Source organism: Pelodiscus sinensis, chromosome 3, assembly GCF_052426305.1.
Source record: "Pelodiscus sinensis isolate ZL-2025 chromosome 3, ASM5242630v1, whole genome shotgun sequence".
In the NCBI taxonomy this organism is placed as follows: domain Eukaryota; kingdom Metazoa; phylum Chordata; order Testudines; family Trionychidae; genus Pelodiscus; species Pelodiscus sinensis.
Window position 1 is genome coordinate 198,958,426 of NC_143054.1, and position 119,771 is coordinate 199,078,196.

The following is a 119,771-nucleotide window of genomic DNA, read 5'->3' on the forward strand; positions in this document are numbered from 1 at the left end:
GCACCTTTTCCCACATCTTGAAGGTTTGCATGGGGAGAGGTGACACCCGCTCTCCCTACACGCCTCTCCCATGGAGATGGGGTGACTGACCCACCTGACCCAACCCGCCCTGCCCAGAGCGCTCTACTCTCCATGGCTGAGCCACCAGGACGGATCTGCTTCTTCTGATACCTGGTGCTGCATCTTCAACACGGGGGGAGGCACTCAGGGTCACATGACCTCTCCCCGGATTTCTGTCAGGGTTCACCCCAGAAAGTGGCCAGCAGCAGCCTTTCGGCACTGGCGGGAGGGGAGGGACGGAAGCTGCTTCCCGCCAAAGGGGGTGAGGAGCGGGGAGGGATGAGTTGGCCTGTGTTTTTCCACAGCTCATTTCGTCCCTCCCACCTCACCCACTGCTCCACTATGGCTGGAAGCAGCGTGTTCCTTCCTGCCTGCCCGATGTCGAAAGGCAGCGCACAGCTCCAGGCTGCGGCTGGCCACCGAGAGAACCCAGCCGCCTCCTGCCCCCTGGCAGGAAGGGGTTAGGCCCCAAAGATGCACGGAGCACCAGGGCCCAGGGACCTGACTGCTGGGGCTTTGGCCAGCCGGGCCAGAGAGCTGGCTCAGCAGGGGAGGGCGCCTAGGGACAGAGCAGCCCCGCACGCATGGGGCAGGACTGAGAGGGTGCGAGTTGCCAGCAGGTTGGAAATTGCTTCCACCCCTCCAGAGCCACGCTGAGGGGCGGAGAAGCTTCCCCAGGCCAGGGCTGTGGGGGCCTTTGGCACAGGCAGGGCTGGGCTCCTCTGGGCGACCCGGGTCAGGGGCTCGGCGCTTTCCCTGGGGCACTGGTGGGAGGAAGGAACCTGCCAGCCACCAACCGCCGCATTCACCCGCCACTGCAGCCGCCCGCCCGCGCTGGCTGGAAATGGGGCAGGACAAGGATGGAGAGGAGCCTCCGAGCAGAGAGGAGCCTCCGAGACTGAGCCTGGAGCCTCCGAGACAGCCTGGAGCAGCGGGAGCAGCCGGCCCCACACACTGCAGCTCTGCCCAGCCACCAGCCTTGCACACTCACCCCCCTCCTCGGCCACTGGCCCTCCCCACGGGAAGCTGGCGAGCAAAGCCCCAGCCAGCAGTGGGACCTACCAGTACCGGTGGACAGGAAGAGACAGGGAACACGGGCCAATTTGCCATTTTTTTTTAAATGTGGGGACACCAGATAAAAGGCTTAAATACGGGCTTGTCACTTTAAAAACAGGACACCTGGTCACCCTAGATACAGGGCTCTGTCGCCCCTCCCATGCATAGGCGGGAACCCCCAGCAGCACAGCGCCCCCTATGGGAGCAACTTCGAATGCTCCGACTCAGTCAACACCGTTTCTCTGAGGCTATGACTATACTGCAAGGTTTTTCTGGGAAACCGGAGGTATCCCAGAAAAACTCTGCCGCGGCCAGGGAACGCGTCTGCTCTTCTAAACCTTTTTCTGGAAGAGCAGACGTGCTTTTTCGGCATCCCTGTAGACCTCGTTTTCCGAGGAAGAAGGGATGTTCTGGAAACGGGTTTTTTCCCGACATTTGGCCCAGCGTAGACGGGCCAAATGTCAGACAAGCCTCTTCTGGAAAAAGAAACGGAAAAAGCGACACACATTGTGGTTTGCAATTTGCATCGCTTTTTCCGGAAGCGCAGGGCAGCGTAGACGTAGCTTGAGTGCGCTGGGAGACCCCAACTCCAGGGCCTCTTTCGTCTGACAGAAGAGGGGGGATCCTAGCCCGGGGTGGGGGGGAAGATGAGCGGAAGGCCCTGAGCCCGGCCCTCCTGGTGGGTGGCCTGGTGCCTCCAGCATGGTGCCGGCTCAGCACTGGCGCGCCAGCTCCTCAGTGTGAAAGTCTCCTTAACTGATCAATCCACTAACCTACCTGGGAGGGGGCGTAGTGGGAGTGTGGGACGTCCCTTAACTAGCTGACGCCGCGCCCCGTCCCACCTGGGCCAGAACCGCGCGTCTGCCAGGCGGCACTTCACCGTCCATGGAGGCCCCTTCCGTGGGGCGCCTCTCGTTTTGGGCCCCCGCTTCTATTCCGGACACGACGCTGCCTCCTGGAGGCTGGAGGGGTTTGGAGTCTGACTGGGGCTTCACTGTCAGGGGGGAGGAGAAGGCCCAGGGGTCCTCCGTGGCCACAGGAGGTCAGGACGGATTTTATAAGCCCTCTGTGAGAGGGGACCTCCTACACCTGGTCTCTGCAAGCCCGAGGGCTGGAAACGCTTTGTGTATGAAAGCGGAGGGTGCGTCTACACTGGGCAGCCAGCACTAGGGAGTGGCCTTCCTGCATCTGCAGTGGGGAGAGTGGGAGGCGAGGGGAATTAGTGGCGTCATGGTGCTCTGAAAGCGCTGGGAGGGAGGAAGTGCGGGACCCCAGGGCAGGAGAGGCGCGTGGGCATGGAGGGCAGACGGGGGTCCGCAGGCCCCAGGTGGTACCCCAGTGGGGTCCACTGGAGGGCCACTTGCCCACAACTGCTCCAGGGCCTATGTTGACTTAGCTTAGGCGAGCCCTCTAGCTTAGATGAAGCCAGCACGCACACGAGGAGTTTTTCTGTTCTCATGACACCCCCACCTCCCCAAACAAAGCCCTTTTAGAGTCATAGCGGGGGCAGTCATGCCTAGCAGTCAGAGCAGTGGCAGTCAGAGACCAGGGATTCGGAGCCATGGGTCAGAGCGGGCATCCAAGAGCAAGCCAAAAGGCAAGTCTCATTGACTTAGACTGTAAGGGCAGAAGGGGCCATCATGATCCTCTGGACCGACCTGCACGTAGCAGGCCGCAGAACTTCATCCATCCCTCCCGACTTAGCCCCACCGTCTCTGCCGAAGTTACTGAAGTCCTCAGAGGTCAAGTGATGGAGCATCCTCCGCTTACACTCGCTGAACCCAGCTAGTGACCCAGCGAGGAACCTTGCCCACCCAACCCCCCAGCGCTCTGCACATCTGACCCATTGACAATTCCTTCCCAACTCCAAACATGGGTCAGTCAGACCATGAATATTTTGGCAAATACTTGGGAAAGAATTCTCTGTAGCAACCCGTAACCTCTGAGGATAGGACAAGGAGCAATGGGCTTACACTGCAGCAAGGGAGGTTGAGGTTGGACATTAGGAAAAACTTTCTGCCAGTCAGGGTGGTTAAACACTGGAATACATTGCCTGCGGGGGTTGTAAATCTGCACCCCTGGAGATATTTAAGAGCAGGTTGGACAGACACCTGTCAGGGATGCTCTAGACGATGCTGGGTCCTGTCGTGAGGGCAGGGGACTGGACTCGATGACCTCTCAAGGTCCCTTCCTGTTCTAGTGTTCTAGGATTCTATGCTCTACGTGACTTTAGAGTCTGGGTCCCCTTTTTGCAGGCTTAGGCAGTAGGACTGTGACATGCTGTTCAGGCCAGCTTGGACTGAGAGCCCTGCGCTACCTCTCTGCATCAGCTATTCCGAAATAATGCTGCTGTGTAGACACAGCCTTAGGGGAAACCTGAGTTCCCCAGAGACATTGTTAAGTTCATTGCTCCTTGGAATAGCCAACCCCCTGCACCTCATTACTTCACCTGAGCTTTGCCAAACACTCTCATATCAGTCTCAGCACTGTGTTGGGGCATAGTCAACGGGAAAAGTTTATTAACCAGATTCATAGATTTAACTGACCCCCAAGAGCAAGGAATAAAGACAAGTTACAAGCAAAAAAATTCAAAATATACTTCTAAGACTCCATCCTGATTAAAGTCTTTTATTCAAAGAAGCGTTTCTCACCATGCTTCTTTGCCAGCTTGATAGACCGGATTTTCTGGCCAGGAACTTTCAGAGCTCAGATGTTTCAACTCTTTTGTCTACTCAGCTAAAGAATAATGCATATGTCTTTTGTGCCCCCTTGTACCACTCCCAAGTTTGTCTGTTACAAGAGGCAGAAAGATTTCCTGATGTTCTTCCTTTCTGGTGGATGGATCCACGAGGCGTAATATACTTTGGAGACAGGTAGATGGCCACTAGGGATGTTAAATGGATAACCGGTAAACATGAGGTTTACCGGTATTGCCGGTGAATTCTGCCGGTGGCCAGCCACACCAAGCCAAAATAGTCCCAGCTGCTGAATAGTTGGCAGGCTGGACAGTGGGACCCTACAGCTGTGGTGAGCTGGGAAGTAGAACTCCACGCCCACGGCAGGAACGGCAGCAGGGCTGTATGACTGCCGGTCTCCAGCAGCAGCCCCTGGTCGGGCATCTGAGAAGACAATGGCAAATCCAATAGCCAGGCCTGTGACAACCAATGACCCAGAAGGATGCAAAGTTGCCCACTTCTCGGAGATGCTGAGATCTGACCAAAGAGTCAAACAGAGCTTGAACTACGGGCTTAGCCAGGCTAACCAAACTGAACTCAGAGGAGCCATAATTTCACTGGAATGATAGAAAAACTCAACTAACTACAATATATAACAAAGGAGCTGGCATAAGAAATCCAAGAAACATTTATATTTTCCAGTAAGGTATTTCACCCCTACCACGAGCACATCCGGAGCGCCTTTGGAAATAGCCAGCAGCCGAGACACCGTGATACGCAGGGAAGAGAAGATGCCAAGATTCTGCGTTGGGTCTCTTGAACAAACGTTTCCCCAAACTACGCTGTTTTCAGACAGAAAATAGACGAGACAGCATAAAAATTACGATTTCAACATAGATTTACAAAACAAAATACCCTTTAAAATTAAAAAGAAGCAGAGGTAGGCTCTGAATGACCTAAATTTACACTGCATTCCGTTCTTAATCCATGAAGCCATTGGTTTTGGGTACACAAAGTCCAGGTGTCACTGTTTCGTGTGTCTGTCACACCTTTGCTCTCTTTGACAGCTGTCTTCAGTGATAGTAGATGCTGAAGGCATGTAAAATATACAGCAGAGCCGTGATAAAAGCAAAGAACTGAAAGGAAAAATGGAAAGAACATTACTGAGCAATGAAATTACTGATTTCAGCCTTTTGCTCCTCTGTGTCCTTAGTGACCCCTCCAATGCCCTTTCGTCAATAGATTTTAAGTCCTTAAAATGCTCTCGCCAACCTATTCATAGAATCATAGAACCATAGAGCTGGGAGAGACCTCAGAAGCTCATCAAGTCCAGCCCCCTGCTCTAGGCAGGACCAATCCCAACTAAATCCCAACTATTAATGAAGAAAATCTCAAACCCCAACTGTGGGGACGCTCCAGGGACGCACTGACCGGAAATTGGAATTTTCTGTCTTTCCGGTTGTGAGGAAAAGGCAAAAATATCAAAACTGTTCACTAGCCAAAACTTTACAAAACAATTCAGTTCCCAAATGTTGACACGTTTTCTTTTGGATGGGCCTGACCCGTTGCAATGCCTCATGGGAGTTGTAGTTTGGATGGTTCATTCCTCCCTCTCCCCCACTTTCCTAGCTGGATGACATTTCCCCTGGTAACCTGCAGTTATGGGATCCTACAGTACACCGCTGCCTTTCAGCCATGGTGCATCATGGGAAACTCAGTCTAGCCAGGGAGCCCAGTGGGAAGAACAAGGGCTTGAGGCCCTGGACTACAACTCCCATCAAGCACCATGGCAGCTCAGGCAGACTCAGATTAAGTGTCCCACTGACAGGAAAAAAAAACCCCAAATAAACAAATACAAAAATGCAGAAAAAATTCAAGCTATGTCGACATTTTCCCATGGAAATTAGACAGGAAGGGGAGGTAGCTACGAAATACTGTGGCTAATCCACGCTCTCCACATTCCACCTACCGAGGCAGCGGTGTTGATCTGGTAGTAGCGAGGAATAAGTTCTGCAGACACCTCTGTCTCAGAGCGGATTGTTGCATTAGCTTGTAAGACCGCAGCGCTCATGTAGAAAATGGCCGTGGCTCCATGGTACAGACTATCCTGCAAACCAAGACAGAAGCGGAAGGTTTGTGATGGTGAAATGCACAGTCACGGGCATTCCTCATTCCCATCACATCAGCGATGATCTAGACAGTGCTTGGTCCTGCCATGAGGGCAGGGGACTGGGCTCGATGACCTCTCAAGGTCCCTTCCAGTTCTAGTGTTCTGTGATCGCAGCTGAACTTTCCAGATCAACATCGCAGCTACGGCCTGTCAGCTGTCCAAGGCCCGTTTTTCAGTTCAAAAGAAACATAAGAAACATAAGAATGGCCAAAATGGGTCAGACCAAAGGTCCATCTAGCCCAGTATCCTGTCTGCCGACAGTGACCAATACCAGATGCTCCAGATCCCCATGTGATCCTCCCCTGTCACTCACTTCCAGAGAAACAGAGGCTAGGGACACCATTCCTACCCATCCTGGTTAATAGCCATTGATGGACCTACCCTCTGTGAATCTATCTAGCTCTTTTTGGAACCCTGTTAAAGTTCTAGCTTTCACCGCATCCTCTGGCAAGGAGTTCCACAGGTTGACTGTGCACTGAATGAAGAAAAACTTCCTTTCGTTTGTTTTAAACCTGCTGCCTATTAATGAAGTGGGAAGGGTGATGTTGCTATGACTCAAAACCAGCTGGAACAAATTTTCTCATGTTTCCAACAACTCACCGGGGCCAGGTGGGTCACAGTTGGAGACATGTTGCGAGTCACAAGCAACCTAAGAGTTGGGTTAGAATGAAAGGGTGTGTCTAGCCTACATGGCTCCGTCGATGGAGCCATGTAGATGAGTTTACTAGACATAGAAAAATGAAGCGGCGATTTAAATAAAAGCCGCTTCATTTACAGCAAAATGACCGCCGTGCTGTGCCGACGATCAGCTGATCCGGCACAGCGGGGCAGTCTAGACATGCCACGGTCGACAAGGAAAGCCTTTGTCGACCACCCCGGTCTGCCTCGTGAGGTTTACCGGAGCGGTCAACAAAGGCTTCCCTTGTCGACCGCAGCGCGTCTAGACTGCCCCACTGTGCCGGATCAGCTGATCGGCACAGCTCAGCGGCCATTTTGATGTAAATGAAGCGGTAATTATTTAAATCACTGCTTCATGTTGCTATATCTAGTAAACTCCGTCGACGGAGCCATGTAGTCTAGACGCACCCAAAGTGTCTTCCCAGTGGTTACAGTCAATGATGCTACGCTGTCAATAGACACAAAAATACATCAGTGGCGCATTAAGTTTGCACAAAGTCACAAAAAGGGAGGAAAAGCCCCAGTTAAGTTTCGACAGCATCATTAACTCACCTGTATATTTTACTCTACCACTGCATATATTCTATTCCCCCTACATGTGCCCAGACAAGGAAAGGTGGAGAAGTACTAAATCAGTACTAAATCAAGGTGGAGAAGTACTAATTCCAGCTGCCGGCCCCTTTGTGGCACAGGTCAGAAAGTGACGACTAGGTGAAAAGTCAGCTCTGAAACCAGCTGGCTGCTTGACAGGTGAGGCCTGACGGGTGAGCACCCCGGTAAGAGCCGGCTCGGGTGCCCCCCTCAGGAGGCAGGCCGGCTTAACGTTGCTGGCGGGGGGTGCTGTACAGGAGGTGTGAGCTCTCCCAGATGGGCTACTGGGAGGGACTGGCAGCAGTGGCTCCCATCTGGCCACTGTGGTCCGTCCCCAGCCGTCCCCAGCAACTGCCACAGCTGCCTGGCTCTCGTCGCGGCTGCCCAGTTGCAGCAGCCCAGCCCTGGCCACTGTCCAGACAATATGGCCCCCATGGAGGCCTCCCCCCCATCTGGCCGCAGTGGCCTATCCCCGGCCCTGATCCTGGGACAGACCCCATGGTCCGGCTCCCATCTGGCCACAGGAGGGGCTGGCAGCAGCCCCACTCCTGCTGCAACAGGAGGGGAGGCAGAATTGGGCACAGAAATCCTGGCCTGGCCCGTCTGGCTGTGATGGCAGAGACCTGGCCTCAATCATGTATGGTAACCTGGCCCTAGGACTCCCCCAGATATTCTACCCCCTATGCCCAGCCCCCATCCTGCCCCCTACACTCCCTACACATCCCGACCCCCTGCCCTGAGCCCCTCATACCCCCCAAATCTTGACTCCTGCACCCCCCATCCCCCAGCCTCATGCCCTAACTCCTGCACAAGCCCCCACACCCCGACCCACTGCCTTGAGCCCCCCGCACTCTGCCCCACGTTGAAATTTCTTACAGGTTCTGCTGCGTCGCAACCCCCCTGCCCCCCAACTCTGATAGGGCAGAACCTGTAAGAAATTGAAGTTACTGCCTGGCGGTAGCTCTGGCAATAACGGCGCGTGCTCTTACCACGACTTTCCACGAATTGCTGTTCCCGTGGAACCCGAAGAGGTAACACAAGAGGAAGAGCAAGGAGAAGACGAAGGAGCTGAGGGAGACGTACATCACCCATCCCTGCAGCAGCGGGAAGTGCACCGTGGTGGCCGCCACCAGGATCCAGACCCAGCAGCCAAGGATCTGCCAAAAACAAAGGAGACACCCGGTGAACTCCACTGAGGGCGGCAGCTTGGCTCGTGTCCATGCAGGGCATTTCCCATCACCCCTCGCCTGGGTGGCTCAGGAGTAGGAAACAGCACACCAGGCCCCGGGATGGCAGCCGTAACGGGCGCCTCGCCAGGGTCTAGGCCCCAGGGCGCTGGGCGTCATGGAGACCGCAGGTAAATTCTCGGTTCTGCTCCGAAGCTCCGGGATGCTTCCTGGGATGGCCCCACGCAGAGGAGCCACGACAGAGCCGAGCGTGGCCCCCATTGGAATGGTGGCCCCTTTGCAACATTTGGGGCCCTGGAGATGTTCCAATTGGTGAGAGGCCGGGCCGTCCCTAGGGGGGCACAAGGCCTGGGGCAACCCTCCCAGTGCCTCAAGTGTGGGGCGTGGCGCAACCTCCTGCCCCGCCCCTTCCCCAAGCCCCGCCCATGACTGTCCCCTTGGCCCCTCCCCCAATAACGTGAGCCAGGGGGTGATGGGGCCTGGCGTGGGGCAGTAGCACAGGTCACCCCCCCGGCCACCAGCACTCCCCGCGGTGGGAGTCCGAGTGGCCTGGCAGCCTGCTCCTCCGCCCCACCGCTCTCTCCCGGCCCTGCTGCACGCGGGTCTCCGTGGCAGCGGGAAGAGGAGCGCCCTGGGCCGGGGCGCTTTGCTTCCCACTGCCACAGAGACGTGGCCACAGCCGGCTGGGCGTGGGTGGTGCGGCGGAACCGAGCAGGCGGCCGGGCCGCTCCGACTCCCACTGTAATGGGTGGTGGGCGACCCCTGCGGCTGCCTACACTAGACCCCCTGTAATCCATAGGACGGTTCAGACGGGGGGCCCCCCACAAGTGCAGGGCCTGGGGCAGCTGCCCCGAATCGCCCTATGAACGGGACGGCTCTGGTGAGAGAGTCGGGTGTTTCTTTGATGTCGTTTCGTTTATTCACGCAGGACGTGCGGCCGGCCCATGCCCCTGAAGGCACCAAGGGCAGGAAACGGCTTCTTTTGCTCTGAGCACTTTTCAGCCTCCATGCCAGACCCCCGAACACCTCTCCTAGGCTCAGACTTCCAGCCGCTCCTTCTGTCTGCTGCTGTCCGATCCCTCCCGGGGTCTTTCTCGGTCTTCCTCCTCCCCGCCCCTAGCAAGTGGCCACAATGCCCAGTGGAACCCCCGGCCACATGGTGCTCCATGGACTTCAGCAGGCACTGGCTCAAACTCCAAACCCTACACAACTTTCAAGCTTGAATATCCTGATGGGTGACTACATAAGTGCCAAGAACACAGAGTCGGGCTGGGAACGGCCATCGGCTGGTTCCAATGGCCATGGCACGGCTGTCAGACTCAATACTCCCATCACTGCAGGGTGGAGTCAGATTCCAAAGCCAGAATGGACCGTTGTAATCGCCTAACATCCTGAACAGACAGCCCAGAGACGTTCTCCAAAATAAGTCCTGGAGCAGATTGTTCGTGTCTCTTTCTGCTTTGAGCCAGGATCAAACATGCAAGGGCTGACATGCCGAGGAAAAGGTGCAAACGCATTCTGACCGGGCCCATCAGCAATCCCACAGGGAACCATTTCTCTACACGATTTCCAGCATAACTTGGCAGTCAGGAGGTTTGGATCAGTGTTTTGGCTCTGTATCCCAGCTGGGTCCTGTGCAATTTATCACTGGCATATGCTACCTTTGGATCTAATCCAGCCTGCCAGATTTCTGAAATATCCCTGCCCACTCACAGCATGAACGCGAGGAATTTCTCAAGTGAAAAGCAGGAGATCGTAGAATCATAGGATCATAGAATACTAAAACTGGAAGGAACCTCCATAGATTATCAAGTCCAGTCCCCTGCCCTCAGGGCAGGACTAAGCACCATCTAGATCATCCCTGACAGGTGTCTATCCAACCTGCTCTTAAATATCTCCAGGGATGGAGATTCCACAACCTCCCTAGGCAATTTATTCCAGTGTTTAATCACCCTGGCAGTTATGAAGTTTTCCCTAATGTCCAACCTAAACCTCCCTTGCAATTTCAGCCCATTGCTTCTTGGCCTATCCTCAGAGGTTGAGAAGAACCATTTTTCTCCCTCCTCATGACACCCTTTTAGGTACTTGAAAACCACTATCCTGTCCCCTCAGTCTTCCCTTTCCCAAACTAAACCCCAATTCTTTCAGCCTTCCCTCACAGCTCATGTTCTCTAGACCTTCCATCATTTTGGTTGCTCTTCTCTGGACCCTCCAATTTCTCCACATCTTCCTTGAAATGTGGTGCCCAAAACTGGACACAAGACTCCAATTGAGGCTTAATCAGCGCAGAGCAGAGTGGAAGAACAACTCCTTGTGTCTTGCTCACAGCATTCCTGTTCATGCCGCCCAGAATCCTGTTGGCTTGTTTTTCAACAGTGTCCCACCAAAGAGCTCGCCAGCGTCTGTCGAGTAGGAAGAGGAACTGGAGCAGAGGCACAAAATACCAGGCACTGGCATAGGCTGCCGAGCAAAAACTTGCCATGGTCCCTTGCTACACTCCTTTTTCCAGCTGTTACTGCACAGGTAGTCGATCCCAGGAAGAGACTCCGGCGGGGGATTGTATTAAGGGAGAAGGGAGCAAAGGCCGCATGGATGAAATTCACACCAAGATGCCTTTCCACTCTCGCTTCCATGGCTGTCCTTAGACAGGCAGGGTACGTCTACACTAGCTCGGTAGTTCGAGCTAGGTAGGCAAATGAGGGCAACCGGAGTTGCAAATGAAGCCCGGGATTTAAATATCCTGGGCTTCATTTGCATCTTCCCGGGCGCCGCCATTTTTAAATCCCCCTTAGTCCGAACTCTGTGCCCGCGGTTACACGCGGCACGGAGTAGGTAGTTCGAATTAGGATCTCTAATTTGAACTACCGTTACTCCTCGTGGAATGAGGTGTACCTCGGGATATTTAAATCCCGGGCTTCATTTGCAACTTCAAATGCCTACGTTAGCCACCCTAGTTCGGACTAGGGGTCTAGTGTAGACAGACCCGCACTGAATACCAGGGATTTCCCTATACCCCTCCAGGGGGGTGTATACCCCCCCTGAATTTCCCCAACACCCCCCCCCAGTTTTGTGAACTATGGTGCCATACAACCCACCTTCACCCTCATGGTCTCACCCCTCATCAGCCCTGACACCGCCCTCCCCTGTAGATTAGATCACGCCCCCTAATTTCAATTCCTGGGGAGGCTACTGCTGAATACGCAGTTGCATAGGGCACTGGGTACCCACATTTCGTGGCGCTTTCAGCAGCTGCATGCTGCGTACGTGGGCTCTCAAATGCGGGGCCAGTGGCGGAGACCTGGGTGGCAGCCGGGACCCCGAGCACAGGGCTGGTGGCAGCTGGGAACCGTGTCCCCCTGCCACAATTCCCACACCTGAGCCTTCTTGCCCTGCTCCTACCCCTCCAGCAGTGAGCGCAGCCCTCGCCCCATAGAGCAGCTGTTCCTCCATTCCCCTCTTCCTCCACTTAGGGCACCATAAACCATAAGGACAGCCCTGTTCACCACCCCCTACACAATATCAGAGCCTGAGATTTCCAGATGTCTCTCTGATTGGGTGAGGGGACCCCAGGGGAAGGGAGACGCACAAAATGCACTGCCAGGCCTCCGGGCACATGCCAGACTGGGTCTTGCTCCCATTGAAGTCCGCAGCGGTTTTGCCAGGGGGTTGAGAGGCTGATGCTAGGAGCTCTGTACTTTGGAAGAGCAGGCCACTGTTTTCAGTAGAAGCCCGTTGTTAGATCTTCCTATTTTAAACCCCCACCCGGCTTCTTGAAAGCCAGATCTGCTAGACACTGGCCACACACAAAACAAGCCACCGGTGGTGAGGGCGGTGGTCCAGGGACCTGTCTCTGAGAGCAGGCTTTAGAGACGTGGCCGGTGATGGGAGGTGTGATGCGAAACCAGCCAAGGTTCCAGTGAAGCCAAGCTGGCTGCCAAAATAGGCTCTACGCAGCCGAGTCTGGGGAGCTTTCTGGCAAATGCCGAAGGGGAGGAGAGCAGGGAAGGGGGAGGTGGACGAAACGGGACAAACCCCTTCTGCCTTGTCGCACGGGACTGGCCCATCCGCTCGTGAGTTTGGCCCTTCAGAGCCGGTCTCTGCCCGGGTGACAGCGGCAGTCCAGCTGTGCAATGCTACTACTCCCAGTGGTCAGGAGACCGTAGGAACGGCCAGGCTGGGTCAGACCAAAGGTCCAGCTAGCCCAGTGTCCTGTCTGCCGACAGTGGCCAACGGCTGCTGCAGAGGGAGGGAACAGAACAGGAAATCATCCAGTGATCCCTTCGCTGGGGCCCATTCCCAGCCCTGACAGACAGAAACCACAGACCCCATCCAGGAGCTCCAGTGCTGCTGACAGCACGTCACTCTTTCACCAAGAGGGGCGGATTCTAGTCCCGGCTTGGCTGTTGGTGGAGGGTGCAGGGGCCCGACTCCATGCACCCTTCCTCGCTGGGACCCAGCGGGGCCACGAGAACAGTCAACGACAGACAGCGCCACGCCGGAAACGCTCGTCACATCTGCAGGGCTCCTGTTCGCCCCCGCCGGGGGCGTTTCTCCTGCATGCCGAGTATGCCGCAGCCCATTCCAAGCCAGCCGTGTTCCTGGCGTCCCTCCCTATCACGGCAATATCTTTCCTCCTTTGCCACGACAGGCAACGGAGACGGGCTAATTACACTTGTCAAGCAATCGAACCCACTTGACCTTCCGCCTTGTGCTGCACCTTGCACCCTTGGGTGCTGACTCACTGCTCAGAAATGCAGGGCTCACCCTCTCTGACTGCTTCCCTAGCGCACGTTCCACTCTCCTCCTTCCACCCCCCCTCTCCCTGCCCCCTCCACCCCGCCCATTGCTGCACCCTGCTCAAGAGACTCAAGTGGACACGCTTCATTTTTCAGCAGCGCCCAAATCAATCACGTCACGATTTGTTTGTCGTCCGCTTTCAGGAACGGCAGGCATAAGGTGGCCCAATAGAGTGACGTAAGACTGGATCTATAGACCTTGGGCGACTATTCTAATGGGTGAAAGGGCTGATTGATGAACTCGGGATGCCAAAAGATCCCAGACCTGAATTATTCTGGATCTTTCAGGTGGAAAAGGAGGGGACAGCTCTGAGCCTAGGCACACTTGGTTCCCTACTGAAGGTAAAAGTCAGGGATAAAATCTTCAGAGCTACAGTAAACTGGGAGGTGATTCACATGCGTATCTGTTGGCCTTTCCTTCGACCTGCTGCAGAACAGATGTTTTTTACGTTAAGGATAAAGTGAAACATAAGACTAGAAATAATAATCTACCCCTGACCCAGGCGTACCAGCTGTCTCCCATCTTCCATCCCTCGCAGGTCTAAAATACTTCACGTCCTCCTGTAGTGGCCACAGGATCATGCCGGTCAGTTCTCGGATGGGCTCTCCCCATGGCTAGATCAGAGCTATTCTTGTTGTGTCGTTTCACATCCTTTGTTTGCAAAGGCCCTTTGAACCCGGTGGCATGGATCCGCGGGCCCCTTCCCAGGAGGTAAGAGCTTCTGCGGCGCGGCATGTTCCCCTCCATGACGCCTCGAGCGCATTGTTCTCGCGCTGGCCAGGGTCGTCTGCACAACACTGGCACATCCTAACTCTGGAGCGCTTGGCCGTCACGTTCTTTTCGCAGGGCGTGTCTGGTGGCTTTGCCTGTCCCGGTTCGTTCCAGGGCCCAGAGAGTTATTTAGTTGGGTTACTGTGCTGCTGCAAAAGCCACAGAGAAAGCTAACACCATCCAAAGACTCGTTACCCTGCACCGTGTCAACATTAGTGATGCCCACTGTCTTTACTTCCATCGGGCCACGTCCTTCGACTTACCCAAAAGGCCAGGAATCCCGCCTCCCCCAAGCTCACAAATTCATGTAACATTTAGGAACCAATAGGGTTATACCAGTGTCAAAAAGGAACGGGCAATCTAGAGCTGCTTGTCGGATGAATAGCCAATGAGAGACTAAGCCAGGGGCAGGCGAAATACGGCCCACGGGCCGCCTCTGTTTTGCCAAGCCGCCGGATCCGGCCCGCGGCCCAGTGGGAGCCTCATCCAGGCTTCCTACCGGCTCCGCTCCTGCACACGCTCAGAGCAGCCAGCTGCGGGAGCCTTATGTGCTTCTCTGAATGCTGCGAGCCCAGGGGAAGGGAGGAGAGGCTTCTCACACTGACCCCACCCTTGGCACAATCTTGCAGCTCCCATTGGATGATTTACGGCCAATGGGAGCTGCTTGTGTGCAAAGTACTCCTCCCCCTCTCGTTCCCGGGCCTTCAGAGAAGCAAACACAGCTCCCGCAGCCGGCTGCTCTGAGTGTGTGAGGGGGTGGGGCATGCAGGGAGCCTGGCTGAGGTACCTGCTGGGCTGCTGGCTGGGAGCCACCCACATATGCTTCTCCCAGGTAGAGCCTGCCTCTGGCGCACCAGCCCCTCCTGCTGCACCACTACCCCACATAACCCAAACCCTCTGCACCCCCACTCCTGCACCCATACTTCCTCCCAGAGCCTGCAGCCCAATCCCCTGCACTAGTCCTGACCCAAATCCTTCCACCCCTGCCTCAGATCACACCCCCCTGCCAGACCTTGCACCCCACCTCCAGGTCAGAATCCTCTCCTGCATCTATATCCCCTCCCAAACCCTGCACCCATTTCTGCACAACCCTCTCCCAGCCCTTGCACCCCCTCCTGCACCCAGGCCCTGGATCACCACCCCCTCCCAGACCTTGCACCCCTTCCTACACCCCTCCTCCAGATCACAACCCCCTCCTGTACCCTTGCTCCAGGTCAGATTATTCTCCTGTAAACATACCCCCTCAGGGACCCTGCACCCCAGTTCCCTGCACCGGGTCACAACCCTCTCCTTCACCCAAGCTCCCTCCCAGATCCCACACCTGCTCCTGCACCCCAATCCCTTACCCCAAGCTCCCTTCTGCACCCAACCTTCATCCCAATCCCTGCACCTACTCCATTAATATTATGGAAGAGTGCAGCCCTTGATCACTTACAAATCACTTACAACATATTGGAGTGCCCCCCATCAAAAATTATTGCCCATCCCTTAGCCTAATTCAAGGTCCACCATACTCAGGGGAAAGATTCTCGTTGACTTCATTTGGCTTTGGCTTGGAGAGCCTTCCAGCTTTGTGAAACTCACCGTCACACTTCACAGAGGCTCAAAGGAGCATGTCTTTGTTTTCAGCCCACAGGGGTTCGCACGACCTCCTTTTGGGGGGGATCAAAAGCTCAAAGGGAAACCCAAGTCAAAACTCCAGTCACCAGAATGGGATCTCCTTGAAAGGCGCCCCCAGCGCTGGCTTAGGTTGGCTCAAAGTGCTCACAACCCCTAGCAAACCTTCCAATGGACTTGGTGAGAATCCTCCATTTCTGATCAAACCAAAACACGGGTGAGAATCAGCACACAGCTCTAGTAATTATACTGCATGAGCTGAGCCATGGAGCAGCCCCCTGTGTGCTTCCCATGTCATTTTTCTTTTGGGAAAAGAGAGGAAAATTTCCGGGTGTGAAAGAGATCGTGGGGTTTCCCACACTGCACCTATAGGACTTTGTCCTGTTGGTTACCGCAGGACACACCCCATTCCTTCATCATGAGTTCACCATATCTCTCAGGGCCACGACTGTTTCCACGCCCCTTACCGCAGCCCGTGTTGAAAGACGAGGAAGAACAGATCCAGGTTTTGGAAATGTGCACAGAGACCCAAGGGAACGTCTCTTGGTTTTCAGGCCACCGGGGTTCACACCCCAACTTAATGAGGGATCAAAACATCCAAGTGAAAGCCAAGGTAAAACTCCAGTCACTGGGTATGTCTAAACTACATGCCTCCGTCGACGGAGGCATGTAGATTAGCCAGATCGGCAGAGGGAAATGAAGCCGCGATTATTTTAATCGCGGCTTCATTTAAATTTAAATGGCTGCCCCGCTCTGCCGATCAGCTGTTTGTCGGCAGATCGGGGCAGTCTGGACGCGCCGCGTCGACAAAGAAGCCTTTCTTGATCGGCACAGCTATGCCTCGTGAAACCAGGTTTACCTGTGCCGATCAAGAAAGGCTTCTTTGTCGGCGCGGCACGTCCAGACTGCCCCGATCTGCTGACAAACAGCTGATCGGCAGAGTGGGGCAGCCATTTAAATTTAAATGAAGCCGCGATTATCTTAATCGCGGCTTCATTTCCCTCTGCCGATCTGGCTAATCTACATGCCTCCGTCGACGGAGGCATGCAGTCTAGACACCCCCGGGTGGAAAAGGCAAAGAGAAGTAAGAGGCAAGCAGGATCGGCAAAGCATCAGAACCTGCTGAAGCAGGAAAGCGATCGTGAAGCCAGATGTGACTCTCAAGTCAAGCAACACAACGCCACAAGAGAGAGAAGCATGGGCAGTGGGTGAAGGCCCATTGGGTGGCCAGATGGTTTCCACAAAAATACCGGACACACTTGACATTACATCACACTCTACTTTACATCTTATTTGGAAAATACCGGACAGTTCTATTTTCTCAATTTGTTTCCCGAACAGAAAGCTCTAATACTGGACTGTCCGGTTCAAAACTGGACACCTGGCAACCCTAAAGGCCCAGCTGGGGAAGGCAAGCCCCAGCCCCGCCCCTTCCACCTAAGGCCCCGCCCCTTCTGCACACACACACACCCGTGGGGCCAAACCCAATCCCCATTGCAGCGGCCGGCACCCAGCCAAGGCTACAGCCCCGAAGCATCCCCAGCCCCCATGGGAGGCTTCCCCCTCCCAGCAGGCCCGGTGTCCCAGCTGGCTGGAGCGTGAGCAGTTTGGGGAAGGCAATGCCTCCCCTTGCCTATGTCACCAACCCCCCAAAGAGAGAAGAAAACACAGAAGGTCACGGATTAGTTTTGGAACCGGAAAGTTTAGTTCGAAGTTCGATGCGATTCAACAGGCCTTCTGCTGCAGAAGGCAGCAAAGGGAACAGCACGACGTACTGGGGTTCACAGAGAGCTCGCTGGGCAATTCATTTCAAGCAATTACAAGGAGCCCGGCATCGAGTGCCTCTTGATTAAGGGGATCAGGTGTTATCAGGACGTTCAGCAGAGTCACCAGAATTTCTGAGCCCAACACATGGAAGGCGAAGTCTGCGGTAAATAAGCAGAACCTTGGATGCCAAGTGGAAAACAGCAGCCGGGGACAAGCCACAGAACTCGTATTCAAAGTCATTATAATTATGCCAGTCCCAGACTATTAGGCAGACCAGGTGGCTGAGGTGATATCTTTTATTGGACCAACTTTGCTGGGGAGAGAGAAGCTTGTGAGCCTTTCTTCAGGCCTGGGAAAGGCTCAACATCCTGCAGAAATGATATTCCTTGAGTCGCCCTTTTTTTTTTTTGAACGGATCCCTCCAAATCTTCAGGCCCACTGGTTCCCATGGCAATAGATATAGAGCTGTCCCGTGCCCGGCAGATGTCCCCAGCGGTAACGTTTCTAGGGGGATTTTCCCTCTCACAACCACACAGAACTTAGGCAAGGTGGCGGCCAAAGGAATCCAAACCAACCCCAACCACTTGTTGCAACCGATGGCCAGCCAGATAACCAAGCTGTTACACATTCAAGTTGGGTAATTAGCAAATCAGTAGGATTTGGCAACACTTAACAGACTGAAGTCAGGGTGGTTAAACACAGGAATAAATTGCCTACGGAGGTTGTGGAATCTCCATCCCTGGAGATATTTAAGAGCGGGTTAGACAGACATCTATCAGGGATGGTCTAGATGGTGTTTGGTCCTGCCCTGAGGGCAGGGGACTGGACTCGATGACCTCTCAAGGTCCCTTCCTGTTCTCGTGTTCTGCGGTTCTAAGTGCTCTGTGAAGACAGCATGAAGTGTAAATGGTAGAGATGAGGAAATTAAAGGGGGAAGAGGTAATGAAACGCTCAACTGTATGATACCGTTCAGCCCGGAGGTGGCTCTGTGTGTCAAAGCCCTTGTGTAAATGACCCTCAGCCATACCTGGCAGAGCTCTTGTACCGAACGGGTCCCATGGGTATCAGCGAGCTCTAGCCAGTCCCCATGTGGCTCGGAAGCACGTGGCCTGGGTGCGTGGCCTGGAGGAGGGACGTGACTGGAAGGCTACGGCACACGGGCAATCCCGATGGGCAGAGTGCCCCCTGGAGGGCATGTGCAGCCCAGCCCTGAGGAATGTGTCAGCTAAACAGAGCCATTAAGATGGCCGCCGTAAGGTTCCTTTCAGGGGCGGGGTGCTGACTCGTCTGCACACACTGAACTCCCAGCTACCTCTCTCTCAGCAAACAGGCATCTCTGGCTGGCAGGAGAGAGCACACTCCAGACAGGAGGCACAAAATCTCTTCAGATCCTTTCGTGCACCAAACGTGTTGCTTTTCTTCTCTCCTTTTCCTTAGAAAAGCTAATCCCAAGGTGGCCTGGGGACATGCCAGCAAAGGCTGGCTCCTCGGGTGCCTATAGCATGACCTAGCACTCGAGGGAAAGGAACCTAACTCGTCCCTTCCTCTGCTCTCCAGATGGGTTACTGAGGTATCTCAATCCAGTGAAGCTACCCACACCAAGCAAGTCACTTTGGTAGCCAGTATCTGACTCCCACCCACTTCCTCTGTGTACGGAAATAGCTTCCTGCTACCCAGAAAACCAATGCGTCTCATTTTGGTGTCTACACCACTGCAATGCTCATTGACTTCAATAGCTAGTCCTGATTTCCCCTGGATAAACTCATGGGCTGTGTCTAGACTGGCAAGTTTTTCCGCAAAATCATCTGATTTTGCAGAAAAACTTGCCAGCTGTCTACACTGGCCGCTTGAATTTCCGGAAAAGCACTGACGATCTCATGTAAGATTGTCAGTGCTTTCCCGGAAATACTATGCTGCTCCCGTTTGGGCAAAAGTCTTTTTCCGAAAGACTTTTGCGCAAAAGGGCCAGTGTAAATAGCACAGTAGTGTTTTCCGCAAAAAAGCCCCGATCGCGAAAATGGCGAACGGGGCTTTTTTGCGGAAAACCGCGTCTAGATTGGCCACGGACGCTTTTCCGGAAAAGCATCCTGCCAATCTAGACGTGCTTTTCCGAAAATGCTTTTAATGGAAAACTTTTCCGTTAAAAGCATTTTCGGAAAATCATGCCCATGTAGACGTAGCATGGAGGTTAGGTCCCTCGATGGCTATTAGCCAGGGTGGGTAGGAAGGGTGTCCCTAGCCTTTGTTTGTCAGAAGCTGGGAATAGGTGTCAGGAGAGGAATCACTTGATGATTGTCTGTTGTGTTCCCTCCCTTTGGGGCATCTGGTGCTGGCCACTGTCGGCAGACAGGACACTGGGTTGATGGACCCTTTGGTCTGACTCCGTGTGACTGTTCTTATGTCCTTAATGTCTGGACATCAAAATCAGGCCAAATTATTCACCCACGAGATGACACCTGGCCCTGGCCATTGATTTCCAATAGTGCTAGGATTCCCCGCTTTGTCTTGTAAGACAAGCATTTCACAGGTAACGCTTCCTGCAGTGTTGGTGGGCTAATGCGGACAGCCGGAACTCTGCAGTGTCTCTCTCTCTTTGAATGTTTACTTCTAGCAACGCTGCTCAGATAAAGGATGTAAGCGCCACGCATACTTCTCAGAGGTGTGCCCGGACCCACCCTGAGCTACAAAAGCCATGCCAAGAAAAATCTGACACTGAACTTTTCACACACACCCACACCCACACCCCCGGTGACATGTGAATTTCAGTTTGCTCTGGGCTTCGCTTCTTTTTCCAGCAACAAAGCCAGAAGCAAGCTGAAGACAGACACCCACTCAGTCCCCATGAGCAATGGGACAGATTTTTTGGGATGTAAAAGATGTAAAAGAAACCTAGTTCACCATTAAAAATATGAAATTCAGAAATCCAGTAGCTCACGGACACTGTACGAAAGAGTAGTCCTGGGGCACTTTGGAGACTAACAATAAATATACAGGATCATGAGCTTTCGAGGGCAAAACCCACTTCCTCAGATGAGATGATCTTGAGCCAAAGGGCATGTCTACACTGGGGAGTTATTTCGAAACAACTCCCCTTATTTCGAAATCACAAGCGGAGCATCCACACTCCCAAGCCTGTTATTTCAAAATAAAGGGCTGGTTCTTTCAGAATGATAACTCCTTTTTCCTAGGCTACGTCTAGATAGCGGGGCTATTTCGGGATACAGGAAGTATCTCGAAATAGCAATTCCGCTTCTTTAAACGCGCCTGTTATTTCGAAATAACGATCCGTAATTTCAAAATGAACATCCAGGGTGTGGGATAGTTTTCTCTTCCCTGAATAAACTCCCAGAGACTGCTGCCCTGTCGTTACGGGAGGCAGACACCCGAGGCTAGTTAAAGACGTGCCTGAAGGAGCAGCCAATTAAAACTCATGGGGGCTGCTTGAAAAGGTTTCCCTCGGGTAAGGAAGGAGGAAGGAAAAGTGTGAAGGACTGGAAGGAGGAAGTGCCGTACAGAACACAAGAGGCGTGGGGGGTGGGGGTGACAGACAGAGGGGACTGAGGACGGACTAGTTGGTACCAGAGGAAACGTGCTGGGACGGCTCGTTTGGGAACGTGTCCCAGGGAAAAAGCAGCCAGCTTGGAAATGAAAACAACCGTGTCGTCACTGCTATAGGGTCCCTAGGCGGGAACTCGGAGACGTGGGCAGGGTCCCCCCAACCCTCCCCACGCCACTACAGAGCCTGCCCTTGAGAGGGGGGACCAGGACTATGGAGGGGCTTTCACCCCAAGGCCATGAACTCACTTGTGGGGCGCATGGCTCAGCAGGCCGTGGCTCCCACCTCTAGGAAAGGGAAAGAGGCCGTGTGGAGGGCCCCCGCCAGCCTCTGAGGCAAACGCTGTCCGCCTGTAGCACGAGACCCCTGGGGAACAGCCGGAGCCTCGCCACGGTACGCGGGCGTCACCCACAAGATGCCTTAAGGCAGAGCAGGGCCCAGCACGACCCCGTTTGGAGCCACCGCTTTACCATCCCTGGCTGTGTCCAGACTGCATCCCTTTTCCGTAAAAGAGATGCAAATTAGACACATCGCAATTGCAAATGAAGCGGGGATTTAAATCCCCCCCGCTTCATTTGCATAAACATGGCTGCCGCTTTTTTCTGGCTCGGAGCTTTGCCGGAAGAAAGCGCCAGTCTAGATGGGGATCTTTCGGAAAATAAAGCCTTTTCCAAAAGATCCCTTATTCCTCTTAGAATAAAGAATAAGGGATCTTTCGGAAAAGGCTTTATTTTCCAAAAGATCCCCATCTAGACTGGCGCTTTTTTCCGGCAAAGCTCCGAGTCGGAAAAAAGTGGCAGCCATGTTTATGCAAATGAAGCGAGGGGGATTTAAATCCCCGCTTCATTTGCAATTGAGATGTGTCTAATTTGCATCCCTTTTACGGAAAAGGGATGCTGTCTAGACACAGCCACTGGGTTTCGAATGTTGCTTTCTCGGTGGCGTTTGCAGCAGCCGCCCAACACAAGCCACTCACTCTCCCCGCTAGTGAATCCCCCACACAAGCTTGGGGGTCGCCAAGCCCAGCGCTCCAAAGCTAGGCCATGCCCGCGCTCGGGGTGCGACCCCGGAGAGCAAGGCGAACAAGGAGCTTGAGGAATAAGGCAGGGAGGGTGCTTTGCTGAAGGGGTTCTCAACCCTTTAGGCTGGGGGGGTTCGGGTCTTGTCCCTGGGTGTGACGGCCGAGGGGGTTCAGGCCCTCTCCTCAGGGGTGGCTGGCTTGAGAAACCTTTTACCCCCTCTCCTCACCTCTACCCTGAGCCCTCCTAGCACCTAGCTGTTCTGCCCCTGTCCTCAGCCTCCCTCCAAAAGCCTCATTCCCCCCCTTCTGTCCCCCTCTCTGAGCTTCTACCCCTGTTCTAACTCCGCTCCTGTCCCCCCGGCCCGCACTCCAGCCCACCTCTCTCTCTTCCCAGCCCCTCCTCCTCCCTGCCCTCCTATCCTCTCCTGCCCCGGCTCCCGTCCCCACACATCTGCTCCTATCCCGGCTTGCCTAGCACCCATCCCAGCTCTCAGGAAGGCTCAGAGAGGCCCCGCAGTGCCGTCTCCCTGCTCTCAGTCCCGGTGCCTGGGGCCACAGCCGCCCCCCGCAGCCAGGAGGAGTCAGGGCGGGGCGCTTTTCGCTAGCACTGTCCTATAAAAACCAGCCTGGGGCGGACACAGAGCACAGAAAGACTCAGCAGCCCGCGTGGCTTGGCAAAGTTATCGACAAGGAACCAGGGGCTTTGCCACAAGGCAGACTCACCACCAGGGCGCCTCCTGCTGGCCACTCAGGGAATTAGTATTTTGGTGCTGGAGCGCCCCCTTCTGGCTGGTGTCTCACCTGCTGTTACTTATTCTCCGCCATACTCGGTCATGGCCCACGCCCGTCCCAGACCGTGGCACCCTCCTACCAGGGTACTGCCCTACCGCAGGGCCCCCACACTCTGGAGACCCTCAATCCCCCTAGGCCCACCTTGCCTCAGTGACCCACGGCCGGTCTTCATCTAGCCCCCCTGCCACAGGGGCAAACTGCCATCTGACATAGACGCTCATCACTGGCAAGAGGTTGGGGACCTGCTGCCTTGGCCTATCCTGGCTGCCTCCCTGCAGCCCTAGGACCCTCAGGCGTTGCGTTAGGCCCTGCAGCCTGGGGGCTCACCTGGCCACAGCTCCCCAGCTCTGCCTGCCTTTCCCCAGCCCTGCTCTAAGCCAGGAAGCCTCCAGTTTCCCTAGAAGCCAGATCCCTCCTGGAGCCCTTATTTATACAGCCCATAGCTGGGCCCTAATTGGCAGCTATCTGCTGCAGCTGCTGGCTCCAGCCTTCCAGTCCTCCCCCAGGGCTGGTTTTAACCCCTGGACAGACGCCCCGTCACAGGCTTCTAACGTTAGGAAACCGTTAGGAACCTTACCGATAAGCAGTGATACCAGTTCCGCCTACAATCCCATCTTTTAACGCTTTACAAGGGGGAAATAGAGGTGCCGTCTTAGGAAGTCCTGACGTGGCCCAGTGTCTGTGTTCTAGCAGCTCCAAAACAATCATTGTGACGTGTCCATGGAGTCTCCGTGTATTGTACAGCACATGTAATATCTCCAGTAACACGGGTCTGTGGGTATTGTCCACATGCGCATCCACCAGTTCAACCCCACGGGTCCCAGGTCAGATCCTACCACAGTATAGTAACATCAGCTGCAAATAGTTAAGAGACTCAACGATTTCAGCCACGGTCACTCGCTTCCGCTTCATGTCTTTAAAGCTCATGCGTCAAGGTTTCCTCCAGCCACCTGCAAGGGTCAGGAAGGGATTTCACTCCCAGTGTATTCTGGGCAGGTTCTTTAATCTCCTTCCTCTGGAGAATCAGAGTTGGCCACAGCTGGGGAGGGGATCCTACAGGGGAGGGCTGAGGCGGCACTGTCCATATCCCCTCTCAGCTGCGTGGCCGCTTGGCTCTTCCTCGCATGCCCAAGTGATCACCGTATGTGGGATCAGCAAGGAATTACTCCCTCCCGGTCAGATTGGCAATGAGCTTGTCGGTTTCTGCCCTTCCTCTGCAGCGTGTGGGGGAGTCCTTTGCCAGGATCATCTCATTTCTCTGCCCCGCACGGGTGCACCTGCGGCCCCTCTGGTCTCTCCGGTCTGAGGCTACGTCTAGACTGCAGGCTTCCTTCGGAAGAACCTTTTTTCGGAAAAGATCTTCCAGAAAAACTTCTTCCGAAAGAGCGCGACCACCCACAAAAGTGCATCGAAAAAGCGATCAGCTTCTTTGAAAGAGAACGTCCACACTGAATGGACGCTCTCTCGCATTTCAGTGATTACTATGGACGGAGTGGCCACCAGGGCACCTGTGCTTTTTCCTCTTTCCTCTTCTTTCGAAAGAACTCCCTCTTCCCCGTCCACACACACCTTTTTCCGAAAGAGCGCTTTCAGAAAAAGGCTTCTTCCTCGTCAAAAGAAGACTGCCAGTGCCGGAAAAACCCCTCTGTTCTTTCCATTTACTTTCGGAAGAACACAATTGCAGTGTGGACGTAACTCAGGTTTTGTCGGAAAAACAGCTATTTTTCCGACAAAACTCTGTAGTGTAGACATACCCTAACAGGCTAGTCTCCTGTGAGCGGTCATATTTTGGTCTCATTCGAGCTGGATGAGTGGGGGGGGCTGGGTAGCGTTGGTGCCCTGTGAGATACAGGAGATCAAGCTAAGTGAGCTGGAAAGCCCTTCTGTCATTCAGTCCTAGGACTCTGGGCCCTGACCTATACAAGGGCTTTATTTCGAAATAAGCTCCCGTAGGTCGAATGAATAAGCAGAGCGTCCACACGATCAAGCCCGTTATTTAGAAATAACAGGTCGCTTATTTCCAAATCTGTCCTCCTGCTTTCCTCGGGGAATCACGCTAATTCCAAACTAGTGATTTCGAAATAGCGATCGTGTGGACGCTCCAGTGCTGCTATTTCAAAAGAACGGCTCCCCAGAGTCATTCGAACTAATGACTCCCCAACGTTTCCAGGGGCTCCAAGTCGAGGGAGCCCGTCCATATTCACATTCTGCCTCTGTCTCATTTTGAGGGTTCCCTGTAGTGAGGACACGCTAGCTCGATTTTCTTATTTCAGGAGTTACTAAATCAATGTAAATTATTTCAGAATAGTTTCTTAGTGTACACATATCCTAAGTGACACTTGATCTATACGGGTGTGTCTAAACTACATGGCTCCGTCGACGGAGCCATGTAGATTAGGCTGATAAGCAGAGGGAAATGAAGCCGCAATTTAAATAATCACGGCTTCATTTAAATTTAAATGGCTGCTACGCTGAGCCGACAAACAGCTGATCAGTTGTTTGTCTGCTCAACGCGCTAGTCTGGACGCTCCCGCGCAGACCTGAAAGCCCTTTATCGACCTCCCCGTTATGCCTCGTAGGATGAGGTTTACCAGGGAGGTCGAAAAAGGGCTTTCATGTCAACAGGGGAGCATCCAGACTGCCCCGATCTGACGACAAACAGCTGATGGGCAGAGCGGGGCAGCCATTTAAATTTAAATGAAGCCGCGATTATTTAAATTGCGGCTTCATTTCCCTTTGCCGAACAAACAAATCTACATGGCTCCGTTGACAGAGCCATGTAGTTTAGATGTACCCTAGCAGTGAGAGTGGAGTGGACTATCAAGCCTTATACATTGTGCCAATGCACAGTAAGAATGTATGATGGGTTGGGACTTTCGCATCTCTCTTCCTGCGAATACCTCCTAAATCTATCACGAGACATTTAAAAACTACCCAGATGACAGCTATTGCGTCTTGTCTAGAGATACTTTCTTCTTATCTCCCTGCAAGAGGATCCAATCAAGGGGTAAATCTTAGATAGTCACTTCCACTCCCACCAGTATACAAGTGCTGGTAGATTTTTGGGCAACTCAAGTCCATAACAATAATGATAAAAGTGGCCAGAGTCTCTAGCTTGTATGAAAGATGCACAAACCTGCCTGGGTTGAGACTGAGCAGCAGCCAAGTAGCTAACGTGAAAGCGATCGCATGCTGTAAGGAAAGGCCTTGCATGATTTTCATCAAAGATATGCAGGGTTAGGCATCGCCTGCAGCTCTTTGCAGCATGTTATTATAACCCCGATTTAATAATTAACAAAGTCATTAAACCATCAGGATGCTTTAACTAGGCCATAACCAATGGCGGTGGATAAAACAGTAATACATGCTCAGCCACACACACACACACACACACACACACACACACACACACACACACACACACACACACACACACACACACACACACACACTATTTCCCTGTCACACTGTTTAAATAAGAATAGGACTCAGGGCTGGTGACAGACTTTGCAGGGCCTTGGGCAATGTGTGTGAGGGGCCACTGCTCTAGAAGGGGCGGGGCCTCAGGCAGAAGGGGCGGGGCCTCAGGCAGAAGGGGCAGGGCTAGAGGCAGCCAGCTCTCAATGCTGCCCAAACAGTGTCATACCTCCTCCGGCCAGCCCACAACGCCATTCAGACCACACCATGCAGCTCAGGGGGCAATTTAAAGGGGCCAGGTCTCCGTCCTCTGCCGTAGCTGTGGTGGCAGCAGCCCAGAACACCAGGCCCTTTTAAATCAACAGGCCCCCAAGCGACTGTCCCTTTGTCCCCCCATTGGTGGCCCTGATAGTACGATAGTAAATGAAACAATGAATTCACACAGCTGTGGCTCCTCCGGGTAATGCTGATGGCTAATTTGGCTCCTGAACCACTGAGATCTGTGTGTCACTGATTGGTCACATGCTGTATCAATGTGGTGTTCATGACACCACAATTAAACACTCATTGTCAGCATCAAGCCAACAATAAAGTCTTAAAATGCTGACATTTTTAATGGAAACGTCAGCTTATCTTTTCCTATAGCTGTCTGAATAGGCAGCAGCAATTACCAAATACACCCAATCAACATATTTTATGGACGTAATGATTATGAACAGACCTAGATGGCTGTATTGTATATCAAAGTACAACATCGATTGCCATAATCTTATTAGACCTTCTGCGACGCACATCCAGGACTCTGGACAAAGGAACATTAAGAAAACCTGCCATTGCTGGCATATGATAATACAACCTTTGACCCCCCCAGAAAACTGCAAGAGGGCAGAGAAAAAACAGCCCTGAAGAAGCAAGTGACAGACACGCCTCTAACTTCCAAGATCTGACTTAATAAAACATAAAACTGCCACCCCATGCTCGGATGAGAAGCACTATTTTGGGTGACTCCAGCCCTGAGGAAGATGCCAGACCTAACGACTTTAAGATAAGTAGCAGCGGAAGTAAACTTTTCCCCATATCGCTTTCTTCTTACCCCAGTTGCTTTCGGTGCTGGCTCTGGATTCCCGCCTCCTCCCTGCCGTTGACATAGTCGTTAAGTTTTTGCCATCGCAAGCGGGCAAATCAAACCATGCCGTGTACTTACTAGCTCTGGTACGATAAAAGCATATGGCACCGTTCTCAGGACTTTTAGTCCAGATGGTATGTCCGCTTCTATGTTGGTAACAGGTGCGGGGAGATCTTTTGATGCCATCTCCTCTCTGCTCAGCTCCAAGTCCTGCTCCGCTATCCTCGGTTATCAGTGCAATGCACAGCTTAAAAGTACTAGCCAGAGACACACCTGCCTGGAGGTAATCAGTAAAACCAGTTCCAGCCTGGCAGGTCAGACCGCTCCTTGCGGCCAAAAGAATCCTCAGCTGCTCGAGCTAATTAAGCACATTCCTTGGACAGTGAATAAGCCAGTGGATGACAACGTGCGGATGACTGGTGAGATTTTTATCACTCTGATTTGTGGCTCCGTTTCCTATGACACTTTGCGCAGCTACCTGGCTGGGAGGCCTCATGCAGCTGTTGCCAGAATGGACGTGGGTCCCTTCTCTGTCCGGGCCGTGAAAGAACAGGCTGACCCCAACCCAGCTCAACAGAGAAGCCAGGAAGAGATCCCAGTGACTGACGCCGCTACACCGAATGGCAGGGGACCCGGGCAGAGGGGACGCGTGCAGTGAGCTGGAGCAGTGACCGGGAATGTGTTAGGTGCTGGGGTCCCTTTGCTGGGACTCCGGAGTGACAAAAGGGGCAAGAGGAGTCGGAGAGGGAGACCAACGCAGGGCTGGCTCCTCACGGCGCTGGCTGGACCAGCATGGACTCCGGCAGAATTTCTGCCTCTCTTTGCTAAGCCAAGGACTTTCAGATTCCGTAGCCGGGTGATTAACACACGGTGACCTTGTTTTGAAAAGGCTGCCTACCCCACTTGTGTCCTGCTAGTTCCTAGTCCCTGGCTCTTTGCCCAGCTCTTGATCTGATCTGAGTCTCCTCTCCACTAGCTCCTAGGCCATCCCCAATTTCTCAGTCCCCGTCTCCCCCTACGCAAATCCCAGCCCTTGAGTCCTGCCACTCCCCGGCCAGCCTCCAGTCCTGGTGCCACCCCACCACAGTCTCTGCTCCACCCAGGACTGGCTCTTTTCCCCTCGGCGGTCCAAACAAGCACCCTCCTCCTCTGCACAGCCTGGGCCCGGCTCGGGGAGCACCGGGACCAGGAGAGAGAGGCGCCTGGCAATCCGTTCTGATGTGCAGCCTGGCCCACAGCAGCTCAGAGATGCAACTGGGGGCAAAGTTTTGCAGAGCCAGGGGGTGGGGCACGCCCAGTGTGGACAGAACCGCAGGGGAACGGAGCCGTGACTCTGTACCGCGCCTGTACGGAGCTCACGTGCCCTACGATTTTTCAGAGATTTTTAGTTTGTGCGGATTTTCACAGGGCTGGCAAACGGCAGCGATGGCCAGCTGCTTGCTAGAGTCCGTGTCTTGCTGCGTAGCTCCCCAAAGGAAAGAGTGCTGGATTTTCGAACCTGGGCAAACCAGCCTATTTTCCTCCAGCCTCGTTCCCGGAAACAGCTCCCTCCCTGCGGCTGAAATTTTCCCAATTAATTCCCCCGCCCTGAGCTGCAGACCCAGGTGCAGGAGAGAGGTTTGTGCCTCCCCCCCCCCCCCCGCCCATGAACAAGAGGAATTTGGGGAGGGGAGAACAGTGCCACTCAGGGAGGAGGAAGGGGAAGGACACTGCATATTAGGGGGAGGCAGAAGAAACTGGCCCAGCCCAAGGGTTATGGTTTGGGTGACCACCAGTGTTCCCTGTAAGCTGAGCCCTTGGGCAGCAGCCACTCAGGAGAGAGTCAAAGGCTGTACAGCCAATTAGCAGAGTGCCCACTTTGTTTCTAAGGGTGGTGCACACCTGCACATGCTTTGGTGCAGATAAAATTTATTCCGCACCTAGATTCCTGCATTTTGCTCATGAAGTCAACACCCAGATTAAAACTGAAACTGAGATGTGTACAAACCATTCCAAATGTGCAACAGAAAATACTGTTACAGCTAAAGAGTTGGCTCAATGTTACGGCCAATGTTTTATAAGCATTATTTATGAGAGGAAAAGAAGGAAGGTCCTCACATGGATCAATAACTGCTTAAAAGATAGGAAAGAACGGGTAGGAATAATATGGTGAGTTTTCAGATTGGAGAGAGGCAAAGAGTGATGTACTCCAGGAGTCTGTCTGGACTGGGATCTGTGCTGGTCAACATATTCATAAATAATTTGGAAAACAGGGTAAACAGGTAGCAACATTTGCAGGTGACATAAAATTACTCAAGCTAGTTAAGTACAAAGCTGAATGTGAAGAGTTACAAAGGGGTCTCAAAAAACTGGATGACTGTGTAACAAAAAGACAGATTAAATTTAATATTGATCAATGCAAAATAATGCACATTGGAAAACATATTCCAGCCATACATATAAAATGATGGGGTCTATATTAGCTGTTACCACTCAAGAAAGATCTTGGAGTCATTGTGGGTAAAACATCCGCTCAATGTGCAGCAGCAGTCAAAAATGCTAACCGAATGCTGGGAATTATTAGGAAAGAGATAGATGAGACAGAAAATATATTGTCTCTTTAGAAATCCATGGTATGCCTGCATCTTGAACACTAGTCACCATATGTCAAAAAAGATACCTTGGAAGTGGAAAAGGTACAGAAAAGAGCAACAAAAATAATGCATATGGAATGGCTTCCACATGAAGAGAGATTAAGACGACTAGGACTTTTCAGTTTGGGAAAGAGATGTCTGAGGGGATCTGACGGCGGGCTGTACAATCATGACGGAAGTGTATATAAGGAAGTGTTATTTACTCCTCATAACACAATATTAGGGGTCACCAAATGAAATTAATAGGCAACAGGTTTAAAAACATACAAAAGGAATATTTTTTCTTCCAATGCACGATCTGTGGAATCTTTGCCAGAGGATGCTGTTAAGACCAAGACTATAACAGGGTTCAAAAAAGAACTAGATAAATTCATGGAGGACAGGTCCATCAATGGTAATTAACCAAGGGGTGCACAGATGAAAAACTGTATTCTAAAGCAGGGGTAGGGAACCTCAGACCTGGGGGCCAAATGCAGCCCCTGACTTGCCTGGATCTGGCCTCCAAGGCTCAGGGGTCCCCCCCCCCCGGCACTGAGAAGCCTGTACTGGCACTCCAGACCCCTGCCACTTCCCTGTGGGGCTAGAGCACACAAAATCTACTAGTTTGGGCCCCTTTAGGCTCTGGTGTGTGAGGGGAATGTGGGGAGTGTTTTTCTCCTTCTCAGTCAGGTGCCACATGAGTGAGGGATTTTATGTGTGTGCGGCCCCTGACTGATTTTTCTGTGGGTCAGCAGCTCCCAAGCAAAAAAGGGTTCTCAACCCTGTTCTGGAAAACAGAAGCTAGGGACACTTTAGAAGTGGGAATGATCACTTGATGTTTATATACTGTGTTCATTTCCTCTAAAGCACCAGGCACTGGCCACCACTGGTAGACCGGATACCGGGTTAGCTGGACCTTTGGTCTGATCCCACGTTGCTAGGCACTGTGCAAACACGGGACAAAAAGATTGTCAGCTCTTTGGGCAGGGATCATCTAAGTCAACATGGATAGAGAGAGACCCACGGGGAGTGCAAGGAAAAATGAGGCAGAATTGGTCTCAGCATGACAAGCTGTGGTCCCAGCACACCAGCAGCCTCAGTCAAGGCGGGTTTTGGAAGGAGGATAATGAGATACTTTTGCAGATGTTTACGGAGAACTTCGGAACACTCAGCTACACAACATGGGAAGAGCAATGCGTTTCACTGGTAACAGTACTCATTTAAAAATGAAAATAGAAGCTTTTCCCAAGAATCATGTGCACAAGGAGATAAAGGACTTGATATAAACCATGAGGACGTGCTGTATAAAAAAGGAAGTTTATGGCATGTCCAAATATTGTGATGTACAATACAATTTATTTGCAAAATGCGCTTTGGACCAAAAGAAACCCAAGCCACATGGTAATATAACCCTCATTTTGGTCAGATTATTGGTAATATCTTTAATTTATACACAACAATCCAATCAAACTGAAGTACTACTCCTCCTGGCCTGTCCTAAGAAGTCGTATGTGATCTCTGAAATATCAAAAGCTTTGTGAACACTCTCTGAGGAGAGCAGAGAATAGAGCGCCCCATCTTTTGCTTGGTTCTGCTTCAGGAAATCAGCAATCACCTTCCACCGAGAGGCTTCTGACTCCTCTTCTGCCCACTTGTGCTGAGGGAGGGAAGTGGAGTGGAGAAGGGGGAAGACACTGTCGTGGTACACCAGGAAAAACACAGACTTCAGAAATTCTTGGTCCCTCTACAAATAAGAAAATGAAATTGTTCAGAAGGGCACCAGCGTGAGTCTGGGAGGTCTGAAAGCATTTCTAGAGATTCACATGTACAACACTAACCCGAGAGGATACAGTAATACTTCCCAGGGACATCTTTAGACACTCAGCTGACAAACCCGTGATGCTGCAACGCACTATGGTGTCATGTAAATGCCGGCAGCTTTATCATCATGTACACTGATGTTTGCACCAAATAGTGCACAATATTTTAAAATGTTTAATCCTAACTTTTCTAGTGCTGTACCTCAATGCACGGTGGTGCCAACAAGCACCAAGTCTATTTTGTGACACTCCTAATAAAACTGCCTTGATACAAATGGGCACATCTGTGAAAGGCACTTCACTGAAAATAAAATAATTCAAAACTGTTAAGTGTAAAGAGGAAAACTGTGTGTGTCCTTTACTGCTCCTTTAAGATCTACCGTATAGAGAGTCTTAAAACCCCTTTTCTTTCCTCCCAGAAAAATGTTTTTCCAGTTTATGTTTTTACATTGGAAATACCAGGGATTTCCAGTCTTGTCTTCAGTGGTTTTGCTGGAGAACAGCTTATTTATAATGGGAAAAATGGACACAATCTTTATGCACTATGTCAAGGACCTGATCCAGATCCATCGAGGTCACTGGCTTTGGGTTCAGGCCCCAACAAAACTACAAAGGTGCCTTTTTATTCTTACAAGTTCAATTCTAAAAGCACGTGGTCTGCAGCCAATAAAACGTGTATGTTCAGTGTTATTTGTTTATCAAATAAAATAGCTCATCATACTACACTGACCGAAACCCACTAGCAGATATTTACATGTATGGATTATGAGCGATCCTATATTTTTAACAATGAGGTAAGCTTGACTTCAATTACAAGCTAACCTCCCATACTTTCTTTGTTGGTATGATGCTATACTACAAGTACGGATGAAAAAAAGATGGGAAGAACTGAATGTATAGTACTTACTTCTTCTACACTGATCCCTGTCATTAGCAGAAATGAGTTTAAGTACTAGTCATGTTAATGACAGAAACGATTCCAGCTAGGTATAGTGCTGATAGCAATACCTTTGGTGTGGATTAGATTTAATATCTCAGATAAAATCTGTTATACCTTTTCTGATCGCTTCAATGTGCTTTCCTTTTCGGCCCAAGCGCTCTAAAATAAAACATAAGAACATCAGAACGGCCATACTGGGTCAGACCAATGGTCCATCCAGCCTAGTATCCTGTCTGCTGACAGTGACCAATACCAGATGCACCAGATGGAGGGAACACAACAGATAATCTTCACATAATCCCTCCCCTGTCACCCATTTCCAAAGAAAAGGCAAAACTTGGCATCAGACTGAGTTTGGAAGACTGTGAAGATGCATGTAAGGACAGTTTTTGAGTTCCAAAAGGCATTTCTTTGTCTTGATTCAACCCAGGTGATACTTGGCCTATTGCCCTCAGAAAATAAAGAACAGAAAAGGGCACAATGCAGGAGGCAGAGCTTTCTGGCACAAATCCAGGGTCTGTCCTCTCTTCACCCATCTTTCTAGTCACTGCCAGACACTCTCCAGAAAAAGCATGTGTAGCAGGACAAGGCTTGGAATGGATGGATGAAAGAGAAATGGTAGTAGAGAGAGAGAGACCAGGAGGAAGAGAAAAGTTGCTCCTGGAACTTTTAAGTACCTCTGGGAGACCAGAGAGTGTCTCCCTACACAATACTCTGGTATTCTTCTCACCAACTAGGAGATGCTATGGACCCAAAGAGGACCAGAAGGATTCAAGGAATAAACAGAAGCAGTTTCCATATCCCTTGTGTCAAGATGGCACATAATTATAGTCATTTCTAGGAGCACTGGTAATCTGCAGGGAGTTTTGAAGAAGTCAGCTCGGTCTATCCGCAAAAATCAATGTAATTTCATCAGAGGAATTTTTGCCAAAATCTATGGTGTTTCAATAAGGAATTTTTCAGGAGTTTATTTTTTATTTAGTTCACATCTATTCCTGGCCTTTCTTTTGTTTTAAGGAATCAAAATGTGTATTGACATTATTTAGACCAATTACTCTGGAACAAATTGTACAGGAACCCTCAGAAGTTGGCCCTAACTAATTAGAATCTGATTAAAAATGATGTGAGGTAAATTGTTTTTTAGATAACCATTCTAACACAATTTGACTTTCTTCAGGCGAGGTATCCAAATAGTGTTATAACATTTAGCTTTGGTTCCTTAATATGGACTGAGGTGAACACAGACAGGGAGAAAAAGAGAAGATTAAAAATAATTAAAAAAAAAAATTCAAAGAGTGACTGAACATTCAGGCAACGTCTAGACTACAGGCTTTTGTCAACAGATACTGTCGACAAAGCTTCTGTCGACAAAGAGTGTCTAGACTACATCCAGTTCTGTCGACAAAGCAAGCCGCTCTGTCGACATGAGAGTATAGACGCAAAGGACAGTGTGGATGCAATAATGCCTTCTGTCGACAGAACCCTGTCGACAAAAGGCGTTATTCCTCATAGAATGAAGTTTATAGCCGTCGACAAAACTGCTGAGTTCTGTCGACATTATGTCGACAGAACTCGGTGGTAGTGTAGACGCAGGTGTAGTTTTGTCGACAAAAGTCCACTTTTGTCGACAAAACCCTGTAGTCTAGACATACCCTCAATGATTTGCAAATTTTTAATCCGCAGTCTCATTTCTGAGGAACAACAACTATATGGCCGAACTGTAAAAGTTTCTACTAAGAAGATTAGCAGTCAATTTATTTAAAACCACTTTGAGATGATCAGGGAAGTTCCTATCTCAGAGCAGACTCAGGAAGACAGCAGTGCATTGGTTTACATCTGCAAGGTTATATCCACAGAGACTTAATTTTTTTTAACTGAAACTCTACATTTTGCAGGTAACACTCGACTGCCAAATACTTGGTGGTGCCACAAAAAATCTGCCTGTTTGGTGATCTTGTCCATTTCCCTAGCAGAATTACATCTGTTGAGTGGTGGCAAAATTTAACCAGTTAACACAGTAAGTGTGAAAAAAGACGAATGTTAGTAAAATGACTGCTTTGAAACTGTACTATTTAATTTATTTGCTGATACAACACACAGTACAATACAATAATTTTATCGTGTCTGAGTTCTGTCGCTTTACACAGTTTGTATTTTACATTCCATATTGCTATGATATTTTGAGGGCAATGATTTCACCTTCCCAAACATAATAGCTGTTACTGACTGGTACTATGGTCTGACTCCTGTAAGTGTCTGGACAACACTTATAGACACAGATTTTCAAAGTGCTTTTTTACAGTGTTGCTCAGCTACAACTTTATAAATTAAACCTTTTCTCAGTACCAGACCACCATTTACTTCTGTTAGACCAGGGGTGGGCAATAAAACAGTGGCACTTCAGCAGCGTTAGCCCCAGTGGGCTTCTGCCACTATATTTACCTGCACCTCCACAGGTACAGGCGATCAGAGCTCCCATTGGCTGGAAACACCTGCAGAAGCACAGGGTAAATATGGTGGTATGGGGGCCCATCAGAGCTAACCCTGGCAGATTCAGCCCGGGGACCAGTATTGCCCAAACTGAATTAGACGATAGGTAGAACCACCTTCAATCAATGCTCCACACCCCAGAAACCACCTGCTAATGATGCTCAGACACTTTGCAGCATGCAGAATGGTGAATCTAAACTAGAGGGTTGATTAATCAGAACAATGGCTATATAGTCACCGGAAAGATGAGGCAGGGCACTAATCAGGATTACTGGGAGACAGATTTGCAAAGGTATTTACATAATGATACAAGGGGGTGCTTAATTACCTCTAAAATTCTGACTTTGAGTCTCCATGCTAGTTCCCTTCTGTGTAATGAGAGGAGCTGAGCACTACCCCGCCTCACATGGATGTTGGGAGGATAAGTATATTAAAGACAGCGAGGCAGTCCTAGACCATGACAATGGGGACCACATAAGTATCTCAACTAAACAGACAGAATAAAAAGAATCCACACGTCAACAAGGATAATTAGAAAATTAATCAGATCTTGTGTGTTAAATAGTTTACCTCTGCCCCATCCTCTTAAATAATCTGTTTCCAGATGCTATGGGAACATTTTAAAGTAGTATTTATACATCTTTGTGCTTTGCTACTACATTCTCATTAAGAAAGGCAATCAAGTACAAGAGGAATGCAGGCTCATCCAATCAGCCCATGCTTTTTCACTACTTACAAAACCAACAAGACCAAATCATGTGTAATACCTCAAAAGCCTGTAAGTGTCATATCAATATACAAGGTGTTACATACCCTAAGAGCATCCATGAGATCAGGCTGCTCCATGAGTTTGGGGAAAGTTGCTAAAACAGGATTGCTGATTAAATCTGAAATGGAAACCAAATGTATTCATGAATGAGATTTGAAATACGCTTACACTTGTAGCAGCACTCAAAACAATTCAGAAGAATTTCTGTGTCAATATCATTGCACACTCTACTGATTCTGAATACCCCTGAAGATAATGTAGACTATTGTACTTTTCTATAATATCCACATTTTAAAGGTGAAATATTAAAGATTTAGTAAATATTAGTAACTTTCCATTATCAAAATGTAAGAGGAAAGTGAAGCAACACTGAATACTTTTTTGTGTGGAGTTTAAATAGGGATTTTAAACTGCCTAATTCACTGTTATGCTGTACACTATGTATGTGCACACTCTGCGCAGCAGAATTTGGAGAATTTGGAGATAACCAGGAAACGTAGGGAATGCAACACTAGGATTCTGATTGATGAGGAATTCCTAATTCCTCAGTGAATGTTTGATGAATAACGGCCAGTAGTGCTGCAACAAATACTTCTTTTTCAAAATATTTTTTTACAGTAGACTTATGTGCTTTACACTTCACTGAAAACAAAACTCTTCTTGCAATGTTTGCATTCCACTGTGAGAACTTTAGTCAAATATGATAACGCATGTGATGTACATTAAAATATTACCGGCCTGAAATACAAAGAAATACTTAAACTTTTCTAAAAGACTCTTGAGTAGCAACACGGGACTATCCAGAAGTGGCTGAAGAAGAAGAGGTTTCATTTTCCACTGGAAATTGCAAATAAAATCCCTCCAGATTGAACGGTTAGGTACTCTAGATAGTGTGCTATTTTTGTTCATGCTTCTGAAAACTGAAACACGTCGGTAAAACTGTGTAAGTCATCAAGAAACATAAGGCAGTTAACACAATGGGCTCCAGAGCCTTCTTAAACTGGATTTATAGAATCACAGAATACTAAAACTGGGAGGGACCGTGAGAGGTCATAGAGTCCAGTCCCCTGCCCTCACGGCAGGACCAAGCACCATCTAGACCATCCCTGATAGATGTCTGTCCAATCTGCTCTTAAATATCTTAATGATACATGAATACAAAAACAACACACTTCCATCCTAACTGGCTGAAATCATTTATATTGTGCTAATCTTTAAACTACTTTTTGGAAAAATAAATTCTATACTACTTGTATTGTACTATCTTCTGCTAGGCTCAAATTCTGGTACTTCTGTAAACATTTGCTTCCAGATAAAGTGACCAGAAGCATAGAGTACCAATACTACATTTTCTCATCTTACTCTTTTTCAACAGAACAACTCTTACCAGCACTTTGTGTGCTTATTCTGTCCTTCAGGAGCACATCACTGAGAATTTGTCGATAAAATATCAGGAGATGAATGCAGCACATACTGCCAATTAATGTTTCTGGGAGAAGACTGTTAGAAAAAGAAATAAAAAATTATGTGTTTAAAGCAACTCGTGTCATGCAGTTCCATAAGCAAGAAAACATGTTACAGGTTGAACCTCTAGTCCAGAACTCTCTGGTCTGGAAACATGCATGATCCGGAATGATTTTAGTGAGCCAGATGGCCACTTATCATGCGTGTGGCCAAGTTTTCCGCAGTCCCATAAAGTTTGTTTACAGCCCCCCATCCTGGCTCTCGTTGTTCTGTGCTGCTATTTAGCTCTAATTTACCCCAGTATGTCCTCCAATAGCCCAGGAAGCAGTGGAAGTGTGGGTAATGCTGCTAGACAATACTGACCTCCCGTGGTCTGGAAAATTCTCTCGTTCAGAACCGGTGAGGTCCCGACAGTGCTGGACTAGAGAGGTTCAACCTGTAGCTATATCATGGTAGGTGAATAAATATAAGACGCTCCAGACTCAAAGGCATTGCTGTGATCATGTGCTTTATGCACAGACGGTGAGAAGCAGTTCAGAGCCACCAACAGATGGTTCAGAAGCAGGAAAAAACTAAGAGCTAGTCAGCAGTATTGTGAGTTGGAACATATAAATGGAAGGACAGGCATCACAATCACATCGAATTTCAGATTTTTCCCAGGCAGCAACACATTTAAACTGTGCACCGGAGACAATCTGGAGAGACTACATTGCTCTTTAGATGGTCTGAGTCTTCTTCTGATAGTGTCCATGGCAAAGCACCCAGATTACAAAGGGGAAGGATCCAGCCATAACTGTCAAATCAGTTTATATTGAAACTGCTGCAATATTACCTGCCTGAAATCAGACCCCCCTCTTAAAGACTAAATAACGTGTGTCTCTTGAAATCGTAGCCATTCTAAAGGCCAAAAGAGTTCTCCGTGGGCCTATGTTTAATTCACACACGTGCCACGTGCTGATCTTCACCAAAGCACCAAAAATATCCTCCTGACTTCCAAAATCGGGGCTGGATCTTCAGATGGTATAAACTGCCCTGGCTCCTCTAGCTTCGACCCCATATAAACCCTAAGGCTTGGATCAAGTTGGATCCTTGAAGTGCCTCCAGTTTCACACTCCCCCCTGCCCCAAATAGCTCCAGCCCCTCAAACAGGATGCCCCAAGTCTGTCCATCCAGAGACAAAGCAGAATGGGAAGCCAATTGTTCTAGCATTGTTAGTGATGTCACCAAGCCATGTAGCTGCTGTTTTAGGAGAGAGCCTGTTTTGCCACTTTTTCCCTTAATGCCTCTCCCAGTTTTTAGATTCCTCAACCAAAGCTGTCCTAGGGGCTCCTTGTCTTGAGAAAAATGCCGGTAGACCAATAATATGTGGTTAGTCGCTATGGTCATTTGTAGTGTTGCTAAGGACTTAAGGGAGCTACCTTCCTTGCTTCCTCATCCCCCGTGATGGCTTTGTGAGGTCCTCGTCCTGCCAGAGACCCCGCCAATGATCCATATTTCACCCTGTAGCACACATTCAGGTCTTTGAGGGGAACATACGGAGTGTCAATGGTCCCTGTTACAGCTCTGGGGTAAGCACTCTGTCCACTAGGGCATCTATAAAGAGGAAGAATGTCCTTGTACGTCAGGCAATAGCAAAGGATTCAGGAGGCCATCTTCAGTGCCCAGTTCTGGCAGGGAAGTCGCTCCCTCCGCCCGATAACAATACTTCCTCATCTCATCAGTTGTGCAGTTTGGTCAATATTTGTGGCACAGGAACGGTGAGGGAAGCTAAGTACATAGAGAGAAGCCTTCTAAAACACAAACCGCAGATGATACCTGCTGAGCCACTTTTTCAAGTTTTCTTACTACACCTATAAAAATAGTGTTTCCTGCAGGACAGCAGACTGATGTCATCACGTCGATCTGGCATCCTGCAGCCACGCCACACCTCCCCCTTCCCCTGTGCTTGGCAGCTGGGAGGAGACAGCGGGGCGTGCAAGGCCTCGGAGCAGCCCCCCCCCCCGATGGCCGGGAGGAGAGTGTGGGGCGTGCAAAGCCTCAGAGCACTCCCCCTCCAGCAGCCAGGAGGAGAGCATGGGGCACGAGAGGCCTTGGAGCAGCTCCCCACCCCCTGGCAGCCAAGGGCAGAGTGGGGTCTGACGCAGCCTCAGCTGGGGGGAGGGGTTAAGATTAGGCCGCGGAGGAGTGGGGGGCAAAGGGCCCAGGCTGGCGCAGCCGGGGAGGGGGCAGGGAGAGGGGGCCTGAGCTGGTGCAGCTAGGGGAGGGAGAAAGGGCCTCGGCTGGCACAGCAGGAGGCAGGGGTGCCGGGGAGGGAGAAGGGGTCTGGGCTGGTGCAGCCGCAGCCCAGTCCTCCCTGGTGGCAGGGATGGGGGGGAACATGGGGCCTAGCAAGGCCTTGGAGTGGCCCCCTTCTTCCTGCACCAGGAGGCTAGGGGGAGAGAGCCAGGGTGGCATGGCCCCGGCAGCTGGGGGGGCAAGAGGCTGGGGCTGGTGCGACTGCCGGCCCTCCCTGACAGCTGGGGGCAGAGTCAGGCCTGCCTACCCCCCAGACGGGGGCGTTCACTAGTGTGACAAGCGCACTGCCCCCTAGCATATTAAATTTGAATTGACGTAAACGATCACAGCGAGATCTTCACCCTCCACACCTAGAACACTTACTTCAGGGTGCCTCTGGAGTGTGTGCTTAGCGATCTCACTTTCACTAGAAGCTGAGGCTGTTTCTTCAGTGTTAGCATTTGAAGGAAAACACCACTGCTTGCTTAAGACACAAAGAGTTGAAATAAACATCAACAATTACATCAGATGTCTTGAAGCTAGAGTTTTATAAAACACGAAGGCACGTTTAAATAGGCACCGTTTCAAGCCTGAAAAGGGAATTTCATTTATGATTCTGGCAAATTGGCCTTATCATAGCTCAGGAGAAACACTAGAGGTACCCCCGTGGTTAAAACATAGACAGTGCATCGTCCGCGCTTGGGGTGAAATTTCATTTACTGCAGTGAAGGGTGTGGGCACACACACTACATATTCCATCACAAATAACTCTGTTAAGACTGCTAAGTGCAACAACACATCACTGCACGCATCCCTTTGAAAAACAACACACAAATCTCAACCATTACAAATCAGGGACTGCTTAAGACAAGGTCAGAGTCACACTGGCCTAACCAATTATGACACCTGACAAAATTAGCACCTAATTCACTCATGGAAGAATGTTCCTAACCGGCACCCAAACAACCTCTCTCTGCCCCTCCATTTGTGGTACTGTATAATGGATGCTCCACTGTACCCGCTCCTGCTAAGGTCTGTTTAAGATACTCAGGGCATGGCTAGCTTATCTGGAAGAATGTGTTAAGAAAAACCAGTTTGTCATTTGTTTGAGGTAACGTTTCGGTGGGAGCTGAATCCAAATCTGACTAAAGTGCAGTCTCACAAAAGAGTGGCAATGAAAACTATTGTCATGCCACATACTTGTTTTCTTACACGTCTCTTCCTGCTGGTCTCCATTTGAAGGACACCATAGTAGACACTATAGATAATACAGGCAGTCCCCGGGTTACGTGGATCCACTTACATCGGATCCCTACTTATGAACGGGGCTTTTCTTGCTGCGGAGGACGCGGGTGGCGGGACCACCGAGACACGCCGTGGTCCCACCGCCCGCATCCTCCGCGGCAAGAAAAGCCGCTTCACGTCTCCCTGGTCTGCTGGGGAGGTCCCCCCAGCAGACCAGGGAGACGCGGAGCAAAGCCGCGGAGGACGCAGGCGGCGGGACCGCGGCGCGTCTCAGCGATCCTGCCACCTGCATCTCCCTGGTCTGCTGGGGGGGGAGCAGCTAGTGCGTCCTCCCCCCCAAGCAGACAAGGCTTTTCTCGCTGCGGAGGACGCGGGCGGCGGGACCGCCGAGACGTGCCACGGTCCTGCTGCCCCCGTCCTCCGCGGCAAGAAAAGGCTGGTCTGCTGGGGGGGGGGGGGGCGCAGCTAGGGCACCCCCCCCAGCAGGCCAGGCTTTTCTCGCCACTGGTCAGTTTCAGCAGCGGCTGAATCAGGACGCCTGGGGTAGAGCAGCTGGGGGGCTGCCAGATTGGTCCCACAGCGCCGAGGTGCAGTGCTACTGGACCAACCCAGCAGCACCCCAGATGCTCTGCCCCAGGCGTCCCCAAGTCAGCCGCTGCTGAAACTGACCAGCGGCTGTCTATAGGAAGCCCGAGGCAGAGCTGCTCTGCCCCGGGTTTCCTGGAATCAGCCGCTGATCAGTTTCAGCAGCGGCTGATTTGGGGACACCTGGGGTAGAGCAGCTGGGGTGCTGCCAGGTTGGTCCCACAGAGCCGAGGTGCAGCGCTGCGGGACTAACCCAGCAGCACTCCAGCTGCTCTGCCCCAGGTGTGTCCAATTCAGCTGATGCTGGTCAGTTTCAACAGCGGCTGAATCTGGATGCCTGGGACAGAGCAGCTGGGGCGCTGCTGGGTTGGTCCGCGCAGCGCCGCACCTCGCCGCTGAGGGGACCACCCCGGCAGCACCCCAGCTGCTCTACCCCAGGTGTCCCCATGTCAGCTGCTGCTGAAACTGATCAGCGGCTGATTCCAGGAAGCCCGGGGCAAAGCAGCTCTGCCTCGGGCTTCCTGTAGTCAGCCGCTGGTCAGTTTCAGCAGCGGCTGAATCGGGGACACCTGGGGTACAATATGTACCAGTTCCGACTTACATACAAATTCAACTTAAGAACAAACCTACAGTCCCTATCTTGTACGTAACCCGGGGTCTGCCTGTAGTGATAATTCATGGGCATGAATAAAGATCAGTCCCAAGTTCAGAATAAAGTCAATTTCCTTATTGTTTGTGCAGTAAAGCTGTGTATGAGCTCACGACTGCTCTTCTTCCTCCCCCCTGCCGCAGGGGGTCTGAATGGGAAGCATAGCTCCGTGCTCTACTCAGCACCTACAAAAATTTATCAGCTTGCAAGGCTGCAAAATAGAATATCCACCTGTTGTGTCATTTCATGTCTGTGATGTACATGTGAAACTGTACCTCTTCTTGATATTGATGGGTCCACTTCAATACCTCTCTCATAGGGTGTGCCACCATTCAAAACAAGCTCATACGCCCTGTAAAAAACAGCAATAAACATCATCAGGAGGAAAGGGAAACAATAACATCAGTTTCCTCTGAAAACAAAGCAAAGATCTCCCAGTTTTTATTACTACTATTTTAATAGGACCTAATTTTGCTTAATCACTCAGAACAGTTGAAACTGAGGCTTCTCTTTTACAGTACCAAATTAGCCACATTTCAAAAAGCTTACCAGCAATAATTCTCTTATATGTATTATCGATGGCTGTTAGCCAGGGTGGGGAGGAACGGTGTCCCTAGCCTCTGTTTGTCTGGAAGTGGGTGATAGGAGGGATCATGTGAGGATTACCTGCAGGAGCATACTGGCAATCAAAATAGGTCTGGGAAATGGGTTGAGAACGGCCCTCCCCATGACGTCACCCCTGCGTGCCCCTCTAGCTCCGCCCCCTGCGTCATGTCCAGCACGCGGCGCAGGCGGCAGGTTGGGCTCTGCGTGCCGCATACAGCGCAGACGCAGAGCCACTCCGAGTGAGGGGCAACGGCATGCGGACACGACGGCCCACCGGGAAATTCCCGGTATCCCACCGGGCCAGTCTGCCTCCGATTACCTGTTATGTTCCCTCCCTCTGGGGCAGCTGGCATTGGCTGCTGTCGGCAGACAGGATACTGGGCTACATGGACCATTGGTCTGACCCAGTACGGCCGTTCTGACGTTCTTAACTCCAAGAATGTTGTTTAAAATGTTCACACACCCCCCAAACTGTGAGAATACTTTGGCAGGGAGTAATCCCTTCGGCTACGTCTACACTACAAGGTTTTTGCGCAAAAACAGCTGTTTTTCCGCAAAAACTTGGGGAGCGTCCGCACCTCAAATGAGCTCTTATGCAATTAAATGGGCAGTTAAACAGCAGAAGAGAGGGCTTTTTCCGCCATAGGTAAACCTCCTTTTCTGAGGCATAACTGCTTTTAGCGCTACAGTGTGGATGCTCCAGAGGGGTTTCTTGCGCAAGTGAGGGGCAAGGTGCTTTGGTGGCTATTCTGAGAATGGCCATCCGAGCTTTCTTGCGCAAGAGCGTCCAGCAGTATGGATGCTCTCTTGTACAAAAGCACACGGCTTTTGCGATGCGCTTTGGGGTGCGGACGTGCTCTTGCACAAGAAGTTTTTGCGCAAAAACTCTAGCGCAAAAGGCTTCTTGCACAAGAAGCCTGTAATGTAGATGTAGCCTTCGTGTTTTCATCCCCAGAAACCTGTATTTCTGCAGTCTGAACAAAGGTCTCTCCTCACTCACATATTCACAAACCGCAGTCTTCATCTTATGTCAACTGGATTCATGCAGTCAAACACTCCACAGGCACTTTATAAAAATACATTTTAACAATGTGAAACAGACTCTGTTGACAATGCATGGTCATTCAAAGCGGATATTTCTAATGGAGGACTCTAGACTCAGCTTTCTGACATTTTTCGTATTTCAGTAAATGTGATAACCCAACAGGCACAAGAATCCTGCTCACTTACAACTTGATACTACTACTACCTGAGAAATGTTAAAATGTATGTAACTTAAGTGAGGTTCCTAAATCTACACAGACTTCGGTGCTTAAACTCAGTCTCTTGAATCCATAGGTAATTTAGGCATCTAAATATTAATACAGGAGTCAAATTTTAGCCATCCCAGTTTGAAAGTTTTCATCCTGATGATAAACATGTAGTTTCAACATTCTAGACGCTATTAATATCACTGTATTAGCAACACAGCAGGACATGCGTCTGATGGAAGGACCATACACTGAGAGAAAAGAAATGAAAGGAAAACGGTTCTCTTGTGTTGTATACTTGTTTTTGTTAAAAGGACAATTGACAGAGCAGATGCCAGATTTCTTTTTTATTCTTCAAAGCTCACTTCATCTTCTGCACTATTTTACTCCATTTAAATGCAAATATCACATTTATGGGAGACAATGCACAGCAGCAAGATTTTTTTTAATGGTTTGGACCAATTTAGATTTGAGTCATTCTGTCCCCTTGAATAGGTCAACTCAATTGCTTGTTTTGATTTGCATTTAGCTCTGCTAGCAGTGAGGTCTGGTCTCACTCCCTGCTTGAGGTAGTGAGTTCCATAATATTTGTGTTTCTAAACAAATATTACCCTGCTGCATTTTGAAGCACTAAGAATGTATAAATTACAGGCTAGGGGACTCTATCCTAGGAAGCCAGACTGCCTAAGCCCTGGTCCCCTGAACTGACGCCACATATGGTGATAAGTTAGCTCCAAAGCATGAGACCAAGAACCAGCCAGACAAGCATCTGAGAGAGAGAGAGAGAGAGAGAGAGAGAGAGAGAGAGAGAAATCATTGGTGCCGCATCAGAGCCATGGCACATCCTGCCCAGTGTTTCATCTCTGATGCTTCAAAAAAAGAGACAACCCCCTTTCCAAACCATGAGAATACGTGGCAGGGAGTAATCTCTTTGTGACCCCTGCAGGTGGCCAGCTGAAGCCCTGAATCTTAAGCTTTTGGAACATAAGACAGAAACCTGTAAACAAAAGACATAAGGAAAGGAATTCAAGCTATTCAGTTTAACAAAGAGAATGTTAAGGAGTGATATGATGACAATTAATAAGTATCTGCCTGGGCAACAAGCATTCAGTAATGGTCTCTTAAGTCCAGCAAACAAAGGGTTAACAAGATCCAAAGGCTAGACACACGGGAAACCAGGCGCAGAATTTTAACAGTGGGGTTAATTAATTAACCATTGGAACAACTTTCCATCCCTGGAAATACTTTGCCACCACTGACAATTTTTAACATTTCTGCAATTAATACACGTGTCTGTAGTGGGACAGCTGCCCCAAGTCGGCGTGGGAGGGCCTAGTGCAGCACAGGAGTGGCTGTGCAGAGCCCAGCCAATGGGGAAAGAGCTCATTGAGAGCAAATCAGAAAAGGGCATGATGGAGCAGCCCAGATATAAGGGGCAGCAGAGCAGAGCAGAGGGCAGTTTCCACTTGGAGGGCAAAGGGCTGGCTCTCAGAGAGACAACCAAGACAAGAGCAGGATCAGAGAGGCTGGGAGAGCACTAGGCTGATGAATGCCAAGCTGGGGCCATGACACGAAGGGCAGAGAAGAGGCTGGGACTACGGGGAAGTAGCCCAGAAACGCAAGTGGTGGAGGAGAGGTGGAGGAGGGCAGTGGGTAGGGTCCCTGCTTCAGGGCCCAGAGTAGCAGACAGGCCTGGGCCCCCTCCTTTCCAATGATAAGAATGGCTAAGCCAGACGGCAGCATGCGCTTTGAGAAAGAGGCTAGTCTGAGGGCTGCAGTGAGCCACTGAGGCGAGTGATAAACCCAGGAGCTACCAATCCCCTGGAAGAGGAAGGAGCCAACAGAGCTCGGGCACAGCTGGAGGACCAAGCCCAGAAGCAGACTCCCTGGTCCAGGAATGACATGAGTCCGACTGTGAAGACAATGGAGAAAGCGAGAGTAGCAGTGGGCGAGACATCAGCAGGGAAGGCATCCTACTGAATGAGCTCATTCCCAAAGCGACCAACAGGAGGTGCCATGGCAGCGCGCCAGTGACTTGTTACGGTGCCCTTATCCCTACGGTTACTAGGTGACATTCCAGCACTGATAACGGCAACAAGAATTTTGATACCAAAAAACGTAGCGAGCGTATGAGTTGTAAAGAAACCCGGCACTCTGAGAGGAAAAGGCAGGCAACTTACTTGGAAGAAATTGGAATTCCACTGGCGTCAAAGAGCTTTAGAAAAGCCCAGCCACAGCTTAACTCTCCTCTTTCACTGGTTGACTGGAAAGCAAGAGGGGAACAGAACTTAGTCAGCCAGCTAAAAACAGAACCCAACGAGACAAGTGACATTTTGAGGAACCACAGATAAAATCTCTCTCAAAATTAGGAAAGGTTCCAGACAAGGCCACTGACAGGAATTCTCAGCCCGAGGGTACAACAGTCAGCACCTCCCCTGCCTATCCCCCCCGCCACGCACGTACAAGCCAGGCCCGCATGGACACGGTCCCGCTGACATTTGTGCAGTGATGTGCTTGCGCTGGCTGGTGCCCACCTGCCCAGTGGGGTTGCCAATTATCTAACTTTGCAAACCCAAAGACCCACGGGTTCGGGTCCCTTCTCTGTCCTAAGAGCTAATCCCATTGCGGCTCTACCTTTTAAATGTACTAAGAGCCGCCTGGCTCTTAATATATTTAAAAGGAAGAGGCACGGGGGGGAGACTGAGCACGAGTCGGGAGTCAACTGTCCCAGCTCAGACCAAGTCTTCCTCCTCCACCCCCGGCTGCGCCTCTGCTTTTTAAATGCATTAAGAGCCGCTAGGCTCTTTAAAAAGCAGAGGTGCAGTGGGGGAGACGCAGTGTGAGCCAGGAATCAGCTGTCCTGGCTAGCACCCGGGCAGCTCTTAAAACATTTAAAAAGCAGAGGTGCAGCTGGGGGGACCAGGTGTGAGCTGGGACAGCTGATTCCCGGCTCATGCTCAAATCCTCCAGCTGCGCCTCTGCCTCCCCTGCTCTCCGCATATGCTTATCGGGTAGTCAACTAGTCACTTACATCTCTACTGGAAGCAAAAAACCCAAAACAAAACTTCACTGACCTAGCCCCCAAGCGAGGAGAAAAAAAAAGCCCCTCACAGATGTGGCCCCCCAACTGAGAAGCAGAAAAAAAGACATTCCCCTCAAGATCCAGCCAAGAGCCTAGAGGGACGGGGGCTGGTAGATTTTATGAAGCCCCGTCGCCCCAGGCTGGGACCAAAAATGAGTTTTTGTACAATTTGATTGTGAGCTACTAACCGTGCTAAAATTGGAAGGCAATGGGGAAAGTAGAATGAATGAGAAGGAATAGGTCCTTAGTCACAATCCAGCCTTTCGGAAGACCAATACAAATGCTTTCAGCACAAGTATAATTTTCTGAGATCAAGTGATCAGGAAGACAAAGTGTTCTGATTGCCAAACAAAGAGAGTAAAAACTACCTTTCTGTTCCTCCACAGATGGTAGTGGGTGGGGTGCAATGAATGTTTTTCCTTTTCTGTGGGTAATAAGACTTCAGTTTCCACTGCTGTCAACCTAACATTTGACTAACAGTAAAAATCAATTTTCTATTGTACCACAATTGTTTGATGTTGAGATTCTGGAAGTGATAATAAAATATTGAGTTTGGAAAATGTATCTACCTCTCTATGCTTACATTGCGAATATAAGTGATGCCAAGTTCAAATAATATACCGACGTCTGGAGATGAAGAATTGGATCTGACAAAACAATCACCATCAAGCAAGCTGGGTAAGATGCCTGTTACCTAATGCATTAAAACAAAAATAAGCTGTCAGTGTAGATTTTCAAGATTCACAATTTTTAAAAAACTTCTGAACACCTTGAATCTTTTACAGAAGAGCCTAAGGTCAGTTTTATTATTCATCACTTTCTTTTAACTAAAAAGACTCAAGGCAAATCTACTGTTCTTCTTTGTTTTTCCATAAAACGCTGCTAATCTCTAAAAGTAACACCTTTGGTAATGATTGGCTCTCAAAGTATTTAATAAATAAGGGTGCGTCTACATAGCACCCTAAATTCAAAATAAGATACGCAATTTGTGCTACATAAATTGCATATCTTATTTCGATTGTATTTCAAAATTGCTTATTTAGAAATTTGGCGTGTCTACACAGCACCAAATTTCAAAATAACGCACTATTTCGAGAGATCTTTTAACCCTCGTGGAACAAAGGCTACAGGGATGCCGAATGAGCACGCCCGTTATTTTGAAACATATTTTGAAATAATGGTTGAGTTTAAAGATGCAGAGGAGCTATTTTATAGCCCCGCTGTCTAGACATGCCCTAAGAGACTGTTTTGCCCACAAGAGAAACACAGTCAACATAGAGCAACTGACAGAGTACAGCGATCCTACACAACATCAGTTTAAGGCAGATTATCAGGTCATGAGCTATGATCATGAAATGACAAAGGCAGCGTATTCACAGCTGCGCTCTCCTCTTCTCGACTGCTAACAACGCCCTGGAGCTCAAGTTTATACTGATTCCAAGCACAGCGTGCCACCTTCTCAATAACTAACATCAGCTCCTCTCAGCATTTCCTGGGGCATTCCCTTCCTGGCACACACACAACGTTGACAGCATTTGATTTAAATCGGCAGATGTTGTCAAGTATCGATTGCGACCGACAATCTGAAATCAACAAACAAAATCATCCATCCGTAATAGCCTCCCCTGCACACCTTGTGTCTGCAGGTCACCAGCCCTATGGCAGTGCAAAGAGCTTTTGACTGCCTGGCTCTCAGGGGAGTAAGTACAGAGCTGCATGGCTACAGAGTGGGTGACAATGGATCCCTGCAGATGCAAGGTGTGGGGAGGGCCACGGTCTTGACTAGCCACAGGAGAGACCCCTGGCCAGTCCCGGGAGGACAAGCCCTCGTCCGGGGGCGGCCATCTTGCTGCTGAATGACTCCTCCCTAACCACAACCCCATCCTCCCTTAATTTCCCACAACTGTAAAAATAAACACAATTAAAAATTGGGAAAAAAGAAAATTCAGTATTGTCAAAGCTGGGAAAAAATGGAATTCCGCCAGGCTTACAGCTACCCCGTCCTAATTGGTTAATTCAACTTTATCAGTTCTATTCTGAGGTGGTGCAGCTGTGGGCCTTACAACATTCACCATACTTAGCTCTACTGTATTTGTGACCGTAGACATATGTCACTTCACCTGTGTGCGTCAGTCTTCCCATCGGTAAAGCAGGAATTACCATGCATACCCGCTTTTGTAGGATGTTCTGAGATCTAGGGGTGGATGCTACTAGGTATTATCATCCACACGACGCACTTCCTCCAAATGAAAATGTTCTGGGTCAGATCTGTTGGCCCAGAGAAACTGGACCTTTCTTGACTTCAGTGAGCCAACAGAGATGCTGTATTAGGGGTCCGACCCTGCACACACTACTAAGCATAGCGCTTTATCATCCTGAAATCACTGGGATTACTCTGGGTACTAAGTACTATACTCAATAGCAAGTGTTTGCAAGATACAGCCCTTCGTTCAGAGCTAATGCTTTTGAGGGCTAAATCTCCCAAAGCAGTTCCATTTTTCCTTTCTAATACATTTTCTTTGTGTAAAAAGACTAAAGTGAGGTGAGCCTATTAGCTGACAACATCTACACATACACTGTTCTACAATGAGCAGACGCACATGCATATTCAAGTCAATTTGCTATGCTATATACCTACCCGTGGTGAGAAGGTCCATGTTTTGGGATTTTTAGGTTGCCATGTAGCTCTAACTGTATGAATGTTACTCAGCACCTAGAAAAAGAAAGGAAATTGTGGCGGGAAAAACATTAAAAAAAAAAGCTTTCTGGAAAATTATGTAGTGTCATACAAGGCTAGTCCAGCACTCGGCATTACAATACAAGTTCAGCCCACGTCTTAGCACAGCCTCTCTAGCAATGCTTCTTGCAATTTAGCAGCAGCTTCAGAAGGTGCAACGAAACACTCGCTTGGCCATGAGCATATGGGATTTGACACAGAAGTGAAAATAGTGGCGTGAAATGAGTGAGGAGGTGCCTCTGAATTCTAAGTAGCCCACCAAGGTTGGTGGACTATTTTCAGAATTTTGAAACTCTGGATTATATGTTTTCTATTCATCTTGATTTAAGAAACAAATTTTTGCCTATGATTTATACAGTGGTATAAGAATGCTTGGTGATTTTTAGACAAACAGAAACAAATCTGCACCAAGAATGTATTTACTAAAGTAAAATGAATTCACATGAAGCTCTTTTTTAAATAAAAGTTCTCTAAAACTGTCCCATTTATGGTCAGCTTATATATTTCATTTTCATATTACTTTTTAAAAAGTATGTAGACTGCAAATAAACTGAAAGTAAAATTGTACTCCAAAAAGTGACTGTAAAAAGCAGAATTTCCTTAGCAGAGCTGTTTCTTGTGTGTAAAAAGCAGCATATATGAGTTAAATGAAATTGGGGATCTAGGGTAAAATTTTCAAAAGAACCTAAGGGTATGTCTACACTACCCCGCTAGTTCGAACTAGCGGGGTAATGTATGCATACCGCACTTGCTAATGAAGCCCGGGATTTGAATTTCCCGGGCTTCATTAGCATAAGCGGGGAGCCGCCATTTTTAAATCCCCGCTGCTTCGAACCCCGTGTAGCGCGGCTACACGGGGCTCGAACTAGGTAGTTCGGACTAGGGTGCCTATTCCGAACTACCGGTACACCTCGTTTCACGAGGAGTAACGGTAGTTCGGAATAGGACCCTAGTCCGAACTACCTAGTTCGAGCCCCGTGTAGCCGCGCTACACGGGGTTCGAAGCAGCGGGGATTTAAAAATGGCGGCTCCCCGCTTATGCTAATGAAGCCCGGGAAATTCAAATCCCGGGCTTCATTAGCAAGTGCGGTATGCATACATTACCCCGCTAGTTCGAACTAGCGGGGTAGTGTAGACATACCCTAAGTGACTTAGAGGCTAAGTCCCATTTTTACAGTGACTCAGGCATGTAGAAGTCCAAATCCTGTTGACTTTCAATGAGATTTGGGCTCATAAATGTTCCAGTCACTTTTAAAACACTTTTAAGACATAAGATTGACTGTGAGAGCCAAGCACTCCCTCTGCATCCAATCTAAGTGCTGCTACAGTTCAATAAGCACACCCCACAAATTCTAGGTGTGCAAGCACAGTGAGCAAAACTACCCTATCCTGAGAGATTGTCTTTGTTATGACAAACTTATGGCCCACTGAAATGAGAGAGGGCCACTTGTGCAGCTTACTTACTAGCCTAGGTTGCCCATCGCTTAATACATCATGTTTTAACCTCACTGATTCTGGAACATTCCATTGTATTGCCTCAGAGCAACTCACCCTGTTACCATCAAAAAGGCAGAGTCGAACATGTCTACTGAGAACCTGTATGCTCACTCCTGGAAGGGGAATCATTTTACAATTCCATAAAGTTAAAATCAGTGATATTCGAGTTGGCCTTGGCTGAATCTGTGAAGCAGACAAAACAGTAAGACAGAGAGTTAAAGCTACACGGTCCTCCTCCTAACTATGGCATAAATATTCAGGCTTGTGACAAGTGCAACAGCACCATGGAGACTGGATTGTTCTGTCCACAGAGTGGGTATAGATCAAGTGGCAACCACAAAGCTTTTCTGTAATATCTCAACCCTTTTGCAAAGAGGCCCCCTCTGAGGGACACCAGTCAGTCTCCATTCCACTTAGCTCTTGGTGGTTCTGCTCTGTCAACAAGAGTGCTAATTAATGTCAAGTGTGGGGGTGCTTTTATGAACACAGGCCTATCAGGGTCTGGCTTAAGACCAGTTCCATTTCACCTCCATCAATTATGTTTATAAAAAGCCATCTAACAATCACTCGAAAAAACAGTGTCGAGTTACAGTTATGGTTGGATACAGGCCACCTATTTATACAACAGAGATTGTTTTTAGTAACTACAAACATCTAAAGGCTTCTCCACCCCTCCATGGTGGGCGGGGTCCACCAACTCCAGTCCATTTACCCTTCAGTTTTGTCCACAGACCCACACTCTTCCGTGTGCATTTTGAACATGTGCTAGGAGTCTGTGGCCTATACTGTACCCTCAGACAAGGCACGGGGATGAAAACACCTTGTCCATCAAACATAAGCAGGAAGGATTTCTTACGGCAATGACACTGGATTGTAATTCACACACATAATGGGGAATCTGCAAGTTAATTTACTGTAGCAAACAGTTGGTTCTCCCACTGATAACAAGGTAAGCAAAGACCCAGGAGGAAGAGGTTGGTACCATCTCCAAATAGTTCAGGGCTTTCTGGCATTTCAATCTTCTGAGGTACTCTCTTCTACATGCCTGGCGTACGTGCATTTTTGCAACTACAATATTGAAATGATGTTGCAAAGGCTAGTTAGAAAATGACCCCAAATCTCCTCAATGAAGAACAACTACTCATCTAAATGAAAACCAAGTGATTTCACAGTGTCAGAAAAAAGTCTGACGTCTAGCTAAAAGATTAGTTCAGCCTGGTACAGCTGTTTCACCTGGGAGACAGAAAAGCAATAGGTTTGCTCAGCTGGAATTGGTTCTTATCTAGGGAATATCATGACATCATGTTTCTTATGATATTTTGTCTGTCGGCTGATACGATGAGATAGTATCTACCTCCTGGAATGCCCTGGGTGACATAGAAGCATGTTAACATTTACCTCACTTTGATATTTACTAATAATATATTTGTTTTCTGAGCTCTGTTCCTGTTCATCTAACTAAACACTCTTGTCATCTACCCTGATAGTGACCACATGCAGAGCTTTATCTCCAGAAATTACTCACAGAGTCTGTTTCAGGGTTCCATACTAGGTCTCTGAAAGCCAGTTGCGAAGGAGTAAATTCAGGCTGTATGAAGTAACTGGCTTGAAACTGATTTCCTAGAAGAAGAAGTTTTTTACTTTTCTTATATTGTTTATATGCCTTCACCCATCTCTTGGAACAGCATAGATTCTATTTAGTTATAGATTTCATCCCTGCAGGATAACATCCATTGAGCATAAACAGTGTTTTCTACCTATACCATCTTATTTCTTAGGCCATAAGGAACTTAAAATTACAGTTATAAAAACATTGCTTTCAACATTCTTCGGGTGCCCTCTTGAGCTTAAAAGAAATGAAGCCTGCAATTTAGCTATGGCTAGAGAAATTGTGGGGGGAGAGGGCGGGAAAAGGATTTTTAGTATTCTTATTCTACACTGCCTACAAACTGCCTTGGTGAATTCGCCCCTTCTAGGGTGAAATCGTCAAAGTCACAGGGAGTTTTGTCATTAACTTCAATGGGACGAGGATTTCACCCCAGACGAATGAAGAAAGAAGCTAAGAAGATTCCTACACACAACCGAGTTAACCACAATTAGTATAGGCAACCAATCCTGGGTAATTTAAAAAGAATGAGACTGTTCTTAACAGACTGGTAATTTGGATCAGAGGCTCATCACGGGTGATAATGAATGCTGCTCTGCAATCACTGCAAGAATATCTTACCTTCTTCTAGGAGCTGGGAGAGAGTTGATGGTCGGAATCCTGCAGGAACTGCTCCCATGGTTGCCAGCATATCAATGGTATTATTCTGCTCAAAACATTAAATTATATTCTGAAGTTGTAGCAATTTTCATTAACCACTAACTAGCTTATGTCCGTATCCTAACGTCCATTCCCAGGGCAGCCAATCACAAAGGAGAACACACACATGTTGGGATTCGGGCACCTGTTCCTGAAAGTTATCTTCAGAGTTTTTACACACAGTCTCCTATTTTGCTCTACCACACTGACAGAACTTCATTTGTCGAGATATAATATACACTGACATTACAATATTGTACTAAACACATCTCTGAAACAAGATCTAATGGGTACTACTAAAGAAAAATACAACTAGACACGCATTTCTGTATTTGTTTAGAATTGTACACTGGTACCCCTCACTGAAACGTTTGGGCACCTTGTATCACTGATACAAAGAACTACAGACCCTTTCCTTGCCAAAAATCCCCTCTGATTAAATCAAAGGGCATGTCTATACTGGGGAATTATTTTGAAAGAATTCCCCTTATTTCGAAATAACAAGGTGCACATCCACACTACCAAGCCTGTTATTTTGAAATAATAACTTCTGCTTGTGAAGAGGAATAAGCTCATTTCAAAATAGTTATTTTGGGAGTTATTATTTCAAAATAACTATGTCTACCTGGAAGTGTAAACAGAAAGACTGCTCTCATGCCAAATACAATTTATAAACATAATGGCTGTGTCTACACTGGGCCACTTATTCCGGAAAATCAGCCGCTTTTCCGGAATAAGCTGCGAGCTGTCTACACTGGCCCTTGAATTTCCGGAAAAGCAACGACGCTCTACTGTACAAAATAAGCCACTATTCCGGAAAAACTATTCTGCTCCTGCTCGGGCATAAGTCCTTATTCCGGAACACTGTTCTGGAAAAGGGCCAGTGTAGACAGCCCAACAGTCTTTTCTGGAAAAGCGCGTCTACATTGGCCACAGACGCTTTTCCGGAAAAAGGGCTTTGCCAGTTTTCCGGAAAAGCAGCCTGCCAATGTAGACGCTCCTTTTCCGGAAAAACTGAAAACGGAATAGTATTCCGTTTTAAGCAGTTCCGGAAATTCATGCCAGTGTAGACACAGCCAATGACAGTTTATTAAGGTAATATCGTAAGAAATATACCTACCTCAGTGATAGCTTTTCTAACAGCACTCCAGTGAGAATCCGTTCTGTAGGTAGGGTGGGAAAGAAAAGGAAACCATAAAGCAAAACAATATGACTGTACTGCCAACATATGGACGCATAAGTAATAATTACTACAACTATAAGATACATGTATCTGCCTCTGAATGGCAGAAGTCTAGTACATCAGGTCGATGTGCCCATCAACAAGCAGTTGGAAAACATATTACTACTTTCCACTCTGTGGAGTGATTTATGAAGATAGGATAGCAGCCATTCTTTGATTTTATTAGCCAAAAAAACTTAGTAAAGAAAGAAATGACTGGAAGTTGAAAGCAAAGTTCAAACTGGAAATCTACACAATAAATACAATTACTCCTGTACTGAAAATGTCATTACTACAAAGAGAAACATAACTGGCAAAGCATTTGCACTTCAAGTAATTTAAAGAAAAAAAAAAGAGAGGTGCAGGTTACATTTCACTTCATTTTCTCCAATGCAATCTCATTTTTACCTTTTTTTAATTTTGGTACTATTTGCTGTTTCATCAACCACCTCTATGTCTTCCTCACTTTCCTCTTCACTTGCCTCTTGGCCAACTCCGTCTTTATTGCTTGCCTGTAAATCAGGGTTAAAATTGCCAAGTGATTTACCTACTTTATAGATCAGATTTTAAAAACAGTTTGAGCACCCATCACGATGGCTCAATATCTTAGAAGAGGAGCTTAGTTCATTTTAATGGTCAGTGAGCAAAATGACTGATAGCTACAGGGCACTATGGGTGCAACTACACAGCAGGGCTTAACTCAAAATAAGATACACAAATTGAGCTACGTGAATTACGTAGCTTATTTTGAAATAACTTATTATTATATGGGTACATCTACACAGCACTTATTTCGAAATGGAGCACTCTTCCTTTGATTTCCCTTACTCCTCATACAATGAGAGCTACAGGAGCCTGAGTAAGAAGTTCTCCAGCTTGACAGTATTTCGAAATAACTTCCTGCTGTGTAGATGCCATCTAAGTTAATTTGGAATAACGCTAGTTATTTTGAAATAAAGTTGCAGTGTAGACGTACCCTATGAGAGTATGATGCTCTGCAGCTAAAGTCAGTAATTTTTCAATTTCTACAGCAGCAAGTTTTTGCCTCTTAAAATAGTAAACAAGCGAGCTCATTTTGAGAGCAAGCCTCCTGAGAGAGGAAAATGCACCTGAACCTTCAGGTACAAAGTAATCAAAGCTACATAAGTTGCTCTGTGGTTTGGCCCTACAAAGCTCTCTCACTAGAGAGAAAACCCAGTAGAATGCAAGACACACAGACACAGGTTTCATCAGAACAGGATTCAATATACCCAAGTGGGGTATCTAAACAGAAATGTGTGTGTTGTGTTTGCTCTTTAGACATCTATCCAAATGAAATGCACAAATGCCATTTATACACCTAAATAAATGTCATGAGGCACAAAAACGTCGGTACATAAAGTTAAAAGTAGTACATGAAAGTGTACATGTGAATTACATTACAGCAACCTAGGTATTCACTACTGCCCTTCCATGTCAGAGATCATCACACTTCAAGGGTTCACGGGTGCTGGTTTTGTTTACAACAAATTAACCGCTATCTAATTTATCTTTGTAAGGTGAGAAAAAAAAGCTTTGCTAATCATCTGTAGCTTTACACATGCTCACTCATCACATCTCTGAGGTGCAAATACAAAGGAAGAAGGTGGAAACAGACTAACCGCGAGGTAGGTTTTAGGAACGAGGCCTCTCTCCCCTTTGGAATTTGTAGCCATCCACCAACCATCAGGCTTTTTGTCAAGTATAAGCAGCACTTCACCATTCTTCAGTAACAGGGGAGAGGGAAGACAGAGAAGAAGAGGAGACACAAATGCATTGATATTCAGATGTTTAAAAATTACTTGTGGAACAATTGTTGGTCATGTTCTCACCTTTAGAACAAAATATAACATTGTCTTCTAATTTGTTCTTAAATCTAATTTTTATCTAAGACTGGCCTACCCAGATGATTTCATATTCTGGTTGATCATGAATTCTTTGAAACTGCAGTGTTAGTGAGCTAGTTTACTTTTTCCAAATAGCCAAGGGTGGTAAAAGTTCAACTTTCAACTTTATTTTTAGGTAAGAAAAAACAAGTATAAGGCATTTCAGTGAAGTTACAGGCCAAGCACTAAGAATATGCTCCCACCCCTAAGGTTTCCTCTTGTTCAGGTGTTCTTGAAGGCACCTTCAAGTAGATTTGGGAGAGATGTAAACAGAGATACTTAACCATACATATGAAACTGAGCAGAGTCCAGCCACAAAGACTCCTTTCAGAGCTTATCTATCAAATATGCCCTGGAGACAAGAGGAGAGACTACTAGAGAGTACTTATGGCTCAAGGAACAAGAGACCAAGGCCAAATACCCATGTGTCCCTATGGAGATCAGAGTCACCATCCTAGTTCTTACTTTGGCATTCTCCAGTTTGTTACCGTGTTTTTAAAAGCATGGACTGATTTCACTGTTAAGTATGCAGTTATAAGGAGTTTTCTTGAATGATTTGCTCCAAAAAATAGTGTGAGAAAGCTTCCTCACCTTTCCAACCAGATATTACCAAATCTTTTTAAAGCTCACGCACACTGCTCTTTAACAAAGATAAGATACAGCCTAGTCCCAAATACCATATATATTCATTCATAAGCCAGGTTTTTTTGGTGAAAAATCCCACTGTAAAGAGCAGAGGTTGGCTTATGAACGGGTTCTTCACATTTTTCCCACGGGAGGAAGGGGGGGTCAGCAAACTTCCTGTGACTCCCATTGGCTAATGGGCCCCTGCCCACTGGTCTTCTACCTTGGCTGCATGTAGCTCAGCCATACAGTCTGCCCTGCCCACCTGCCACTCTGATCCTAGTGGTGGCTGCAGGAACAGAGCCTCTCAGCTCCCACTGGCTAGAAACAGCAGCCAATGGGAGCTGAAAGGCTCCATGCCTGCAGCCAGCACATCCCTGAGCCCGCGCTGACACTGACAAGCTGGGACTGGAAGTCTGCACACTGGAGTCAGCTTATAAACAGGTGACTGACCTTTTAAACTTTTTTTTCCTGTAGGTTTAGGGGGATTGGCTTATGAAAAACAGGCTTATGTTCGAATATATATGGTAGTTTACAATCAAAGACAGAATATATGACAGCACCGCAGAGAATGAAAGTTTTAGTGAATCTTAGTTAACACCAGTGAAGAAAAGGATTCATGGAATATGAATATTAAAAGTACAGAAGACAAAAATAAGAGGCTACATCAAGTTTAAGGGCAATGTGAAAGGCACAAGAGCAAGAGTGGGAAAAAGAAACAAAGGGAGCAACAGGGAAAGAAAATTAAGAGGGACAGAGCAGGGGCTGAAATTTATGTAGAGATCAGATAATGTGCATAAGAAAAAAAAAACAGTGACTGCAGGGACTGGATGTGGTCAGAGCAGTTGGATATGAGGATTACTCCAGGATCATAATTTTGTCTCCAGAGAATAGTCTGACAAGGTGGGAAAAAGAGACGGACAATTGGAAAAGAGGGACCGGAGAGAGCGGTGGATTTGCATGCATTTCTTTAATCAGAGTTCTGAGACATACACACAGTCATCTACAGTCTGTGTTCAAACACACTGTATAGTGTTTTCAAAGATATAGGTACCTTAAACGTAAGATCCCCTTCCTGCTGGGCAACAAAATCACCAACAGTGATAAATTCTTTAATTGTTGGCTGATCATCCGATTCATCGTCATCCTCCTCCTCTTCTTCACCGTCGTCGTCATCATCCTCTTCAGCATCTTCCTCTCCACTACCTTCTTCATCCTCCTCCTCCTCTTCATTTTCCTGTTCTGTCTGAGGACTATTTTGATATTTCCCATCTCTGCACAAGATAAATGATACCCCACGTTTAATTGCTTATTTCAATGGATCACCTCCAGATTATTCCACAGCATATAACTGAGAATTACTTTCCTTGTCATTCAGCGTCTCTGAAGTTACCTTGCAGCAGGGTGCTCATTCCAGGGTCTCAGCTTCCCAGCACAACCAGCAGAAATTCCCAAACTCTAAACTGTGCAGAGGTCCCTCTGGGCAGGACTTGGAGGCCAGGATATACACACCCTATTCCGACCTTTGATGACCACATTCAATTTTGGACCCAACCACAATCCTTGGAATCTTCCAGTCAGACCCCTCTGGCCTGCAGTCAACCAAACCGCTCCCCTCAGGAACTGCACATCTTCAGCCACCATCCTGGCTCTTCAACCTGCATAGTGCCTACCGACTTACAGTATTCTTTTATGTGTCCCTACCTGCCTTTCAGTCAGGCCTGGCCCTTTTTATATTTGGGTTCATTTTTCTCACCTCCCATTGCTAGGGGTGGAGTCAGAAAAAGTCAACTTTCCCTGAATGTCTAGAGGGCTCCACCTCCAACAACCAAGAGAAACACAGGTCTTCAGTTTAGCACACTGGTTCCCCTTTGTTCTTGGTGACAGAATGTCCACAGCATGAAGAAGAAAGGGTTTCTCTGAGGCTTTGTCTACACTGCATGTTTTTGCGGCAGAAAACATGCTAATGAGGGACTCATTAGCATGAGTTGCAATGTCATTAGCAAAAACTTGCAGTGTAGACGTAGCCTGAGGGAACAGATGAGCATTGGCTCATGCTTCAATGTCTGGACAGGGCATACTATAAAAAGACAAAAATGAAAAGGGAATGGCTGCTGTAGTGCCCACAGTTCAGTACAGATTCTAAGGAATGCTTTGGTATTTTATCTTCAGCTCCTTTCATAGACACGAATGTGTCTGTTTCAGCTGTAAAATGAATACATTTTTATATGAGTATGAAAACAACTTCTGTGGTTCTATAACAAAGTCACTTGTCCCCTGGTTACAATTCATTTTTTTTAATTGTATCCTTTGGTATATATGGTTGCGACAATTTTCTTCCACTATTTGATCTGAGGAAGTGGGTCTGGCCCACGAAAGCTCATCACCTATTAAACCATCTTGTTAGTCTTTAAAGTGCTACACAGTCCTGTTTTTTGTTTCACTTGTCCCCTGGTATTTCTTAATGCTAGCCTAATTAAAATGTGTTTGTCTGTTTATATTACTTACACATTGTCCTCATTCAGGACTGCGGCAAGTTTCTGGAGCTGCTGGGAGAGTTTTAACAATTGTTTTTCTTCCTCTTCTTTTCTCTGATTATAATTCCCTATAGGTGCGGGCTCATCCGTCTAGAAAAAAAGAATACACCAAACTGCTGAAGGAATGAAGCTAACCCCTCCATTTGTGTTTTCTAATTACTTATGCAAGAATGCACAAAAGGAGTTAAGCACGTTAGTCCTTGTTTTGACTGCGACACACAACTCCCACTGCCAAATCCTGCAGGTGCCTAAATTCACTTGGCAATAAAGTGCTCTAGACCCCTAAGTTCCAACCTCTGGGCTCGTGCAGTACTGCCTCCCTCTAAATGTCTGGGCATCTATCTTATGCCGTAACCCCAGAGCAATTCACAAACCAGGGGAAGATCAATATTCAGCCATCTTTTAAGTCACATGCAGGGCCTGATCCAGTAGGCTTGCTCAGAGGCCACCTACCAGATCAGGCCTCTCAGATGAGTTCACATGAAACAGCCAGAAGTGGGCAGAAGGGAGGAAGGAAGAGAATGAAGAGTATTAGCATTGGATGCATTGAGGCCTTAGGCTCTCAGCCAATTTGAACTTCTTGTTTGAGCAATATGTTCTGTTTTCTTCAGTGATATCATTTAAGTAATTAAGCATGGGGTGGCCAGCTCTCCATTTTCTGTTTACGTAAAAGATCTTTCATGTCGCCAATAAGGCGGTCAAAAATCTATATTCTTATTTTTCAGTTTTGTGATTTTCCTATTACTACCCCCTACTAGAATATTAAGTAATCTTAAGAAACTTTTCAACTACAGAACTTGACATTTAAAGGCATATAGAAAAAATATCATTGCTGTATTTAATTTTTATATTAGACTAATCCGTCAGTCAAGATCAGGGCCCAAAAAGACTTGCTTTTGTACAAAAAATTAGACACGGCGCCTGCCCTGACTAATTTACATAATTAGTACTCTCTAAACATTCCATACATTTTATTTTGAGAAAATAGGAAATGCTTTAACCTCTATACTTACTTTTTTCAATTTTTGAAGAACAGACGTATTTTCATCCACTGATTTTTTCAATTCCAAACATCTGTATTGAAAACAAAGGTTGTGTGTTCTCTTCTGATGCATAAATGACTAAAACTATGTATAATTTCTGAAACATGAGGTTAGCCCTCTGACCCTCAGGGTGTGTCTACACTGCAGTGTTTTTCTGGAATTATTGAATTATTTCGTCCACACTGCTATTGAATTATTTCGACAGAAAGACAAACGAATGGAGGGGTTTTTCCGATGGCGGTAAACCTCATTCCACGGGGAAGAAGCCTTTTTCCAAAAAAGCTTTTTTGGAAAAAGGTGTGTATGGACGCAGAAGAGGGAGCTCTTTCGAAAGAAGGGCCTCCAGAAAAACCACTCCGTCCAGACTAATCACAACTTAAATGCGAGACAGTGTCCAATTAATGTGGACGATATTTTCAAAAAAGCTCATCGCTTTTTCGTTGCACTTTTGCTGTGTAGACACTCTCTTTCAAAATAAGTTTTTCTGGAAGAGATCTTCCAGAAAAGCTTCTTCCAAAAGAAGCTTGTAGTGTAGACATAACCTCAGAGTACTTATACACATATGTAACTTTACAAACATAAGTCGTCCCACTAAAGTCAATGGGGTTACTCGAGTGCACAGATTTTAAGCCCCTTAGGAAAGGAACTTTGCCTTCCTAAATTCCCTATGTGTGTTTTTGGTGCTATGTAAATAATAGCATTAGAAGAAATGAGTATTTGCCTCATGGTAGGCTAACCCCAACATCATCTGCCCCAGAAGCAGAAAGAGACTGCAACTTTTAAAACCATGTATTTGATTTAAAAAAGAAAGCAAGGCACATGGGATCCATATGTATTTTTCCACAGAACAGACTCACACATAGAGGTACCTCCGAACTTTGCCTAGAATAATTCCACAAGAGGAACTGCATCAGCTTCTCCTGTTTTACACTTTCCATTGCCTGACGTGGGAGTTCAAACTTGCCACTTCAGAATATATTTTTATATTTCATGTTTAGTTTAACTGAAAATTCTAAAATAATAATAATTATATTAGATTCATCAGCAGAAGCTTCTGATCCTTGGATAAAAAAACAAAGGACAGGTACAAAGGAAGGATAGTTATCCTCACTGTATGGATGGGGAAACAGAGAGGAAGTGAGTGGCAAGACTGGGACTAGAACCTATGTCTCCTGGCTTCGAGCCCACTATTCAACTTTCCAATCCCCATAATTAATTTACATGGGCATCCCTCCACATCACTGAAGATGAATTTAACAGCAAAATTGTTTAGGGAACTTTCTATCAAAATCAGCTGCAGTTATCACTCAATGACAAACAGCTTAGCCCTTCACAAATATTACCCACATGTCCCAGCCTAGATTTCAGATCCAGCGATGCATTTTGCCTCTATGCCGTGTGTATTGCTAGGATTAATTACCTCTGAAAAAGGTACTTCCTTCTCGCAGGGTCTAGGGCCCTCCTCTCCTTGCTCTCCGCAAGCAATTCATCCACCTGCATGGTAAGATTTCAGCATTCAGAGATGCACAGCACAGGGAAGATGGGCTTGGAGGCTCAGATATCAAACAAGAAACGTTCCCAACCCCAACCATGACATCCAGGGGTGCCACACCCCTTCCCCAGACTGGACCCCACCATCCTACCAGCAGAGGGCACTGCTCCCCTGCCCAGCCTGGATCTCCCCACACCGCCTACCGGGGGGCACTGCTCCCCTTCCCCAGCCTGGATCCCACCCACGCCACCAGCAGGGGGCGCTGCTCCCCTTGCACAGACTGGCTCCCCCCACCGCCATGAGGGAGTGCTGTTCCCCTGTCTGGACTGGACTTTCCCCACCAGCAGGGGGGCGCCGCTCCCCTTGCCCAGACTGGATCCCCCACCCCGCCAGCAGGGGGCGCTGCTCCCCTTGCCCGGACTGGATCCCCCAACCCCGTCACCAGGGTGCGCTGTTCCTATGTCTGATCTGGATTCCCCACCACTCCGCCAGCAGGGGGCACCGCTCCCCTTGCCCGGACCGGATCCCCCACCCCGCCAGCAGGGGGCGCCGCTCCCCTTGCCCGGACCGGATCCCCCACCCCGCCAGCAGGGGGCGCCGCTCCCCTTGCCCGGACCGGATCCCCCACCCCGCCAGCAGGGGGCGCCGCTCCCCTTGCCCGGACCGGATCCCCCCACCGCCAGCAGGGGGCGCCGCTCCCCTTGCCCGGATCGGATCCCCCACCCCGCCAGCAGGGGGCGCCGCTCCCCTTGCCCGGACCGGATCCCCCACCCCGCCAGCAGGGGGCGCCGCTCCCCTTGCCCGGACCGGATCCCCCACCCCGCCAGCAGGGGGCGCCGCTCCCCTTGCCCGGACCGGATCCCCTACCCCGCCAGCAGGGGGCGCCGCTCCCCTTGCCCGGACCGGATCCCCCACCCCGCCAGCAGGGGGCGCCGCTCCCCTTGCCCGGACCGGATCCCCCACCCCGCCAGCAGGGGGCGCCGCTCCCCTTGCCCGGACCGGGTCCCCCCACCCCGCCAGCAGGGGGCGCCGCTCCCCTTGCCCGGACCGGATCCCCCCACCCCGCCAGCAGGGGGCGCCGCTCCCCTTGCCCGGACCGGATCCCCCCACCGCCAGCAGGGGGCGCCGCTCCCCTTGCCCGGACCGGATCCCCCCACCGCCAGCAGGGGGCGCCGCTCCCCTTGCCCGGACCGGATCCCCCCACCCCGCCAGCAGGGGGCGCCGCTCCCCTTGCCCGGACCGGATCCCCCACCGCCAGCAGGGGGCGCCGCTCCCCTTGCCCGGACCGGATCCCCCCACCGCCAGCAGGGGGCGCCGCTCCCCTTGCCCGGACCGGATCCCCCCACCGCCAGCAGGGGGCGCCGCTCCCCTTGCCCGGACCGGATCCCCCCACCCCGCCAGCAGGGGGCGCCGCTCCCCTTGCCCGGACCGGATCCCCCCACCGCCAGCAGGGGGCGCCGCTCCCCTTGCCCGGACCGGATCCCCCCACCGCCAGCAGGGGGCGCCGCTCCCCTTGCCCGGACCGGATCCCCCCACCCCGCCAGCAGGGGGCGCCGCTCCCCTTGCCCGGACCGGATCCCCCACCGCCAGCAGGGGGCGCCGCTCCCCTTGCCCGGACCGGATCCCCCCACCGCCAGCAGGGGGCGCCGCTCCCCTTGCCCGGACCGGATCCCCCCACCGCCAGCAGGGGGCGCCGCTCCCCTTGCCCGGACCGGATCCCCCCACCGCCAGCAGGGGGCGCCGCTCCCCTTGCCCGGACCGGATCCCCCCACCGCCAGCAGGGGGCGCCGCTCCCCTTGCCCGGACCGGATCCCCCCACCGCCAGCAGGGGGCGCCGCTCCCCTTGCCCGGACCGGATCCCCCACCCCGCCAGCAGGGGGCGCCGCTCCCCTTGCCCGGACCGGGTCCCCCCACCCCGCCAGCAGGGGGCGCCGCTCCCCTTGCCCGGACCGGATCCCCCCACCCCGCCAGCAGGGGGCGCCGCTCCCCTTGCCCGGACCGGATCCCCCCACCGCCAGCAGGGGGCGCCGCTCCCCTTGCCCGGACCGGATCCCCCCACCGCCAGCAGGGGGCGCCGCTCCCCTTGCCCGGACCGGATCCCCCCCGAGGGGCCGGTACCTGCCGCCGCAGCTCGCGGCCCCGCCGCTGAGCCCCCTGCAGCGGGCTGCGGCCCCTCCGCCCGGCCATCGTCGCCAAGGAGACGAACGCTTCGGGCGCGGGGCATCGTTCGTCATCGCCGCGCGCCCGCCACCGCTGAGGGCGGGGAGCCCGGACCGCGGCGAGCTAGAGGCGTCCCAGCATGCCCCGGGGCTGGCGCGCGTCTCAGACTCCAACTCCCAGCATGCCGCGGGGGCTCGAGAGCCGCGTTCCCTCTGGGAGGCCGGCGCGCGGTGCATGCTGGGGGCTGTAGTCTGCGCTGCGGGGTGTAGACACAGGCTGGCCCGCAGGGGGCGCTGCTGGCCCACGAGAGCACCTTGCCCAGCGTCCTGCCTTCCTGCCTGGCCCAAGCCCGGTGTCTAGACTGGCCAGTTTTTCCAGAAAATCAGCCGCCTTTCCGGAAAAACTTGCCAGCTGCCTACACTGGCCGCTTGAATGTCCGCAAAAGCCCTGACTTCCTACTGTCTGAAATCAGGGCTTCTTGCGGAAATACGATGCTGCTCCCGTTGGGGCAAAAGTCCCTTTTGTGCAAAACTTTTGCGTAAAAGGGCCAGTGTAGACGGCTCAGATTTGTTTTCCGCAAAAAAAGCCCCGATGGCAAAAATGGGGATCGGGGCTTTTTTGCACAAAAGCGCGTCTAGATTGGCCACGGACGCTTTTCCGCAAAAAGTGCATTTGCAGAAAAGCGTCCGTGCCAATCTAGACGCTCTTTTCCGAAAAGATGTTAAAAGCATTTCCGGAAAATCATGCCAGTCTAGACACAGCCCGCTAGTAAACCTCAAGTGATCCCTGCCCTGGCACCCATCCCAGCTTCTGGCAAACAGAGGCTAGGGGCCCCATCCCTGCTCATCCTGGCTAATAGCCATTACTGCACCTATCCCAGGTTTGGCCTGTTCACCTGCATGTCTACTAATGTGATGTCATTAGCAGGGCTTGACAAACCCCGGCGAGAGCCACTTGCCAGCCCCGCACTGCGCATGCGCAAAGCGCTGATGAATGGGGCGCTCGGAGCAACCTGCTGAAATCTACTCGCCACGGGCAAGTAGATTCAGCGGTTTGTTGAGCCCTAGTCATTAGCATGGATGTATGAACAGAGGTGGCAATGGGGTTTGTTGCAGAGATTGGTTCCTGGGTTAGTATTTCCGGTGTGGCTGGTGATTAGTTACATTTCAAATAGCTACAGACTGGAAAAAAATGGGCAGAACTAAACATCTGCAATTACACTACCCATCAAAATTATACAAACTAAAAATTAACTTTCTGCCAAACTTTTAAATATTGTCACAGCACTTAGCCTTAGTCGTGGAACAGGATGGACTCCCCATGCTATAAAACGAGAGCCTTCTCTCCATGGTGTTCTAGTCTGCACAGCTAGGCAGTTTGCAGACAGACATTTCATCCCTGCACTTGATGGAACCTCTCTCATATACACCTATAGTGCCCTGGAAGAAGCAGTTTTATTTTCTAAATAGCTTTTGACACATACAGAGGATTTTTTTTCCTAGCATGTGATGTATAAAATTGTTCTCTCTGACTTTCTCATGCACATAAGGAAATTCAAGAGATGTACACAGAATTAAGAGTGTTGTCAAATTCCAAGATGATAGTTTGATCTCCTCCCACTTAACTACATGTGCACTTTCCACAGGAGGGATTATTGTTTTTCTTTAATGATTTTTTAAAAACACATTTAGGGTTATTAAGGCATAAAAAAGTTCTCTTGTAATCATATTAAAATGATTAATTACACTGATGTATGCAACACACTGCTGTATCCAAAGAATTATTCAAACCACTACACAGCAATCCCAAATTGTCATTTCTATCATGTACCTTTTTTCTTCCTTTCTACTTTTTTCAGAAATCCTAGATACACATTAAAAATATAGAATAGTGATAGAAATGTAGTCGTGTTAGTCTGCGGTAGCTGAAGCAAAATGCAGGACAATGTAGCACTTTAAAGACTAACAAGATGGTTTATTAGATGATGAGCTTTCATGGGCCAGACCCACTTCCTCAGATCAGTTTTGATCTGAGGAAGTGGGTCTGGCCCACGAAAGCTCATCATCTAATAAACCATCTTGTTAGTCTTTAAAGTGCTACATTGTCCTGCATTAAAAATATACAAATTCAGTGCAAAAAATTAAAGCACCCAATTTTTTATTAATAAATACAATTAATATTTAAACATGACAGTAGTGCAGAGTTTGAGCTAGCACATGAACCATATCTTCCAATGAATGACACTAAACTACCTGACCTCAGCTCCATTTTGCATAGGATGCCTGGTACAGCATTACACAGGAAACTTCTGTAAGCGAGTTACGTCTCAGACATCAAGGCCACAAGATTTCCAACTTGGTTAAGTCAACATTTCAAGATTCTGAATGGCACTGTAATACGACAGCGGGGCTCTTTTGTGGACCCATTAAGTTAGAAGGTATTAGAAAGCTGATGGGAGATATTAGTTTAAATACTTCCTTCATTGTGACAGGTGCAACTTTTTAATTCTGCATGTAAGCGAAGGGAGAGTAGCCCCCAGATAAAGACATCTAAGCCAGAGTTTCCCAAATCGTGGTTCCCCTGAAGATTCTAGATGAATCACTGTGTCTAGGACCAGGTTAACCCATCACTGGGACTTGAACCAGGTAAACACACATGCTACATCTAGATTACATCCCTTTTTCGTAAAAGGGATGTAAATTATATGTATCACAATTGCTAATGAAGCGGGGATTTAAATCTCTCCCGCTTCATTAGCATAAAAATGGCTGCCGTTTTTTTCCGACACGGAATTTTGACGGAGAAAAGCGCCAGTCTAGACACCGATCTTGAGGAAAATAAAGCCTTTTCTGAAAGATCCCTTATCCCTCTATGAAATAAGGGATCTTTCGGAAAAGGCTTTATTTTCCGCAAGATCAGCGTCTAGACTGGCGCGTTTCTCCGTCAAAGCTCCGTGCCGAAAAAAAGCGGCAGCCATTTTTATGCTAATGAAGCAGGGGAGATTTAAATCCCCACTTCATTAGCAATTGCGATACGTCTAATTTACATCCCTTTTATGAAAAAGGGATGTAGTCTAGACGTAGCCACACTGTGCCAGCCAGATGCAGACAGGAGGGGGAGTGGAGAGCAAGGCTGTCCCCTCCACATCCCACAGTGGTGGTTCTGTCCTGCGAAAACGGGCCTGGCTGCCTAGTTCAGCGATTGCAACCAGACACATTGAGTCACAAAGCCTGGCCACCCCCCAAACTTGAGTGGTGCTGTAACACAACAGGTCATTACACATAAAGCTGAGAGCATAGAAGAGGGGTGAGTGTAGCGTGGGCTTGCTCTTCAACCTCCCTTGCCCCCAGCTTCCTCTGCACTGGGCCAGGATTCAGATTACAGCACAAGGGCAGAGGGTGCATATATGGAATGGTGGCTTGCAAAAAGAAAGAAAATGCAGTGGATGGGTCACCTTAGTAAACAGTTTGGGACTCTTTGGTCTAAGCCTCATCAGTCTTAACAGAAAAATCGTAAGAGCAGCCAAGCTTGGGGAGAAGGCATGAGAAAGGAGCCTCTCTGGGTTTTTTATTTTCTTTTAGTATTAGCTAATTAATAAAGGCAAAGCTAAGGGCAGGGGTGAATTCTGAACTGACATAGCCTTTAACTATTTTGGCACAGCATGGGGCTGGCACCTGCTTATAAAGATAAAAGAACAAAATAGAATCATCTAAAAATGCATTGTTTAGGAGATTTGGGGGAAGGTAAAGTTGTGCACATATGCACAGAAGTGACAAAGATAGGGATAGTTGACCCCGATGTAGCGTGAAGCCCAAAAGGAAGGCTCCAGGATTTCAATTCATGATGTCCTGCATCTTTGCTGGAAGTGATTATGTGGAGTAGTAAGTATGTATTCTGATGTATTCTTAGTGATGGAGCTAGTAAGAGATCTAGACATAGAATTCTATGAATTCAAGAGAGATGTACACAGAGTATTTTTTTGCTGCATTTCAGACAAGAAACCCAGCATTACTGATTTAATACATGAATTTTACGTAGTGTATGACGGTATGCTTTTGCCTTACTCTTTTTGACTGAGCCTTATGATTTGTCTACTTTCGAAGACCTAAAATGTTTAATGCTAGAATCTTTAGGTGTTTTCACTCCCTGCTTAAGAGACTTTATTACAAAATTACAATTAAGTAAATTATACCATTTTTAGTTTAATTTGTTAAAAGGTAAGGGGCAAACAGACCCCAGGCTGAGTCTTACAAATCGCAAAACAAAATAGACATGAACCACCCTTAAAAATGTTGCAACTCTGATTTTTTAATTTGCATAGTCATAATATGTATGAATTAGTTAAGCTCACCCCATAACATTTTTGTAGACAGATTATTCTGATACACATGAAATTAACTTCTGCTGATGTCCGTTTTGGCAAATCAGATTGCATTACACCACAGATGCCTTCTTTTTAGAATATAGTTGCTTATCAAAACATCTGTTTTTAAAGTCCATATTTTAAACAGTGTTTAGATACAAATGCAGCATGAGTCCAGTTACTTTCATTCTGTTGTCAGCTTTCATCTGCATAAGGCTGTTAAAAGAAAATGAAATAAGTTAGAAATTGCACATAGTTTCACATTTTTGGTTTTTTTTATTTGAATTGAAAAGGGTTGTCAAAACAATGTTCAGCCAGATTATAATTCCAAAATAAAAGAAAATCAGAAGAGAGATAGAATATTGAGTAACCAAAGTCATTTAGATTTATGCACTACGATTCAGCAAGGAATTTAGAGTCTGCTGTAATAAACCATGTGGTAATAATCTCAAATATATGGTCTATGTACATTTAATATTTGACTGATATCGTTTCACTACATTTTGAAGCAGAGAAGAGTCAAAAGACTGAGAAGACTGAGATATACAGGAATGCCAGGAGTGCATTCCACATCAAGCCTCATGGAAACATGAAAATGAGAGTTCTGTTGTACTTCAGGTATCAGAGGGGTAGCCGGGTTAGTCTGAATCTGCAAAAGCGACGAGGAGTCCTGTGGCACCTTATAGACTAACTGAAGTGTAGGAGCATAAGCTTTCGTGGGCAAAGACCCACTTCTTGCTGAGAGAAGCTGCTCTGATTTTTTAAATTGTCTCAGCTCAGGAACATCTGATTCCAACTATCACCCCCCTTCTTCTTTCCTCCCTTCAAATGCATATCCCCTATCAGAGTTCCACACAGGTGCAAGTTTCAAATATTGGTTTAAGTTTTTTGGAAAGGGAAAGAGGTAGATTTTGGGGGCTTAAAAAAAAAAATCCGGCTCCCAGTAGAAAATTAGCCTAAACTAGACTTTATCAGACGTGAGAGACACGTGTTTGCGGAAAAGCGCGTCTAGATTGGCACAGACGCTTTCCCACAAAGGTGCTTCTGCGCGAAAGCGTCCTGCCACTCTCGACGCGCTTTTCCGAAAATGCTTTTCACGGAAAAACTTTTCCGTTAAAAGCATTTTCGGAAAATCATGCCCGTGCGGACGCAGCCGCGGTGGAGTTGCTCTTTGGCGGGAGAGCGCTCTCCCGCGGAGACAATAGAAGCCCCCCCGCAATGAGGAGCGGTCGCTTCGTTCGAGGGCCCGTGCCACGGTGAGGGGCGCGCCCCCCCCTCTCCCGCGCATGCGGCCTGGCCGGGCCCCGCCCCCCGCCGCACCGCGCTCAGGCCAGGTCCAGCTTCTTCTCCGCGGCCGCCAGCAGGTCCTGCAGCCGCCGCTTCCGCCAGGCCAGGAAGCGCCTGCGCAGGCGGTGGGCCTGCCAGCCCAGCAGCGCGCCCGAGGCGAAGGCCAGCAGCAGCGCCAGCTGCACCGGCCGCTCCCGCAGCGCCTCCGAGCCCAGCGCCATGGCCGCCCTACGGCGGCCCCGCGCGCCCAAACCGCCGCCCCGCCCCCTCCGCGCGCGCGCACTCCCGCTCCCAGGCGTGGGCGCGCCAGCCGCTAGCCCCGCCCTGTGGCAGGGGCGGCTCGTGCACACGGTCCTATGGAGCCACGCCCCTTCCCCCCCCCTCCCCAGCTCTGGCCGAGTCTGTGCGCGAGGGGACCATGAAAGCGCCGCAGGCAGGTGGGGACCTGGCTGCTGGGGCTTTGGCTGTTTGGGACTGGAGACCCTTTGGGGGGGGGCTTAAAATTCGTGGGGGGGGGGGGGTTGAATGTCTTGCTCCCCATGGATCTTGAGAGCAACTGCTTTGGCAAGTGCATCCTGCTGCAGAGCCCTGGAGCAAGCTGCAGCTCTTAGTGCGGCTGTATCAGGCTCTCTGCAAATTCAGGCAGACACCACTGCATCCCTCCCACCGGAGTCACCTTGTCACACCAGGGAGCTAGAACTGTAGTTTTTTAAAAACAATATTTCACCCCTGTTTTCAAACCCAACATGCAGCTCAAGGTCTAGTAACACTACACATGTAACACATAAGTAAATCTGGATTACTTCCAAGGTGAGCATCCTTCATTGCATCAAATGGCCTTTTTCCTTTAGATAGCACATGCACGGTGAAGGCAACTGCTTTCTAATTGGCTGTTGCTTGGTCTACCTAAGAAACAGGATGGGCCACATTCTTCATTGGTGTAATTCCAATAAGTGTAATGGAGCGAGCAATCTGTTTTAATGTCTGCAGAGGATTATAGCAACACCTGTGATTGATGGGATGCAACTGTCATTTTTGACATGTCAGCTTCACAATGTAAGGTTCTCCTTAGACTCTAGGCTGCTTTTGGATGGAAGGATGCTCAGACCAGCTGGGCCATGGCCAAAAGCACATTTTCTTATGGATATGACCTCCTTTTCAGATGTGGTGCTACTATTACTCACACATTTCACTAGCTTCCAGAGCCAGCTTGGGACAGGTAAGGATTCTACCTGCATGGCCAGAAAGTCTCCCACTCCCTGCATTCACACTGTTAGTCACTTTTCACACATTTGGACACTTTCTATAATGTGGGAATTCTTTGGCTGGTAGAATTTTCTGTTTCCTTCCCTGAGAGTTTTAGATTGTGCCTGAATCCATGCCATGGGGTAAACAGACAGGAGGAGGACTTGCTGGATCAGTAAGGGCAACGCAGAGTAGATGGCACATCTGGCAGAGGTGTTGGAAGGTAGCGGTGCTGACGGGGTGGGTTAGGAACTTTTTTAAAAAGAATATGTTCTTAATGTTTTCTCATAGGCAGTGCACCTGCCTTGTCCATTTAGAATGTAAACCTTTGGGGAAGGGATTATGTATTTGTATAGATGTAGACATTTTGGATGCTGCAGCAATACTATACATGGGGACATACTGCACTGTCAGGTTCACCTGTGATACCTGCTTTCACGTGTCAGCAAAGAGTATCAGAGATGGTGTCCAAAAAGAGTGAGTGGACTGAATGAGTGGCCCTTCATCTCAGTGGGCTACTACCTGCAGCTTGTGGACCCATGTTTGCCCCCTCCCCCATGTAGCTCTCAAACACTGGGACACAAGAGCCACACACTTTCTACTCCTCCCTGTCCCTCGCAGTGCTTTTGGAGTGCCATGAATCCTCTGATTCACGCTCCATCCTGGATCCTCCCCAGGGTGGGGAACCAATATGGATGGAGCACAAATCAGCAGATCTGTGGCACTCCAAAAGTCCTGGGAGGGAGAGGGAAGAGTAGGTAGTCTGGAGCTCCAGTGTCCCAGTATGCAAGAGGGATATGGGGGAGTGGAGCAAACAAGGGGGTCTGCGGGCCACAGGTGAAGCCCCAGTGGACTGCTTGTGGCCCGTGGGCTGCAGGTTGCCTACCACAGCTTTAGAGTAAACATAATTTTTAGGCCAAATCTTCTGAACCAAAGTTATAGAAGATTAAAAAAATGGGTTTGATAAAGGAAACTGGCTACAACCTTAAGTATAGAGCATCTGCCACCTCTGTGCAATACCAGACCTCTCCAGACAGCTGAATCCAGAGACTCCCAACATCTGGGAAAGTTCAGATTTGTTTTCAAACTTTGCGGCTTGGGCACATCTCTTAGCTAAATATTGTCAATGGGGGAAGGGAATGAGAAACCTATTAAGGCATAATGAGGCTGCTCATTATGCAGTGTTTTGTTTTGCATTTACTATGTCTCAGACCCTGTATTATCGCAGTCCCTGCAAAGAGAAATGCTTTCTCAGCAGACCAACGGCATAGACTGCTTATGGAAATACCAAACGTGCACAGAAATGGGGGTGGAGGGAGGGAAACTTCTCACTGCAAGCTGAGCTTCCTTTTCCTTTCTGCTGACACCACGCTGGCAGAGGGGCCTTCCTAAGAGGAAGGGAGAGCTGAAAGCAGGAACAGATTAAGCCTGAATTTGATGCAGCTCTACCACAAACTCAAGACAGCAAATCACTGCATCCTTTTCCTCTGGATTTGGTGCAGTCCATGTCAATAACACCAAGGCTGTGTCTAGACTGGCAAATTTTTCCACAAAAGCAGCTGCTTTTGCGAAAAAACTTGCCAGCTGTCTACACTGGCAGCTTGAATTTCCGCAAGAACACTGACGATCTCATGTAAGATTGTCAGTGTTCTTGTCTCATGTCAACAAATCAGCACATCTGACCATCACCTAGCCCATGCATGTGGCAAGTATAGTAAGTTTATAGTTTAAGGCCAGAAGGCACAAGTGTGATAATTGTATTTGCGTAACACAGGCCCCAGAGTCTCAGCCAGTAATTCCTGCATGAAGCCCATCATTTCTGTTTGAGCTTTAACCTGTCTTTTAGAAAGTACCCAGTGTTGATTTGAGGATCCAAGGGCTTGAGAATCCAGCACACCCTTTGGGGAATTGTTCTAATAGTTTAATTACTCTCACAGTGAGATGTTTGTACCATATTTCTACTCTGAATTTCTCTCATTTTAGCTTCCACCCACAGGACTTCATTATACCTTTTCCACTAGAGTATTCTGATACCAGATTTCGGCTCCCATTTAGGTCCTTCTAGACCACAACCAAGTCACTTTTTAAGCTTTTCTTGGACAAACTAAATACATTGAGCCCTGTTAATCTGTCGCTGTAAAACAAGTTTCCCAGACCTCAAGTTATTTCATGTAGCATTTATATAGTAGCATGATAATATTTTCTGTCCCTTTCCTTGTGGTTCCTTACATAGTCACTGCTGCACATTGAGCTGATGTTTTCAGAAAACCATCCAGCATGATTCTTTTAGTCCACATGATTTTCTATGTATTGGTGCAATTCTGTGTTCCAATGCGTATTACTTAGCACTTATCAACATTGAATTGTATCTGCAGTTTCATTGCCTGGTCACTCAATTTAGTGAGCACCTGTTGTAACTCTTTGAAGTCAGCTTTGTGGGGATAGCCCACAAAATCTCATGATTCTACATACTTCTGTTAGTTTCTAAGGTACCAGAGGACTAATCTTTGAGTAGTTTAGTATTATCTGCAAATTTTACATCCTCCCACTTTCCTCCCTTTCCAGATGATTCATGAGTATGTTGACCAGAACCCATACCTGTACAGGTGTTTGGGGGATCCTGTTATTTGCCAATTTCCAGGGTGAAATGTGACCATTTATTCCTATCCTTTTGTTTCCTATCTTTTAATCAGTTACAGAACTCTGAGAGGATCTTCCATCTAATCCCATGAGTTCTTACTTGCTTGAAAATCAAGATGATTTGATAGGGGAGCTGTCAAAGGTTTTCTGGAAGTCAAAGTACGCCACACCCAGGCGATCAACTTTGTCCACGTGGTTGTTGCCACTCTCAAAGCATTCCAGTCGAATAGTTGAAGCCTGATGTCCCTTTATAAAAGCCTTGCTGGCTTTCCCCCAACATGGCATGTGCATGTGTGGGTGTGATCATTCTGCCCTGGACTGTAGTTTCAACCAGTTGCCTGCTCCTGATGGGTGTCTGACCATCTGCAGAGCCCTTGTGGACACAGTCTCCTCCCCCGTCTGTCTGTCCGTCCCTGACTGCACCCCTCTGCCTGTGGCTGCAGTCTGCCCCCGTGCCCGTCCGTCTGTCTGCCCCCCGCCCGGCTTCCGAATAGCGCCCGGGGGCTGTTTCCGCTGCCCGGAGTCACGTGCGGGGGAGGTTAAAGCTCGCAGCGGGGCTCGCCCGGGATGGAGCTGGCGGAGCGCAGGACCCAGCCCTGAGCAGAGCCCGGACCGGCCATGGCCGCCGCCGCCCGGGACCCGCCGCTGGCGCACGAGGTATGGAGCCCACGGGCCGGGGACGGGTCCTCTCCGGGCTGGGCGCGCCCCCTCCCCGGCTGCTGCCGCCCGCTCCCTCCCCGCAGCTGGAGGGGGCGGCCCGGGCATGTCTGCGCCCCGGCCGTGCAGCGGGGGGCTCTGAGCGAGCCCCCAAAACTCCCCCGCAGAGCGAACCCGCCTCCGTCCGCTTCCATCTCTGGGGGAGCCGAGCCCGGCCGGAGGGAGAGGGCAGCAGCCGGCGCCCGGTAGGAAACGGGGCGGAGACCTCCGTGTAAGGAGGCAGTGGGACCCAGTGGCTAGAGCATTGGATTCCCCTTGGCTTGTTCCCCTGGCTCCCAAGGGTACGTGCGTGTGACCCCTCTGGGTGGGGATGATGTCCCAGTGTATTCACAATCAGTTGCTGGACTCTCCTCCCTATGCTAGCTCTCACATGCTTAGTTCACTTTTTTTGATTGTATCACTTTGGTCTATGTGGTTGTGCCAATTTTCTTCCACATATTGATCTGAGGCAGTGGGTCTGGCCCACGAAAGCTCATCCCCTCATAAACCATCTTGTTAGTCTTTAAAGTGCTGCATAGTCCTGTCTTTTGTTTCAGCTAGACCAGACTAACGCGGCTGCGTCTCTATCACCGCTTAGTTTCAGTACCTGTGCGGCGAAACCACACTAGCTGGGCTCAGCTTGCAGGACACGGGGCCCTTGGCGGCTGGGTTGCGTTGTAAGCCCTGATGCTGCCACTTTTCTGCTGCAGAGTCTGAGCTAGCTCCTGTGGGCTTGGGCTTGTCTCCAAGAGCTGCTGTGGTGCCCAAGACTGCAGTGTAGACTCTACCTGTAGTGTAGCTGGTATCTTGACCATCGTCTGTCTTCTCTGTCGTGTGAGCAGGCTAAACACGGTTACAGTCAGTGCAACTCAGCATGTCCGCACAGCAGTGCTTTTTCCGACACCGCTGCCTCAGTCTGTCCCTTTCTCCCCTGCCCCCTCTCAGAGGTGTTTGTATCCACCCCTGCTGAGAAACCTTGTAACTATTGCCTGTGTCCCTCAGCGGCTGCAGGAGGAGCAGTGTGTGTTGTATTTTAGAATGGCTTCCATTGTAGGGATGACTTGAGAGAAAATGGCTAAGCTCACTGCACGGCTGTTGATTTGTGGTCTTGTCTACTCATGGCCTGAGGGTTACGTTCCAGCCCTGGTCACAGGCAGGGTTGGGACACTGACCAGAGGCCTAGTTTCTAACCATGTGGCTGTTATACATGTGTGGACGCGAGCTATGCGGATATTCAGCCGTGTTACAAACTCATTCTGAAAAAACACACGGATAGAGCTGGTGGGTTTAAAGAGCATAGGCACAAAGAGCAGGTGTCCGGGAGCCAAGAAGTTTCTCTGGCATTGCTGCAATTCTTCACGAGATCCACTAGATGTCAATAGGTTCCTTTAAGCGGTCACTGGGGGTCTTCTAAGACCACTGCATTTTAATAATTAAGCCATGAAACTGCCCACAGTGTTCCCCGTGAAGTCCTCTTAGAAGACAGACTTGCAGACGTAGCCAAAACTTTCTCTTGCCCTCTGAACTAGAGAACCGGCGTTGTTGCTCCTCCATGCCACATTAACAAGGTAGATTATTAAATACCAGCCTCCGTTGCCAAAGTGCAAGCTGCCTGCCTGACTTTTTTTCCCCTTATTTAAAAGGGAACCAGGATGCTATTGAGCTAAATAAATTCATTATGGAGCTACTCCATTTGTGCATTACATACTTAAGCTGCAATCTGTTTTCTTTGAGAAGAGCATAAGTAAATCATCCTCCCCCGCCCCCAAGTCATTCATAGAATGACTTAATTGACTAAAGTGGTTACTGTGTTGTAAATGGTGTGTATCTGGTACAGTCTCAGTGTGATGATAGGATGGTGATTTACATATTACAGGCAGTCCCCGGGTTATGTACAAGATAGGGACTGTAGGTTTGTTCTTAAGTTGAATTTGTATGTAAGTCGGAACTGGTACATATAGTAGGGGAAACTCTAGACAAACATTTCTCCAGAGCTCAGTTTTATTCTCCCACACCTCCCTTCCCTCAGTCCTTTATTCTCAAGCTGAGGTGTCCGCTGAGAGAAGCCGCTCCGCGTCTCCCTGGTCTGCTGGGGGGGGGGGGGCGCTAGCTTCGCGTCTCCCTGGTCTGCTGGGGAGAAGCAGCTAGTGCGGGGTTGCCTCATCCCGTTTGTAAGTAGGGATCCGATGTAAGTTGGATCCATGTAACCCGGGGACTGCCTATACTAGGACCCAGAATTCAGACATCTGGAATCTGAAATAGAATTGCAGGACACCTAGGTGTCTCATCCCTTTGAGAGTTCCGCTATGCTTCCCTCATCAGAGTACTGCTAGAAATGCTTAGCAGTTGGATACAAAAGAAAGAAAACGATACAACGTCATGCTCTGCTCTGCATGTAGGAGATTGGCAGAAGTGCTGTGTGCACACAGCACTTCCCCAGTGATGTACTTCTGAAGTTATTAGGCAGTTAGTAGCATCAGGAGGTGGTGCCCAAACCTCTCCTTGCATTGTGTATTTCTAGCTATTTAAAATATATAGTAAATCACTTGATAGCTTTTTGGTTCAGTTTTTTTAGATCTGTAGTAAACTTTGGGTTTCTCTTCCAATACGAATAGGGTGAGGAGAAGGTGGTATGTTTGCTTGTGTGTTCATAAATTGGAATATCTTGTTATGACATGCATGTCATGAAGTCTCTTTGTAGCACTATTATTCAGAGTACCATTTTATATTCATCTTCACCTAAATGGAATATCTCAGGGTAGAAAAATGCTTCCTTGGCAGGTATTTTTGGAATTGCCTCGTTACATGTAAGAGTTTCAGATTCTGACTGACTTAAACTTATGTCCTTTTCTCCTTCCTCTTCCACCCAAACTCAACAGGACCTTCTCCTGGCTGCAGCTTATGTGTATGATGCTCAGTATAATAGAAACATTCCATTTGAAACCTCACCACAAGCGGTCAGGTAAGAAAACAAGCTAACATCCAGTTCAACAGTATTCTGTGGGAAGAATTAAAATATCTAACTGGGAAATGTTTTCACTGAATTGGGGTACAGGGGATACTTGATATCAAGAGAACTTGGTTTTAAATCAAGTTAACTTATTCACCAACACTTGTTTAGACACATGTTGAATCTAACAAAGAACATGGGCCATGCTTACATGACGGGGGATTCTATCCTCAAGATTTTGAGGGGGGGGAAAAAATTAATCCAAGGAACCAGGGCCATCCTTAGGATTTATAGGACCCTACTTAGTATTATAAAACAAACATTGGTTTGTTTGTTTTTTGAGATGTGATTTAAAAAAAAAAATGATTTTCAGCAATATACTAATGCAGTGTTTCCCAAATGGTGTTCTGAGGAACCCCAGGGTTCTGTGAAGTGTAAATAAGGATTCAGCGAGAAAATTCCCTTACAATAACACTCTAAGAATTTTTTGTACACCTTAAATGTGATTTTTTTTTTTTTTTTTTAAATATGTGCAATTAAACTAAATGTTGGTCTCATGACCTTGTTCAGCATTTGTTTATTATTATCCTTACTCATTTGTGGTCTACTTTTTTTGGCTCCATATATAAAACTGCTATATGGGGTTCTGCAAAATTCTTTCAAGTTTAAAAGGGTTCTGTGGCCAAATAAAATTGGGGAAACACTAAACATTTCACTAGTGCAAACTAAGGTCCTGTAAACTAACACTGCGAATTCAGAAACTGATAGTATATACCTGGGGTTGGTAAGTGCCTGTAAACGGCTTCATTACCACTTGCATGGCTTTCACAGGCTCCATGTGCTGCTAATAGGTCTGGCAGACTTTTTCAGTTAAGTTAACTAAATCCTCTCCAGAGGAAGAGGCAGGTGGGTAGACATTAAGACCGGCGGTGTCCCAAATTTTCAGGTGCCCTACGCAGCTGCGTATTCTGTGTATGGGTAAGGATGGCCCTGCAAGGAACCAAAGGACACAAAGAATAAATTCTTAAGTTGCTTGTACACCAGTACTAACAGCTGTGTAACAAATAAGATGAATTGGAATGACTTATGTGCATAAATTCCATCTAGCTTGGAATTTTAAAACCAATGCTCCTAGCATATTGAGGCAGGCTCAGGTGGGCAAAAGGGATGGGGAAGTGGCACTCTACATCAAAAAGTGCTCCCTCTTTGAGTCATTGTTAACTCTGAAGAAAATGATCTTTCTTCCATATTCATTAATGTCCATGATCATGGGACCCTTCAGCTTGTGTAACATGCGCTGGGGGGTTCGTGCTGCCTGCACTAAAGCATCCTTGGAATTTCTAAACATAAGAGAAGACCAGTTTCCTGTTTCAAAAATTGTTGCAGCCAATGTAGGATGAGATCTAATATAGAATTCCCCTAATGGATTAAGAGCAATTGATCGCAGAACTAAAGATTTATGGTAATAGGTACAAGTGATCATGACTGATCATATTTTATTGTGTAGAAGCAGAATCCAGTCCAGATTAGTAAAAGATGCACCAAATCAACATGGGTTTAAGGAAAATAAATCCTGTCACTCGATATAAAATATATCTTTTTATGATACTAGTAGATAAAGGTAATAGTGTTTGATTGTAGTAGATGTAATAGTGTTTGATTGTAGTAGACGTCTGAGGCATGTGACAAAAAAAAGGCATATGCCTCAGAGACATCTACTACAATCAAACACTATTACCTTTATCTACCAGTATCATAAAAGGATGAGTCCCAAAATGCGACTCCGCATGGGGAATCCTCATCAAGCGGCTGTGCTTTCATTTGAGGCCTGGCAGGGACATGTGCGAAATACAGTAGGGCCAAGAACTTTTATTAATGAGCTGGAAGGAAAAACTAAATCACCGATAAAGGTTGGAGATGATCCCAATGTTGGGATCCCTAAATAACAAAGACAACAGGTCATTGATTCAGAACAGTCTGGATTGCTTGGCATATTGGGTGTAAGCAAGAACTATGCATTTTAATACAGCTTGATATAAACATCCGTATCTTCACCCTGAGACTGACACAAATTTTGGGGCTATGGAAAATCAGCTGAACTTGAACGTGCTGTGACACTGGTCAAAAGGACTAATATGAGTCTTTGTGGCCCCCCTTCCCCGCCCCTCGTTTACTCAGCCCAGGTTAGAGTGAGGAGATTGTTTTCCTTGATAGTAAAATATGGATCGGTAACTGTTGGCAGCGTGCAGCCTTCCCTGCGCGGGATCCCGTTTGCCAGCCCAGCAGGTGTGCGGGGAACCCTCTAAGAGCCCAGCTGCCAGGGACCCACTTCCTGAGGGCTGTAAAGCACTCCCTGCAGGCACAGGGTGTGGGGAAGTCTGGGCCTGGTCTGGTGGAGCAGCCCACCCCAGCCAGGGTCGTGGGGAGAAGGATTCTGAGCCTACAGTCACCTGCTGCTGAAATGCTTCTGCTTTGGGCTGTGGGAAGAGCTGTTCTGCAGGGGAGGCTACCCTGCTGCTTCTGGGGGCTCAGTCTCCTTGCGGCCTGGCTCTGGACTGCAGCATCCCTCGCACTCAAGTGTTTGGGGGCATTGGCCATGCCGTGCAGCCCCAATGTCAGCGCTGCATGAACCCTTCCCCTTGCCTTAACTTCCAGCAACTGTAACAAAACAAAAAAAAGCAAAAGTTAAAAACCAGGAGGGCATCTTAAATAGAAGTCTACATGGTCAAAATTGGGATGGAGTAAACATTTGAATTCTGCCAGTGTTTTTGCCCTTCCCTTCCACCACGCGCTCTCGCCGTAGTGAGGTGAAATTGTAGTTCTCCTTTTGCTGGAGAAATCTTCAGAGAACCGATGTGGGACAGCAGCATCTCGCTGCCACAGGGGAGAAGCTGCAGGTTTCCCATCGCTTCCAGGGAATGGGAGGTGACGCTGACACTTTGACAAGTCTTTCCTTCCAATTAGTCAATGAATTTGCCAAATAGCTCTTAACCAAACCAAAAGTCTGTGCCTCAGCCTTTCAGTGACCAGCTTTTTTGTTAAAGATGAACACAGTAGCTGAGAGCACTAATTTTATTAGTATTCAAGAATTAAGGGAGGAAAATAGTCCTTCCTTTTTTAAACCTCAAGCAAATAAATTTATTTGGTCTATACTCAAATACTCATTGCTTGCATTAAAACACCAAGACCTCCTAGTCCGTTAATTATTTTATTCTGGCCAGCCCTGTTTCTCTCTAGCTGACATTTATCCAGTGGTGGTTTGTGTGTTTAGGACCATAAAAAACATTTTTGAAGACTGCAGCCACAAATATAGAACAAGCATCTGTCCGCCTTGGTGGCATTTTTAGAAGTGGTTCTTTCTGCCTTTCTCCCTTCCCTGGATAAAAGAAGGCAAGCAGTGTAGCACTTTGTATCGCTAGAAAAATCTTAAGAAGCTTTATAGTTCAAAGAACAGTGACTGACACACAATGCTCAGTCGTATTTGTTGTTTTAACATGTTAATGGAAAAAACTGAAAGGTAAATGGTCTCTTATCCTGAGTCACCCTTATAAAAGCATGCCTGTGAAAGCTGGGCATTTCACACTAATAAACACAATCTTCTAGCTCCCAGGGTAAGGTGTGCTGCCAAAAGTTATGGAATGCTTTTCACAAGAGAAATCCCTGTCACATCTCAGGGGAGATGTTTTTGTGGAAAACCTGCAGCCAGTCAGAAAAGAAGTTGTAAAGCTAGTGTCAACAAAAATCCTTAATGAAGGGAAAATCTTCCTATTGCTTTTTAGCTCAGATCTTCAAAATGGCTTTGTCTCCAAAATCCAAGCTTGTTGTGTTTGCTGAGAAGTGACTGTAAAAATCTTCAGTCAAGGTCAAATGCAGAGTGAGCTGAGGCACTGCTGAGCTGTCCCGACTTAAGGACTATATCGGGCTCTTGGTGCATCCATACTCAGCCAACTGACCCAAGCTGTGTGTGGACGCACCAAGCTGAGATGGAGTTGCCCATCTCTCCTGGGGTACACTGCTATCTTCAACACTGGAGCAGAAGTAGCACACCGCTGTATACTTAAGTTGAGGAGCATGTGATCAGTACAGGGATGACACATCCTAAGGGGAAGGGCTAGTTATAAAGAAGAGGCAACTTTTTACCAACTTTGTGTTAATGCGTTTTTCTGAAACTGAATTGGAGAATAAGTGACTTTCCTTAAGAGGAATACAGTTTGAGTCTATCAGTGGTCTGAATAGTTGGGAAATATCCAATATACCCAAGAACTGGAGAAAGAACTTGGCTAAATGAACTAGCACACTCAGGATAGTGCGTTGTGTAAGAATCATCCCTGTATAATCTTGGCAAATAGCTAGTTTTGGGGACTTGAGTCTTTCTGAGGCCTTGCAAGATGTAGGTTGTATATGGTCCTGTTGTCTTTAGGTGGTCACAGGCAATGTTCCTCCTAATCTTTTTCCATCCATGGGCAGAACACATTTTATGATGTGCACTACAGCATGTGTGACTGTGCACCACCAGTAGAAACAAAAAAACCTAGTTGTGGGCTCTGCTAATCAGCTGGGTAGCATTTGAATTTCTCCTGATCAGCCACACAAGTGCACAGCTTCCATGCACTAGTGCCCTAACTGTTAATATCTGTCTTGCCTCGCCAGACTTTACAATCTCTATAACCACTGGGCTATGCAAGCAACTACCTACTTCTTCATCTTTGTAGACCTTTCCCTTGCTGTGTTTGAAGATCCTGCTGTGTACCCACTCCCTTTCTTGGTAAGTATTTGGGTAAAAGGGAGCAATAGCTTTGTCATGTTGATGGATGGAGGCAGCTCAAGCCATCTGTAATGTTCCTTTCTTCAAGAAGCTGGAGTATTTCTCTGCTTGTTTTCAGTAGGGGAAGTTACTGGATGTTTTTTAATAGTAATATCTGTGATGTCGGGTACTGCTGAATTAATCCAGTCTGCATGGGCGCATAGCAAATCTAAACCTCATGCAACCAAGGAATGACTTTCCCATTCAAGTGTGTGCAAGCCCTGTTAATGGTGATCCAAGCTGTGCATCCATCAACAATGCCGTGGACTGCCCCTCTCCACCACCAGTGCCAGGTTCATTACCGCGTGTGTTCACTTCCAGTAGTCTCACTGATTACCTCTTGAGATGCTTAGCCCACTGACAATATTATTATTTGTTGACTTCTGTGCACGGTGCTTGTAGATCGTATCAGGGAGGCAGTGTGGCTTAAGGCCCAGAACAACTGGCATTCCAGAGACCCGGGTTCTGTCCCAAGTTGGCCATTGCTGGGCAATCTTGGGGAAAGTCACTTCACTTCTCTGACTTTGGGCGTAATGGTCCTAGCTTCCTCCGTAAAGTGCTTTGAGCTCTGTGGATGAAAAGCTTGCTAGAAGAGGTAGGGCACTAGTTCCAGAACAGACTGCCAGAGCTTATGATAACAATGCAGCATGACAGTGTACCTGGACAGGCATCCCATCCCAAACGCCGTACATGTGAAAATCGACTAACTCGCTGAAGGATGTTATTCACAACTAAATTCCTACTCTTACCTGAGAAGCATGAAATAATGGTGGTTATCCTCTCATCAGTGACTTTTTATGGTGAGAGACTGCTCTAAAGAATAGAGCAATCTGCAGAAAACTGCAGTGAAAACCCATTGGACATGTCCTCCTTTCTGGGTATGTCTACATTGCAGAGTTTTTCTGGAAAAATGGGCATTTTTCCGGAAAAACCCTCTACACTTGCATCCACACTACAATTGTATTCTTTCGACAAAGTAGAAAAGGCAGGGTGTTTTCCGACAGCACTAAACCTCATTCTACGAGGAAGCTCTTCCAAAAGAGCTCTTTCAGAAAAGAGCAAGTGTGGACAGGGGAGAGGGGTTTTTCAAAAGAAGAGGCGTCCAGGAAATAACACAGGTGCCCTGGTGGCTACTCTGTCCCCAGCAATTTGAACTTAAATGTGAGAGTGTGTCCAATGAATGTGGACACGATCTTTCAAAATAGCACATTTGCTTTCTGTTGTGCTTTTGCTGTGCATATTCTCTCTTTCAAAAGAATTTTTCCGGAAGATCTCTTCCAGAAAAGCTTCTTCCAAAAGAAAACTGCAGTCTAGATATAGCCTCTGTTGCCTGGGACTGACTCTTCCTTCCATCTGGCTCTGTCTGAACTCTTCTGGTGGTAGGTGGAGAATAAGGCACTGAGGGGGAAGATATTGGGAGAGTTTAGCAATAAAGTTGTGGGGGGCAGGATTTGTCTTCTGTTTTTTAGGTTAAACTTCATTTGCTGCCTCTCTGCAGGCCACCTCGCTGGCTGAGGTATTGTGCCTTTTGGTATTCTTCGGACGACTGGTGCATTTTGCCAAAGTCACCCCTCGCAATGTGTTTTGGAAGGATACAAAGAATATCTGCATTGTAATAGCAATACTGGTGAGTTTCCCATGTGGTCGCTGTGGTTTGTGGGGAAGCTAGACCTGTAGGCTTGTTTTTATTGTCCTACTTCCACTTGCATTGTGAAAAGGCGTGTGTGACCTGATGGGACTGGCCAGCATCCAGGTCTACAAACAGCCTGTTTGTCCTGATGTGTCCCCAGCAAGTTAACAATCCGTTTCCCTGCTGATTTCCAACAGACCTGGTTTCTGAAATTGTTGAGAAAAGTATGCGGCAGGAACAAGTGTGTGTGTGTGTGTGTGTGTGTGTGTGTGTCATAACATGGTCTAGTCTACCGAAACTTCTATCTCCTGTCAGAAGACACTACCCCAAGAAGCATTTTAATTGTCAAACACTAGGGCTGCGTTAGTGAGTCTCCAGCAGTAAACCAAAGACTTTTCTGTGAATTGTTGCTGCTCTTTCTTCCACAGGGGACTTTAATTGACCTGATTATCTACGGGGCACTTAAAATCTCGAACATAAACAGTGTTAGATGGTCAAGAGTCCTGAGACCCGTTTTCTTAATAAACTTTGCAGAAAGTCACCAGGTAAGTCACGCCGACGGGTTGGGTGTCCTTTGGAAGTTGCATGCGAACATCTTGGAGTAGAGCATTTGCAGAATGGCTGGAAGATGGCCGTGCGGAAGACAGCCGTTGTAGCTCTTACACTGTGCCAAGACCCCTTGTGCTTACTTGAAGGGATGGTGGCTAGGCGTGTGCAGACACATCCCTCTTTCCCTTTGGTGTGAATCCAAACCGCTCCTAGCGCATCATTGCTAAGCTGATGTCCTGGTACCTGGCTGCGGCAGTGCATCGGGATTGTGACTGGTATCTGCTGTGCTGTGGGATGTGGGGTGCCTACCTCTCATTTCCTGCCAGGCAGGAAGAAAGTGACTCCTGTAGACAGCGGCTTGATGGCTTTGGAATAATGGAAATAATGGGGAAGTGCAAGGAACATCACAAATGACCCTTAATCTCCCTCTTTATCAGCAATAGGGGAAATCCTTCCCCCCTCATGAGGAGAGAGAGAGAGAGAGCTCCTCCTAGCTAGTCAGCGACCTACCTAATAACAGCCAGCTGTGGGAACAGGCTGGATTTTGGGGTCATAAGAAACCCTAGAACTTGGGACTGTGCTGTGTTTGGATTCTTAATTTCAGGTCATGTCCTAATTATTCTTCCCAGAATAATTAAAAAGTAGGAAAACAGTACAGTTAAAAAACAAGAAATAATAATTCCTCCTACAGATATACCCTCCAGATTTACCTTTAAACAATTTATAGAGTTAACAAATATATAATACTCACGTTAAGGAAGATAGAAGCATTGCTTAGATTCAGGAGATATTTTTTTTGTTTTGTTTCTCCTGTTTTGGATTTTTTCGTTGCAACTTACAATCAGTGTTGTTCCCCTTTCTGCGCTTACGTGCGGCAGCGAGATTCAGTGCCAGGGAGGGAGCCCTGGTTGATCAGACCTGGCTTTTTGGATTTGCAACCCATCTGCTCTTGGTCTGTTCCATCCAATCTTATACACCCTGTTTTGGGATTTCGGTATTCCTCCACTCGCCTGACAATTGCTGACGTTAGATTTTTGTGGTCTCATTCTGCCCTTTCAGAACTTTCGTCTGCTCCATTTGGGGTAATCAGCACTTTGAAGTGGAGTTTGCTGTGGTGTGCGGTTGATTGGGGGTGGGGGAGCTAGCTCTGTTTCTCTAAGCAGAACGCCTGTCTACCACTCTGCCTGACCATGAGGGGCTGAAAACTCTGTGGGGGGGGGGGGTCGTGGGAAACCTGGTGCAGCTTTGTTTCCAAAGGTTCCCCATTGCCTCGGCAGATCCGGAAAGTGTTCCGCAGCATACGCAACACGCTGCCAGAGATCACGTACGTCTTCCTGCTCTTCATGTTCAGCGTCCTCATGTTCTCCCTTATGGCTCTGAAGCTGTTTGGTGACAGGTGAGAGCGGTGTTCCTCTCTGGAGTTCCCTGGGTTGTGGGCTTTAAGTTTTGGATGCAAGAACATCTACCAGATCCTGTAGAGGACAAAATATGGCGGGGGAGGGGGTGTCAAGAACTGCTGAGAAATCAAGATTGTCCTTATCTGTGGGTACTTCGTATTCCTAAACAATAAGGTCTTAGGATATGACTGCCATGTCAACTGCTCAACTGCCACTCTGCAGTAATGATAGAGATGCAGCCGTATTAGTCTGATCTAGCTGAAACAAAAGACAGAACTATGTAGCACTTTAAAGACTAACAAGATGGTTTATTAGGTGATGGTCTGGCCCATGAAAGCTCCACTTCGTCAGATCAATTTGTGGAAGAAAATTGGCACGACCATATATACCGAAGTGATACAATCTAAAAAATGGACGCATGTGAAATTAACAAATCAGGTTTTAGAACAGAGTGGAGAGGGGGAGGGGAAGGTTAGTGTCTGTGAGGTAACGACGTTAGGGGTGATAATTGGGGAAGCTATCTTTGTAATGGGTGAGATTTTCTTCCACATTGATCTGAGGAAGTGAGTCTGGCCCACACAAGCTCATCATCTAATAAGCCATCTTGTTAGTCTTTAAAGTGCTGCATCGTCCTGTCTTTTGACTCTGCAATAACTGTGTGTCGGTGACTTGCTGTCTGTGTGTAACAGCATGGTGCCTCTTTCTTTTCAGAAATCTCCAGACAGTGGAAGGATCCCCATATTTTACTAACTACCTAGAAATTGTGTTTGATATGTATGTGCTGGTGACGACAGCCAACAGTCCTGACATCATGTAGGTACCCTGCACCGCCCATGCCGGGCAGTCTAGGCGGGGAAGTGCTCTCTGAGCAGCAGGGAAGCCCTGTATCGCTCGTAGAACTGGAGCGGCTGTCTTGGGCCTGCCCAGAGCTCACGGGAGCCGGAGGAGAGCAACCCCCCCAATCTGTTGCTATATTTGACATACAAGGATCTTTCTGTTTCCTGGATCCGAAATTGAACCCTTGTTGATGTCCAGGTGGTAAAGGCTGTTCAAATATTGCAAACAGCCCTGTACTTCGAAAAGCCTCCAGGTGCTGTGTGATCCCACTGGTGTGGACAGACCCTGCACTTGGGGAGGTGAAACATTTTTGCTTTGACAAGCCCCACACTCCGTAATCTGTACTGCAGGGGAACCATCGCCTCTTCCAGGCAGCACTCAAGCCCTGTTCATGGTTCTTTAGCCTTTAATTCAGAGTTGAATTTATCAGGGAGAGCATTTTCCTCTTCCCTCTCCCACTCCATCATTGCACAATAGCTTTAGGACAGAGACCTAAAGAGCACTGTGGCATGCAGTGCCCTCTGCTTTCCACCCCGGGGCCAGATTCTACACTCTCCACCGCATTAGCAGTTGTGTGTGAGCTTCTGTGGGGAGAATTTGGTGCAGAGCATGGGGCTTGTGCTTCTTGATGAATTTCAGACTGTGCTCAAATGCTGCATCCAGCGTTGTCTGTAAGGTGCATTGTACCCTGAAACCGCATATGGGAACAGTCCCTGAGGTTTTATTGTTCTGTATTGGGGTTTTCCAAACTTTTCAGCCATGGAGCCCCTGTGGGATCCTGAAAAATTGATGGAGCCCTTCAAACACTGTTTTTTGTTTTTTAATTCAATAGGTATCCAAATAGACAATGGTTTGGCATTGCATTTTTGTATCTTGTATAGGGTTTTTTTGAAAAAACAATAAGATCAAAAAATTAGTACCAAAATAACAGGGTCTTACAGCTGTCATTATTTTCTCGTGGAACCCTGGTACTCCACAGAGCACACACTACTGAATCTCTGCTCTCAGTCTAATATAAAGTTACTAAAGCCCCTCTCTCCCTGTCTAGGATACCAGCCTATGACATCAGTTGGCTGTATTCCCTGTTCTTCATAACCTATGTAGTAATCCACACCTACCTCTTCATGTCTGTCTTCCTGGCTGTTGTGTACAACAACTACAAGAAACATTTAAAGGTAACGTGTGTGGAGATCCGCATCTGCTAAACTCAGCATAGCAGTAATGTGACTCTGCCCATCCCTGGATGGAGCACTCTGCTTTACAAACGTCTTGTTTCCTCTTCTGGTCCTGCCCGTCTCAAGGGTGTTTGAATCTAATGCAGGCAGCTTTGGGGCGTGAATCTGGCTCCCAGTGCTAGGTCACCAAATCTGTCAGACAATAATTGGTGTGTGTGTGTTTGTTTGTTTGTGTCTGTCCTTTTTGGCACTAGAAAATGTCAGGTGGGGGTTGGGTTACCCAGTTTAGAACCCTACATACAGTACAGCTGTCAGATGCTGGTATTACCTTTATTGGGAGCCCTTGGACTGGGGCTGTACTGCAAAGTGTGTGTGTGTGTGTGTGTGTGTGTGTGTGTGTGTGTGTGTGTGTGTGTGGATTCTACAAGGAAAGGATCCTCCAGTCAACGTGTTGCAGCCAGCCACTCCTCCTTTAATCACTTGCTGATTCTGAACCATCCTGTGGAGCAACTCAGCGAGGTTTTCCTGTCACTTGATGGTTATACGTAGCATCCACCAGATCTTGGGGTGACTATAAGCCTGTCTAGTGCTTGCAATTAAAGGGCTAAAGCTGAGAGTTCCAGTGAACTTTCATAAAGAGACTAACTTCCCTCTTGTGCCTGGTCTCCTCCCAGATGCACTCACAGGAAACCACAAAACCTAACCCTGAGTGCAGCCTCCTGGGCAGACTGCCTTGTGGAGGTAGCTGCCACTTTCAGAGGCCTCCCTTGTTAGTGTTGATGTGACGCCTAAATCAGTTCCCTCCTCTTCTCCGACTTGCGGGCTTTCCGGTCTGGGATAAAACCTCTGATCTCCTCTCCATTCTGTCCATTACATGCCAATGCCCTTCCCCGCTCCACAACGGCACACTGTCCTCCAAGGCCTATTGTGAGCCAGGCAGACTCCGAGTCAGTGTCCCATGGGACCCCACTCTTGCAGTGAGCCTACCTGGATATGTTGAAAGTTTTTGATACTGAGCAAGAAATAGGGGCTTGTGATAACTCTGCAGTGAAGGGCAGGGCAGGACCTCCATGGTCGCCTGCTGCAACTGCTCAGTGTGCTAGATGTGTCACTCTAGAGCTGTTAGTCATTATGTTGGCCAGGAACTTTGCTCTTGGTGCATCTTCCTGAAAAGTCTTTGGCACTCTAGTATAGCAATCCAGGACTAAATATGGCATCCATGAATATTCCAAAGCTACATTAAGTGGGGGAGGGGAGGGAAATAAACTCTCCATGTGGCTGAAATCCATCGTTTTCCCCAGAATGAGATCTGCAAACTTGCTTACATGAAACGTCGCAAGATGGTTGAAGCCTTCAACATCCTAAAGGTCAAGGAGGGCCCAGAGTTTGTGGTTAAGGAAGCCCAGTGGAAGGAACTCGTCAAACGAGTGGCCCCAGATATCAGCACTTCTCATCGTGAGCTCCTGTTGAGAGTATCTGATGACGAACAAAAAGGCTATGTGGGTGAGTAGCAATCAACAGACCCGTGTTAGGGAGGGGTGACTGAAGTAGAGGAGAACCTCTTGATTAGATGGTGTCATCTGTATTTACAGTGTGCTGCATGTAACTAACTTGAAGCAAAGGCTGAAAATCTACCCATCCGGTTATTTGGCTTGGCATGAATTGACACTCAACCAGGCATATCCTGCTACCTCACTTATAAGCTTGCTGCAGGCTGTTTATTCCCTCCCCCCCCCCCCATGCTCGTGGGGTGGTTGTTGTGGTTTACTTTTTTGCTTCCATGTATGGAGTGTCTTGTAGAAGTTTGAATTGGAGGGCATAAAGATAAAGGCATGGAAACATCTCCAAAGATATTTGGCATTAAAAAAAAAAAAGTTCCTTTTCTTACAGATGAGGAAATCTGATGATCTTGAGCTAAAAAGCCAGGGTGGAAACTCTACTATGGCTAGGCATGACGATTGAACCCCAATGAAAGGGGTTCAAAAAATAACCTAATTGGGGAAGATTTCTTGCTGTGGGTTTTCTTGTGCCTTCCTCATGAGCATCTCATTCTACCCACTGCTAGAGAGGGAGCTCTCGTCGCATGCAATCTGGAAATTCCAGGTGTGCTTTCCAACGTTCTGCCTCCGTCTAGAAACGGGGATTACTAATGCCAGAATTTATTTCCAACAAACTTCACAATTGTAACCTGTTAAATAGAAGAATGTTAATGGATGGTAACCGCTCACCTGTGCATGTGTGAGGGGACCACTACGAGCTTGCCCAAAGATTGGCTGCCTAAACATGAGGCTTAAAACTTGGCAAGTAAGGAGTGAAAGGAGTCTTCCTGAGTCCTTTTCCCTCCCCTCCTCCCACTGTAAGCCTCTTTACTGCTTCATGCCACAGTGCCTCACGCAGGCTCCAAGGGCTCTTAGCGTGTTTGCCGGTAGTCTGGATGAAGGAAGTGCCCTTTTTGCCCAGGTGGACAAGTCCTGTGCGTCCTCTGTATTGCAGTGAGGCCAGGCGAAGTGCTGTATTTTTGCAAATGAGACCTGCCACCGCCGTACTAAGTAGGCAGGCTAACTGGCGCCTCTCCTGTCTGCTGCAGACAAAAAGTCTTTTGTGCGCCTGGCAGACCTTCTGAACATCCAGGTGATTGCGATGAAGATACAAGCCCACCCTCTGGAGAATTGGATGCCCCGTGTGTATAACTCTGCGGCGAGCCAATGCCTACGCAGCATGGTGAAACACAGGTAAGTCGGCCTCCTCCGTCCCATTACAATGAGCAGCTCCTAATTTTAAAGATGCTGCATCACCAGGATGGCAGTCTGGAAAATGCCAGCACTGCAAGTGGGGGGGAAGCACTCCGTCTTAGCCTAACTCTGCTCCTACCTGAGTCAATTGGATGCAGAGGGTACGCACGTCTCTCACCGTCAGTGTGGTGTGCAGTCGGCACACACCTCACTTCATGTGCCTTTGTTTTATGTGGGCATCGCTTAAGTAACACTAGTAGGAAAAACCGATGAGGATGGAAACCAGTGGAATCTGGCAACCTTGCGCATGGGCCGTATCCAGAACTGTGTGTACATGCTTGTCAAACGCACCCGCTCGCCTTTGGGGTAAAGGCTTGTAGATGGAAACACTGGCTGATGTAGGGCAGAGTTGACTCTTGTAACTGGATAACAGGGCAAGCAGGGTTGTGAGGCTTCCTTGGGGCATCTTGAACTATGTCACCTTGTTATCTCTCTGCCTCTAACACCAGCCGATTTCTTTGATGCAAACTGGGTAACACCTGCTCCCTGCTGCTCCCAGTTTACCAGACCCCACAGAGGACTCTGCCTGCCTTGACTTTGCCTCTTAGATTACACCTGTGTGTGGTGGGGGGGGGGGGGGGGAAGAGTCTCTAAAACATCCAGCCCCATTCTTGGACACTCAGAAATCACCAAATCCACTGTGCCTTTAGAGACCGCGTATACATCAGCTTGCTTGGTTTTAACCAGGAATTCACAATCTGCTTAATTTAACAGCACTGACTTTGTTCTGATAAAATAAATGTATTAACCAAGAATTGAAACGTGATGCTAAGCAAGACTAACGGACAGAAATGGTTACAAGTTAAACAGTGTTCTACAAATGCCTAACACTTAACGGACTACAATCCTTGACTTAAGGTTTAACTTTAGATAGGAAAAAGTGCCTATTCAGCATTACCCACCTGCATAGAATCATAGAATCATAGAATAATAGGACTGGAAGGGACCTCAAGAGGTCATCGAGTCCAGCCCCCCGCCCTCAAGGCAGGACCAAGCTCCACCTACACCATCCCTGACAGATGTCTATCTAACCTGTTCTTAAATATCTCCAGAGAGGGAGATTCCACCACCTCCCTTGGCAATTTATTCCAATATTTGACCACCCTGACAGTTAGGAATTTTTTCCTAATGTCCAATCTAAACCTCCCCTGCTGCACTTTAAGCCCATTACTCCTTGTCCTGTCCTCAGAAACCAAGAGGAACAAATTTTCTCCTTCCTCCTTGTGACACCCTTTTAGATATTTGAAAACCGCTATCATGTCCCCCCTTAATCTTCTTTTTTCCAAACTAAACAAGCCCAGTTCATGAAGCCTGGCTTCATAGGTCATGTTCTCTAGACCTTTAATCATTCTTGTCGCTCTTCTCTGCACCCTTTCCAATTTCTCCACATCTTTCTTGAAATGTGGCGCCCAGAACTGGACACAGTACTCCAGCTGAGGCCTAACTAGTTAAGAGTAGAGCGGCAGAATGACTTCACGAGTTTTGCTTACAACACACCTGTTGATACAACCTAGAATCATATTTGCTTTTTTTTGCAACAGCATCACACTGTTGACTCATATTCAACTTGTGGTCCACTATGACCCCTAGATCCCTTTCTGCCATGCTCCTTCCTAGACAGTCGCTTCCCATCTTGTATGTATGGAACTGATTGTTCCTTCCTAAGTGGAGCACTTTGCATTTCTCTTTATTAAACCTCATCCTGTTTACCTCTGACCATTTCTCTAACTTGCTAAGGTCATTTTGAATTATGTCCCTATCCTCCAAAGAAGTCGCAACCCCACCCAGTTTGGTATCATCTGCAAACTTAATAAGCGTACTCTCTATCCCAATATCTACATCATTGATGAAGATATTGAACAGTACGGGTCCCAAAACAGACCCTTGAGGAACTCCACTTGTTATCCCTTTCCAGCAGGATTTAGAACCGTTAACAACAACTCTCTGACTACGGTTATCCAGCCAATTATGCACCCACCTTATCGTGGCCCTATCTAAGTTATATTTGCCTAGTTTATCAATAAGATGGCAGGGGCATCTGCCTTTCTTGGATAACCTCTCCTTGCTTGGCCTTCATATTCCTCAAGGTCTGTCACCAGAGTTGGGGTCAGTCCCTGGGGGTCAGACTCGAGCGTGTTAACATGAGGCTGTGAAAGCAGCATGGCAATATGTTCTTCAGAGAGAAAACCAGGAATCGCCCATTGAACATGGTGATGGCGGATATGGCTCTCCTGCCTCTGTCTGGAAGAAAATTAGGTTTTTCTTCCAACTTGATCAGACTTAAAGTATAATATCAGCAAGTGTCCATAATTCCTTACACATGTATTCTTAATACGTGTATTCTTGCAATGCTATTCACAACCGTTGTCACCGGCTTTCATTTGATCTCTTAAACAGTCAAACTACAAACCAGTGGGGCCCCTCTGCCAGTTGTCACTGAAGAGCTCTTAGGTTACAGGGGTGTCTTGAGGGATTTTGGGTGTGGGTTGGTTTGTTTGTTTGTTTTTGGTGTGTGGTGGTTTTTTAAACCACAGGCACAAGGGGGGAAAAATTTGGTTTGCTTCTCTTCCTTGCAGGGGCTTTGTTTGGACATATGATGTAATCATTCTAATAAATGCCATCTTCATTGCTCTGGATGAGAGAAACCCACTGATTTCCTATGCAGAGTGGGTTTTCCTTTCTTTATATATCCTTGAGATCCTCTTGAAAGTGTACACGTATGAACCCAGGGCGTTCTTTGCAAAGACTCAATTCTGGAACTGGTAAGTAGGGTGCTGAGTTGGGGCATTGTGGTTTGGGGGTCGAGGGGATATGGGAAGGATGTCTTGTAACTTTTTCAGTCGCAGCCAAAGCAACGTTACATTTTATCCCTTTACCTGTTAAGAGCCGGCTGTTTTTACAAGGAGAATCCAGTAAAGTTCATACTTACACGTTGGTTGTGCAGCTAAAGCAATTGCGAACATGAGATGGCAAGACACATGCACTTAACTCAAACTGGAGTGCAGGCTTAGAAAACAGGACTGGGCTCTAGAGGTGTGTGTGTGTGGGGGGGGGTGGCTTTTGAAAAGGAAATATGGGTTTTGTTTTTTTGATAACTGGGCTTATGCTAGTTTGTTTGTAAATGACTACTGCATGAGGGCCTGAAAGTGGGTGTGGTAACTCAGGTGTGTATCCCCTTTGCCCTAAATCTATTAGGAATGTCAAGCTATGGCTGTGTCACTGAGGCTATGTCTACACTACACTACTTTTTTCTGAAAAAGTATGCAAATTGCCCTCTGCAATTTGTACCTTTTTTGGATTCTTTTTTTCGGAAGAGGCTTTTCTGAAATTTTGCCTGTCTATACTGGGCCAAACTTCGGAAAAACCTCCCTCTTTCAGAAGAGCCCTTTTTCCTCAGGAAATGAGGTTCACAGGGCTTCTGAAAGAGTGTCTGCTCTTCTTAAATTTTTTTCAGAGCAGACACATTCCCTGGAGGTGGCAGAGTTTTTCCAGGATACTTCTGGTATCCCGGGGGGGGAGAAACTCCATAGTGTAGACGTAGCCTGAGCCATGGGGGCTCGTGCATAAGAGCTTTATTGTACTTTGATTTAAAAAAAAAATGGGGTGCAACTTACATGCCTGCTGCAACTTACATGCCTGCTACCAGAAACAATTATTGGTTCTGACAATCCATTAGCGAATTCCCCTCTCTTCTTTTACCCCTTGCCCCCCCCATGCTGTCCCCACTAGTTCTCTTGTTGTCCAGGGTGTTGGTGCATGGCTAAGCTTGAATTTTTAAGGTAAATAAATGAGCAAAAGAGCATCCCAGATCTCCTCCTTTTCTCCACTGTGAAGAGTTTGGGGGGGGATGGACAAGTCATTCTCTCTCCTCCCCACCCCCACTTTTTTTGTAGGTCACGCATGCCCCCAAAGAAGTTGCAGTCCGGCCTTTAGGGGGGGAGGGATAGCTCAGTGGTTTGAGCATTGGCCTGCTAAACCCAGGGTTGTGAGTTCAATCCTTGTGGAGGCCATTTGGGGCAAAAATTTGTCAGGGATGGTACTTGGTCCTGCTGTGAAGGCAGGGGACTGGACTCCATGACCTTTCAAGGTCCCTTCCAGTTCTAGGAGATAGGCAATCTCCATTAATTTTAAATTTTAAGGCCCGAACCTCAAATGCTCCAGCACACAGATGGTCCCTCTGGCTGAGTAGGAATACTTGTGCATGCTGAACTTTGAGCATATGCTTTAGTGCTTTCAGATTAAGGCCTTGTGTTGTGTCCATCACTATTGGTATCTGAATGTCCGCACAACACTCCGGTGTGCGCTGGCGCCATCCGTGTAATAGAACAATCTTTCCTCCAACACTAGGTTCGATACCTCCATCATCATTGCTGCTCTGGTGGCTACAGTTCTCAACACTCTGCTTAAGTCAAGTAAGCCCAACGTTACACTTTAAATCTTTTTCGGTGGTGCTAGCCTGCTATTTGTCTACAAGTGGCAGTGAAATTATATTGTGGGCTTGTTGGACTTTGATGCATCTCCTAGCATTGGGATCATGACTTTCACTGAAACCTGCAAAGATTTCTGCATGAGGGGGGGGGGAGGAAGAGAAGTATGAAAAGATATAAATAAAAACCAGCAAAAGAATGAACCCATAACCTCTGCCTACTCTCCAAGGGTAGTGTTGTTTAGATTACTGTGTAGCTTGTGTTTATTCCAGCTAAGTCTGTAATGCTGCTCTAAACTACTTTTTCAGTTAAATCCAATACCTCTCATATTGGAAGCAGGGGCAGAAATAAACTACTTTATTTTATCTTGGATTTGGACATACAAACCACCTGTCACAATCTGAAGTGTCATATACACAGCTCTGGTACATGTTTTGGAGGATGCTAGAAACAGAACATCTTTTGATGCATAGCCACCTCTGTCTGCTTCTGCTAGTGTACTGTGACTGATGGGGATGCTTTCTGCATTTTGCTTAGTCATTGCATTCGCCTCTGTGATAAGCAAACAGGGCAGCATCGGAGAGCCGTAGATACTAAAGTCTCTGGTGCTGCTTTCTTCTTCAGCCAGTCAATACAACAGCCAGCAAGTGCTGGATATTGTCTTCATCCTGCGAGTCCTGCGACTTCTCCGGATCGTGGACAGCATTAAGAGGTAAAGAATGTAACGGGGCTGTAGCCCTCTACCACTGCAGTGAGCTGGTTTAGAGCAGGGGTTGACCACTTTTCCCAAAGTGGTGTGCCAAGATTTAATTTACTCGCTTCTGTGTACGATCTGCATGCCACTGATACTTTTTACAGTCCATAATAAGCCTATTGACCTTGAAGAAGCTTCATTAATCTCTCTCCGTAGCCTCCAGAGTGCAATGCATCCACCACCACCACCCGTCCTGCCCCCACATCCCTATGCCCCCAGCACACACGCCGGCAGGGCAGCAGCGGTGGGGACTTGGTCCCCAGGAGCAGTGCTTGGATAAAGAAACCACAGGGGAGAGGGCCGGGCCTGGCCACGTGTGGCTTCCAGAACAGGAGGTGGCCGGTGGCCGTGTGCCATTGTGCTGTACGTAGCTGACCCCAGGCCTAGAGGCTGGCCGGGGACTGGGGTTCACCTCCGCTCAGCGGAGATGGATGTAAGTGGTACTGGTGTAGCTAGCAGCATCCATGCCCCAGCTGGTTTTCCAAAGGGGCTTTGATAGTGGTGTAGTTATTCCCATATGGGAAGCAGAATTAAGGCCTCTTACTCAGTACAGCCCTATCCCGGTATAAACCGTGTTATGGCTAAAGGATTTTGTCGCTGTTGGTGACGCATCGCCCTCTCCCCAACATAGCTTGTACCAGTGGGACTCCAGTTCAGCCTAGGTGTTCAGGCCCCCAACAACCCTCTTCCCCAATGGGAATAAGGTGTCCAAGTGAGAGCCCACTAGAGCAGACAAAGCACCAGCTGAGGCAGATGGGACTGTGCTCTCTTGGATCTGCCGCTGCGCCTCTTCTCCCCCCCCCCCCCCCCAACCAAGTGGTGCCTCTGAACAAGGTACCCCCAAAATACCAGGAATTCCTGGAATCTCTCCAAGCGTCCTGGCATGGGGGCTCTCACAGACTGTCTTGTTCTAGATTCCGGGTCATCATGACTACGCTAATCAACGTGGTGCCGACAATGCTGACCTTTGGTGAGCTGGTTCTGGTAAGCACACTGTGCACTAGGGCTGAAGTGCCACGTGACCCTGCTCTCCTTTAGCTTCAAAAGGTGAACGATAAAGCTTCAGCGTGGTCATGCTCTGGGCACGATCAAGGCTGTATCCGTCGAGCTGATGTGTAGGGGTAAAATCAAGTTCTGCCTAGCTATCTAGGCAGGATACTCTGCTCGCTGCTGCTGTGCTATGCAAAACCTTGAATTCTAATCTGGGCAAGTAACTAACACAAACTCATAATTCCACCCTTACCTCCCCAAAAATCGCCTGACTAAATTGGAAATACCCAATGTGGTCAACTTTGATTCCAGTTCAAAATTCGTCTCCCTCCGAGCTTAGTTTATTTTTAAACCTTGCATGGAATCAGTACTTCCTGGACTGTCTCTGGGTACATCCACACTGCACAGCTATGTCGGGATACCGGCGGTATCTGAAATAGCTACCCCACGTTTACACAAGCTGCTGGTTATTTTGAAATATATATATATATTTTTAATAACACGTGCGCTATTTTGCCATCCTGGTATCCCTCATTGCACGAGGGATAAGAGATGGCTCAAAAGGGCATGTTATTTTGAAAATTGCAGCTGTGTAAAAGCTTATTTTGAAGTTTGGTGCAACTTCAAAATAGATTCAAGATACGCAATTTGCATAGTACAAATTATGTATCTTATTTTGAGTTTAGGGTACTGTGTAGATGCACCCTCTGTTATCTAGTACCAGCCAGTTTCCAAAGGCATCTCAGAGAGAAGCCACAGTTGGATCAGGAGGCCTTGTATTTAGGTACACAATCTAGAATGTAAGAACGGCCACGCTGGGTCAAACTAAAGGTCCATCTATCCCACTGGCCAATGCCAGATGCCCCAGAGGGAGTGAACAGAACAGGTAATCCTCCCATGATCCCTCCCCTGTCATCCATTTCCAGACAAACAGGCTACGGATGCCATTCCTACCCATCCTGGCTAATAGCCATTGATGGACCTAACCTCTATGAATCTGTCTAGCTCTTTTTTGAACCCTGTTGATGTTGTGAAGACCAGGACTTCCTATGGCAAGGAGTTCCACAGGTTGCACAGTCTGGGATGTGCATTGGGGAATTCCTTGACGTGTTAGTACTGCGCTGGGTGAAGTGAGTGGGTGGGTCTCTCTCCTGCTCCATTCTATGGAAGTGAGTGGGTGGGTGTCTCTGTCTCTCTCTCTCTCTCTTCCCCTCTAGGTGGTGTACTACATGTTTGCTATCATTGGCATGGAACTATTCCAGGGGAAAATCCAATTCTTTAACATGAACTCCACTGCTCCTCTCGCCCTGGTGTGCGGAAACCCTGCCTTAAAAGATTCACAGTTTGCCCAAGGGAAGTATTGCGTGAACAACTTCAATGACCTCCTGTCTTCCTTCATTGTCCTGACCGAGCTAACAGTCGTCAATCAGTGGCACAATATCCTTTCTGTATCGGTAACACGGGGTCCCCTCCAGAGCCTGCTGAAGTCAGCACGAAGGCACCTGGCCCGCTGACTTCAATGGGGCCAAATGCAATCTGAAGTCCCTTTGGAGAAAGCTTTCGCTAGGCAGGGTCGGCAAGCGAGGCTCAAATGTGTCGTCTCCTCCTGCCTGTCCCAAGCAGTGTGGTCCCAGTGTGGAGATGTTCCCTGTCGGCCTTAGTCCTTAACTTGATACCTCTTGCCAATGGATTTGTTTTGGTCACTCACCAGGCTGCCAAGCTGTATTTCATGGCCTTCCACATCGTGGTGGTGATCATGATCGTGAAGTAAGTTCAGGGAGAATTCCCTCTGTTTGGGGGCGGGGCAGCAAGAGGTTCAGAGACGAGGCTGTTCTCTGCCGCCTCCTCCCTCCTCAGTGCCAAGCCATGGAGACACCTTGGGCAAACAGCGACCGCTATCTACCGCATTTGGGGCGGGGAGAGGGCGCCCCCAGACTTGTACAGAGAGGCCAGGAATTCTAGTCTGCTACGGCAGGTGCCCGTTAATAACGTGAGGGCTGGTTCTGCAAAACCATTGGGCATATTACTAATAAAATGCAGGATTATGCAAGCTGCATCTTTCCTCCCTCCCCTACCCCAGTATTTTCACAGCATTTATCCTAGAAGCTTTCTATGTGGAGTACTCGCTAGAAAAGAGTGACGTGGAAAGTGCCATTGAGAGGAAGATTCAAGAGCTGGGAGTAGGAATCCAAGAGTAAGTGAACTGCAGTACTAGAATTGGTACTTTGTGGGCGGGGCTCTCAGCACACCCAGTTGCCAATGGGAAGTGTGATCAGATTATCCTTAGTGGTGCGCAGCCAAGAGATACAGGAGATGTAGGTATTGGCTCCAGGTTTCCAGTATCTCCTGGGCGAGTCCGGTTCCATTTTCTATCCTCTCCATGGTAGTGATCCAACATCTTAGGAAAGATGGGTTGGATCTCTTCCCTGTATTCGGGCTCTCCGCTTTCTCTCCCATTTCCGTCCCCTGCTGCGCGCACACATGCTGCCTGCCTCTGGCAGAGAGGGGCATTGGGGGAGCTATGTTAGTGGTGACATCCACGCAACAGGGCCTCTGGCTGCTCGGGGTGGTCCCGTTTCCCTCCTTCGATCGGCTGAGTGGCTGCAGTGGGCACCTGGGGCCTGACCCGGACTCTGATCCGAAGGTGCCATGTTAGTTCCTTTAGACTTTAGGCCAGAACGAGGCCTGAGCAGAGGAGTTCAAGGACCGGTACCTGACTCGATCAGTCAGGGGCTCTCGGCTGAAGTGAGACACTCTTCCCCCCGCTGCCCGGACAGACATCTTGCTAATGAAAGAGCAAGTCCATGGCAGTTGTTGGTTCCATGCTGCTCTCTCCTCCCCACCCCCCTGCTGGAGGTGGGTCGGGGTAGTTCTGCTCTGGTGCCTCCAGGCCTGCACTGTTGATTCTGAGCCGTGCCCTGCTTGGCATGCAAAGGGCCCTTTGGGGGAAGGCTTGCTGTCGCTCCACGCCCCACCGGCCAGTCCAGGGCATGCACTTGTGGAGAGGGCTGGCGGGCATTTTAAGTGGCTTTCTGGGGCCATATGTGTTCCCCTTTCATTTAAAGGGAAGAACTGTGTGATGGTAAATTAATCGACAACATGGAAACCAATGAGCATGACCTTGGAGGGGAAGAAATATCCAAGAAGAAGTCTAAAGGACTGATGTTTAAAATAGCTTCTAAAAGTAAGTCCGTTCCCAAAGGCTCTGCACCTGGGAATAAATCCAGGGGGAGGGATAGCTCAGTGGTTTGCTAAACCCAGGGTTGTGAGTTCAATCCCTGCAGAGGCCATTTAGGGATTTGGGGCAAAAATTGTCAGGGATGGTACTTGGTCCTGCTGTGAAGGCAGGGGACTGGACTTGATGACCTTCAAGGTCCCTTCCAGTTCTAGGAGATAGGCAATCTCCATTAATTTAATTTAATTTAAATCCCCTGCTGAATTCTCTGCATGTCTGTCTGCTACCTCTAAGATCACACCTCTTTCCCAGGGCTGTGAACAGCAGCTGGGAAATCCTTGGGGCTGGCATACAGAGATCCTACTGAAATACTAGGAATTGGCATTGATCAGTGCCCCCGGGCAAGCGGGTGTGGTGTGGCTTTTGGTTAGGATGGTGCAATGTCCCTCTACCCACCTGGGCCCCTCTCCAATAGCCTGCTTGTGTGCACAGACCCCACTACAGGATGGCATGTTCCCTGGAAAACCACTTAGTGGGACTTCAAGGGTTCCCCTCTGGAATCCACTCTTGGTGAGATGAGCCATTGGCAGCTTTAATCCTCCCCGATCTCCCCCAACACAGATTTTCAGGGTCCCAAGGCAGGGAGGGGAGCAGTCCTGGGTTGGGGTGGGAGGGGAGGCTAATACAGATGGAGCTGCCTATGCAGCTCCAACCCACCTCAAGACGTCTTCTAAATCCCTTTTCAAATGGCACCTGAGAGCTAAGGAATTGCTTTAGGAATATTTCCAACCCTCCCCATCGTCGTCTCCTTTCCTAGGCAGTCTTATAAGCTCTGCCAGGGCTCAATTTTTCCCAGCTCTGAGTCCTGGCTCCTCTGTGCTTGGCCGCTCATAGCCCTGGCACCTCTGTGCTTGCCGCACAAATTTTATAAAAGCAAAAAACAGCCTGAGCTTTGGCCCTATTTTTCTGCTGCATGTTAAGCCTGGGCTGAGGTTACAAGTTGGTAATGGAGGTGGCAGTGTCTTGCTCGCCGACCGGTCGGAATGCAGTTTGGGGCAGTCAGATTCTAACAGTGTCTCCGCTGTTTTTATTGTAGCCCTTTCTTTGTCTAGCTCCATAAGGTCGCCGCCTGCAGTAGCTACCTGCACAAGGAAGTCTTCGTGGTTCAGCTTCTCCAGATGTTAGGAGGCCTCTTTGTCTGTCGCTGTTTCTCCTTCGTATCTACTGCGCTTTCATCCTGGCTGAGGCTCTTGGGTAACACTTTGCAACTCTCACTGCTTGGTTTTTAATGCACATTCTTCCTTCCCGTCCACAAGCTCTCTCCCTGTATCTTGGCTGCTTCCTATTGAAGCTCGCAGTAAGCCTGGACTTGCTTTAACACGCAGAATGATCGAAGGTCTGAACCTAGGGGCCTTGTATGGTGTTTCCTGCTTCTTCTCAGAGTGCTCCATCAAACTGGCTTCATTTGAACAATCCCTTGAAAGGGCAGCAGTTTGTGAATATTGTGTTTGCTCTTTTGTTGTGGATTTGTTCAGGATGTTCAAATAGCTAGAAAATGTGTCCGTAGGGAATGACCCTGTAGAGCAAAGTAAAGACCTTGCTCGTGTTTTTAGTGTGGTAAAGAACACCTGCTGATCAAAAGAGCTGCCTTTGTCTGCTGGGGAATGGAGAGGTAAACAGGCAGGGTGGACCCCTCAGTGACTCCTCACCAAAAGTGAGGCACATAACACCAGTAACTTGACCACTCAGTTTTTGAGCATAAAGTAAATGCAGGGAATATGGCTAACGAGCCTCTGCCAGTATAGAAACCTGTCTGTTTGCTTTCTTCTCCCAGAGTATAGGACAGTGGATGCTCAGCTTCAGCGTATGTTTGAGGCAGAGATACCACCAGATGATGAAGGGCCATCGCTGGATGAGATCTTAAACCTCTCCCCTGCTGATGTCTACCCAAAGAATCCCACCTTTGACAGTGTAGCATAGCGTGGAGAATGGAAGTGGAAATGCTAATTCTTTCTCTACCATCTGACTCCCGTTCATACAACTTTGGCATTGTCGTACACAAGATCTCGAGAGGCCTGGAGCTGGTGGGCAGAGCCCTGCTCTGCTGCACAGTGGACAGGTCCTGCTTAAAGTGGCAGCAGTCTGGTAAGGTTCCTGTGTCAGAAGGGTCCGCTTAATCTGGAGTAAAAGACCCTGTATAAATCCTGGAAATGAAAATGTGTTTTGTAAAGGGAAAGCTCATGGAGTGTGAAAAGTCTGAGTCTTGGCTAACGGTAAGAGATCATGCTACTTGACAATATTGAAACTATATATGTATGAAATGTGTGTTTAACAGTCTGATTGGGTTAAGGAATATTTAGCTACTTGTAACTGGATATTGTCTAGTGTAGTAACTCTTTTAGATGCATTACCAGTCAAGATTGTGGATAAATATGTAAATTGAAATACATTATACAAGAGCCAGTCTGCAGTTTGGCACCAAGCTGCTATTTCAGTAGCCCAGGGAGGGCAAATTAGTCTGGGGGGGGCTACAGCTGGTCCATGAGAGCTTTAAATACAGCCTGCAAGACGACCAGCCCTGCTGTGCTGCTGGATTAAGGCAGGCTCCCTTCCATGGCCTCGTGCTGCTCCTAGAAGCAGCTAGCCTGTCCCTGCACCTCACAGGGGCACGGGGTCTCTGTGCTGCCCCTGCATGCAAGCATTTCCCCTCCCCCCCGCCCACACAGCTTCCATTGGCCACTGTTCCCACACAATGGGAGCTGGGGCAGGGGGTGGTGGACAGCAGCAGCACCCAGAGAGGCCCCCTCCCAAACTTGACTGAGGCAGAGCTGTATGCCTGAGTTTGCAAGGAGCCTCAGACCATTAAAGCATTTGTGGGCCGATCCTGTTGTGAGGAGCCCTTCACTCTGACTCAAAGTACTTAGAGGGTTATCCCAGCTGAGTACTTGGAGCACCATGCAGTGTGTGGAGGAGAAAGGGGGGAGGGTTCACTTGCACACAGGGCTGTGCAGCTTTCCAAGAGTTGGGAAATGTTGCCCTAAGGGTGGAAGGAACCAGGCAGAGGTTCCTCAGCAGCAGTATCCGGTGGGAGCTCCTGCGCCCATGCACGCTCGTGGGATTGGGAGGCACTTGCCTAGAGTCCCCTTCAGGCTCTGTCTGTGTGTGATCCCAACCTCCCTCTTCCACCCCCAAACATTTGCAGCTGGGGTTACAAAGGGCCCCAAACATCTGTCCTTCTCAGGCTTCTGGGCTTTAGCAAAGCAGTGCCGTGGCTGAGGGCAGGAAGGGTGGGTAGTGAGACTGTGGATTCACGCTGCAGTTGGAAAACGAAGAATCCTTACAGTTGCGGGGGGGGGAGCAGAGCCCTCAGCAGGGCCCCCAGCACTGTTCAGAGTCTGGAGGCTTAAAACCTGGGGCCCACAGGCTGGACTGCCTCTCACCGCAGTCTGAGACCCAAGAGGGAGGCTCGACTGGATCTGTGATGACCCTATCACTAGAAATCCTTCTAGGACGATTCACATCCAGATGTGAGTTGTGCATCTTCAAGAGAACCCAATTTCAGGCCACTAACGTCTACTCAACACAAACATGGTTTTCACTGAAGGAGGCGTTTTACTACTGACTTATAGCTCAACACACAACTGTTGAAGTTTCACAACAGAGGTAACTTCCAAGAATATCACTGGGAACGAATTAATCTCTCATGGCTCTAAGCAATGAACATTTTGGGTAACTTGTGATGTACAAAGGAAACGTAGCAAGGGTCTTATTTTGACAAAACGTTCATGATGGGGCTCACGAGAGTAGGTCTATCTTACAGCAAAAAAACCAAACCCACCCCCTAAATTTAAGTTCAGAAGATGCTGCATTAAGCTGCAGGCTGAACCTCTCCAGTCCAGCAACATCTGTGGTCTGGTATGATTTTTAGTGAGCTGGATGTCCACTTATCAAGGGTGTGACCAAGCTTCCCGTGGTCCCATAAAGTTTAACAGCCACCAGTCCTGGCTCTCAGGGTTCTGTGCTGTTACTTAGCTCTAATTTACCCCCTAAACATCTTCAAGGAACCCAGGAAGTCATGGAAGTGTTTGGCAATGCTAGGCAATAGTGCTAATGTTTGCTTATAGGCAATATTGACCTTCTGGGGTCCAAACCAGAACACTTGCTGTTCTGGCCAGGGTCCTGATGGTGCTGGACTAGAGAAATTCAACCTGTACTAAGCATGCTCCTAGGACAAGAGAAGCATTCTTCTGCACAGAACTCATTTGACCAATAATAACTTTTTTCTCCTCTGCTACCCGTTACTTTATGTACAAACACTTGGAAAAACAGAAATAGCCCTAAATTCTCATCACAGCTTTTCCTTCTCTTTCCCCAACCACTTAATTGTTCCTGTGTGAGAAGCCTCATCTCCTTTGAGAGACAGGGTTACATCGTATACCACCTGACATGTTGGTACCACGCTGTCCTTGTCCTTGGGAAGGCGCTTCCTTTACTTGATTTCAGAAAGCAGAGCGGAACTCTTGTTGCCTCACTAGTTGATTGTGAAGGATCAAGTATTTGTGCATGGAACTCTGAATGTAAATTTCCCTTCCATTTTTTTTTTTTTGGGGGGGGGGGGAGGATCGGGGATAAGTCCTTGAACAGTAGTGTTTGCCTGTCACTGAACAAGCATAGAGAAGATTGTCTTCGGAGCCCCAGTCATACAGAAGAGTTTCTGGTTGACTTGAGATGAATAATCTTGGTCCTGCTGACAAATGGATAAGCAGCGCAAAGACAGCCAGCTGCTACTATAAATCCTAAACTGCACCAAGCACAAAATATAGACCAGCTGTACCCATGCTCCACATCCTCGGGAAGACTATATATGAAGGTGGGTAGGCGGTTTAGATCATATGATATACTCGCTGCATAAGTGCACAAAGAAATAGTGCAAAATATTCCTGCAAACAAAGCATATTGTCATGGTTAGCAGATTTATAGAGTCTGGGATACATTTAAAAAAGCAAACATGCCCCTGTTAAACAAATAGTTTATAATCAAAGACTAGGCAAAAGCTAGGGGGCTAGAATGTGGTATTCATACTGGCGTTAATGGTGTTTCCGGGTCTTCTCTAACTATGGAAGTCTTTGAGTGCTGGCTCTGTCACTTCATTATGAACTTATGGAGGTTAGGTCCATCAATACCTCATTAGCCAGAGTGGGTAGGAAGGGTGCCCCTAGCCTCTGTTTGTCTGTCTGGAAATGGGTGACAGGAGGGATCACGTGTGGATTACCTGTTGTGATCTCTCCCTCTGGGGCACTTGGCATTGGCCACTGTCGGCAGACAGGACACTGAGCTAGATGGCCCATTGGTCTGACCCAGTCTAGCCATTCTGATCTTAACTGAATGGAACATCTTGTAGCTCCTGCTTTAAAGAAACTTTCAGTCTTCACAAGCAGTTTGAGGTTTGCTACAGACACTACCTAAGAGAAATCTTTTAGAGCAGCAGTGTTAGGGCCAAGCCTGGAGATTCGTGAGGGTTGCGTAACATGTTCAAAGAGGAGGTTCCTCTTCTTGCATCCCTTCAGAACTAGGGATGTTAAAATTAGATGAATCAACTCAATCAGGCAATGGAATTTCCATCGACTAGTCGATAAGGGTGCTTCCGCTTTGAATTATAGCAAGACTGTAGCTCCATTTCAAAGAGGAAGTGCCACATAGAGCCTGGGGCATGAACCCCAGGCTCCATGCAGCATTTCAATCTTTGAAATGCCCCAGTGGGGGCTCTTGTACATTTCAAAGGTGGAACTCCATTGCCACTGCGTCCTTGCCCCCACCCCCAGAGCTGGGGGGGAATCGGCTTTTAAGATAAAAAGCAGCAAGGGGGAGAAGCAACTAGTTGACTAGTGTGGTGACTATTGGATAAGCAAAAGCTTAGTGGATAGTTGATTAGTTATTTACATCCCTATGCAGAACCATGCCTGAGAGTAGCCCCTTCCCACTTCACAAGATCCATAGTTGTTTGAGGTAATAGTTTTGTAGGCATCTGGCAATCTAGTCTGAGCAAGCTATTGACTCAACCATGCATCACCAGCACAGCTGTGTGGTGGAGGAGTGAGCTTTTGGACAAAGCCACTCCACGCCTGCCTGCAGGAGCTCAGCTTCCCTGGTGCATGTGCTCGGTTTTTCACGAGGCAGTGAAATTAGCCCCATGCGCATAACGATTTTTTTCCTTAGGCTTGCACTTTACAAGTTTTATGCAATGAAATCTGCAGCGCAGGCTCAGTATATGGTTTTCAAAGGTTTATATCTTGGCCAAATCAATATGAAATTTCCCACGGCCTAGGGAAAAGCATCGCTCCTCCTTGGATTTTTTTTTTCCCCCCATAGTGAATTTAACCCTTCCTTAGTCCTTGCTGTTGGAGAGGGGGGAGCAAGTTTTTAAAATAATAGGAACCAACTAACACCTGTCCACCTTCACTTTGAAAGCTTTTCCTCAACCTTCCCCAAAAAGTTCATTTTTAAGAAAACATTAATGATGGAAAATGGTAGGTGAAAGTTTTACGTTATAAATAACTGGGCTAAAACGGTTATGCTGACTAAGCTATACAGAGAAATCACAGCTGTTTTTGTTGTAATTGTGGATTGGTTTTTTTTTTTTTTTTTTTTTAAAGGACAGTTAAAGAGGGAACAGAGGCTGGGGATCCTCTAGTCTTCTCTAATAACCTGCAGCTAGGGATACATTTTGCCTTTATATCCAGTCTTGTACAAAGTAGGGGATGTAATCTCCTTCCTGCCAGAACTAGCCCTGGCACCTGTAACTCAGACACAATGCAGCCGCAGCACTGGAAAGAAATCATATCCCAGCAAATCATGCTACCGCCCCATTTCTGGCACCAGTGTGCTGGCTGGAAAATGGATGGGAAGGAGCCATTCTTCCCCATGCACATGCTGAAGGAGAAGAGTAGTGCCTACTTGCCTCTGCCCACCTGCTCCCGGAGTTTGCATACTCCGTAAGAGCTGTAATGGACTGCTCTTATCCCCTTACCCCAGGCATGTGAATCACAATCTTAATTTAGTCTTCCAAGAAGAGAAGAAAAAGTGGCCCCTTTCTGTTTTCCTACACTACTCAGAAAAACCTTGCCTGCTTTTTTGATGTCTGCCCAAACAGCTGCAGTGGATGGTCAGTTCTAACTGGAAAGATCAAAGAAAGGTGTTCGTTGCTGGTGTGTAACAAGCACAGGTTACCAAAGAGCAACCTAATCAAGGGCTTCAGCTCAACCCACACACAAAGATGCCGCAATACCTGTCATCAGGAAGAGAAGGCCCGCCACGTGCTGTGTGAGGCTTTCCTCCCAAAAGAAACTGACGGCCGCTATGATGCATCCACAGAGCAGGACAGCAGCGGCCATGCCCAGAAAACCAGCCGTGATTCTTCTTAAATCTGCTTCCACAGCAGAAGTAGAGCAGAGATTAAACATACTTTTGCGTATAACCAAAAAAAAGGGGAGGGGGGGAGGAAGGAACTATTTGCAAACCATGTTGCCAAATGCAAGGTCATGCATACTGGAAAGAACCTTTTGCGTCACGCATAGGTAAAGCTGGGTTCTAAATTAACTGTCACCGCTCAGGAAGAAAAGGTGGGCTTCAACTTAGAGGAGAGCTGTCGAGACAACTCTCCTCCATCGGCAGCAACAGTCAGAAAGGCAAACCAAATGGTTAGGTTTTCACACACTGGAATAGAAAGTATGTCTATACTGGCGGGTTCTTGCACCAGAAATATGCAAATGAGGATAAGCGTGGAATATCGCCGAGCCTCAGTTGCATACCTAATGAGTCGCCATTTGTGCGGAAGCGGCTCTTGCGCCAGCAGGAGCTGTCTACAGGGCCTGTTCTTGCGCAAGAAAAACCCTCTTGTGCAATGCCGCTATGCTGATTTTCAGGGATAACGGCATTGCACGAGGGTTTTTCTTGCGCAAGAAGAGGCAGTGTAGACAGTGCCTTCTGACACGAGCCACTTCCGCAAAAATGGCAGCTCATTAGCTATCCACCTGAGGCTTGGTGATATTCCACGCTTAGCCTCATTTGCATATCTCTAGCACAAGAACCCTCCAGTGTAGATCTAGCCACAGTGTTCTAATATCATGACAAGTTGAACCTCTCTAATCCAGCAAGCTCTGCTCCAGCAATATTCATAGTCTGGCATGGTTTGAGTTAGCCGGATGTCCACTTATAATGGCTGTGGCCAAGTGTCCTGTGGTCCCATAAAGTTTGTTTACAGCCACCAGCCCTGGCTCTCAGTGTTCTGTGCTGTTGTTATTTAGCTCTAAGTGACCTCTAAATATCTTCTGAGTGCCCAGAAATCTGTGGCAGTGTTGGCAATGCTGCTAGACAATACTGACCTCCCACGGGCTGGCAAATTCTCTGGTTCGGCACTGGTCAGGTTCTGAGGGTGCTGGACTAGAGAGGTTCAACGTGTACCTACACCTTGAATTCCAGGTCTGGTCACTTTGTCTTAGAACACAACAGATAACGCAAGTGGTTCAGAGACAGGCAAGAAGACGATTAGGGACATGAAACAAATTAACTTTAAAGTGAGAATGAACAGATTGGGACTGTTTGGACAGGAGGTGAGTAAGAGGGGTCTTGACAGAGGTATAGAAAATTACAGTACAGAAAAATTAAACCAGGGGTTAGTTCCTATTTTCCCTTTCTCATAACACAGAACAAGGGGATAGATAATGAAAGTGCGAGGCAACACATTTGAAATAGATAAACGCAAATACATTTTAATACCCTGCACAATTAGCCTGTAGAATTCATTGCCACAAGATAATTTAAGCCAAGGATTCAAAAAATAAGACTGACTGATTACATGTTACAGCAGATGAGATTTAAAAAAAATGAAGAGCTATATGTAGCCATGCTTCAGGGGGTTAGGAAGACATTTCTCTGCAGGCGAAATGGGAATTCTGATTCTGGCTGCTGGCCAGAGAGTTTCCTGCACTAATACAGCATGGCAAAGCCTAGCTCCAGCCCAACAAGTTGTCTTGTTTCTTTCATGTGACACGCTTTTATAAATGAGTTACTGAGGCTATGTCTAGACTGCAGGCTTCTTTCAGAGGAAGCTTTTTTGGGAAGAGCTCTTCCGAAAAAACTTCTTCCAAAAGAGTGTGTCCACACTGCCAAAGTGCATCAAAAAAGCGATCTGCTTTTTCAAAAGAGGGCGTCCGGCCTGAATGGCCACTCTCGTGCACATAAGCTGTGATTGCTAGGGATGGAATGGCCACCTGGGCACCTTGCTTTTTCCTCTTCGTCCGAAAGAACTCCCTCTTCCCCATCCACACGTGCCTTTTTGCGAACGAGTACTTTCGCAAAAAGGCTTCTTCCTCGTAGAATGAGGATTGCCAATGCCGGAAAAACCCTCTGTTCTTTAAATTTTTCTTGCAGAAGAATGCAATTGCAGTGTGGACATTCCTCAAATTTTGTTGGAAAAATGGCTGTTTCTCTCACCAAACTGTAGCGTAGACATGGGAGAGGAGCTGGCAATTTGTGAACTTACGAAGCAGATGCCACTCGTCTTGCTGGATGGTCTTGGTCAAGTTGAACGGGATGTCTCGTAAGTGCGTTGGCGGGGAGAAGTGGTATTTGACAGCTGTGCATCTCTGAACGATTCCTTGGGGAAAGGAAGAAGCAGATTTCATTAGCCAGTGTGTTTAAAAACCAAGTAGGTGCCCCACAGATAGTGTGTTAAGCATCTCTAGCTAAGCTGTAAATTGTTTCCTCATGCAATTAGGCCATACTGCCTTCTCTCTGTTTGCTCTTCCTGTGCCCACTGCCTTTCTCGCAGCTCCTGCCCTTCCAGTTCTGAACACCCAACACCCCTCTTCCTGCAAATGATACAAGCCCGATGCCAGTGAGAGATGCGGGGGCTCTCATGCAGGACTAGTGCATAGCCCTTCCCTTCTCTCTCTCCTCCCCCCCTGCTGTCAGGGCCTTTCCTAAGCAGCCCTCTCCCCCTTGAGAAAGGGATCCAGCCCCAGGAACTTTTTCAAAAGGAATGGAAGAAGCTAGGAGCCCTAATGGCATTGAAAATCAATGGGATACAGGTAGGACATTGACACCTAGCAACCAGTGGCCTGTGGGTAAGTGAACAGCAATCTCAGCTTGAGCTCAAAGGACTGGAGAGGTATGGAGGGCAGGGGTGGGGGAGCAAGTGTTGGCTGCTGGAAGGAGTCAGGGCTTAGCTGGGTTCTAACAAAGGAGGTCAGATGGCGTTTGAACCAAGGGGGTTCCTCTGGGCTAACTAGAACAGTCTACACTTTAGTCTTCCGTTCTCCTATGCTACCCTGCGGACTTCCTGTGCTGTCGTCCTGATGACCCATGAACCTAACTGTTTTGGCAACGCTGCAGGAGTGTCACTGCCAATGCTGGGCCAGGTGCACAAACCCCTGCAGAGTGGGCACGTCTCCAGCAGGGTCGGTCGCAGCTGGACTCGCTGAGGGGTGCTGCAGCATGAAGCCCCTACCCAGTGAGGCAGAGTGACCTTAGTTTGGATCTCTGGAACTCGCTATTCTCTACCCACCACAATGGTTCCCTTTCACTTTGCTTTTAGCGAAGATGCTTTTGGGTCTCAGACTGTTTTGGGGGCAAATTCACGGTTGGTCCATTTTATTTGCAGATGCACATGTGGCATCTTCTGACCTTTAGTGAGATGCACAAAAGGAGCCACGCTTGGGACACTGTCAAGGTGAAAATCCAAGAAGTTCTGGCTGTGGGAGAGCAGTTGGCCACATGGGATGGCAGGAAGGGGTGACCAGTGCTCCCTGTAAGCTGAGTGCTTGGGTGGTCAGCCAGGAGAGAGTCCAATGCCATCCAGCTGATTAGCAGAGTGCCCACCACCAGCAGCATGTTTCTACTGGTGATGCACATGTGCACATGCCTTGGTGCACACAACAAAATTTATTCTACGAATGGAAAATAATAGAGGGAACATTGCTGGGGACCATAATGTTATGGATGTCCTTTTAGTTTAACGGAAAAGAAAAAGTTACCTGTCAACAGGCACATTGATTACATGCTTAGATGAGAGTTCACCCTTACAGAAATAAAAGGTCCTTTCATGTTAATCAGGAGTTAACAGGTTGGACGTACCAGTATAAAACTGGAGAGGAGGAGGAAACACAGGGCCTTTGTGATTTCCCTCATTGTACGTATTAATATTGAAAGATATTCTCTGGGACATGTTAAGAGAGCGCCTCAGCTGGTTGGTGTAACTCTTTATGCTTCCACTGATGTCAAAGGAGGGGTGCCAGTTTACACCAGCTGAGCAGCTGGCCCTTGGATTTTCATCAGAAGCCAAGAATCATGGCTGCAGAGCACATTTTGGCTACGTCTAGACGGGCATGATTTTCCGGAAATGCTTTTAATGGAAACAGTTTTCCGTTAAAAGCATTTTCGGAAAAGAGCGTCTAGATTGGCACGGTTGCTTTTCTGCAAAAGCACTTTTTGCGGAAAAGCGTCCGTGCCCATCTAGACGCGCTTTTCCGCCAAAAAGCCCCGATCGCCAAAAGTTTTGCGCAAAAGGGAATTTTGCCCAAACAGGAGCAGCATAGTATTTCCGTAAAAAGGAAGTCAGTGCTTTTGCGGAAATTCAAGCGGCCAGTGTAGGCAGCTGGCAAGTTTTTCTGGAAAAGCAGCTGATTTTCCGGAAAAACTGGCCAGTCTAGACACAGCCATCGGGTATAAATGGAGATGTGGGGAATGGGTCATAAGCCGGGCTGGGCCTGAAAATACAACCTCCATCCCAGAGAAAGTATTTGCATCTGCTCGAGGGTGTAGCTGACTCCACATACTAAATGTTACCCCTAAAGGCACGAGCAAAGAAATGTCAGAGTGAGTCTGCTGAATGTGAGCACAAGAGCACTTAAAGCAATGTCTATGTTTGCATGTCTCTACTAATTTGCAAGGATATCGCTTGGCGTAAGATGGGGTGGGCAAGATAGGGTCTGCGGGCCGAATCCGGCCCACCAAGCCATTTGATCCAGCCCAGGGCTGCCCTGCCACTCCCCCCCCACAGGCCAATCGAGACCTGGGAATGGGAGAGTCTGTTGAAAATGGCTGGCGGTTCCTTCTGGGCACAGTGTACCCCTGGCAGGGGTGGGGAGCATACAGCATCCTCCCCTTCCAGTTGGGGTGGGCTGTGCTTACAGGGAACAGTGCCTTTCTGCCTGAGGCCCTGCCCCTTTTGGGGGCTGCCAGTACCCACTGCCAAAAATCATGAAGTGCCCCTGTGACGGCGCGTCGGGATTTTCCCATCTCCTGCACTCCTGAATTGGCATGAACAGACTTCACCAGCCAGTAGAATGGAGGTTGTTTATTGTTCCTCCAGCACAGTGCAGCACAGATGTAATCTGGTTACAGGAACTGGGGCTAAGAGGCCTCAGTGCCCCCCTTGAGATAGGGGAGTCCCAGCCCCCCTCCCCAGCTCCTTCTTCCCTGCCTTCCAGCCAGGAACAAACTCCCCCTCTTCCAGCCCTGCCCACAGCCAGGGCAGCCTTCCACCTCCCTTTGTTTCTCCCCATGGGGGGCCACAGGTCAGACAGGTTTTTGAGTCACCTTTGCATAATGAGGTTTTCCCTGCTGGGTCTTGCTCCAGACAGCAGAGGTCACCACAGCCCGGCAAGTACCCCCACTACGTCACAGCCCCCCCCCACAAAAATTGCCACCCCTGTTTTAAGACGATACAATCTGTAGCAGTTAGATTTGCATCTTCATTGCCATAATGAAAACTATTGACCTTCTTTTCAAGCCAAGCCAACCTTAAATTTTGTGTCTTCAGAGCCACACCTTTGAAAGGCTTCATGAAATTACAGATATTTTGTGCAGCAGACATGGTGGTTCGCTGCATGTTCTGTTAACAGTGTGACTACCCTGCTTCTCTAAATAAGTGGCTAAAGAAGATAAAGTGATGCCTGCCCACCCTTTAGAGCATATTCCATGTTATTTGTTAGCGTACTTAAAAGGTTTATTTTCCACTTCTATAATGCCAGCATTAGATGTTAGCCAAAAACAAAATAACCCAACAAAAAACCTGCATTATGGCATTAAGTGTTGTTGGTAAATGTTTAATCTATTTGTGTGACATAAAACAAATATGTTAGTGTGGCTCCCCTATCCATACAGCTCTAAGGAAGAGCATTACCCCTTGTCTATGTGACATCAGACTTGGCTGTTTTACAAACGCCTAATTTAACAGATGACAAAAAAGGGAAGCAGCAGAAAAGTCACAGCTCAGAGAGGGGTTTCAAATGATGCAAATGCCTGTTGACAACTGATTTTAATTTCTGAAGGGAGAGAAGGGTGGTGTTATCTGGGCTACGGTGGTCTTTTTCACTAAGGAGGAAGAGAGGTTCTACTGGAAGGCCAGTGCATGTCCTTACGCCAAGCAGAGATATACAGGAAGCCTGTGAAGGCTGCGTTGGGTACGCAGAGAACTAACAAAACATGGCCCGCTTAATCATGGACAGCGGATGCTCAGACATACACAGCAGCAGAACTGCAGGAGCAATAGAAGAGTACAGAGCCCAGTTGGTGTAGAGTGCCTAGCGACTCCAAGCATTGGCAGCCAATCCCAGAGAGCATACTCTACCACAAGGGCCATGTCTCACAACATAAGCAGTTCTGCATTCACTCCCACTTCCATCACGGTGAACACACCAGTGGACCAACTTGTCACATAAGAGATGTCAGCATCAGGGACTTGGCATGCCTCTCTTACTCCTCTTGCTCTGCTCAAGCTCATCTGACAAAGTGGGTTTTGGCCAAGAAAGCGCAAGATACTATATATATAATATATATATTGAGCATCTCTAAGCTCATAATACTATATATATATTTTGTGAGTCTCTAACAGAACTACTTGTTTTTAAAGATACAGGCTAACATGACTACCCCTCTGAGCCCTCTTGCAAGAGGGTGTTCAGTCCCCATGCAGAGGGGTGCAAGGTGCACAGTGGCCATGCTGCAGGGTGCAGAGGTGCAAGGCACATAGGGGCTGTGCAGCAGGAGCAGGGCACACGGGGGGGGGGGGCATGCAGAAAGGTGGGGGGGGTAGCAGGGCGCATGGGAGCTGTGCGACTGGGAGCAGGGCGCACGGAGGCGGGGAGCACAGGAGCTGTCTGGCGGGGGCCGGGATGCAGGGCGCACGGGGGGCCGAGGAGCAGGACACACTGGGGCCGGGCGCGCGGGGGTCGGTGCGCACGGAGGCCGTGGTGCAGGGCGCACGGGGGCTGTAAGGCGGGGAGCGGAGCGCGCGGAGGTCGGTGCGCACGGGGGCCGGGATGCAGGGCGCACGGGAGCTGTAAGGCGGGGAGCGGAGCGCGCGGAGGGTCGGTGCGCACGGGGGCCGGGGTGCAGGGCGCACGGGAGCTGTAAGACGGGGAGCGGAGCGCGCGGAGGTCGGTGCGCACGGGGGCCGGGGTGCAGGGCGCACGGGAGCTGTAAGGCGGGGAGCGGAGCGCGCGGAGGTCGGTGCGCACGGGGGCCGGGGTGCAGGGCGCACGGGAGCTGTGCGGCGGGGAGCTGGGCGCACGGGGGCCGGGCTGTAGGGCGCACCGGGGCCGTGCGGCGGGGAGCTGGGCGCACGGGGGCCGGGCTGTAGGGCGCACCGGAGCCGTGCGGCGGGGAGCGGGGCAGGGCAGGGCGGGGGCCGGCGGGGGGAGGGGGCCGTGGGGCAGGGGGCGGGGGGGGCACCGGGGCCGTGCGGCGGGGAGCGGGGCGCACGGGGGCCGGGCTGTAGGGCGCACCGGGGCCGTGCGGCGGGGAGCGGGGCGCACGGGGGCCGGGCTGTAGGGCGCACCGGGGCCGTGCGGCGGGGAGCGGGGCGCACGGGGGCCGGGCTGTAGGGCGCACCGGGGCCGTGCGGCGGGGAGCTGGGCGCACGGGGGCCGGGCTGTAGGGCGCACCGGGGCCGTGCGGCGGGGAGCGGGGCACGCGGGGCCGGTTCACACGGGGGCCAGGGTGCAGGGCGCACCGGGGCCGTGCGGCGGGGAGCGGGGCACACTGGAGCCGGGCGCGCGGGGGTCGGTGCGCACGGGGGCCGGGTGCAGGGTGCACGGGGGCTGTGCGGCGGGGAGCGGGGCGCACGGGGGCCGGGCTGTAGGTCGCACCGGGGCCGTGCGGCGGGGAGCGGGGCGCACGGGGGCCGGGCTGTAGGGCGCACCGGGGCCGTGCGGCGGGGAGCGGGGCACGCGGGGCCGGTTCACACGGGGGCCAGGGTGCAGGGCGCACCGGGGCCGTGCGGCGGGGAGCGGGGCACACTGGAGCCGGGCGCGCGGGGGTCGGTGCGCACGGGGGCCGGGTGCAGGGCGCACGGGGGCTGTGCGGCGGGGAGGGGGCGCGCGGGGGCCGTGCAGGGGGTGCCCCCCGCCCTCGCCGCGGCCCCTCACCTCTCTCCAGCAGGCGGTCCAGGTCCGGGTCGCTGCCCAGGGAGTAGCATTTCCGCCACAGGCCGGCGTGGGTGGCGAAGAGCGGGCGGGCGCAGCCGGAGTGCAGCTCGCTCACCCCCCGGGGCGCTGGCGGGCGGCGGGCGGGCTCGGGCCCGGGGGGCGGCCCGGCGCGGCGGGGGCGGCGGCGCAGGGGCAGGGGGGCGCGGCGCTCGCAGCCGGCGCGGTGCCGCCGCGGGTCGGTCTCGTACCAGTGGTCGGTGAGCAGGGCGGTGAGCAGCAGCCCCAGGGCGCCCAGGCTCAGGCCCAGCCCGAGCGCGCGGACCGGCGCCCGCCCCCTGCCCATGGCGCCCCCGCGCCCCGGCCCGGACACGTGCCGCCCGGCCGGCTGCAGCACAAGGGACAGCGGCGCCTCCGCACCGCCCGCCCAGCGGCCGCCAGGGGGAGCCCGGCTGCGCCCTCCTCCCGCGCGGCCCCGCCCCCTGCCTCAGATCCAGCGCGGGGATCGTGCCCCGTGGGTGTGAGGGGCGGAGTCTCAGGGTCCCTGTGTGAGGGGCGGGGTTATAGCACCCCCATAGCTGTGTGAGGGGCGGAGTCTCAGGGTCCCTGTGTGAGGGGCGGGGTTATAGCACCCCCCATAGCTGTGTGAGGGGCGGAGTCTCAGGGTCCCTGTGTGGGGGGCGGGGTTATAGCACCCCCCATAGCTGTGTGAGGGGCGGGGTTATAGCACCCCCCATAGCTGTGTGAGGGGCAGAGTCTCAGGGTCCCTGTGTGAGGGGCGGGGTTATAGCACCCCCATAGCTGTGTGAGGGGCGGGGTTATAGCACCCCCCATAGCTGTATGAGGGGCGGAGTCTCAGGGTCCCTGTATGAGGGGTGGTAATATCACCCCCCATAGCTGTGTGAGGGGCGGAGTCTCAGGGTCCCTGTGTGAGGGGCAGAGTCTCAGGGTCCCTGTATGAGGGGTGGTAATATCACCCCCCATAGCTGTGTGAGGGGCGGAGTCTCAGGGTCCCTGTGTGTGGGGCGGGGTTATAGCACCCCCATAGCTGTGTGAGGGGCGGGGTTATAGCACCCCCCATAGCTGTGTGAGGGGCGGAGTCTCAGGGTCCCTGTGTGAGGGGCGGAGTTATAGCACCCCCCATAGCTGTGTGAGGGGTGGTAATAGCACCCCCCATAGCTGTGTGAGGGGCGGAGTCTCGGGGTCCCTGTGTGAGGGGTGGTAATAGCACCCCCCATAGCTGTGTGAGGGGCGGAGCCTCAGGGTCCCTGTGTGAGGGGCGGAGTTATAGCACCCCCCATAGCTGTGTGAGGGGCGGAGTCTCAGGGTCCCTGTGTGGGGGGCGGGGTTATAGCACCCCCATAGCTGTGTGAGGGGCGGAGTCTCAGGGTTCCTGTGTGGGGAGCGGGGTTATAGCACCCCCATAGCTGTGTGAGGGGCGGGGTTATAGCACCCCCCATAGCTGTGTGAGGGGCGGAGTCTCAGGGTCCCTGTGTGAGGGGCGGAGTTATAGCACCCCCATAGCTGTGTGAGGGGCAGAGTCTCAGGGTCCCTGTGTGGGGGGCGGGGTTATAGCACCCCCATAGCTGTGTGAGGGGCGGAGTCTCAGGGTTCCTGTGTGGGGGGCGGGGTTATAGCACCCCCATAGCTGTGTGAGGGGCGGAGTCTCAGGGTCCCTGTGTGGGGGGCGGGGTTATAGCACCCCCATAGCTGTGTGAGGGGCGGGGTTATAGCACCCCCCATAGCTGTGTGAGGGGCGGAGTCTCAGGGTCCCTGTGTGAGGGGCGGAGTTATAGCACCCCCATAGCTGTGTGAGGGGCGGGGTTATAGCACCCCCCATAGCTGTGTGAGGGGCGGAGTCTCGGGGTCCCTGTGTGAGGGGTGGTAATAGCACCCCCATAGCTGTGTGAGGGGCGGAGTCTCGGGGTCCCTGTGTGAGGGGCGGAGTCTCAGGGTCCCTGTATGAGGGGTGGTAATAACACCCCCCATAGCTGTGTGAGGGGCAGAGTCTCGGGGTCCCTGTGTGAGGGGCGGAGTCTCAGGGTCCCTGTATGAGGGGTGGTAATAGCACCCCCCATAGCTGTGTGAGGGGCGGAGTCTCAGGGTCCCTGTATGAGGGGTGGTAATAGCACCCCCCATAGCTGTGTGAGGGGCAGAGTCTCAGGGTCCCTGTGTGAGGGGCGGAGTCTCAGGGTCCCTGTATGAGGGGTGGTAATAGCACCCCCCATAGCTGTGTGAGGGGCAGAGTCTCAGGGTCCCTGTGTGAGGAGCGGAGTCTCAGGGTCCCTGTGTGAGGGGTGGTAATAGCACCCCCCATAGCTGTGCGAGGGGCAGAGTCTCAGTCAGGGTCCCTGTATGAGGGGTGGTAATAGCACCCCCCGTAGCTGTGTGAGGGGCAGAGTCTCAGGGTCCCTGTGTGAGGGGCGGAGTCTCAGGGTCCCTGTGTGAGGGGTGGTAATAGCACCCCCCATAGCTGTGTGAAGGGCAGAGTCAGAGTCCCGTCCCCCCCTTGCGAGTGGCCACGTCTGGGTCCCCCACAGATATGTGATGAGTGGAATCAGGGATCCTCCTATCTTGGGTGTATCATGGGTGAAGTCACCAGACTCCCCAAGCGTAAGGGTTGGAATCACAGGGCCCCTGCATGGACGTGGGGGGCATAAATCACAGCCCTCCCCCCATGAGGGATGGAGTCACTGGGTTCTCCCATAGGTGTGTGAGAGGTAGAATTACAGGGTCCATGATTCTTGGGTGTGTGAGGGACAGGGCTGCCCCCCCCATGGATATGAGGGGGCAGATTCACAGCTTTCCCCCCTCTCTTCCATGTGTGAGGGACAGAGTCACTGGTTCCCGCATATGTTTCTGAAGGGTAGAGTCACATGGTCCCTTGGCTCCTGGATGCGAGGGGCAAAGTCACAGGGCCCTTGTAGGTATGTGAGGGGCATCTGATGCTCTCAGATCAGGTGCCAGTTCATGCCAAGGCCCCTATGCAGCACTGAACACTGACAGTTGCACAGCTGGAAGTCAGTTTGGCTCACTTGTGTGTTAGTGTTGTTAAAACAGGTCGTTGTTAAAACAGTAGCATAATGGAAATGTGTTTAGTGTTTAGACTGTAGGACATGCTTGTAAATTACTGCACACAGTAATCTAAACTCATATCTGTGTCCCATGCTATAAAATGATATTAACTTGTGTGCTTGGTTTCTGTTAACATGTTTGGTCTAAATTTGTAAACCTGCATGGTCAGGAGAGAAGCATTACCAAGTGAGAAATAGTAGTACCACAGGGAAGTGTTATCTTCTGACCAGGGCCATGCCTAGGGGGTGCAGAGCCTGGAGCAACCCACCCCCCCAACTGCCCCAGGTGCAGGGCTCAGGGTAACCTCCCCTGTTGCAGGCCCCGCCCCTGCTCCGCCTTTCCTCCACCCCTGACATGCCACCCACTCTAGCCCTTCCCAGCAAGAAATGTGAGCCCCGGGGAATTCTAGGGGGCTTGGTGAAGGACAGTAGTGCACGCACTGCAGTGATGGGAGCTGGAGCAGCTGGGCAGCCTGATCCGCTCTGCCTCTCCCCGCAGCTCCCTGCCTTAGGCCCTATCCCTGTTCTGTCCCCACCCCACCTCTTCCCCCAAACCCCATCCCTGCCTGCCCCTCCTGCTCTTGCTCTGCCCTCATTCCACCCCTTCCCCAAAGCCCTCTTCTCCTGAGTGATGCTAGGAGATGGTCGAGTGGAACAGGGCTGGTGTCTTCCAGTCCTGCATCTTCCCTGAAGTGCGGCCCCTCAAAGCACAGGGCTGGTGGCATAGTTAGGGCAAAGTAAGTTGGTGCAACTTGTCTGTGGAGTGTAGACCAGTCCTTGGGCAGAGCAATCCAGGCTGTATTAGGGGCATAATATCTTGCTGGGTGTAGGGGTCAACAGCCCAGGAAGGTGAGTGGGGGCAGAATTAAACTGCCCCGCCAAGGCCAGTGAAGAAGCACGAAGCGTGGCCGGGCCCAGGGGCCAGCACAGACTGGGCTGGCAAGCGGAGATGGGTTGTGGGTGTAGGACCAGT

General features: G+C 49.2%; 5 protein-coding genes across 7 annotated transcripts; 1 reads left to right on the forward strand and 4 right to left on the reverse strand.

Annotated features, from left to right (window-relative positions):
• Positions 1-3,650: 3,650 nt before the first annotated feature.
• Positions 3,651-27,531, reverse strand: MALL (mal, T cell differentiation protein like). The gene is made up of 4 exons (XM_006116243.5): positions 27,360-27,531; positions 8,220-8,387; positions 5,761-5,898; positions 3,651-4,927 (listed from the first exon to the last, which is right to left on the reverse strand). The coding sequence occupies exons 1-4, from the start codon at positions 27,465-27,467 to the stop codon at positions 4,865-4,867; spliced, it is 477 nt and encodes a 158-aa protein (XP_006116305.1). The 5' UTR covers positions 27,468-27,531; the 3' UTR covers positions 3,651-4,864.
• Positions 27,532-29,667: 2,136 nt separating this feature from the next.
• On the reverse strand, positions 29,668-64,730 carry NPHP1 (nephrocystin 1). 2 transcript variants are annotated; one of them, XM_075925801.2, is made up of 20 exons: positions 64,547-64,729; positions 62,357-62,430; positions 60,907-60,967; positions 59,865-59,983; positions 58,411-58,630; positions 56,469-56,570; positions 55,237-55,340; positions 54,727-54,769; positions 53,529-53,613; positions 52,827-52,921; positions 51,356-51,484; positions 49,706-49,780; positions 47,651-47,761; positions 46,166-46,248; positions 42,405-42,481; positions 40,035-40,134; positions 37,300-37,412; positions 35,957-36,030; positions 32,768-32,812; positions 29,668-31,637 (listed from the first exon to the last, which is right to left on the reverse strand). In XM_075925801.2, the coding sequence occupies exons 1-20, from the start codon at positions 64,613-64,615 to the stop codon at positions 31,359-31,361; spliced, it is 2,058 nt and encodes a 685-aa protein (XP_075781916.2). In that variant the 5' UTR covers positions 64,616-64,729; the 3' UTR covers positions 29,668-31,358. The 2 variants fall into 2 exon arrangements, 1 of the variants encoding a protein (XP_075781916.2); XR_012903068.2 differs by lacking the exon at positions 29,668-31,637 and adding an exon at positions 38,795-38,969 and having other exon boundaries at positions 64,547-64,730.
• A 4,141-nt stretch (positions 64,731-68,871) lies between these two features.
• On the reverse strand, positions 68,872-70,510 carry MTLN (mitoregulin). Its single transcript, XM_075925802.2, has 2 exons — positions 70,272-70,510; positions 68,872-69,167 (listed from the first exon to the last, which is right to left on the reverse strand). Exon 1 carries the CDS (start codon positions 70,457-70,459, stop codon positions 70,277-70,279), a length of 183 nt encoding a protein of 60 aa, XP_075781917.1. The 5' UTR covers positions 70,460-70,510; the 3' UTR covers positions 68,872-69,167; positions 70,272-70,276.
• Positions 70,511-74,426: 3,916 nt separating this feature from the next.
• LOC102453058 (two pore channel protein 2-like) lies at positions 74,427-102,763 on the forward strand. Of its 2 annotated transcripts, none has more exons than XM_089777562.1 (19): positions 74,427-74,780; positions 77,699-77,781; positions 82,420-82,534; positions 84,072-84,200; positions 84,632-84,748; positions 86,030-86,148; positions 86,861-86,962; positions 88,035-88,161; positions 89,463-89,664; positions 90,749-90,893; positions 93,530-93,715; positions 95,301-95,365; positions 96,005-96,092; positions 97,049-97,118; positions 98,342-98,561; positions 98,801-98,891; positions 99,205-99,318; positions 100,190-100,308; positions 101,396-102,102. In XM_089777562.1, exons 1-19 carry the CDS (start codon positions 74,742-74,744, stop codon positions 101,482-101,484), a joined length of 2,220 nt encoding a protein of 739 aa, XP_089633688.1. In that variant the 5' UTR covers positions 74,427-74,741; the 3' UTR covers positions 101,485-102,102. The 2 variants fall into 2 exon arrangements, with proteins under 2 accessions (XP_089633688.1, XP_075781918.2); XM_075925803.2 differs by lacking the exon at positions 101,396-102,102 and adding an exon at positions 102,134-102,763 and having other exon boundaries at positions 74,438-74,780.
• A 1,127-nt stretch (positions 102,764-103,890) lies between these two features.
• On the reverse strand, positions 103,891-116,429 carry TMEM178A (transmembrane protein 178A). The gene is made up of 4 exons (XM_075925805.2): positions 115,728-116,429; positions 109,841-109,954; positions 107,585-107,722; positions 103,891-105,239 (listed from the first exon to the last, which is right to left on the reverse strand). The coding sequence occupies exons 1-4, from the start codon at positions 116,068-116,070 to the stop codon at positions 104,998-105,000; spliced, it is 837 nt and encodes a 278-aa protein (XP_075781920.2). The 5' UTR covers positions 116,071-116,429; the 3' UTR covers positions 103,891-104,997.
• Positions 116,430-119,771: the final 3,342 nt, after the last annotated feature.

Bases quoted from the DNA above. Each gene is read 5' to 3' on its own strand.
- MALL (XM_006116243.5), bottom strand. From the start codon at position 27,467: ATGGCATCAAAAGATCTCCCCGCACCTGTTACCAACATAGAAGCGGAC. The intron at 5,899-8,219 runs GTAAGAGCACGC...CTTGGTTTGCAG, and splicing joins GCAATTCGTGGAAAGTCGTG to GATAGTCTGTACCATGGAGC. The intron at 4,928-5,760 runs GTAGGTGGAATG...TTTTCCTTTCAG, and splicing joins AGATCAACACCGCTGCCTCG to TTCTTTGCTTTTATCACGGC.
- TMEM178A (XM_075925805.2), bottom strand. From the start codon at position 116,070: ATGGGCAGGGGGCGGGCGCCGGTCCGCGCGCTCGGGCTGGGCCTGAGC. The intron at 109,955-115,727 runs GTGAGGGGCCGC...CCTTTCCCCAAG, and splicing joins GGACCGCCTGCTGGAGAGAG to GAATCGTTCAGAGATGCACA. The intron at 105,240-107,584 runs GTATTGCGGCAT...CTTTGTTTGCAG, and splicing joins CCTTCTCTTCCTGATGACAG to GAATATTTTGCACTATTTCT.
- LOC102453058 (XM_075925803.2), top strand. From the start codon at position 74,742: ATGGCCGCCGCCGCCCGGGACCCGCCGCTGGCGCACGAG. The intron at 97,119-98,341 runs GTAAGCACACTG...CTTCCCCTCTAG, and splicing joins CCTTTGGTGAGCTGGTTCTG to GTGGTGTACTACATGTTTGC. The intron at 99,319-100,189 runs GTAAGTGAACTG...TTTCATTTAAAG, and splicing joins CTGGGAGTAGGAATCCAAGA to GGAAGAACTGTGTGATGGTA.
- MTLN (XM_075925802.2), bottom strand. From the start codon at position 70,459: ATGGCGCTGGGCTCGGAGGCGCTGCGGGAGCGGCCGGTGCAGCTGGCG.
- NPHP1 (XM_075925801.2), bottom strand. From the start codon at position 64,615: ATGGCCGGGCGGAGGGGCCGCAGCCCGCTGCAGGGGGCTCAGCGGCGG. The intron at 62,431-64,546 runs GTACCGGCCCCT...CTTACCATGCAG, and splicing joins GCCGCGAGCTGCGGCGGCAG to GTGGATGAATTGCTTGCGGA. The intron at 55,341-56,468 runs GTTAGTCTGTTT...CCTGATTTACAG, and splicing joins TTCCTAAAACCTACCTCGCG to GCAAGCAATAAAGACGGAGT.